At 39.8% G+C, this 121,896-nt stretch overlaps 2 protein-coding genes across 2 annotated transcripts in view; both read right to left on the bottom strand.

The window, feature by feature from the left end:
* Positions 1-888: 888 nt before the first annotated feature.
* cntnap2b (contactin associated protein 2b) lies at positions 889-92,509 on the bottom strand. Its single transcript, XM_088014432.1, has 25 exons — positions 92,416-92,509; positions 91,209-91,319; positions 85,148-85,341; positions 81,437-81,584; positions 80,964-81,167; positions 80,681-80,865; positions 74,593-74,736; positions 66,416-66,674; positions 63,240-63,389; positions 62,333-62,495; positions 62,029-62,135; positions 54,600-54,719; positions 52,595-52,710; positions 49,908-49,992; positions 44,443-44,599; positions 41,762-41,889; positions 38,567-38,737; positions 37,146-37,364; positions 26,006-26,242; positions 25,665-25,898; positions 25,452-25,585; positions 23,807-23,900; positions 17,740-17,970; positions 17,586-17,660; positions 889-2,640 (listed from the first exon to the last, which is right to left on the bottom strand). The coding sequence occupies exons 1-25, from the start codon at positions 92,492-92,494 to the stop codon at positions 2,441-2,443; spliced, it is 3,945 nt and encodes a 1,314-aa protein (XP_087870558.1). The 5' UTR covers positions 92,495-92,509; the 3' UTR covers positions 889-2,440.
* A 28,273-nt stretch (positions 92,510-120,782) lies between these two features.
* The window catches only part of ccr12a (chemokine (C-C motif) receptor 12a), a 5,284-nt gene continuing 4,170 nt past the window's right edge, over positions 120,783-121,896 (bottom strand). Inside the window, exon 2 of the mRNA XM_014976978.2 lies at positions 120,783-121,896. This exon is cut by the window's right edge and continues 980 nt beyond it. Within this exon, the coding sequence (XP_014832464.1) occupies positions 121,777-121,896 (120 nt within the window). The 3' untranslated portion in view covers positions 120,783-121,776.

Genomic DNA, 121,896 nt, shown 5'->3' with positions numbered 1-121,896 from the left:
TGTTTTTTTTTTGTTTGTTTTGTTTTTGTTCCTTTTTTTTCCAAAAAAATCAGTAATACACATCAATCTAAAACAGTTTCTTTGTGTCTTCATTCACACCTCAGGCTCCTTAAAGAACTGTTTTCTGATACTGCTTTTGTAGCCGCAGTTAGCTGCGTGGCCTATAATTGTTACAAAATGAATCAAAGTCTTCTGGGGAGAAATGTTAAGAGCACAAATGTAGGTTCTTTGGATGTTGTGTCCAACTCTCTCCCACTGTGCTCTTCTTTCTATCATGTTTGAAGCGATCCAGATTTACCTCACTGTTTTCTTTTTAAGTTGTACCCAATAGTGACGTATGGGATTATCTAAAGTTACACCAGTTAAACGCAGTATGATAACAACTCGGATAAAGTTAGCCTTCCTGTGTTTGCTCTGTAAATTAAACAGTAAACACACCTTCATCATCAGCCCAGCAACTGAACAAATGGTGAACTCCATGGATAAATATATAACAAGAAATATAACATTTTTGAAGAAATGATCAGCTTTGCCAAACAAACAGCATTTGTTTTAGTTAGTAGGAAGATTGCAACATTTTTAGGCCAACATGTTTAACTAATCTTGGATCCTTTTAAGGATGAATGGCAGTGGACAAGGCCTATAACAGTAAAATATTCCTCTGTTGTTCTTAAACAATGTTATTTTTTTTGGCTTTAATAAACCATCATCACTAGTCATCATCAACAGGGCAGAACTCCGGACAATGTAATCCGGGTGGACGGAACAGCTAAAGGAGAAATTTGAAACTCATTTTTCCACTCCCACTTTCAACAAGTTAACAGAGTAACAAACTCTGGCTGCTTGACAGAAACAACAACCCCCGCCCGTTCATACATGAGACATATAAAATGTTTCCGTGTCCCACTTTATTTCCAACTGATAGTAGAACCTATTTAACAAAGGCTGTGGAACCACTCTCATGTTTCTCAATGAAAGGAATGGTGTCCTGTCACAATTGTGCTTAAACCAAACCACAAAAATACCAATCTAAAAAGAACGGAAGTAAGTGAAAAAAATGTTAGAAAGTTTTATATCAGTCCATTCACTACACATGCAGTACAACTTCAAGCATAGAGTACAAAAAAAGAGAGAAAGAAACACATAAGGGAGTGAAGAGAGCATGATGGATGAAGAAAGACAACATTTAGATAAGTGGATATGGAATAAAGAAAAATATGTCTGTAAATATAAGACTTTTTGTGGAAAATCTTGAAACACACATGCTGTGCATCTGATCACATAGAAGAGGCCAATGTTACTTATAAGTACAATAACGTTTTAAACCAACAGTGCCTTCTCGGGGTTTTTCTACAGAGTTAAACAAGAAAACCAGTCAACCAAATTTACAAGTACGTTTTGGATTGTTTTTATCCATGTAACATGAAGAAAACTATGTGGTTCTACAGTGGCTCATAAAGAAAAATTTAGGGCAAGTCAGTGTCAAACAGCATACTATTGCACAAGAACACAAATAAATACAAAATGCATTACAATCAAATGTCCAGAGTTAAGGTGGAGCTAAACATGTAACTAATAAACATTCCTTTGCAATAACTTATTAAATATCTGGTTTCAAGAGACTGATGATATACAAGTCCTTTTAAAATAATTCCAAAAAAATTATCTGACCAACTTAAAACATAGTCCAGTCAGGGGTTTTCATGTGTCTTAAGAAGTAAATGTAGTGTGGAAACATAAGAAAAATACAAAAATACCTAAACATAAGAACCTGTTTGGACTAATTGGCCCCAGTTTGGATTTTAAAACCAACAACTAGAAGAGTCAATGCTGTCTATCATGTAAAATGCAGCCTTATTGTGTTTCATCAGCTGTACTTACAGACTGGCCAGAACGTACACATCCAGGGTTCAATCAAAGCCCAGGCCACAAATCTTTAAAATATGGTAAAAACAGATACAATTTAAATAATGGCTACAATTATGGATGTTTTGTGGCATAATGATGGATACAATGTGTCACATTTTATGGAGATCAAATATAAACAGAAAAATACATATAAATAAGTCTAAATAAATAAAGCTAATAAAAATAATATTGACACTTAATAGAAAATTTATTTCAGAATGGTAAAAAACAAAACTGATATGTTCTAAGACAATTTCATTCTATGATTTTATGGCACAATCCTGTGAAGGGTTTTACTTTGTTGCATTGTCCATTTAGGAGAAACCATTGTAAAATAACTTGTGGTGTGCTTTGTGCCATAATACTATCTCTCTCTACATCTGTCCACAAAAGTTGCTTTTTTTAAAATAATGACTCATACATGCTTAAGGTTCCTCAGTTTGCCACTTCCTAAATACTCCCAAAGCTTGGAAAAAAAATAAAAAAAATCGACCCATGTCCATGAGTGACGTTTTCAAGGCTTTTCCAGACTTCAGATGAACCACTCCTTCTTGCTCTCATCAATAGTTTCAGTGAAGGCCGGGTCATTGACAATAATGGCTGCATCAGCACAGTTTGCTGAGTCTGCTCCCTTGGCCTCATTAGTGTGGTATGAGCCCTTGTGACGAAACATGTGGCGAATCACGAACACCATGAAGCACAGCACTGTCAAGATGACCAGGGAGATAATACCTGAAAGAAACAAAAGGTATGCTTAGGAGGTCGAAACTGAAAGATGACAAGAAGTACAGAAAGACAGAGAGTGAAGATATTGATGAAATACACACGGCCTAGTGCAGCAAGTTGATTTTGTTATTATAATGAACATTCTCAAATCTTTTATTTTTACTGGTACTATTTGTCTACTAATTTCCTTATTTTTGTTACCAAGTTGGTAGTTCCGGGTGTTTCTTGTTGCACGGGGGCAGTAATTAGTGTAAATAATTACACTAATTATTGTATCCACTGTGTCCAGTAATTTGTGTCTCTTGTTGCTGTTTTAAAGGGTTTGTTCTTAAATAGTTCATGCCAAATTAATGTCTGGTACTGCACTGCTTGGATACAATGCTTTGTTCATATTTTATTTTATTAGGCCCGATCAACACAGTGCTGTGAAGGCCTATTTTAATCTCAGGTTTTCTTATTATTTTTCTGTCAAATTCCAGGGCTTTTTGGAGGCTTTAACATATTCAAAAACTCACCAAACTTCACCCAAAATTGTCCCTCAACTAAAGTTTTCAGATTCTAGTGGAATCGAAAGTGAGCGTGGCCGAACTGCTATACAGTGACAAACTGTAGGTCATAGAGATCTGAAATTTGATATGTAGGTAGATAACCTCAAATCAAGAAAAAAAGTCCTGTACTCCCTAAAATGTACAGGGAGGCAAGCCTGAGGTCTTTTTGCATGGAGTTTGCATGTTCTCCCTGTGCATGGTGGGTTCTCTCTGGGTACTCCGGCTTCCTCCCACAGTCCAAAAACATGACTGTTAGGTTAATTGGCCTCTCCAAATTGTCCCTAGGTGTGAGTGTGTGTGTGCATGGTTCTTTGTCCTGCTGTCTCTGTGTTGCCCTGCGACAGACTGGCGACCTGTCCAGGGTGTACCCTGCCTCTTGCGTTGCCTCTTGCCTATCTCCAGCTTACGTTAGCTGGAGATAGACACCAACAACCCTCCTGACCACATAAAGGGACAATGGTGTACAGAAAATGGATGGATGGATAGTCTGACTACTGGATTTGAAAAAGCAACGCGTTAGATTACTTGTTACTAGAAAAAGTGGTCTGACATTACTTAGTAACACATTACTGACATCACTGCTCATCAGAGATACTTGAGTGTATCTGGTGAGATACTCAGTCTAATAAATTTGTTTTGTAAATTCTAAATTGTAAAATCTAAAGTAGTAAAGGAACCAATTAAATTCCCGAAGAAATTTAACCAGGGCCTGCTAAAGTGCACCCATTGATTTGTACGTTAGCGTTGTGATGCTAAACCAGGAACACGTCTGTGAAGGCCTGACGTGCTCGTCCAAACTGGACAAGCCAGTCCTGGTGAAAGCAAGGGCACATCTGTGCAGGCTGGACTGAGGGTGCCCTGGTTCACCGCCACAGTGCAATGGTTGATGCTCAGCCTGGGCAATATACCTACAAAGTTGTTGTGTGAACCTTTACAGGTAAGTGTGCTGTTAATTCCTCGGACTGACGACTATCAACTTCGCACATCTGGTTCTTACTCACGGTGCAAAATAAAAAAGACAGTGGAGAAATGTTTTTTCTAGCAAATTTTCAACCTTCATACTCAGGACTTTAATTCACATTTTGTTTGAGAGCTGAAGAAGGGATCTTTATAGAGGAATAGAGACTCACAGATATTTGTTTGGCTTGGAAACAAAAATCTTTATAGAGGAAAGCAGAACCACTGGTTTCTAGGATGAGTCCTAGTGAAAGTCCTTATTGGTAAATAAGGTAGAATTTTGCTAGAGCAATGTTTCTCAACCTTTTTTGGGCCCTATGCACTATCCAGGACCATTTTCTAGTTGTTAAATATTGCACAAAATGACCAGATAAAAGATGTACAATGCCAGTTAAACTTTGAACTATTTGCAAAAAGACTGAGCTCTGAAACATTAAAACATGGATAGAACTCCAACTATGTCAATTATAGCTCTTCTTCTCTCCAATATTTCTATGAGTTTCTGGTGGTGCAGCTCTGTGCTGCACTCTGTTGTCCCAGGAGAATGGGACATCAGAGTATCATCCATAAAATTTCACCCACATGACATTTACTGCGTAAACCAGAGCTTTCAGTGGAAAAACAAAAGTTCCAGATCCTTTCAAAGCCATATAAATATGGGATAGAAACATGGATTATATCTTTATATAGAGCTGTCTATTGATTTATAGATTAATAGTTTTACTGGACAGAAATTACACAGAACAAAGCTGGTTCTTAGTCAAATCCTAATGAGTCAAACTGAGTGTCATGGAGTCACTGAACACCATCATGACATTAACACTGACATGCCTCCTGGACGCCTCTCTGGTGAGGTGTTCCAGGCACATCCCACTGGTAGGAGGCCCCTGGGATGACCCAGGACACGCTGGAGGGACGATGTTTCTTGGCTGGCCTGGAAACGCCTTGGGGTTCCCCCGGAGGAGCTGGAAGAAGTGGCTGGGGAGAGGGAAGTCTGGGCCTCCCTTCTGAAGCTGCTGCCCCCGCGATCCGACCCCGGATAAGCGTATGAAAATGGATGGATGGAAATAAGTGATAAGTTCCTTACTGTTACTTACTGTTTTTACTGTCTGTAAAATATATTTCTTCTTAGTACTAGCTGTAGTCCCAACAAACCCACCCATGGTACTTTATCAATATTATTTTACCTTTTATCTGAAAACAATGACTGTTTATTCTTGCCATACAGTCCTCTCTGTTAATTATTGTTTGAAAGGTCTTTCCATACCATTTTATTCCTTTGTATTTACTTTACTTTCTTAGTATATTCTTACATTTTGTTCTTCATTCATTTCCTTTTAGTTTTCTTTGATTAGTATTATCCTCTCTTGGCTTATTGCTGTCTTCTTTAGTTTCTTTCCTGTTGCTAGTTTTATTTTATTGTTTGTATTGACGCCCACCACCAGTAATTCACCTGCTGCGCCGCCTAATCATCATGTGTTTCACCTGATTTGCCACTCATATTGATTTTTCACTGTTCAGCGCTGAATTCTCTGATCCTGATTCACATCTAGTTCATTGCTCCGTTCTATGTCCTGGTTCTCCTGTTTCAGAGTTTTGCAATGTGTGGGTCTTTTTTTTCCCCTTTTCCCCATATGATGAGGAGCGGTGGAGAAAATCAGTCGTAAACCTTTTAGCTATAGACATCAATACGTAGACGCCTCATGGAGCGCTGAGTCGTACGTAACACTGTCCGCCATCTTCTATGTGCCAGCAGAGCGATCGGAGCTCCTTAAGTCCTGTGCTGTGTTTCAACCGTTTTACGAAACAAACTGGATTCATTGGCCTTTCACAGGTAAGGATGAAAGATCAGAATTACTTGACTTTACAGCCAGAAATTTGCTTCTATCGAGAAATATTTCCTATGTAACTTAATTGGCCCGAAGTAACCACTGATTGTTAGCGTAGCAGCTAAAGTTTTCATACTGTTTTCTAATGAGAGAGAGCTGATGTGAAACTGCTGTTAGAGGAGAAGTTAATTAAAGACCAGAGGATTTAGTGAGGAAAGATCAGTCAGGATCAGAGCTGGAGCTGCTGTTCTTCAGTCTGTTTCCCAGCTCAGCTTCACCATGTCGGTATTTAGCTATAAAGATGCTACGAGTAAGAGCCCAACATGCTGAAAATGTCTTTTTCTGAATGTGAAGGAAAAATATATGTATTTTCTATTATACTTTTGGATAATTTCTCTTTTATCCTTGGCTTTAGCCTGTGAACCAGGACGTCTCAGAAGTCATTGAGTTCTCCCAGTGTGACCAGCAGACTGAAGCCCTGTCTGTGACCAGTGCTCCCAGTTTAATAAATGTTTTATTCTTTCACTTTTTGTGTATTTTTAAATATCTTAATCTGAAGTATTAGTGTATTAATGTAGCTTATGTAATGAATTAAAAATAATTTACTCTGTTAGAATTATTTTCACTCTTGAGTTGATGTATCATACTGTAATAAATATTTTTTTTCTATGAAAAAAAGTTAAAATATGTAGCAGTGTTGTGGTACTCGAGATCGGTCTTGGTCTCGAGTCCGGTCTTAAGACCGTTTTCTGATGGTCTCGGTCTCGTCTCGGACTCGACCGCACTTGGTCTCGGTCTTGTCTCGGTCTCGGGCTCTGAGGACTCGGCATTTTATTTCAAGACCAGTCGTGACCGCAGCTGTGAAAATATCACTAAACGTGCAGCATACTTTCCAGTATATTTGTTAACATCTTTGTTTTCAGTGGATGCAAAACGCACCAATTAAAATCCAAGCAACTACGTGTTTCTCCCCCTCCCCTCCCCACCTTTCACTCGCACGTGGCGCTCCAGGACATGCGCAGTGATTTTCTCTCAGCGGCAGAAAATGTTTGTCTAATCGTCAGTAATATAATAGCGCTGCATAAATAGTAAGAAATCCGATGGCCACAGCTAACTCAGCAGCGCTTTGCTTTCACAGACGGTGGAGACGTCTAACTATTTTTGTCACTTAGAAAAGTAGCTCAAAGAAGGTAAGCTCCGTTAACGTGATGTTAGCAAAGCTAGCTGTACAGAGACACATAAGAATTTGTGATGAAAAAAAGTCACTCACTGCCTGAATTATTGTGCGGAGGTGTAGACTGACTTGTCGCATATATAGGACAACGCTATGTCCAAAAGTCTGCAATATAGTGATGTGACATTCAGAAACAGTCGATTCTTCTCCACGGCTCTTTATTTATTAGATAGGACTGGAGTGTCACTCACTGAGAGCCGTTGTTCTATCAGATTACCATACACTGTCAGAATAGCATACGTGCAGTGAGTACCATGCCTGCGCATGCGCATTAAGAAGTCCGACCGTCAGAGGAGTTGTCAGTTCACCATATGCAGCAAGTTATGACGAAAATAAGTCATTAAATTGTTTTCAATGATAACTATATAGATATACATGTGTTGTCATGGTTGCAAAGTGTATTTAAAGCAGGTCTGGCTGCAGCTGGAGTCAGCTACAACACATGCCCGTGTAAAACTCACTTAACCGCTAAGTCAGGATGCCATACAACTGTTAATAACAGATCTACGTCATGATTCTATGTTCCTAGCATACATGCAGTGAGTACCATGCCAGCGCATGCGCCTTAAGAAGTCCGACCATCAGTGGAGTTGTCAGTTCAGCATATGCAACAAGTTATGATGAAAATAAGTCATTAAATTGTTTATAATATGACATAATATAACTAGATAGATATACATGCGTTGTCGTGGTTTCAAAGTGTATTTAAAGTAGGTCTGGCTGCAGCTGGATGCCATACAACTGTTAATAACCAAGTGTATGATGATCTACGTCATGATTCTTTGTTGCTGATTAAATAAAATCATATGGTAATGACAGCGTATGCATGTCTGAGCTAAGCGTACGACTATCTGACAACGTATGCTGATCTGACAGAACACCGTGAGTTCGTGCTAAGCGTATGACGATCTGACCTGACAGAACACCCGTTCTTTGTTCTAGTAATGCTCTGTGTACACTGCATCATTATTTAATTATGTAAGTTGGTATTTAAATTAACAAATAACTAAAACAGAAGAACGAAAGAGCACGCAGAGCATGCACATTGCTCTTTGTTTTTGTTCAAAGTGGCAACTGTAATGTCTGCCATGGTGTCAGACTACCTGGCTTCATGTACTGGGAGAGAGAGTGAAAACAGTCACGATGAGCGCCTTCTGTTTGGTTACTTCTTGCTTGTTGCTCCTTGGTCAGTGTTCATAGTTGAGTGTTATTTACCATCAGGGCATTGCCTCAATTGCTATGTTTAATGGTGCAACAGTGGTGGATTCTTATATGAGCAGTATGGGCAAATGCCCAGGGCGTTATGTTTTTAGGGATGGCACGAGACCATCACACATTGTAACACAGAAATGGAATATTTAATATTGGTAAAATGTATTAAGTATTTAATATCTAGGTGTTTTATGGTTATATGGATCTTTCAGATTATTTTGAGAAGCAATTTCGATCATATTTTACATTTTATTGTGTCATGTAGCACGGGCCGCTGGTCTTGGTCTTGACTCGGTCTCGACTTCCCTCAGTCTTGGTCTTGACTTGGTCTCGGACCCTAAAAGTCTTGGTCTTGTCTCGGTCTCGATACACTCTGGTCTTGGTCTTGTCTTGGTCTCGGGTTAGGTGGTCTTGAACACAACAGTGATATGTAGTTTAATGTTTGACAATGACTGATTTATAAATCAAGTCATTTCTCAATGTATAAAAAATAAATACAAGAAAATTATTTGTCTTGAAACGTTAAATATACATTAAATTATAAACTCTGTCTTTAGTCATTTCGTTGATTACCAAATATATTAGTGTATGTGAGAAAATGTATCAATGACAGGTATTAACTTAAAATACTTTGTAGAACAGCACTTTCTGAAGTTCGGTCCATTTACTTGTATTAGCTTACTGGCAGAGAAGCCACATTCAATATGGTGGATGTTGTGACGTATCGCAGCAATACCCCTCCAAGAGGCGTCTACGTATTCATGTCTATTCTTTTAGCTCCGGTATTCTGATTATTAATATCCCAAAGTGCTGTGATGCTACCGTTTCATACCGGATCACTTACAGTACCAATGTCAACTCTATAAAATGAATGCTCTGTATCGACGTATCACCAGGGGTGAAAGTAGGTTTAAATTCTTGGGGGTACTATGACCAAATATATATATATATATATATATATATATATATCTATATATATATATATATATATATATATATATATATATATATATAGCTTCTTTATAGCTTCTTTATGTGCTTTGGAGTTTCTGTGCTGATTAATTTTTTTGCGAAGCGATAAAAGCTGGTAGCTCTTGAATTGCTACAAAATAAAGCTGTATTTCCTTCAGCCCACTGGCTGCAATGTTGACACCTTGAGATGCCATGAGACCTAAATTCTCAACATCATGGCATGGAGTGCATCCCAGTTTTCCATGTCTGGCATATAACCGTTCATTTTAGCTTTTAAGCTAGTTATATTGATCCTGTGTCCAGACAGAGGGATAATCAGCAGCCCAGCATCATGACCTGTTTGTTCTGAAGATCCTGCAGCTTCCACTTCTCTTCCTAACATGGCGCCTCCTCACCCTGACTCTCACACTGATAGGAGGAACCACAGAGCTCTGTTAGGTTAAAGCTCATCTTCTGAAGTTGGGATATTTTTCCTCTAACAGGTTCCAGAGGAATCACCTCAAACCAGATGTTGGACTGGATTTTATTTCAGTGTAATTTGTGAATGTTAGCTCCTCATTTTCAACAGTGGAATTATAAAGGTTGAAAAAGGTTATTATTTTGGAGAAAATCTCATCAACATCAATATTTCCACTCCAAGAGGCAAAAAAATATGTGATAAAGGAAAAGCCTCTCAGACTCTGAGCCCGACAGCACCAAACTATTTTTTATATTAGACAATTAATTTAATTTCACATAATTATCGTGGTAGAAGCCATTTGTTAAATACTTAATGAAACATATTTACCGTGTTTGATGTTTGTTGTAAATGACGTGATACTCACAAAGAACGAGATAATTAGTCCAAGTTTGTTGTTTATTGAATGTTCAGAAACTACAAACAAAGGTAAAACAGCCTGAACAGGTAATCAACTCTAAACCACTCACACCTTTTTACTCTCCCCCAGCCAGCATGCCTAGGTGGGCCCCATGTGGAGAAAAGGAGGGCAGGCCATATGGGTCCCATATGGGTTTGTCCGCGAGTTCCACGTTAACATTTGCTGATCATGTTATATTAAATGCTTGTGAATTCACACCAAAAGAACCTGTTTGGGCTAAACACACAATTTTGGAAGTTATTTTCCTGCAGCTGCATGGGAACCAGACCCTCCCATGTTTTGGATACCATATCCCTGGTATAAAACCCATGTGTTGACTCTGCCTGGGGGAGGCTTTTCATTCGGAACTTCTTCACTATTGACTGTCTTACAAGCTCTGTATATTGTGCATAATGTAAAAATAAAACTGACTGAGTGATTTCATCTAACAGTGCTTGGAAATATTTTTTTCCCACAACACTTCTCACTTCTCCTTGCACTCACACTTAAGCCCTTTTTGGACTGCAGGGTCCAGCCTGACCCAGCCAGGCTCCGTTCGACCAGGTCTATGGTCCTATAGCCCTGGTCGTTTTGCATTAAGCATGATCGTCAGGTAAACTGAATTCTTACTAAACCGATCTCACCAGCGACCGCAGAACAGTTTCCTCCTTGGTTCTCCCGTCCGCTCTTTATGAATGCCCTCATGAGCAAGGAAGCTAAGGGAAACATTTACCTCAGCTTTACATTTAACAACAAAAAAAAAGTCTCATCTGAATGTCGTCTCTGAGCTGGACTCGCGGCCAGCTGAACTACCGCTGGGACAGGAGGGATTTCCCGGCTGGAACGACGCCAGATGGGGAAATCCCCTCATTCACAGCCTAGCCGACTTCTGATCGGTTTAATTGGAGAAATGTTATTTACAATTACCACTAAAATCTTTGGCTGAATAATTGTAATCCCAGTGTAGGTTAAGAATAGATTATGACAGGAATTTATTGATGCAGCATATTGTGCTGTGAATCGGGGTGTGGGAGTGGGTTTTGTTTTCAGCCACCATCATTCGTTTACTAGAGGGTGTCAGGAGGCTGCAATACCTGGAGGGCATGCCAGTGGTTCCTGTTTACATGCACCTGCGGCCAATCTCATCACTGGAGGAGTATATGAACAGGGGACTTCCAGCACCAATTTGCCAGGGTGCCACAGGGCCGTGCAGAGACCACAGCACTGTGGTCTCTGCACCACAGGGCCGTGGGTTTTTTGGCCCACGTTTTTGGGCAGGTGCTCAAAAAAAAAAAAAGAGAAAAAAGGGGCACATCTAACCACATTCTTGGACAGAATATTAACAAAGCCACACAGCTTTCAGAATTTAATAAACAATGATAAATTACAAAATTGTGAAATATACGATCAAAGCTAAGGAAAATCTCTGTATAGAGCATACAACTAGGCATACGTAAGATATTTTATTAATAATTTATTTCTGCAGATCTATTTTGTTATAGGAAAGTATTGCAATATTCAAACCCGCAATTTAGCAAGATATGTAAATCAGAGCTAGCGCACTAGACATATTTTGTCTTTACAGTATTACACTATTAAAATTAAAGCCGTAAAGCGACATTGGAGGCCCTCACAGTGAAGCGCGCCGAAGGCCTTTTGGCAACCGGGGGGGTTTCAGCACCGCCACTCTCTCGCCACCGCCGACGCTCTCGCGCTGCTGTCCGCCAGGCGACACACACCTACATCTTCCGCAGCGCTCCCTGACGATGCACAAGCGCAGTCGATCTGAATTGCAATTTTTAAGCTATTGGGCTCTTTAGAGGCTGACAAAGGTCAAGCCTCACAAGTTTACTGCCAATAGGATAATGCATGTATGATTTAGAGCAGAAAAAAATGAAAAAAAGACTGTTCTAACTGCTCCTTCCAACAGGTGACTTCCTGTTGGAAGGGGGCGGGGCTAAACTGATGTAACCAATTGACCATTTCAATGTGATAAGCTCTGGTCTGTGATGAAACAAATTACATTTGATGCAACTGGGAGCTTATATGGGGAAGATATTCCATCTTGATATTTCATGGAAAATGGCCAGATTTGAGGCTTAGCCACGCCCACATGCATTGACATAGAAAAATTCCTTTGATAACTTTTGACCCTCAATGCCTCAAGACTGTGCTGTCTGAGTTTGAAACCTGGATCTCGAAAGCTCTAGGACGAGTTTGCTCAGATACGACATCAATAAAATAGACAAAAGTGCGACTTTGATCCAAAATGGCCAACTTTCTGTTGGGTTTGGACCATGGATCCAAGAGACTTTTTGTAGGTCCTGACAAGATACACATGTACCAAATTTCAGAAATCTGGGAGAAAGGATGGGTTGGGGCTAATTAAAAAAAAAATTCTAGGGGGTGCTGTGAAGTAATTAGGCCACGCCTTCCAACTTTAACGAATCCACCACCTGGATTCCTGTCAGGTGGTGGACAAAGATCGATCTCAGTGAGATTGGTGCAGCTCACTGCACATGTGGAATCTAGAGCCAAACGTATGGCAGCGGCGTGACCACCTGTGACTTCGCTGCGCCGTCACGGCCACGCCCTCCACTGAAAACTGTTGGCGCTTTAAAGCAAGTGAGACCAACTTATCAGTCATCTGACACAAGATCATCTTGATTTGGTCAAGAGAGCCAGAGTTGGATCTTTCCAAGTAAAAAAAGACACTTCCTGTTCTGAGGGGGTGAGGCTTATGTGAGGTCAGACTATAACAACATAGGATTATTAGGCATTCAACCAGGATCCCTCATGCCACGTTTGGTGCCAATTGACCTTTTTATGAGAAAGTTATAGCGTTTTGTTTGTTTCGGCAAACATATACGAAAAGTCCATTTTTTCGATAACCTTTACTTCATTCTGACCAAGAATGAAGCCGATTGGTCAAAAACTCAAGGAGGAGTTTGTTAAAGTTCGACGTGTAAAAGTGAAAGGCCAAAATTTGACCTTTGACCCAAAATGGCCGCCTTCCTGAGCATTTTAGAGGGTACCTCCAAGGGTGCGTTTACACTGCAGCCTGAAGTGACCCAATTTCGATTTTTTTTGACCTGTATCCGATCTTTTCATGGCAGTGTGAACAGCACAGGTTGGATTCTTTTTCGAATGTGATCCAAATCCGATACGTATCCAATTCAAATGCGACCTAACGTTCAGGTCGCATTCATCCGAACTGAACGTTACTGATTCTCAACAAATCTCACTATTCTGCGTCCTGATACGCGCAAGTGAGAAGAAAAACAACAACCATGACGGATTATATGAGGATTAAGTCGTTAATATGCTGCTCCGGCCGGATAACTTAGAACGCTGACGCTATTGCGCCCTCTACTGCGCATGCGGGACACTGTCAGGTTGTTTGCCCGTTTACACTGCAGAACGCATACAGGTTGCATTTACTGGCAGTGTGAATGGCCCTGGCAAAAAAAATCGGAATTGCCAAAAAATTGGAATCGAGTCACTTCAGACTGCAGTGTGAACGCACCCGAAGAGACTTTTTTTCTTGATTTGGGGGGGATCTACCTACATACCGATTTTCAGATCTCTATGACCTACGGTTTCCCCCAACTCACATTAGGGGGCGCTGTAGAGCAGTTTGGCCATGCCCACTTGCGATTCCACCGGAATCCGAAAATTTTTGTTGGGACAATTTTGGGTCAAGTTTAGTGAGTTTTTGAATATATTAAAGGCCCCAAACAGCCCTGCGGAGTGGCGGAAAAATAAAAATAAGGATAAGAAATCCTGCGATTACAATAGGCCTTCGCCAGCGCTTCACTGCTTGGGCCTGATGATAAACAAGGGCACAATGCTACCTTTTAGTGTACTGTAATCTATAAAAGAAGGGCTGCCTGTTTGCTATACTTGCAGTGGAAATGAAGATGGTCCATTCAAGGAAAGCAGAGCTGCATCAAACTTTAATGTGGAACTGCAGAAAAAAAACAAAAGCAAAAACTGAATTGTTAATGCTTGTCACCATGAGAAAAGCCAACTGAGTTTTGCTTAAAAAAACTTTTTTTTAAATTAAAATCACACATTTATTTATTTATCATAATCATTGTCTTATGACGTGAAAAAATTATTCGCAAAACAAACTTATTTACGCATGTCATAAATAATTTCTTGCTATTCTAAGTTTTTGTTTGTGACTCAAAGTTTTGCTTGTGATTCTCACATGACGTCATGGGCAGGGCCTAAAATCGCAACAAAAGATTTCTGATGTGTGCAAATAAAAGTTTATGTTTGGCAAATAACTTTTTAAGTTCACAAGACAAAAATTAGTTATTTAATTAAAAAAGTTTTTTAAACAAAACATTGTTTTAAAAAATAAATCATTACAATTACAAAAGTTTTGATCACAATCTTATTTTACTTAACTGAGTTTTTATTTTTCATTGAATAATTGGGGAAAAAAATTAACTTCATACTCTGCGAACCAGACCCTAAACTTACTTAAAGTCTGGATTGAGTTTTTTCCCCTTCATTAATGACACACTTTTATTGCATACATTAAATTGATCATGGTAATTCAGGGTGAGTTATTTTTAATTCTAAATGAATATCCTTGTTGGACTTTTATTTAAGTGCTATTCTCCTTTACCTAAAGCTAGAATAAATGCAATGTACATTATGCAGCAAAGGAAATTAGAAGATCAGACATATCATTATGGAGATTATATGTATCGCCCGTATTGCTCATGCAATACGGGCGATGTGGCCCGTATTGCATGAGCAATACTGAAGAATGACTGCTATCATCAACTACACAGGGAAGAAGCCTTTTAGTTATCTTGCTTTGCTAGCAAAGTCGTTAGCTAGCAGCTAGCTAATAGAACAACAACAGCCTGATGTCTGTATGATAAAAACACTGAATCGATAGATAAGAACAGTTTTTCCTCACCTGGCTGTCTCCTCCCGCTCAGTAGTTCTTCAGAGAAAGGCAGACGCAGAGGCCTGTCAGTGTCGTATTTCATTACTTCTCTGCTTAAACCGCTACTCCGTGCTGAAGCAGAAACGATACAACGTTCAATGTTTCCCGTTATCTGACAAGTAGCAAGTCTACTCCACTTTATTCACCAAAAACTTTTTTTTTTAATTCACCAAAAACTGTTATGTTTTCTGGAATGTTCGCTACTTTGAGATCCGCAGTTAGCCACCTTATCTCACTGTGCGGGAGGCAATTGTGTCATGCGTCACGGGCAAAAAATCCCGCTCCCGGATTTAGATTTACCTTCACCAAGTAAACATTTTCAGTTTATTTTTGGAAATTGCAAAATCCCATTTCCCGTGAACTCACCATCTCTCTCCTCTTTGTGTTCAGTTTCCAAAATCCTGGCAGCAGCCCCTCTCCAAGGCACTATTGCTTATCATTTCATTTTGCTTGAAAATAAATATTTATTATTGATTATTGCTTGCTTCTAGAAGGAAACAAACACACCCAGTACAACATTGTCATTCCATTGCAGGGGTGTGAAACTCCAATCCTCAAGGGCCGGTGTCCTGCCACTTTTAGATGTGAATCACACCTGAATAGAATCATTTGTCGTTAGTAAGGCGCTGGAGAACTTATCTACACAAGGAGGAGGTAATTAAGCCACATCATTCCAGTGTTTTGTATCTGTGACACATCTAAAATCTGCAGGACACCGGCCCATGAGGACTGGAGTTTGACACCTGTATTCTATTGGCAATTATGAGAGGTTGCCAGGCAACTGTGCCAAAAGGCACTTCTATGTTTCAGAAGTGAGCAGAGTCCAAGCAGAGACTAGGTGTGAGCATGAGGAGAAGTTTTGAGTACAAGCATTACAAGTTTTGAGAGGAAATACATTTGGTCCTGCTTTCAAAATGAAAATGTAAGCAAAAGTAACAAAAGACATGAAATCCTGTCTTCAGACTGTAAATGTGTAGTCTTGGATTATGGCACAAAAAAATCCACCAAGTGAGCAGAGAGTTTTGCAAGCGAAGATTTGCTCCGAGCAGAGACCAAAACCCTTTTTGCACTGCAGGGTCCAGCCTGGCCCAGCCCAGGCCGGCTCCATTCGACCCGGTCCTACTGGCGCTATAGGAACCATAGGACCACTCGTTTTGCTTTGAGCGGGATACAAGGTGGAGGGGGTGTGTGAGGTTTGCATAAATCGAATTCTTGCTAAGAATTCGATTGGAGGCGATCTCCCAAGTGACCGCAGAACAGTTTCCTTCTTGGGTCTCCTCTCCAGCTCCTTCTATTTGCGCTTTGTTTGTCAGCAAGGCAGTGAAGGGAAACATTTACCTCAGCTTTGCATTTAATGGAAAAAAAAATCTCATCGGAGTGTGGTCTGTGAGCTGGACTCGCGGCCAGCTGAACTACTGCTGCAGCTAGCGGGATTTTTCCACGTCAGCAATGTCAAATGCGAAAATCCCCTCATTCAGAGCCTTGCCGATTTCTTATAGGTTCAATTGAAAAACTGTTATTTACATTTACCATTAACATCTTTGGCGGAAGAGGCGATTGTAATCCCAGTGTAGCACACAGCGGAGATTCATCACTCAGATCAACTTCAAAACCCTGAGATCATGATTATGTACAACTGATGCAGACCAGAAAGTTGAGGTATTCATTCTGCATAGTAGATTCATAGTAGCTGGAACACTGATCCACATATTTCATGATTTTGATACTTGCACTTGACAAAATCCTATATTTACTGCTTGTTTCATATTTGGTGTTTCTATGATGTAAAGCACTTTGAAACGCCTTATTGCTGAAAATGTGCTATACAAATAAACTTGACTTGACTCCTCAACTATCACCACATACAAATGAAGACCCATTTTGAAGGGCAGATTTGAAAGGAAAATTATCTGCTTTGATTCCTCAAATCTTAGTTGCAGCTCACACCAGCAACTAAGCAGCTCACACCTTGCTTAGTTGACAAAGCATATTGTTTCAGTGAATTGACAACATAGATCATGTTTCTATGAAGAGAATGTATGCCTGCAAGAAAAACTAACATTGAACTTGAACAGATCTGGTATCTAGCGAATGCATCACTTAGTGGGCATGGACCTGGATGAAAGGGAGTAGGGGCAACACTGTTCTTTGGCAGAGTGGGCATGTGGGGCCTGCCCTGGCGGTGTGTGCCGCTCAGGGTGAGAATTGGACCTCACCCTGCGTAGCACACAGGGTGAGGTCAGGACACACAGGGAATGCTAGAGAGGGTCTAGCATTCTGCTGGCAGTAACAGAATGCTAGACCCTCTCACTTAGTTGGCTGCCTCCATTGCCACTTCAGCTGTAAATACATTTGAAATAAAAAAATATTTACCTGCAATTACTGCAAAATTCTGATGAGCAGCATCACCTCCAATCTTTTCGTCTTTGAAGGGAAAAACTGCGCCACCTGCAGATAAAACAAATATGTTATCCATTTGAACTAGGACATGTTATTACATTCTCTGATTATCTGAGTGGGATTCTACCAGCTTCTATTTGCCAAAGGTCACTAGCAAGGGGCATGGGGGTAATGGTCAGTGGTGAAGCTCCACAGTTGGACTGGACCAGGATTCCATGGATGCTGACTGGAGCAGTCATGCCTGAGCGAAGTGCAGCTTTCAGCGGTGCCACATTATTCAGCTGAACTCTGGATAAGCATCCAACAAAGCCTGGGCTGTTGTAGCGCTCTATTAGAATGGGGTCAATCTGTCCCGTTTCTACAACAAGAAAAGAGGCTCAGATCATCACAAAGTCAGACAAACTATGTATTAACAAGGAACTGTCCAAACTTCTGAAAGGTTCATTGTCATCTTCAAAGTGGATTGTGTTGATTACACTGACAACAAATTTGTGTTTAAATATAAAACTTACATATACTGTATATAAGAATGTATATTACAATACTATATTTGATAGTATTGTATTATTTTGTATTTATTCATTCATTGCTGCCATATTGGGGTGATGGAGAAAGGATTTTGCCCTGCAATTGGTGGGTTGCCGCGTCAATGTTTTAGTTGTAAATCCACACGTTTTTATACAAGTAGCAAGAGGTGAGGAACTGACAGACAAAATCTAACCAACTATGAAAAGCAGCACAGGGATCAATAACTAACAGAACACACAAATGTCTAAAAACCGAGGGTCTGCTAAAATAGAAAAAATAAACAGAATGGGAAATAATTGTAACTGCTTACTCTATGGTAGCAATGCAATAAAGGAAAAACTGCCAGCCAGGAGAAGTCTCACTCAAACAGATATTTACTGATATGAACTACAGCCAAGAACTTGGGCCTGGTCCCAATACTCCATGAAGTGTGTACTCAAAGTGAACAAGGGTTTGAGTGTGCAGGTTACAAGCGTGCACAATTTTGAGAATTGGGACAGTGCGCCTCTGTGCCACAGCTTCAACATCCAAAATGGTGGGACTGGCTATTGTTTAGCCCTTTGTGCTGCTAAAAAGTACAACAACAAAAAATTATTTTAAATGTACAGTACAGGTAATTTTGCTTAAAAGACTTGAGTGGAGATATTTGGCTATTCAAGTGTAATTCTTACGACTTGTTGAATACAGAGCAAACTTTGATGTATTTACACATGTGCAGTAGAGTGGAACAAAATGATTTTAATACTTGTGAAAACTTTTTTTTTTTTTGCAACAGACACAGCTTCCTTGGTAAACACTGCCACATTTCCAACAGCAACTTTTTATTGTACAATTATTGTCAAAAGTATAAATCTCAAAGGCAATTCTTTCTGCGTTGCAGATATATCCAGCTGTTACTCAGAACTATTTCTGATTATGAATAGCTGTGACTTTATAGACAAAAAATGCAACAAAAAATTCATAAACACCGACATCAAATTTCTTCTCCTATACCCTGAGATGAACATTTATTCAAAAATCAAAATAACTGTAAAGAAAATAAGAACCAAATACATTTCTTTTTACATTTAAATTAAAAAATTCTTTATTAATACCAAAGGAAAATTAAATGTTGTAACTCATTAATTCAGATTCTTCAAAGAGTTATTGTAGATAGTGATTGCTATTTGCAGGAAAAATCTCCTGTACTAGTCTGTATTATAGCAAATCTGATGAAGCCTCTGACAGAAGACACCCTTTTCTCAAGATAGTCTCATGAAGAGGATGGTCAGGGTTGTCCATAACTTTCTTTATTTTATTAAGACTCCTTCTTTGCATCATCATCTCCTGAAGTGCTACAGTCGTCCCCAGAACAGAACCAGCCTTCTTTATCAGATTAAGCTTTTTTATGTTCCTGCTTTGATTCTGCTGCCCCAACAGATGACAGCAGAAGAGAGGACATTCTCAACAACAGACTTAAGATCTGCAGCATCTTGTTTCAAACCTTGAAGGATCTTAGCTTCCTCAAAAAGTCCAGACTGCTCTGTCCCTTCTTATAGACGCTTCATTGTTGCATCTCCAGTCCAGTCTTTTGTCCAGATGAAAACTGAGGTATTTATATTCTTCAACCACTTCCACTTCTTCTCCCATGATGGAAATAGGGTTTTATCTAACTCCGTTTATCCTGAAATCAACAATCATCTCCTCTGTTTTGTTTACATTCAAGATTAGATGATAGTTCCCACACCATGACACAAAGCGGTCCACCTGCTCTCTGTACTCAACCTCTTGTCCATCTCTGATACACCCAGTAACTACACAGTCATCTGAGTATTTCTGTAGATGACAGACTTGTGCTCGAAATTGGAAGTGTAGAGTGAAAAGGAATGGTGAGAGTACAGTCCCCTGTGGTGCTCTTGTGTTGCTGACCACCTGGTTAGACACAAGTCCTTCACTCTCACAAACTGTGGTCTGTTTGTTAGGTAGCCATAGATTCAGGTGATTGTTAAGACCTCCACTTGTGTCTTCCGTAGTTTCTGGCAAAGCAAATAAGGCTGAATTGTGTTAAATGCACTGGAGAAATCAAAGAACATGATCCTCAGTGCTGTCTGCTTTGTCCAGATGACAGAGCTGATCTGCAGCTTCAGGCCTTCAGGACTCTGTGACTGACACCATCCAGACCTGTAGCCTGGTTTTGGTTCAGTCTCTCCAGCTGCCTCTTCACTTCTAGATGCAGAAAAGTGGGCGGTGGAGGCAAAGGGAGCAGCAGCATCTCCTGATTTAGTTGAAGACAAACTTGTGGAAGCAGAAGAGTCCATGACTGAGGTGGAAGACAGGACATCTGAGGTTTGACAGGAAAGCTGTGAGTCAGAGGAAGGTGGGATGTCTGTATGGCTGGAGACAGGAGAGGATGATGAGCTTGTTCCTGAACTGCACCTGTTGAAGAATGTGTTCATCTCTATCCAGACTTCCATCTGTCTGATCCTCCTTTTGCTTGAACCCTTACCACACATCTCTGATATTGTTCCTCTTCAGTTTATTCTCCAGCTTCTTCCTGTATTTCTCTTTGCTGTCTCTAATCTTGACATTGAGCTTCTTCTGTATACTCAATAACTCTCTGTCTCATTCCCTGAAGGCTCTTTGTTTCTAGTTTAACAGTTCCTTTAGGTCACTGGTGATCAATGGTTTATTATTCTGGAGGCATCTCACTGTTCTGTTCTGCTACACAGAGGTTTATACAGTCAGTTACACACTCAGTCATGAGACTGATGTCATCTCCACGTGGCTGGCAGAGAGTAGTCCAATCAGTTGCTTCAAAACAACCCTGGTAGGCTTCTTCTGCTTCCTGTGAACATTTCCTAACAGATCATCTCTTCACCAGCGATGTGTATTCAGAGCAGAGCAGATCATATTTTGATTCGATTTCCCCAAAGGAGACATTGTTTTCTCGGATGGAGCAGCTATTAGTTAGAACAATAAGATCCAGAGGACCTATTGTTATTCTGCTTAGCAATCCAGAACAGGAACATTTAGTTTATATGCTTCACTCAACCAAGAATAGTTCCTCTGGATCTCAGGATTTCACTCAGCCCAGAGCAGAAATTAGAACAAACTTAGAATCCGGAGAAGCTCATCTAGAGAAACTACTCATTACCTTAGATCAACATTCAGGACCATCTGCATTGTAGAATCAAACATGGAGAACCAAGATTTAGTTTTATGCCTCACTATTCTTACCAAACATGGCGAACCAACATCTATTTTTATCAGATAGATTCCAGAGAAACCCCTATTAGTTTATAAATTGCTATTATTAGCAATCTAGAGTCTAGAGTCTAGAGCTACATATTGGTTGCCCATAATAAGAAAAGCAACACATTCTTCACAAAAGAAAAGCAAGAAAAAATATAAAAAGTTTACAAAAGGTAAAAGTCTAGAGTCTAGACTTTTACCTAATATAAAAAGTTTACAAAAATCCTCTCCATGTTCATCTGTTCATCCGGTTGCCATCTGGAAGGAGAGTCCGTAGCATCCGCTGCAGAACAGCCAGACTTAGAAATAGTTGTCTCCCACTGGCCATCAGATTGCTCAACAATCCCATCATGAAGACTGTCTGAGACTGTTTGAAAATAGTAATTATTATTTACATATTATTTAACTATAGGCACACTTGTGTTTTTGTGTGTGCTCTGGTGGCCAAGTGATGACATTTCATTGCCAATTTTACTTATGTTTCTTTGTGTAGTGACAATAAAATAAGTCTACGTCTAAGAGAGATGTAGGAGTCGGGGATATAACACTGCAGTCATGTCTCCATAAAACACATTATGCTGCATTCCTTATACTCTTACAGAATCCTTGTCAGGGCTTGAAGTTGGAAATGGTTTGAATTTCTTCTTTCTCTCTCCTCTTTGCTCCTGCTCTGCATCCCCAATGCCTCCTTTTAACTCCTCTGTGGTTTCTGGCTTCAACTGTGGTATTATTTCAGTTTCTCTGATGTTAGTCAGCAACTCCCTCTTATAAACCACCTTGTTGCTATGGTTAATGCATCATTAACGCATCATAACAAAACAGCAAAAATATGGAAAATAAGTCCAACTACACTGTATCCAAATAAGAAGGAGCAGCTGTTCAAGTAGAAAGTTTGAAAAAGAGAAAAAAAAGACTCAATGAAAGTACAGAGCTACTCCAATGTGCTGCCACCTTGAGCGGCGCAATTCAAGACAAGATAAATTTTGTTGACCTAGGATAGCATACAATAAAAATTAAAATAAATAAAGTAATAAGAATAAACATACAACAATAATAACAATCAGCAGCGATAGTTTTAAAGACACGTATTGCTCAGTACATTACTAAATATATATTCAACAATTAAAACGCACAGCTCTAGAGACTATGCATTAAAAGTCTGATAGCTTTGGGCAGAAAGGACTTACTGTAGCGATCTTTAGTACATCTGGGCTGCAGTAATCTTTGGCTATATCTGCTCCTAAGGCTGTCTGTTTCAGTCTTTTGAGTCAATTGAAGAATATATAACTTATATAATTATAAGTTTCTATAATTTTTCATAAAAATTATGAAATTAATTTCAAAATTATGTGTGAAGTTTATCCTTGTGATGACTTTCTGCAAAATAAATTCAATATAAATATCAAACACCTTAATTTTTTTTAAGTGAAATCATTTTATTTAAGGAAGTGCTTAAACATTGCAACATCACAAAAGCCCAATAGTTATACCAACATATTCATAGCGTATTTTAATATATTAAACTCCTCTTGCATTTGTAACATTTTCTGCTTTACTTTCTTCAGTTAGTTTCTGTGCCTAGTCTTTTTTCATTTCTTCCTTTTTTCTGCTCAGTTTTTCATATCAAGATAGATGTTGACCCTTTGCACATCACGCTCTCCAGACCTCCACCCACTATGCCATGACAGACATCAAAACAATCAGTGTGCTCCTTTAAAGCTAGTCTAAAATCAGACATCTTTAACCTAATAACGCTTCCATTTATATAAATCACTGATTTACATCAGTGACGATACAAATATTTATATCATCACTGATAGAAATCATTGATGACTATTTGTAAATCATCACTTATATCATTAGTGATTTATATCAGTGATGTAAATCACTGGTGTGAAATCAGGCAAAGTTCGCAATTTGATCAACACACCACGAGGGAGGTTTCTAATATATCATGAAGGAAAGCTGCTCAAATGATGGTTTTAACAGAACAAACCCACACAATCAGAGCACTAAAAATAGCCCGCTATGGTTTGTTTTGGAGCAAGATGGAGACATCTGGATGACCTGAAAAAATAATTCTTAATATGTCAGAAACCAAAGCAGCATACACCTACACAAATGGAGCTCTAACCACTCAGTCCTACTGAAAATTTTCACATGGGTGGAGTGTCAGCTCACTCAGCGGGTGTAGGACAAAATAATCATTCTGAAATGCTCTACAACAACCTCTAAGGCACAAAATCAGATCCAAAGTCCAGCAGATATTACTCTGGATTTCTAGTTCTTCAAGTATCAGACTAAAAATTAATTAACACAATTTGAAAACAAATGTTGCAGGAGCTTTGAGTTGTGGAGCTTTACCAATATATAGGTCTTAAAATTATATCAATTATCCTCTAGAAAAACACTTATTCACAACCTCTCAAACTTACCATAAACCTTTCCAAGAAAGATACTTTTGACCAAGCTGAACTGTGTGTCAGAAGACTCAGGCAGGGTGTGTTTCGACACAGTGTAGTGGTCAAGCTAGTGAAAACAGAGAAAAGGAGAAGTTTATTTGATTTTTATACATCTTTTTAAAGGATTTTTTCAGCTCTAGTGGCCTTTATTTCACAATAGACTGATAGGAAATGGGTTGTAAGAGAGAGACAGACTCGAACCGCTGAGGACTTACGGGTTGGGTGCTCCATCACCTGCTCGACCACCATGCCTGATGTTTTATATTTCTGTACATAATGTAGATGTTTTCTTTGTTTTCTGTTGGGGGGAAGGCCAAAATATGACATCTTTTGGGAATTGGAACTATTTAAATAAATTGTATGAATAAAATAAAATTGTTAGATGTACTTTTTCCAGCTGCATATCACTTATCAGTTTGGTTCAGATATTAAGCTTTGATGCATATACTACTAGGGTTAGGACTTTTGTTTTACAATTTTGATCACTAATCCTAGTAGAAATAAGAACTTAATTTAAAGTGGTTGGTCTACTGGGATGTGCTGTGGTGGCGCAGGGTTTAACCCTTGTGCGTGCAAGGACTGAGGCAAACGTAGAGGACTATGGCAAATGATACAAGCTTTATGTGTGTGGGGTCAGTTGGACCCCATTTCCACATACAAGGGTTAAGCACAACCCACATATCGAGGCCTTAGTCCTTGACACGGCTGTTGCAGGTTTGATTCCCGGCCTGATGGTCTTTGGTGCATGTCTTCCCCTTCTCTCATTACCCACTTTCCTGTCAATTCACTATCAAATAAAGGCCACTGGAGTCAATAAAAGGTCTGAAAAAATTGGTTGGTTTGAACAAAGCCCTTAAGGAAAAACTTAGATCAAACATTCTAGCTGATGGCCATGATGCTTCTTATCCCAGAGCTACCTATAGTCATACTCATAATCTAATTTAACCCTGTATATCTGAACATTATAAAACTTCATCTCCACAGTCGTATCCGGGTCATAACAATCCTTAGGCTTCGTTCTCAACAGCTAGAACTGTGAGTTAATAAGTTCTGAAGCTTCGCACGAAGAATAAAACCTCTCTACTCTTGGTCTTTCTGGATCCATAAATGTGTCTGTATGAATCTATGTGATGTTGGTTTGTGTTGGCTGCGTGTATCTAACTATTTTACCAAAAAAGAATGAGCGCTAGTGTGCTAAAACTACCACCAATCTATAAATCATAGAGATGGACGATGTGTGTCTGAGTTTGCCTTGCATCTTTGCGTTCCTCTAGTTACTATAAATCTGTGAACTCATTTGTGCAAACATACAGCGCTCTGGGACATGTTGATTGTCAGAAAAAGTAAGTGTCATTCTTATAGGGAAAAAATGATTACTCTATCTTATGTGGTTCAAATTCTACAGGCAATTGAAAATAGGTTCAAATTCTACAGGCAATTGAAAATAGGCACTCCCATTGGAACTAAAGGGTTAAAGGGATTACGTTTTGTTGAAGATTTGGTTATAAAGCACAAGTCAAGAATCCATCTTCAACCTACTAGAATTTCTGGCACACTTTCACTACGAATGATCAACTTTAGCCATGTTAAGCACTACCAGCTGGATGAGTGCCCCAACCTGGAGTCGAATCTCCCTCAGATTCCTTGTTATGTTGACAGAGTGCGGCTGACCATTGGCCATGTTGCGATGGTCAATATCTATGGTGTAAGGTTCTACAAGTCCACCAAGACTGTACCGGACCTGGAGAGAGCCTACACACAAGCAGACACATGTTTTATGTAAACAGACAATTTTTTTACTGAAAAATAAAAGGTGTGTTAACAAGCCCACCATTGTGTCGCAGCACCACTGCCATGTAGTCCTGGGTCCTTGAACTAATGTACACAAGAATGCTTGGAGCACTGTATGTACTGAAACTGAAGACCAGTTCCTCCTGGGTGAGGTTGGTTTCCCCTAAATAGGCAAGGTTTGAAAAGCTCCTTGGGTCGCCCAGCAACAATCCACCATGATCCAACAGAAAGTCATAGCGTACCATGGTTCCTGCCTCAAAATACCCTCCTACGTCTGACATGTACACACACCACACACAAAAGAAGCAACCAAAAAAGGGGGAATTAAAAATACACCTTCATTAAATATAATCCAGTATATAAAAATGTGAAAGATTGTACCATCAGTGCAGAAGGGTCCATCATATGCACTGAGAGAGCAGTCACATGAGTATCCATTGTATTGCTCCACACACCTTCCGCCATTCCTGCAGTGCATTTTGTAGGTGCTACAATGGCCCTGACAGCCTGGCTTCACTCCTGGAGTAACCTTTGCCCTTTCTTCCAGATCAAAGAAGATCCCATTTATTTTCAGAGACCTCATGCAGCCCAGGAAGCCCCTTTGGCCACTCAAAGCACCTGATGACATCACAGATAAAACATATTAGGGTGACTTGGACAAAAGCTGCTGTTTCATACTGCTGACAAAACTCTATGTGTCTGAAGTGGCCCGGACTTTCAGTCATGTTGCCTGGGTGGCATACACAAAAAGTAATGGTTTCTATTATTATTATTATTATTATTATTATTATTATTATATTATTATTATTTTCTTTTGCTATTTTGATATTGAATTAATTGATATGGGTTTTTTATGTATATTTCCAGTTTCGAGATTTGGCTTCTATTGTAATTGACTTTATTGCAGTAGCAGAAAGCTACCAGTAGGAGGCAGTGTGCTCTCGTAATCGCTCCAGAATCTGTATAACTGACAACCGGCTTCAGAACAGATCCCAGGAGGATTTGAGAAGTACGATGCTGTGTCTGCCCTGTTACTTCAACCTGTTCTATCTGGTTCACAGGAAAAATCAGAGTCTGTTACACCGACACCAGCTCTGGTGCGTGTAACAGATTCTATTGACTGCTTGCTGTTTTCTTGAGCAATGGGGTAAGCCTGGGACATCTGTTTTGACCATTTTTGTGCATATCCCCTGGGTGTTACTGGATTAGTCTCTTTAAACAGCCCAAATAAGAGATAAACTGGCAGCCGTGGGTGGTGGCCGAACATCAAATAATAAGGTGAGAAACCAGTGGACTCATGTCTCGTACAATTGTATGCATGTACAATTTGTGAGAGATGGTCCTTCTAATGCTCCTTCAATCAGGGACAGTCTTTTGGTTTAATAGACGATAGTCGATGCACAGCCGCAGTGTCCCATCCTTTTTTCTCACACACACAACTGGAGCTAAATATGGGGATTTAGATTTTACTATCTACCCTTTTGGCAGGAGATCTTGGATGTACTCTGACTTATTTTAGCAGTGGTTTGGGTACACTGGTATACGCTCTCTGAACAGGAATATCATCTTTGACAGTGACTGACATTTGAAGACTTGGTATGCAACCAATGTCGCTTTCATTTTGAGCAAAGACTGCCGACTCTTCGTAGAGCATCTCTGTCACTTTCTCCTTCAGTTCCTCCTCCACATGGCTAAGGTCAACTGGTGGGGGTGCCACTGAGTGGAGTTTTCATCCGCAGTTGCAGTAGTAGCGCTGCTGATCTTCACAGTAGTTTCTGGCTGGTCCCCAGCATCATCAATAGGTGAGTACGTCTCTACCACTCTTGATTGACTGAATCCAACCTAAAGTAGTCTGTTGGGGCAGGACTATGTCATGTTTTTGTGGTTTCCAACAGGAACAAAGTAGTTTGCTCTGAATTTCAAACAAACCCCCTCCAACATCCAACTCTTGTGGGGTTGCACCCTCTTCATCTGGCTCTAAAGGGACAAGGCAGTCAGAAGGGTCCATATTACATGGGACCCTGCATTTTATCCATGAAATCTGCCCTGCTGGAATGATGACATCATGTCGGCCAACCTTGAGGCACCCCTGTTGTATGCTGGGTTTAGTGGTGGGTATGCAATTCACTATCCTCTTAGCTTTATCTTTTGAGATTGAGATGGCCCCACAGAATAACATTCTGAGTGTTGGAGTGTTGGCTTGTTTTGTTGTCCCAGGATCAGTTCATCAACTACATAGAAACCAAGTAGGGGTCTTTCAATGGGCAGACTGCTCACCAGAAAAGCTCTGTACCTCTGTACCTGTAGGGGTCAGCCAATCTGCTGACCCCTAATCATCAGATTGGGGTCTTCATTTCCAGGCAGATTTACAGTTATGGCAACCCATCCATCAAATGGAATCAGATCCCCATTGACAGCATATACTTGTAATTCACTTTCATCTTCATTGTTCAGTAGTCCAGAGGTCGAATGTCAATATTTGGCAAATGTTTGTTTTTCCATGTACGGCCAATCATGCCGACTTGGGCTCCCATGTCTAGTAATGCATTTACATCTAGTCCATTAACGTAGCACTGGATCAGACCTTTTCTCTCAATCAGCCTTGCAACCTGTTCATTTTTCTTGATTACTGAGTCATGTGACAAATTAGCACTATTTTCTTTTCTCTGAGATGGTCTCTTTGTCACTCCAGCTGTGGAGACAGGGGTATCTTGTAGACTTGATGTTGTCTTCGGATGGGGCTGGACCCCGGTCACTGGTTGCCCCTTCTCCAGTGACCGGCTGTAGTTTTCCTGCTGCTGCAACCTTTTGAGGCAGCCAACAGCGCTGTGACCCTCCACACCACAAAAGAAACAATGGTTACAATTTGATGAGCCATTTTCAACACAGGTGGGACAGCTGTTTGCTTTCTGTCTCCTCACCTGACCTATTCTTCTTTGTGAACACTGGCAGGCTTGCTCAAACTGTTGTGCTCTTGCACCTTGTTTCAAAGAAGCCACCATTTGAGTGAGAGCATCAATTCTTGAGGTTAGCTGGTTGATGATGTCAGTGTCGACAACTGACTTGCTCCTCTGGTGTGCTGCTTGTTGTTCTAGTGGTGTGTCGGTGTCAAACTGTGCACTGCAGACAGTGGCGAGGTTCTGATGGGGTACAGGTCCTAATCTTTGTCGTCTCTCATTTTCCTCACTTGTTATCCTCATTACATGCCTTAGGATTTTCTCGTCTTTGACATCAGGTTCAGCCAAGAGGGATTTCAGCTCCCTTCGAATGTCATTGTGTTTATGCCCGAGCCCCTGATAAACAGTATGTAAGAATACATCTTGAACTGTTGCCTTGCTGTACTTAATACTGGCATCAGGGAGGTTAGAAGTGAACATTATTCGCTGTTTTAGTCCCATTACTCTGTAAAGAAACTGTTGTGGAGTCTCACTGTCAAGCTGTTTGGTGCAAATCAACTCTTGAAATAGTTCAGCGCAATTCTTCTTCCTCAGATGAGATTGTAGAAATCCTTTCAGCTCTGTAACTTTCATATCACCTTTGTTTATCAACATGTCTTTGAAGTTACCTGGTTTAATTATCTTGAGCATAGCCTGGACAATATCAGAATCAGCAAAGTTATTTTGAATCCCCTCGTCAATTTGTCTAGACATATTACTGTAGGATATGTCAGATGAGTCATCACCAATCTGGCCACCTTGAATCTTAAATTCTCTCCGGGGAAGAAATGAAAGTTCTCTGATGGGGACAAATTGTTCGTATTGCTGCTGGTGGTTGCCATTTGGCCCGCTTTCCACTTCAAGTTCTCGGGATGCCCCAACTCTGGTAGCTGCAAACTGAGGTGAAGCTGGGTTTGTAACCGAAGGGTCAACACACTGCATCAGCTTTTTGCCCAGGTCTGTGTAGCTTAACGGAATTGTTTGCAAATCATCATTTAGTGTGGGTGCTGTTGGATTTACTGCAGCTGCGTTAGTGTTGTCATATGTAGTGACAGCAATGTTTGTTTGAGCTGCAGACATTACTCAGACCTGAGTCCACTTAGTAGGTGGACTCAGGTCACTAACCATACCCTGTGTTGTGTTAGAGGATTTAGTAAGAGTTATTATGTTATATGGTTCAACAATGGCATTAACATCAACATCAGAAACCTTCTCTGCCAACATTACTTTACGTACTTGGACCACTTTGTCAATAGTGGTCAACCAATAATTTAACCATCCCTTTGTCCTCTGCCTCATGGAGAGGTTTTACTGTACATGAATGCATTAATGTATTCCAGGCAGCCCTCAGGATCATAATCTCTAGCATAGACAGATCTTTGTCAGGCACAGGACCAACATGTTTGGCGATCTGAAAGAGTTCGCTTGCAGACAGGTTCGGAAGACTTTTCCTAATGTCTCACACCAGGCCTTTTCTTCCAACATCCGACTAGTTGCTCTCTTCCCTTCTCACACTCAGTCTCAAAGGCCAACCACTGACCCCTGTCAACACAGTCTCTCCTTTTAGTACTCCAAATTGTAGTAGAAACCGCTCGCTCCTCGTCCCAGTCATCAATATTTGGATCAGCTCCTGACCAGTGGGTGGTGCCGATCCCGGACGAGCCCCCAAGAATCTGTTATACGCCCCAGGGCTGGTGTCGGTGTAACAGACGCTGATTTTTCTCTACTAACCTGTAAACAATATAGAACAGGTTAAAATAATGAGGCAGACACAACTTCCTACTTTTCAAATCTTCATGGAATCTCTTTTTATTAGACATTGTGTCAATGTTATTTTTCTGGCTGTCGAGAAAAGTCGAGCTCAGCCCACTTCCCCATGCTGGAGATTTTAGTTTAATAATAACAATAAATAAAGTTATCTTTAAAACTGATTACACAGGTGACATCAAGACCCAACAGTAGAGTCAGACGGTAATAAAATTAATCTGGTTGTGTGTGTTGTTATTGTGTCCTGCAAACTTTGCTTTAATTCTACTTTTTTCTATTTAATCATAAAAAAACATAATCAGACAGAAAGAGAGTCATGGAACAGGAAGAGAAGGTTTCTTGAAGAAAGAGGAAGTTTCCAGCCTGCAGTGAATAAAAATAGTTCAGAGCAGGTTTCCTGAAGAAAGAGGAAGTTTCCAGCCTGCAGTGAATAAAAATAGTTCAGATTGCTCATTTTGAGCATTAAAGGTTTAAGGAATAAAATCTAAACATTTTGAGTAATTGGATAAAACCCAGAGTAAAATACTTAAATTAATAACGATAACTTATGATTAAACCAATAATTAATATTGGTTTAACTGGTGGTTGATGTTGGTTTGATTATAAGAATATTTACACTCACTCTTACACTTGTGGAAATACTTACAGGTGAAACAAGTAACTTAACATGGTATCAAATAATTAGAATAATGGATTATTCTTGGTTTCTTTCTTGGGGAAATGTCTGTAATAACTCACATCATGATTATAATAAGAGTAACTAATAAGTAATGGTTATTATAAAATTATAAATGAATGCTAAATAAGAGAAACTAAAAGGTTATAAATGTGATTTTGACATTGAACTTGAAATGGTGTAACTAAAGGTCACTGATGTTGTGTTGGAGGTAGATGGTAGGTGATAGGCCATCTGGAGGCAGAGGTCGTTAGAAACCAGGCTAGTCTTTCTCACGCCCAGCTTAAACAGAATGTCCTCTATATTCTCATCTGTAGTAATACTCCAGAGTTAGAGGCTTCTCGGACCCGTTAGACGGAGAGCTGGGAGCAACATCTCCCTCCTCTCAGAAGAGGAAGTAGAGGGAGAGAGAGAAGGGGGAGGGGGGTGTTGCGCAACAACATGGCATTCATTTGTCAACCTGCTTATTTCTGTAATGAACAGGCATGTGACTCTTGTGACTCTTGTGGCATGTGACTCTTTTTCAACCTGGTAAAGCATATGCTTTACCAGGTTGAAAAAGAGTCACATGCCGATAGATAAAAGGCTCATTTTACAGAGTTAGATCTATGATTCTCTTAGACACTAAGGCTCATTCCTCAGAGAAACAGAAACTTATCAGGCCACAGAGACATGGTGTGATTTCAGGGAGTGTCTTCAGTTCATATAATCAGCTAGCCTCTTCCTTCTCCTCAGACGCTGCACAGACTGTTTTTTAGAAACTCTTCTCGAATGTAATGGTAAAGCGTCTCCTTTCAGTGCTGAAAGTGAATAAAATAAGTAAAGTCTGAATGCTTTTCTTGGCTGATTTTATGCTCCATGTGTCAATACAAATTAAGATTTATCAATCAGGATTTTCATTCTTAACACTATCCAGTATTTTACTGTACAATATACAATGGATTTGTATTTCTTTTTTTTTCCTTCTGTGCATAAACATTCTCATAGAAATACCTATGGCTAAACAGATCACAGGTAACGTATTCATAACTGATAACTAACATAAATTAAACAATATGTACATAAAACCTTAGCTAACTACAGTCATATGAAAAAGTTTGGGCACCCCTATTAATTTTAATCATTTTTATTTCTAAATATTTGGGTGTTTGCAACAGCTATTTCAGTTTGATATATCTAATAACTGATGGACGCAGTAATATTTCAGTATTGAAATAAGGTTTATTGTACTAACAGAAAATGTGCAATATGCATCAAAACTAAATTTGACAGGTGCAAAAATATGGGTACTCTTGTCAATTTATTGATTTGAATACTCCTAACTATTTTTCACTGACTTACTGATGCACAAAATTGGTTTGGTAACCTCATTAAGCTTTGAACTTCATAGCCAGGTGCAGTGTTGTGGTACTTGAAATTGGTCTTGGTCTCGATACCGGTCTTAAGACCATTTTTTGATGGTCTCAGTCTCGTCTCGGACTCGACCGCATTTGGTCTCAGTCTTGTCTTGGTCTCGGGCTCTGAGGACTCGGCATTTTATTTCAAGACCAGTCAAGACCGCAACTGTGAAAATATCACTAAACGTACAGCATACTGTCCAGTTTATTTGTTGACATCTTTGTTTTCAGTGGATGCAAAATGCACCGATTAAAATCCAAGCAACTACGTGTTTCTCCCCCTCCCTCTCCCCTCCCCACCTTTCACTCGCACGCGGCGCTCTGAGACATGCGCAGTGGTTTTCTCTCAGCGGCAGAAAATGTTTGTCTAATCGTCAGTAATGGAATATCGCTGCATAAATCATAAGAAATCCAATGGCCACAGCTAACTCAGCAGCGATTCGCTTTCACAGACAGTGGGGACAATGTCTAACTTTTTTTGTCACTTAGAAAAGTAGCTCAAATAAGGTAAGATCCGTTGACGTGATGTTAGCAAAGCTAGCTGTATAGAGACACATAAGCATTGTGATGAAAAAAAGTTGTCACTCACTGCGCTGAATTATTGTGCGAAGATGTTGACTGACTTGTCGCATATATGGGGACAACGGCGCTGTGTCCAAAAGTCTGCAATATAGTGATGTGACATTCAGGAACAGTATGATTCATCTGCTCGACTCTTTACTTATTAGATAGGACTGGAGTGTCACTGAGAGCCGTTGTTCTATCAGATTACCATACGCTGTCAGAATAGCATACATGCGGTGAGTACCATGCCTGCGCATGAAGAAGTCAAACTGTCAGAGGAGTAGTCAGTTCACCATACGCAGCAAGTTATGACGAAACTAAGTCATTAAATTGTTTTCAATGATAACTATATACATGTGTTGTCATGGTTTCAAAGTGTATTTAAAGCAGGTCTGGCTGCTGCTGGAGTCAGCTACAACACACGCCCGTGTAAAACTCACTTAACCGCTAAGTCAGGATGCCATACAACTGTTAATAACAAAGTGTATGATGATCTATGTCATGATTCTGTGTTGCTGATTAAATGAAATCTTATGGTAATGACGTGTCTGACAGATATTTCCGGTGTTCTATCAGATTACCATTCGCTGTCAGAATAGCATACATGCAGTGAGTACCATGCCAGCGTATGTGCATTAAGTCCGACCGTCAGTGGAGTTGTCAGTATACGCAACAAGTTATGACGAAAATAAGTCATTAAATTGTTTATAATATGACATAATATGATAACTAGATAGATATACATGCGTTGTCGTGGTTTCAAAGTGTGTTTAAAGCAGGTCTGGCTGCAGCTGGATGCCATACAACTGTTAATAACCAAGTGTATGATGATCTACGTCATGATTCTATGTTGCTGATTAAATAAAATCATATGGTAATGACAGTGTATGCATGTCTGAGCTATCTGATAACGTATGCTGATCTGACAGAACACCGTGAGTTTGTGCTAAGCGTATGACGATCTGACCTGGCAGAACACCCGTTCTTTGTTCTTGTAATGCTCTGTGTACACTGCATCATTATTATGTACGTTGATATTTAAATTAACAAATAACTAAAACACAAGAACGAAAGAGCACGCAGAGCATGCACATTGCTCTTTGATTGTTTTTGTTCAAAGAGCCAGCTGTAATGTCTGCCATGGTGTCAGACTACCTGGCTTCATGTACTGGGATAGAGAGTGAAAACAGTCACGATGAGCGGTCAGTGTTCATAGTTGAGCGTTATTTACCGTCAGGGCATTGCCTCAATTGCTATGTTTAATGTTGCAGACAGTGGTGGTTTCTTATATGAGCAATATGGGCAAATGTCCAGGGTGTTATGTTTTTAGGGATAGCACGAGACCATCACACATTTTAGCACAGAAATGGAATATTTAATATTGGTAAAATGTATTAAGTATTTAATATATAGGTGTTTTTATGGGAATATGGATCTTTCAGATTATTTTGAGAAGCAATTTCGATCATATTTTACATTTTATTGTGTCATGTAGCACGGGCCGCTGGTCTTGGTCTTGACTCGGTCTTGACTTCCCTCGATCTTGGTCTTGACTTGGTCTCGGACCCTAAAAGTCTTGGTCTTGACTCGGTCTCGATACACTCTGGTCTTGGTCTCGGGTTAGGTGGTCTTGAACACAACACTGGCCAGGTGTATCCAATTATGAGAAAAGGTATTTAATGTGGCCAAATGCAAGATGTTCCCCTATTTGAATCTTCTCTGAAGAGTGGCATCATGGGCACCTCAAAATAGCTCTCAAATGATCTGAAAACAAAGATTGTTCAACATAGTTGTTTAGGGGAAGGATACAAAAAGTTGTCTCAGAGATTTCAGCTGTCAGTTTCCACTGTGAGGAACACAGTAAGGAAATGGAAGACCACTGGGACCGTTCTTGTTAAGCCCAGAAGTGGCAGGCCAAGAACAATATCAGAGAGGCAGTGAAGAAGAATGGTGAGAACAGTCTAGGACAACCCACAGACCACCTCCAAAGACCTGCAGCATCATTTTGCTGCAGATGGTGTCACTGTGCATCATTCAACAATTCAGCGCACTTTGCACAAGGAGAAGCTGTATGGGAGAGTGATGCGAAAGAAGTCGTTTCTGCAAGAACGCCACAAACAGAGCTGCTTGAGGTATGCAAAAGCACATTTGGATGAGCCAGCTTAATCTTGGAATAGGATTCTATGGACTGATGAAACAAAGATTGAGTTGTTTGGTCATAAAAAAGGCGCTATGCATGGCGGCAAAAAACACAGCATTCCAAGAAAAACACTTGCTACCCACTGTAAAATTTGGTGGAGGTTCCATCATGCTTTGGGGCTATGTGGCCAATGCCGGCACTGGGAATCTTGTTAAAGTTGAGGGTCGCATGGATTCCACTCAATATCAACAGATTCTTGAGATTAATGTTCAAGAATCAGTTACAAAGTTGAAGTTACGCTGGAGATGGATATTTCAGTAAGACAATGATCCAAAACACCACTCCAAATCTACTCGCGCATTCATGCAGAGGAACAATTACAATGTTCTGGAATGGCCATCCCAGTCCCCAGACCTGAATATCATTGAGCATCTGTGGGATGATTTGAAGCGGGCTGTCCATGCTCGGCGACCACCAAATTTAACCGAACTGGAATTGTTTTGTAAAGAGGAATGGTCAAAAATACCTTCATCCAGGATCCAGGAACTCATTAAAAGCTACAGGAAGCAACTAGAGGCTGTTATTTTTTGCAAAAGGAGGATCTACTAAATATTAATGCCACTTTTCTGTTGAGGTGCCCATACATTTGCACCTGTCAAATTTTGTGTTAATGCGTACCGCACATTTTTTTTTCAGTCCAATAAACCTCATTTCAATACTGAAATATTACTGTGTCCATAAGTTATTGGCTGTATCAAACTGAAATAGCTGTTGCAAACATCCAAGTATTTAGAGATAAAAATAAATAAGATTAATAGGGGTGCCCAAACTTTTTCATATGACTGTAGGACAGCAGTCGCTCTTTTCTCTTCCGGCGCCCGTTAGTTCAGTTGCTATGACAAAGGTAAACAAAACACTAAAACACTCTATAAAAACTGCATTAATAATACTAAATAAATTCTTCAAAATGTTATGTTGTGAAAGTAAAACGATTACAGACCTTGCTAACCTGTGAACAGGATAGAACAGGTCGAAATAACAAGGCAGGCAGCTTCGTACTTCTCAAATCCTCCTGGAATCTGTTCTGAAGCCGGCTGTCAGTTATACAGATTCTGGAGCTATTACGAGAGCACACTGCCTCCTACTGGTAGCTTTCTGCTACTGCAATAAAGTTAATTACAATAGAAACTAAATCTCGAAATTGGAAATATACATAAAAAACCCCATATCAATTAATTCAATATAAAATGGCAAAATAAAATAAAGAAATAATAACAATAACAATAATAATAATAATAATAATAATAACAACTTACCATTACTTTTAGAGTATGCCACACCTGCACATGTCTGACATCTCCCACTGCGTTCTATGACCCCTTGTCTTGGATCCAGTAAGGCTACCAAGCTTAGGACGTCCTCTTTCTGTGGCTTCAGGGTATTTGATACCCCCTTGGTAACCGACATCCTTTTAAGTTCATCTGGGCTGATGATGCCGAACTGAACTCTCTTGATCGTGCCCAATGGGTATGTGCTGTCACCGGCTAGGTGATACTATATTTAAGTTTGTGTACAATTTGATGATCATAAACCAGGGACAGGACATCATAAAGGTATCCCCAAAAGGAAAGTACTTTCAATATTTTATACTTGCTGACTTCTCCAAAGTTAACTGTAAGAATAGTAATGGTAATGCTATATCCTCTGTGTACAGCTTCATACTACAAACTGAAATATGAGTATACAAAGTTCAGTGCTACATGTAAAGAAAAACAACTAATCAAAAATAATTTCCAGAAGACCTTTGGATGCTGTTTTCTATCAGAACATGAAGTGACTTCCATCAGGGGAATCGCATTAAGTAAGTTAGCTTGTTTAGGGAGCTATCACATACAAATAGTTACCTGAATTAATCTCCATTAACAAGTGCATATTTAGTCTTCTAAGTGTGTTCAGAATTCTTTTTGGAAAAATTCCTTCATCTACTTCACTGCAATACAGTAGAATCGTTGTAATATAAAAATGTAAATTTGTTACTTACCAATATATAGATCACTGTAGAACTCCAGCTCTGTGTGTCCCAGTGGGGGGGTCGCTTTTACCTCTCTGTAATGACCATCAATTTGTAGTACTGCTTCTTTGGTGTTCTTCTCAGCCTCCACACGATGCCACTGGTCATCATTTAGAGGCTTTGGTGTTTGAACAGTGAGCTCCATCCGATTTTTTCCAAAATCAAAAGATAACAGGACCATTGAGCCTTCTGTGAAAACAACATTAACATAACAGCTTCCATCTGGCAGCTCAGATTTTTAACATTTAAAGAAATAGTCTGTCAAAGTGAGTTCCAAACATGCACAACTAAAAGTTGACAAACCAATTCAAGATATCTCAAACATAAGTCTAATCTTCAAAATGCATGTAAAAAGAAAAATATTTTAGGGAATTTACAAAACACAGAACTACTTAATCAGAAAACAAATATAAGAAATATAAAAATAAGTTAAAAAAAAAGGCATGTAAAAAGGAATATTATTATGAATTCATAATAATTATCATTATTACTAAGGTGGCATGGAACATTTTAAATAGTGATATCAGGAAAACTTCTAATAGTAGCAATTACCCACAGTATTTCATAGATAATGACTAGAATATTACTAATATGAAGAATGTTATAAATGTTATAAATATGACTGTATAGTGAGATTCAGCACTATTGTGCTAATGCATATGAGTGTGTGTGGGTATGTGTGCATATATATATAGACATATGTAAACCCAGATAAAATGGAAAATTAATGAATCTATGTCTTTTTAACTTGTTTTATAATTTAATAATGGGGTCCATCTGAAAATATGGTGAGTTTATGGGGTAGGACTTCACTCCATTTCTTACTTCTTCCTACTCCTTTTCGAGCATCTGCACAAAAAAGGCAGCATTGTGAGGATCATGTTCTTTTTTTTAAGTGTGATTTGTTTCGTCAGAAAATCCAGATGACACAGGTGGAGGCCTCAACAATCACCTGCATCTATGACTACCTGACAAACAGACCAAAATTTGAGAGACTGTAGGATTGTCTGTCTAACCCAGTGGTTAGCAGCCCAGAAGCACCACAGGGGACTGTACTCTAACAATTGCTTTTGTTAGAGTACGAGTTCCCACCCGTACTCTGAGGTGTGCGGGTGGGGCACTCAATTGCTTTGAATTGAACCTTGAGTTTTATCACAATAAGTTTCGGCAAAACGACGATAGTGATAAAAAGCGACATCCCTTTTAGGTAAGTGCATGACTGACTGTGTGTCATGGCAATCATAACCCCACAAACACAAATAATGCTCTTGGGAAAAATTGTATTTTGTAATGCGCTATTTTACAACACCAAAGAAGTGTGATTTGTCGTGATTGTATCATATATACTGCTTCATGGTGCTACTGTTGTGGTACTACATATACAGACACACCTCGGATTTCAATGTGAAGGAGGTTGTTGGCTCCCAGGTTCTCCAGTAAGACTCCATAATTGGAAGACGTCTTAAAGTAAAATGAGATATCAGTACTGGATTCAATTTGAAAGTACTTGAAATGAAGTGAAGAGGCGGGGCTGTTAAAGGAAGCTCCATTCCAGAAGTTTCCTAGAATTATAGCAAAAAGAAACATTTAATTAAAAATACTGGAAACATTATACTTTCCACCAATATAAATATCAATCCTTTAAAAAAAAAATTGTATATAGATGCATACATAGACAGCCAACCATTCAGAATACGATACAAAAACCGCATATACACTAACACTAAAATATTAGACTTAAATTGATAATATCAAATACACTTGAAGAAAAAGAACAATAAGAAACAAATGCAACCAGACCCTACGTGATTCTTTTGCTGGATTATAACCCAAAGAGTAAAATTGAGATATAAATCTTTATTTAAAAACTTCAGTTTGACATAGGAGCTCTTCTGGGTTTTTTGCCTCATTTTATGAACAAGTTGGTCAGTAGATTTTAGTGCACTTATAAGAGGTATAAAACTCAAACAGGTCTAAGAGTTACTGTGTTTCTAATCAACTGAAAGCAAGAGGTAAAGAACTGTCAAAAAACTTGTCAGTGATGTGTTGTTTTCACCAGCTTTGTAATAAAAGCATCTTCACAAACTTTAAAAAGTAAAGCCAGTTTACACTGAGCTAAGAAATATATTTTGCCCTTTAGAGCAGACCAAGAACTCACCCCATCACTTAAAATCAACCAGATCATTAATGGTCTATGCAGGTTGTTGCAGAGGACTTCTAAAATGCATCCAGAATTAATCTTAGAAGTCCCAATAAGTCTTAATATGGTGGTATAATATTTGGGATTTGGCACTGCATGGAATAAACTGGTTTGGTGAAGTGTGACCCATCTGAAACCAGCAAGGCTTGGTAATTTACCTGCTGGTCATGTGACCAGCATGTGCCAAGGATGCAAGCTAATCAAGTCCACACAGGGTGGGCACAGCTGCAAGAAATGTTCTGTAACACTTTTGCCACTGCTTTGACTGACCAACAGCAACCTCATGGGATAGAAAAAGGACAAAGAAAAGACTCAAGCAAAAATAATAAAAAACACATCGACTCCCTGCACATAATGTTGAAAGTGGCTTGCACATGGTTCACCTTGGAATTAAATTACCCGATGTGATGAAATGTGCACTGATTAAGTGTTGGGAGACTAAACGGAGCAGACACATTCCTTTAAATATGTAGCATGATATGAAGCTTTTTCAAATTTTACAAGCAGGTTGATCACAATCAGAATCAAAATTCTTTTTATTGTCATTGTGCAAGAAAGAGACCACAATGAAATTGAAAATGTTATGTTTTCAGCGAAGATAGTAATCTTAATTCTACCAGTGATCAGGTTTGGGTTTGTCATTACTTTTTCACAAATGGTCATATTGGTTTGGATAGCATTTAACCAGGGGTGGAAATTAGCATCTGCCACTAGCCAAATGTGGGTACAAAAAAAGTGGGGTACAAATTGGAGCAACGCACCGCCACTGTGGCGGGTCGACAATATGCAACAGGAAAAAAAATAAATAAATAAATAAAAAGCTGTACTCTTTTTGGATTTCTGTCCAGGGGAGGAGTTGCTGACTGGAGTACAGACTGATACACTTACTAACCATATCTGGCAGCCCTAGGCTGTCATAATTTAACAAATAAAAGTATATTAAATTTTATTTTTTATCGACCATGACAGCCCATTGGTTGATTTTATTGATGGACATTGGGCTTGTCCAATGAAATCCCTCAGACCTCCTTGCCCCCCCCCAGGGTTATAAATAGTGCCATTTCAGGTAACCGGAGTCCGAGAAAAGTGAGCAGATATGAGACGGGGTGGGAAGTGGGGTCGGGGGTCAGAAAAGTTACGACAACAAAAGCTAAAAAGCGCATAAACCCATTCAGAAAAATGTGTGATTCAGGGGATTCACACATTTTGCGAAACAGGCGGACGGAGCCTGGTGCTGCAAGGCTGGAGGCCTTGTCCTGTTAGGCTGTGATTTTATTATCTTTTTATTACTTTCTTTTTCTTTCTCACTGTTTAACCCTTTTTCTTTCTCACTGTTTAACCCTGTAAATTCTAGACTAACAGGTAACCAATTAATGCACAAAATCCGCGTAGGACAGCGAAAGTCCTAGCGCAAAATTTTCGCGAAACAGGCGGACGGAGCCTGGTGCTGCAAGGCTGGAGGCCTTGTCCTGTTAGGCTGTGATTTTATCTTTTCTTTTTATCTTTTTATTACTTTCTTTTTCTTTCTCACTGTTTAAAATTATGTAAAGCACTTTGAAATGCCTTGCTGCTGAAATGTGCTATACAAATAAAATTTGATTGATTGATTGATTGATATTGTCAGAGGAGGATGATGAGAGAAACATGACCATGGACCAACTGAGGAAGAGTTAAGATAAGCTGCTGCCCGGTAAGGAGGAGTGGAAATGTTCATGAAGAAAGAGCGTTCCATGCGGGCAGAAGGGCAGGTGCATGTGAGTCCAGTAGGGGGAATCCAACACTAAGCTAGCAGGCAGTCAGAAAAACCCTGATGGAATGATGATGATGGCCTGTGGAATTAATAATGAACACGTTCTGAGATGTTCTAGTAAGAAGAATAACTGTGAATTTCAATAGAAAATGTAATAAGTAAGGGAAAACAATAGTTAGAAAATAGCTACTGACTAGACACATCGTCAATAAATACTATCTGGGGGAGTTGTAGCCAAAATGTGGAAATGTTCAACATCGGAAATGACTGCAAGAATGTTAGGGTTGTGTAGTTAAAGTTTGCTGTTAGTAATTACTTCAAATGAACTTTTTAAACTACACCTCTGTTAAGGTGTCCATGGTTTATGTTAAATTAGTCTGTATACATACATATGTATGGTAAACTTATTGTCAGTACATTGTCAGTACATCAGTTTTCATAGAAAACTGATGTACTGTTTTCATAGAAAACTGATTTACTGACTGATTTACTCTGAAACAGGGTTTTCTCAATTTGCTGCAATTCTGAAACATTCAAACTGTAACAGGGATCATAGAAGCCATGTGGTCTTAATCTGGTGTGAATGGGATCTAAGATGAAGTGTCAGGACTTAGAATTCATCATAAGAACACTTACTGTCTCCCTGGCATTTAAGAGGCCCAACAGTCAGCTTGGCCTCAGATCCGGATCTGCTTGTATCACCAATCACAACTGTATTGACCGGCAAATGGTCTTTATACACCAACAAACCTGCATCTTCCATCCTATCACACAAAAGCACATCAGGCAGAAACACAATTTTAGGCAAAATAACACCCAAAACGAGCAAAGAAAAAACAAAACAAAAAACTTAAAGGTAGTACCAGAAAGCAGTAATTAAAGAGGAACACCTGTGTGTTTGCGAGTCAGCCCGTGTCTACCTTCATGGGGGAGACGGTGCAGTCAGCTTGTCTCAAGGCTTTAAAGCAGCAAACATTGCCTCCCAATGACAAGGGATACATTAGGAACCATAAAAGCTATGAATATCATTTACCCACTACTTTTATCAGCACAAATAGGAGAATGTTTCTGTCCCATTCAATTTTTTTCAAAATATAATATTATAAGCATAAAATTGTGTCAAATATGTTGATAAAATAACTGAATGCTGAAAATTATCTTACTTGGTCCCAAACTATTCCCTCTATCTAGGAAAGTGTAAGGTTGTCGATATGATTCCCTCACTGTCACTGTCACTATCACGAAGGGTCAGTGGATAGTCATGTCTTGCTTCATGCATGTACCTTTTGCCGTCTGAGCTGTGACAATGGAAAAATATGCCTCATTTGGCACTATTCAAAACAGACGATTTTGAGAAAATTAAACTTGCAACTCTAGAGCAGACAAAATTTATGGCGAAATTGTAACAGATATAAAAAATAATAAATCATGAGTGTCAGAAAGGTCTGAACTGAAATTATTTAAAAATACCTTTTAATGCCCCATCCCTTAACTGCATAATGACCAAAAATTAAGTCGATAGCTCAAAATCTATAGGAGGAGTTTTCTAAAGTTTGCTTTTTGATCCAAAATGGCTGCTTCTCCGTACATTTTAGGGCATACCTCCAGGAGACTTTTTTCTTTGGTACATGTTCTACCTATGTAATGAATTTCAGAGCCCTACAATGTACGGTTTATCATATAACACATTAGGAGGTGCCACTCTCCATTCCACTGAAATCCAAAAATTTCACTTGGGGGACAATTTCAGGTGAAATTTGGTGAGTTTTTGAAAATGTGAAGACCTCCAAAAGGCTGATCATTAGTTGGAAAAATAAGAATAAGAAGTCTTCCAATTACAATAGGCCTTCGCAACGCTGTCGCTGCTCGGGCCACAAGGCGAGGTAGGAGCTCTAGCAATGCCACCCACTCATCTAGGGGATGCAGTGGAGTCAAATTGCAATGCTATTGGGCACTTCAGAGGTTAACAAATGTCATATCAAGTTTGGTGCAAATCGGATGATGCACATCTGATTTTGAGCCAACTGTTTCAAGGGACTGGAATTAGACACTCTGCCATGCTCACATGCTCCAGCCATCAGCCAGTGTTAAGAAAAGTATTTACCATTAAGTTGTTCTATTTCATTAAACAGGTTTATATCTGTATGAATTAAAGAGTAAAAGTAAGAAAACCAGTAGGAAAACAGGTGGCTTCCTGTTGAAAGAGGATGGCAAAGGTGATGTCACCAATTGATCATGTGTATATGACGAGTCCTGGTCTCTTATGACACAAAGTTTGATGCACCTGGAAGCTTGTGTGTGGAAGTTATTCTACTTAGATGTTTTATGGGATATGGTCAGATATGCCCACATGCTTTCATGTATGAAAACGATAACTATTGACCTTCAATGCATCAAGACTATGCATTGATCACAAAGTCTTGAGTAATTGTGAAACCTGCATCTCAAAAGCTGTAGGACACTCTTTCTCAAACTGTGATCCCCAAAGTATTAGTGGTCTACAGGCGCCCCCCAGTGGTTTGCAAGATACTGCATGTAAACGACCGTTTATTTGCTGTAACTTCAGCTCAAAGTGCAATGTGTACAGCTGGCTGATCAAAGGATTGTGCTTAAAAATAATAGATAGCTTAAAAGTATTTATATGATGGGAGGAAGCCAAGAGAGTTTTGATGTGTGTTTCACTTGCAATTTGATTCTTCTGAACAGTTCTATACAGTTGAAAGGTTGGACTCAAGTCTCAGTTAGTGAGACTCAGTTTGTTTTATACAACTTTGATTGCTTATAATGCTCTACTTACACGTCAACGTTATTTTTATTTAATTAAAATTATTAAATTAAATCAATTAAATACAACAAATAAACAACTGACAGAGTGAATATTTTTTTAATTTAATGGTGCAGAAAAAGTTTCATTTCTGCCAAAGCAACTCAAGTCTATTTTTCTTTTATTGTGCATCAAATTACCAATAGGCATGAATGTTATTAATGCACACAACACTTGGCAGTAAAGAACAACTTCTTTTTTGATTTCCATGTGTTTGACATCAGTGGAAAGCATACAATCTACACTTTCAGAATCTCTATATAACTGAATTTGCCCAGAGTAGAAGTGTTCCTGGCTTTTTTGTGGTCATTTACATTTACCCAATGGCACCATCTTTGTTAATTAGGATGCTAAGGCTTCCAAAAAGCCGCATACTTTGTTGGAAAAATAAGAATAAGAAATCTTACAATGGGCCTTTGCAGTGCCTCGCTGCTCAGGCCTAATAAACAACAAATGCAGCACATGCATGAAGCTGTTCTGTTGCTCTACTCACCAGGCTCGCAGGTCAGCGTCACAGTTACAGTAGTGTTTGGGATCAGAACAGTTGTTTTCAATACCGCAGGCACACTTCTGTATCCCAGGTCCTGACCCGCCCCAGTAGAAGTGTCTCTTATTATCTCTTCCTAGCCACCAGGTAAATGGAGTGCCATCTAGGAATCAATCCAACAAAGTTTATAAAGTTTACTTCATTTTTTTAAATTGGGACTTTATTAATACCAGTGTCAATTTATTAATAAAGAACTGTAAAAACAACTACGAACTGCATCAAAGTGCTGTACAGTGTTTTAAAACCATAGATGAAAACATATAAGCATAGGCGTAGGAAGCGGGGGGGACAGAGGGGACATGTCCCCCCCAATATTGGAGAGAGTCACATTCATCCCCCCAATAATTTCACCGCTGTTGCGAAGAATTTTAAAATCTTCCACTCGCGTGCTTTTATTTTGAAGGCACACAACAGCGCATTCAGCAGAGCGCTTCCTCCCCCTCCCCCCTCTGAACGGTTCAGAGTAAAGGGAGCAGCAGACGGAGTCAGAAACTCCGTTTGAAGGAGGTAAACGATCTGTCAGGAATTTTGCTATGAATATCGCTCGTTTATAATATCTTGTTGTCAGTTTACTTTCATATATAGAACTAAATCTTTTAGGTTAAGCCGTTTTAATTCTGGAATAGTCACATGTCCAAAATTTTACTGCTAACTTTGTTTAAAAGTTACCTAGTCTAGTCACAATTATTTAGAATGAGACTGAAACAGCAACGAAATGAGCCTTTTTATTATTTAAAGTGAGCAACATCTGATCATACTCGACCACTTAATATATATTTATATATTATATTATATTATATTATATTATATTATATTATTTAGATATTTAGGAGAACAGCAGTGCTAGAATGATGTTGAAGAAAGGTGAAGAAGCTCTGGTGAGATCTTCATTTAGTTTACTGAAATATGTATTAAGTGTTTTTAATTTTTAAATAAGCTAAATTATTTTATTATGAGAGGAGCAGGTCAGGGAAGACATAGGAGAGCCAGGTGGAGTTTCAGTGTAAAGATATAAAAATTATATTAATTAATTACATTAAAAATTATATTAATTATATTAAAAATTATATTAATTACAGGAGACAATAAAAAAAGTGCTTGAGGAGAGGTTTAAAAATAAATTAGTGAAATCTTTTGCTACACAGTGAATAGAGTTGAGATGTATAATAATGTATACATCTGAAAATTAAGTTGTTTAAATTCTCATTCTGTATGATAAAAACATACTTTTTATATTTAGTTCACATTCTGACATACATTAGTAAAGTGTCTGCTGTAAATACATGAATCTATGCAGGAACATCAGGCTGCAGAGAGTCAGAGGGAGGCAGAGACAGAAACACATATCAGTAGATATTTTCGTTAAATGTTTGTGGCTGAAAATGACAGGAGAAAAAAAAACATTTAGTCTTTCTGCCTCAGTGTTTTTCATGGATCTTTGGTAAGTTACTGAATGCAGGGCTGGAAAGTGAGACTGAGTTAACAGTGAGGAGCTAAGGTGTCTGTTAGACGTGAAAAGTATAATTTTTATTTATTTTGTAGATCAAACTGTTGCACTGATGTAGAGAGTTGTTAAAGAAGAACAAAACTTGTTTAGATTTTATTTTTGTTGGTCAAACTGCTGTATTGAGTTTAAAACTGCTGAGTCCTATTTTATGAGCTGTTTTCTACTTTGGTTTTAGAAAGAGGTAGAACCTGTTCAATTACCAGTCAATTTATATCAATGCATTTTGACCAATAATCAAATGTCTTTTGACCAATAAAATATATCAGAATCTGGTAGCCTGTGTGTGCTACCAGAGTATTTAGCTTGCTAGTTGTGAGGCAAATGCTAAAGTGAGTGTTCATCCTGGAATGACGGTCATTATACTGCATAACTTTAATCTGATTATTGGATTGTAAATAGTAACATGTTAGAATACTTGTTCCTGAAACAAGGGTCAGATTAGAGTAACGCATTACTGATGTGTTGATGGCATCAGGCACATGCAGAGGGAGGGGCTGGGGGTGCTTGAGCACCTGCCCCTTTTGCTCCTTGCCCCCAAGTGCCCTTTTGGTCAAACTTTTTTTTTTGGTCTTATTTTCTAAGCCCTCTTCTGACACATAATAACATACTAAAATTATTTGTTGTTTACATTTTTAATAGTGTAATTCTGTAAAGACAAAATATGTCTGGTGGTTTAGCTCTGATTTACATATCTTGCTAAATTGTGAGTTTGAATATGGCAATACTTTCTTATAACAAAATAGACCTGCAGAAAGAAATTACTAATAAAATATCTTACATATGCATAGCTGTATGGTCTATATAGAGATTTTCCTTAGCTTTGATTGTATATCTCACAATTTTGTAAATGATCATTGTTTATTAAGCTCTGAAAGCTGAGGCTTTGTTAATATTCTGTCCTAGAATGCGGTGAGATGTGCCCTTTTTTTGAGCACCTGCCCCTTTAGTGGTCCCTGCACGGCCCTGGATGCACGGCCCTAACAATTATTGTCATAATTGTTTGACAATCCATAATTGTCAAACAATTATGGATGGCATAATTGTTTGACAATTCTGCTCAAGCTATTTACTGATCTGTCAGGTTTCCGATATGCGTCCCCCCCAATGACAGACTCGTTCCTACGCCCTTGCATATAAGAATAAAACACAATAAATTAAACAGACTGGACAGTTGGATTAAAATGTCAGGTCTTATGAAAATGATAAAGAATACAAATGAGTTTTAAGGAGTGATTTGAAATATTCAAGGCTATTGGCAGATCTACTGTTGAATGGTAGGTTATTTCACAAATTAGGTGGGATCAAATGCCCCTTCTCTGCTTTTCAGCCTGGTTCTGGGAATATATAAGAGCGGTTTATTATTTGACCAAAGTATTCTAGAAATAGAATGGTTGTAAAGAAAGCTCTGAAGAAAAGCCTGGGCGTTTAAAAACCAATAAAAGAATTAAAAAATTGATCCAATAAGAAACCAGCAGCCAATGCAGAGATGCCAATGCTGGTGTTACATACTCTCATTTCTGGGTTCTGGTTAAGAGACTAGCTGTGGCGTTTTGAATCATTTTGAGACGCTGTAAAGAAGATTGGACCATATTCTTCTAAATTTAGTTAAAGTAGTATTGAAGGTGTGGATGAGTTTCTCAAAGTCTTTCATACAGAAGCTTGATTTAGCCTTTGCTAGAAGGCGCAAATGAAAAAAGCTTGATTCACAACAGAGCTCACCTGCTTATCCAATTTCAAACAATTGTCTAAATGACACCAAGATTCCCAACAGAAGATTGAGAAAAAGGGACAAGGGAACTGAAAACTTGATCAAGTTTACAATAAAGTTCTTTTGTCCAAACAATATAACTTGAGTTTTGATTCAAGTGAAGAAAAGTTTGGTTCATCCACGATCTAGCTTCTGTTAAGCAATCTGTTAAAGTCTTTAAGGCAGGGGTGTCAAACTCAATTTCACAGAGGGCCACTTCAGCATATTGGCCACCCTCAACGGGCCACATCGACGGTACAAATCAGGAGTGCCCAGCAGCAGTCCTTCAGACTGCAACTTTTAGATGCATCCCTGCTAAAATATACCCCAGACAAAAGGTTCCCTTATTCAGTTCTGTAGAGGCTTATGGTCAGTGGTCCAGGTGTGTTAGAGAAGGAACGCATCTAAAGTTGCAGATGGTAGCTCTGGAAAACTAGACTTGGGCACCCCTAGCATAAATGTATGAAAATACAATGTTAAAAATAAATTAAACACCTCATATTAACTGATTTTATGTATTGAAGTTTTAAATATTACATTTGAGTTTGCATGGATGTAAAATTACTGCTCAGTTTAAAAATTACAATATTTAAATCAGTGTTTAAAGGTAAGCAAACAAATAATGAAAACAAGTTTTGATGTTAACTCTCAACTTCATTCACAAAACTTTTTTTTGTTATTACACAACCAACATGTATTTCACATAACAACAAAACAATTATGTGATGTTTGCCTGTCCTTGAACGCAAAGCTGATCCCTCTTCACCCCGACACAGAGGTCGCGTTAACCGAATATTTTCCGTATTTGACCGGTTATTTTTTTAAACGACCAGAAAATTTAAAGCCCGTCCGTCATTTGACAGGTTCTAATTAACACCCTTGACTGGTTCACATGGGCAGACATTATAGACTTTGCGCAAAGATTTAATCTCTGAGGCAACTGAATCAATTAATTTAAAAAATCCTTTCTGAATATCATCTCATGACTCTGAACTAAAAGCGTCTTTCTGACTGGGAGCTGACAGCGTGTTGAAGAGTTATGGACTGGACGCTTTGGAGCGTCTGGTTAGGAAGCGTATTACAAACGTTTGGTTTAAAATGGCATCTTAAATTCAAGTCTCCATTACAGACCAGAGAAAACTAAAGAGAATGCAACGTTGTGTTAATCCATTTGAGGAGCCGGCAGTTTATCTTGAGGAAATAAATGACGACGCAGAAGTTAGACTGTAACATGCGCAGTAACGCGGACGCAGCTCCGCCACTGCGAAGAATTAAAAACCGCTGGAAGTAACTCATAAATGGAGCCTTGGTGCACGTTCCACAGGAGAGTGGCGATCTGGAGGAGCTGCAGACGTAACATCTGTCTGTTTCGGAGAAGCGAAACCACGCAAAAAAGAAAAAAAAAGAATCCTGGTAAAAGCGCACAACGGACCACGCAGGGTAAAACACTCACAGAGTTCAGTTGATCTGTTTGGATCAGACAGATCCAACTGATTGATGAATTAGCGCAGATTTTTCTGCAGATGGGAACCAGGAGGAAGTGCGTTCAGACCCCAGCGGGTGAAGTGATGCTAATTTAAGTGAAGTTGCTTAATTCAATTTATTAAAAGTTATTGGGGCCTCAGTCAGTGGTTTTTCTCACTATGAGAAAAATGTAGATGTATTTATCTGCTTAATTTGTGATGGGATCTGGATTCACGGTGAATATTAACTGAACTTATTTTTTTTGTGCAAATTTTTCCCTCTAATTGTCAACCTTAGCAGTTGGTGTCTTTCAACCTGTGAACTCTTTGGAATTGATGGATGACAGATGGTTCTTTGAGCACGAGTTGTCTGTTCTCCACGGACACAAGATCAACTATAACAAACTTGTTCAAAGAATACAAAGCATGATAAGGATACACAGCTAGATAATGTGCAACAAATCTCTGAGGAGGATTTGAAGCTGATCTCGGTTTCAAGGGGTTAAGGCTCAAGGGCTGTGGGCTCTGAAAGAATCTGAGGAATCCCTTCAGATTATTTCAATGCTTGTTCATTTTTCTTGAACCATGCTAAAGGTAATCAGGTGATTAAGCAGCACTGAGAATCACACAAAGACATCCTTAAAGAATGAGAGGTAGCATTAGGTGAGTGAGAATATGATGATGAATACTTTACCTGGACCAGTCAGCAGACGAGACATTCGGCAGGTGTAAGCTACATACTGTTCACACCTTTCTGCTCTGCTGGTGACTGACAATACCTGACACAGAAAGGCACAGTTGATGATTTAAGTTATAAATAAGTAGAATTAATATTTCAGAACAATATGTATGAAATATGGAATATTTATAATAATATTAAATATGGAAAATTAACACTCCCATTAAATATTCACAATGTTCACATACTGATGTCCAATCATATTGTTGAATGATTCCTATTACAAATAAAAATTGGTTTATTTTCAGTTAAAGAACATAAGTTTCAACTTGTTCCACATCACAGGTGTCCTAATTTATTAATCACTCAAAAATAAGATATTAGACTTTACGGAGTCCCCTAGAAGACATGAGGATTTTTCTTTCTTTTGTGATCCCTTCCAAAAGGTTTAGCGTTCTCTCGCAGTAATGTACTGATCTGTTCATGTGGCATAATTGAATACTATAAGCCTTTTTTATGGTGGCCATCGTACTTTCTGCTTTAGTTATCATAAGGTTTTTCCATGTATGTTAATATTGTGTTGTGAAATATCTGAAGTTTTTTATCTTTTTATTTAAGATAGAAATGCACCACAAGCCTAAGACATAAATGGAAACATTCCATAAGAAGAAAAGAAATAAAAAATACATCCAAACTATTTGGACTATTTCTGAGTTGTTGATTGTCTTTATTGTGTTGGTCTGAAAGGGTTAAAGGGCTGCTTTAATATGCAGTTCAATCTCAACCTTACACAAACAGACATAAACATGCAGTGATAAATACATTTTCAATCAGTTTTTTTGCATTAAAAAATAATAAACAAATTTTAATAGAGGCTTTATATATTTGACATTTTAAATGGACATTTGTGACTGTATACAAAATAGATCAGTAAATATTCCAGTAAGCATATTGCGAGGATACACAATTTTTTTTTCCACGTCCGTAATATTTTGCAAATGGATCTTTTCTTCATTTTTTGTTTATTTGCATTACTTGAATATTTGAGTTGTTAAAATGGTTATTACTTAACATATGTACAAACAACCAAATATGTACATAAAAACAGGTGGGACGTAAGATTTTTTTCAAATAGCTGTCTGATTATTTTTATATTATTATTGACCTTATGCAACTGAGAATCATTTTAGTAATCGATGATTCTGGATATCAATTAATCAGAAAATAACTGGCCCTTGCTGCAGATTTATTTAACTACTTAAGCCTTCTTTATAGATGATTTAAATTTTAGAAATTTGAAAAATGAAATTATTTGCATAGATGCAAATAAACAATTTAATTTCTTTTTCAAATAAACAAACATTTTATTGCCTAATATGCAATAACAGCATTTCTTTAGTGAATACTTCAGCAATGGATGAATCTGCATTTAATAATAATCCTAATGTCAACATATGAAAAGCTCTGCATTTTCTGCTTGACTTAACATCATTACAGTGTAGGTCTGATCTACACTGCAATGTGTAGGCCACATTGCAGTGTGACTATTTTTGGGATTATCCAATTAATGACTGGATAGCAAAAGTGCTTATTAGCAATTTTTATTTTTTTAACTTTTTTTTTTAAAACAGAAAAACCAGGTGAAGCTAAAACTGTCACTTGAAGAGTTTAGGGTAGAACAGATTTAATGACAAGGAAGGTTCATCTTAAATGAAAAATTTATTTATTTTCTGTTCAGGTTTGGCTTAACTGTATACTCCAGTTAACGATTAATCGATTACTAAATTAGTTGATTACTTCAATAATCGATTCATCCCAACTAATCCAATTTATTGTTTTAGTCCTACTTCCCATTTTCACTAATTACACTCATTTACAATGTCCCATCTTAAGTGTATTAATAAAACACAATTACAGTAACCCAGTGGTTCCCAAACTTTTTATTCTGCGCCCCCCCCCCCCCCCCCAGTGGTTTCCAAACATTTTCTGCACCCCTCCTATGGATTACAAATGGCTGTCTGGTTGAAACGACGCGTGTGAAGGGGGGGGGCGCACAAGGTACTTGTTAAGCTTAAGTTTCTGTATTGATATTAGCTAGTCATCCTTTAGCTAACTTTACCTGCATCCAACAGCTTCACTCAACTCAGTCGGTTAGTTTGGAGGGAAAAACTGTGAAAAGTTCTTTGCGTTTTGCTGGTTTGCTGCCGTGATTCTAACACAAACCTATGTAGCTCTGCCCAGCAGCAGCAGGTCTCCTTCACAGGTGGAAACCCAGCACGAGTGTCGTAGTGCTCATGTTGCGTTTAAAGGCGGCTCGGAAAAACAGGTTACAACATGTTAACAACGGATTAAACAGTTTTAACTGCTGATAAAAGTGACAGAGGAACAAATATGGGAAGTGTGGAAGCCTCTACTGTATCAAATTGACAGGAATAACAGAGAGTTAGCCATTCTAAGGTAAAAACCCAGCGCATACAGTGTTCATGTTTTGTTTTTTTTTCATCCAGACGGCTTCCCGCGCCCCCCTCCTGCAATGACACCGCGCCCCCCCTAGGGAACGTGCCCCACAGTTTGGGAACCTCTGCAGTAACCTATGTTGAAAAAACTTCACCATTTAAAGGTCTTTAACAGACAGTATAGTGAGATTACTTAAAGTAAGAGAAGTCTAAAAGGTCATTTAAATTTTAGCAGGCATTATATACCTGTTCATCAGTGACATTGTAAGTAATCGGAAGTACTGCTTTTCCATCCTCATCTGCAGCAGAGACTGACGTCTGAGGAGACATGTTGTTCCTTAGAGTGGTCCAAACCATTGTGTCTAAAAGATTACATAAAAAGCTCAATTATTTTTATACATAGCAACTCATCTGGAAAACAAGACAAATTTATGATAGATTTAAGAAACATAAAAGAAAAGACAAAAATGAAAAGAAATCTATCATTGCTTTACAAACATACATAAAAATACATTATCTGGAGACAAAGGACTAAATGGGCACTAAAAAGCATAGGTAAGCTTGTTACTTTGTGCACAGCTAAACAAGTTACAGTGATCCCTCACTATAATGCAGTTCACCTTTCACGGTCTTGCTGCTTCGCAGAATTTTTTTGTACAGTTTTTTTTCACAGTGCATTGTGTTCTGCGTCCTGATTAGCTAAACAGTCTCTGCGGTTCTTCTCTACCCGTGTGCCAATAATGTTACAGTATTTAAATATAAGTAATATAGATTGGCCATTCAGGAGATGAAAACTGAAATTTTGAATGCCTGCTGGAAAAAACTGTCCAGAATCAGCGCAAAACCCGACCGGAGGCTCGGTTGACGAGATCCATCGCTCTGCCGTAGATACAGCTGTGAATCTCGCGGGGCAGGTTGGAGGAGAGGCTTTAATGACATGACTCTGGATCACATTAAGGCCCAATTGATGCACACGCACATCCACTGACCTGAAAACAGGTTTTGTTCTTTGGTTTCAATGTAGAGTACCGTATTTTCCGCACTATAAGGCGCACCGGATTATAAGGCGCACCTTCAATGAATGGCCTATTTTAGGACTTTTTTCATACATTAGGCGCACCGCATTATAAGGCGCATAGAATAGACGCTTCATACTCTATTATTACACATCCACATTAATAAAGAAATGGTCCCCGAGTACTTTATATAGTAGGCCGGCCCAGTCGTTGTTTCACTCACGGTGTTGGTGTTGCGATATTATGCCCAACTGCTTTCTGGGTAACACAGACCAACCGACACGCTGCCGCTGCAGTCTCTGTCTCTCTTCCCCTGCCCCTCCCCCCCTTTAAATGTATTATCAAACTTTATTAACAAACCAGTGTTCTGACAACTATCCCAGCATGCACCGCGCACTACTTCTTCTACGGGGGAAAAAGAAGTTGGCGGCTGCTTACCGTAGTGGACCAACTACGTAAGCAGCCTACTGCATGTCTGTGTAAACATGACGTCTTTCATTTCAATCTGAGTTAATTAGCGTAGCATTTCTGCCGGATTTTCACAACATATCAGCCACGACAATGGACAGGGGAACCAACAAGTTCATGTCATCTTTTTTGGACGACATCAAGGTGTTTGAGCCACTGGATGCCTCCAACATTGTGCGCGTCACAGCTAAAAGCTACCGATAGATGAGGAAAACAGCAGATCCTCACACCCTCAGCATAAATATAGCTGTGGACAAGATCACTGATGCCTATTGTTCTTGCAAGGCTGGGTAAGTCGGCATTCATGGTTTTGATGGTCCACAATGTACATTAGCATATGTTTACTACTGTAGCTTGTGTTAGTGAGACGGTCACGCACGTGGTAGCTGCACTGTGACCTAAAATGGGCATTAGCCAATGAAACGCGGCCCCTGTGGTAAGGTCCGTTGCTGGACCTGTTGTGGCTCAATATTGGTCCATATATAAGGCGCACCGGATTATAAGGCGCACTGTCGGCTTTTGAGGAAATTGAAGGTTTTTAGGTGCGTCTTATAGTGCGGAAAATACGGTATTTAATTATGCTGTGTAATAATCGTAAAAAATAAATGTAACTCTACTTTGCGGATTTCGCTTATCGTGGGTTATTTTTGGAATGCAACACCCGTGAAAAATGAGGGATCACTGTATATGAGAGTGTTAACTTATGCTCTGATTATTCTACTACTAACTCTGTACTAATTCTGATTATTCTAGCTTAAACATCTCACCTGTCATGTCACAGTGAACTCTGAAGGGGGATAGAGAGCCACTACCATCAGGGTCAATCCAGAAGTTGCCTGAGCTCTTCCCCTGATGCTTATACTCCTCACAGGACTGCTGATACAGTGCTAGAGAGAAGATGCAACACACAGAATGGAGAAGAAGACCACCACACATATGTGGTTCATAAAGCTAAGTGGTCAAGGTTTGCAGGTCAACCTTTTCATGTATAGATTATCCTGAGTCTACATGTTCAGATCCCAAGCAGATTAAACCTTTTGATTTACTTGTGTCCAAATATTTGACCAGGGAGAAACATTCAAAACCAAAGGTTTATAATCCTAAATAATCTGAAGTAGAGTAGTGTAGTGTAGAGTTTTACCACATCGAAAAAGTCCAAATCGCTTTACACTAGAATCAGTCATTTACAGATTAATACACACATTCACACACTAATAGCATTGAGTTACATTGTAACCACAGCTGCCCTGGGCAGTCTGACAGAGGGGAGGCTACCATTCAATCACAGCACCAGAACTTTCATCTTGTAGTTCACACTGTTATTTAAACTCATGCAGTTGTAAACATAATGGAAATTTGTTCTCTACTGCATTCGCTATGCATCACAAATGTCATTCTAGACACACATCAGTTCCACTTGTCTTTTCATTCCAGTCTATAACACATGAAGGGCAAAGTTTCATTTTGATCCTTATCCATAAGAAATATTGCAAAAGGAGTGTCAAATTTGAAGAAACCCCCCCCGCCCCCCCCAGCCATTTTAATTGGCATTTTATTAAAAATAGCATGTTAAAATATTTATATCCTCAAAAATCATTGGAAACCAATGTTGCTTAACTTTACAACTGTTGGGAACTGGGGTTTTGGCTCTTTGTGGGGATTTTCTTTTTGTCTGTTGTTTCCCTCATCATCCACTAGATGGTGCCTAGAGGCTGCACTACCTGGAGGGCAAGTCTGCTGACTGGAGTCAGCGCACCTGTGATTTATCACTCATCATCTAGGAGTATATGATTAGTGGGCTGCCAGCCCTAGTTGCCTGAATCCCTTTCTGCCTCTGCTGAAGAATCGTTGACAGTTCCTGGTTTCATGGTTGGCAGTAAGATCACTCCTCCCCTCTCCTCTAAAGCACTTACCTGTCCACTTTACACTGCAGTCTCTCCCATCCACCTCTAATTAACTCTCCGTCTGGATTTCACACTGGAACCTGGGACATCTCAAGAACCCCTGCAAAAAGACCACTACCCCAGTGACCACAGTAAATCCCCCCTGGCGGAAACACATCACCACACCAAGTAAGATCAGTCTATCTTTTCCTCTGAAGTTCATTTGTCCGATACCCTTTCAACTCACTCTCTCTCCCACTGTTTCCCACTGAGAACCAACGACCCTGACTTCCATCCACAGCACAGGAACCACACAATTTCACATTTCATCATTGTCAAAATAAGCTTTATCTGATTTCCTGTTCTGATTGTGTTCAGTATGTGGGCAAAAAGATTTGAACCCAACGTGACAGAACACTCAGGCCAACAGATGCTCTCTGGAGAACTTTGGCAGAACACTACCTCATTCAGTCTCATGATTCTGCTTTATGAGATCTGGGTACCCACCAAGTTGAAACACATCGTCGTCTCAAAGAACTGTCTAACTTTTTACAAAGTTCTCTCCAACATACATTTGCTCCAGCTCCAGCTCCGTTTCCAGTCCACTCCACTTTTTCTGAAATCCGTCCACCTACCCCAGACAAGTTTCCAGGTGACATAAACCAATGTAAGGGATTGCTTTCACAGTGCTCTCTTGTTTTTAGTCATTCCCCTGGAAGTTTCTCCTATGATGGTGCTAATATAGATTTCATAATTTCACTGTTGACAGGCCAAACTTTAGACTGGGCAAGAAGCAAGATTTCCAACTCCTACAAACTGTGGTTGTACATTCAATGATTTTCTGCAAGAATTTAAGCAAGTATTTAATCAAAAGTCCGATGAAGCATCCAACTCCCGAGAATTATGGACGATAAAACAAGGACATTGGGCAGTAGCAGATTTTGCTATAGACTTTAGGATTAGAGTGGCTATTTCTGGCTGGAATGCTCCTGCTTTAAAGAGTGCTTATTTCCATGCGCTCAATGAGTCTTTAAAAGCTGAACGAGCCACATTAGACAAACCTACTACGTTAGAAGAACTAATCAGTTTAACTATCCAACTAGATAACAGACTCCGAGCTAGAACAAAGGAAAGAAACAAGAGAAACCCATCGCTTCCTTCCACCTCTCCAAATTGCACTCCATCTCCTCTCCTGAACCACTCTGAGTCCGAGCCCATGAAAATAGGTCACACCCGTCTCAGACTCTGACAGTAAAACCCATACTTGTGCTTTCTTCTCCCGCAGACTGTCCCCTGCTGAACGCAAATATGATGTGGGAGATTGTGAACTGGTAGCTGTTGAGCTTGCCCTGGAGAAGTGGTGGCACTGGTTGGAAGCACAGAACATCCCGTGCTGGTCTGGACTGATAAAAGAACCTCTCCTATCTCTAGTCTGCCAAAAGACTAAACCCCCATCAGTCCTGTTGGTCATTGTTGTTCTCCAGATTCAAACTCTCCATTTCCTATCGCCCTGGTTCCAAGAACATCAAACCCAACTCCACTAACTTGATTCTGAGAGAGAACCTGCCATCCTACCTCCCCGCTGCACCATCACCTCTGTTACTTGGGAGACTGAAGACCTCATTCGCCAAGCACAACAAACTGGACCTGATCCTGGCACCTTCCCCCATAACAAAATCTATGTACCTACCTCAGTCCGAACACATCTCATCCATTGGATCCACTCAGCTAAGTTTTCAGCTCACCCCGGAATCAGCCGGGGTTCTCATCAACCACAGGTTCTGGTGGACATCAGTCCACAAAGACGTAAAATAATTCGTCCTCGCCTGTTCCATCTGCACTAGAAAAAAACCATCCCATCAACCTCCATCCAAGTCTTCTGCAACCTCTATCGATCCCCAAAATTTCCTAGTCACACATTTCCATCAACTTCGTCACTGGACTCCTAGTTTCTAAAGGTATGACCACTATCCTAACCATTACTGACTGCTTCTCTAGATCATGTCATCTCGTCCCTCTCAGAAAACTCCCCACAGTTTTCTGCTAAACTCCTGGTAAAACATGTCTTCCGGTGACATGGCAGTCCCCCAAAATTCTCTCTGATCGTGGTCCACAATTCCCATTCCAGGTATGGAAATATTTCTGTTTGGCATTGGATACTAAAGTCACACTCGCATCTGGTTACCATCCCCCAGTGAAATGGACAAACTGGACGCATGAATCAAGAATTCGAATCCACCCTCAGATGCTTCACTTCTGCAAACCCAGGGGTGTCAAATTCCAGTCCTCAAGGGCCACTATCCTGCAGTTTTTAGATGTGCCAAAGGTACAAAACACTGGAATTAAATGGCTTAATTACCTCCTTCTTGTCCAGAGCCTTGCTAATGACCTAATTATTCTAGACAGGTATGGTGCAGCGCAGCAGAGGCACATCTAAAAGATACAGGGCAGTGGTCCTCCAGGACTGGAGCTTGACACCTGTGAACAAACTTGTCTAATTGGAGTCAGTGCATCCCCTGGGTTGAATGTGCACATAACTCACATTTCTGCTGCTACTGGTTCTTCTCCTTTTGAAGTTTCCCTAGACTACCAACCATCACTGTTTCCTTCTGACGAAAAAGGATTCTATGTTGCTGATTAAATAAAAGGCATCCGCCGCTGCAAAAATATCTGGAACAGAATCATCACTGCCCTCATCAATACCGCTGAACAAAACCGACGTCATGCTCACCGCAAAAGAACACCTGCCCCACAGTATTCACCCGGAGAAAAGGTTTGGCTTTTTGCTGGTGACATCTCTCTTAAATCCATGTCCAAAAAAATTCTCCCCCAGGTTCATTGGTCCCTACCAGTGTTGTGTTCAAGACCACCTAACCCGAGACCAAGACAAGACCAAGACCAGAGTGTATCGAGACCGAGACAAGACCAAGACTTTTAGGGTCCGAGACCAAGTCAAGACCAAGACCGAGGGAAGTCTAGACCGAGTCAAGACCAAGACCAGCGGCCCGTGCTACATGACACAATAAAATGTAAAATATGATCAAAATTGCTTCTCAAAATAATCTGAAAGATCCATATTCCCATAAAAACACCTAGATATTAAATACTTAATACATTTTACCAATATTAAATATTCCATTTCTGTGCTACAATGTGTGATGGTCTCGTGCCATCCTTAAAAACATAACACCCTGGGCATTTGCCCATATTGCTCATGTAAGAAACCACCACTGTCTGCACCATTAAACATAGCAATTGAGGCAATGTCCTGACAGTAAATAACGCTCAACTATGAACACTGACCAAGGAGCAACAAGCAAGAAGTAACCAAACAGAAGGCGCTCATCGTGACTGTTTTCACTCTATCCCAATACCTGAAGCCAGGTAGTCTGACACCATGGCAGACATTATAGCTGCCACTTTGAACAAAAACAATCAAAGAGCAATGTGCATGCTCTGCGTGCTCTTTCGTTCTTGTGTTTTAGTTATTTGTTAATTTAAATATCAACGTACATAATTAAATAAAATAATGATTCAGTGTACACAGAGCATTACAAGAACAAAGAACGGGTGTTCTGTCAGGTCAGATCGTCATACGCTTAACACGAACTCACGGTGTTCTGTCAGATTAGCATACGTTGTCAGATAGTCGGACGCTTAGCTCAGACATGCGCTGTCATTACCATATGATTTTATTTAATCAGCAACATAGAATCATGATGTAGATCATCATACACTTGGTTATTAACAGTTGTATGGCATCCTGACTTAGCGGTTAAATGAGTTTTACACGGGCGTGTGTTGTAGCTGACTCCAGCTGCAGTCAGACCCTGCTTTAAATACACTTTGAAACCATGACAACACATGTATATCTATATAGTTATCATTGAAAACAATTTAATGACTTATTTTCATCATAACTTTCTGCGTATAGTGAACTGACAACTCCTCTGATGGTCGGACTTCTTAATGCGCATGCGCAGGCATGGTACTCACTGCATGTTTGCTATTCTGACAGCGTATGGCTATCTGATATAACAACAGCTCTCAGTGAGTGACACTCCAGTCCTATCTAATAAGTAAAGAGCCATGGAGAAGAATCGACTTTTCTGAATGTCACATCACTATATTGCAGACTTTTGGACGCAGTGTTGTCCCATATATGCGACAAGTCAGTCTACACCTCCACACAAATTCTTAGTGTCTCTGTACAGCTAGCTTTGCTAACATCATGTCATCGGAGCTTACCCTTCTTTGAGCTACTTTTTTAAGTGACAAAAAAAGTTAGACGTTGTCCCCACCGTCTGTGAAAGCAAAGCAATGTTGAGTTTGCTGTGGCCATCGGATTTCTTACTATTTATGCAGCGCTATTATATTACTGACGATTAGACAAACATTTTCTGCCGCTGAGAGAAAATCACTGCGCATGTCCTGGAGCACCGTGTGCGAGTGAAAGGTGGGGAGGGGAGGGGGGAGTAACAGAAACACGTAGTTGCTTGGATTTTAATCGGTGCGTTTTGCATCCAGTGAAAACAAAGATGTTAACAAATAAACTGGACAGTATGCTGTATGTTTAGTGGTATTTTCACAGTTGCGGTCTCGACTGGTCTTGAAATAAAATGCCGAGTCCTCAGAGCCCGAGACCGAGACAAGACCGAGACCAAATGCGGTTGAGTCCGAGACAAGACCGAGACCATCAAAAAATGGTCTTAAGACCGGTCTCGAGACCAAGACCAACTTCGAGTACCACAACAATGGTCCCTACAAAATTGAAAAGGTCATCATTCCAACCGCAGTCTGTCTCCGCCTCCCATCATCCCTTCACATCCATCCCAAGCTCCACATTTCTCAAATAAAACCTGTTCAGACCAGAACACTGACCAGCAGTAAGATCACTCCTCACCTCTCCTCTAAAGCACTTACCTGTCCACTCTACACCACAGCCCTCCCATCCACCTCTAATTAACTCTCTGTCTGGATCTCACACTGGAACCTGGGACATCTCAAGAACCCCTGCAAAGAGACCACTACCCCAGTGACCACAGTAAATTCCCCCTGGCAGAAATGCATCACCACACCAAGTAAGATCAGTCCATCTTTTCCTCTGAAGTTCATTTGTCTGATAACCCTTCAAACTCACCATCTCTCTCCCACTGAGAACCGACGACCCTGACTTCCATCCACAGCAGAGGAACCACACAATTTCACATTTCATCATTGTCAAAATAAACTCTATTTATCTGATTTCCTATTCTCCTGATAGTATTCTGTATGTGGGCAAAAAGACTTGAACCCAACATGACAACAGCATGCAATTCTATTCTGTTTTATCTGTGCTTTATGAAAACTGCACAGGACATTGGTGCAGTTTGTTAGAGAATTTTCGGTATTATCATTTTGTAATTACTTTAGTTCAGATTCAGTCTATAGATCGTTGTAATTTTCTGTTTAAAGTGTTCTCTTCCTTATGTGTGTATGAACTGACCTGGAGGTCAGGACTGTCTGTTTCATCTTCATGTGAAATAATTAACTCTGTGTTTCCCAGACCTTAAATTCTTATCAACCAGAATACCTCCTAACTGCCTGTGAGCAGTCGTATTTTGTCTCTTGTTTATCCTCCCTCTTTGTTGACAGTTTGACCGAGATTTGAACCGGGCTCAGACCATAGATCAGATATCACACCTGGAATCGGGTTGCTAGCTGTTTGGGTTAGAAGTTTTACGACCTCTGTTGTTTTTCTTGACTGCCCCCTTGACTGTTTTTCTTTGACAATAAAACAGGGGCTCACGCGGAAGGAGAGCAGAACTCTCTGTGAACGGCTTGGAGAAGCTGCTATCGGAGATTTCTCCTTTTGCAAAAGCTTTGTCATAAAATTCATATACGTTGTCTGTGGTTCTTTTATGTAGGTTCAAGAAAAAGTACCTATCACAGTTGATCTGTTTTTAAAGTGCTTTGTAAATAAATTTACATTGACAAGTCCTCCAAGTCTTTGAGGTTAGAAAGCACCTCAAGTTTTACTATTTCTTATATTATAATTGAAAAAAACATGGTGAATTGACATTTTAACCTAGATATGCCACAGGTATGAATAGTTTTGGCCCTTTGTATTCAGCATCCTGAAGTAGCTCTGCTTTTCAAAAAGGTTGATAAACCCTGGTTTTGTGTATTAACTACATAAAGCCTCTAAATAAATTTACTTTTTGTCATGTCCAATGTAGTCCAATCCTACATTCTGGATTAGGCGTCTCTTAACAGAGTTACAATTCACTAAATATTTGACATGCATTTCTAGGTGATCTGTGTGTGAACTTACATGTATGGCATGTTGCTCCAGAGTAGCCAGTACCACTGCAATTGCAGCTGAATGTATCCCATGTCTGGGAGCATTTCCCTCCATGCTCACAGTGGTTGGGAACACACCTGTCCTCACACATGGCAGTAGGAAAATAATGTGAAGTCAGCAAGAACTCTCTTTCCAAATCATAAGAGGAGCTGCAGAATCACAGCACTTTAACCAAGTTTTAAACCTAAAGCCTCAAATGTTTATTTCCTGGTGATGAGGTACTCACTAAAATTTCCCAAATTTGTGTTTTTTATAGCATTTCTCAGAAATATACCTGTCTATAATTGCACACATATCCAGGCTAACATTTTCGAAGGTTCCAATGTGACCCTCCTCCACAGCCCGCAGGTCCACTAGGTGGTCATCTATGTGGATCATCTGAATGCAGCCCTGGAAAGAGCGCTGTAGTGACCACATGCTAGTGTGTGGGAAGTAGCCTGAAGATGGTGAAAAAAGGAGAAACACCATCAGTAGTAAACTTTCTACATTTTGAAATAGAAAACATATTAACCAACCAACAGCTTTTTGAACTTTTTAGTAGAAATATGCAACATAGAGCTGAAAGCAACCCACCAAAATATTTCATTCAGAACATCCCTATTGGTCTTGAAAGTGTAACACTATTACAAGAGTCTGAGTCCAATCCTGCTGAAATTTCAATCAGGTTTGAAGTTTGATAGCTTTGATCCAGCATCCAGCTATCAAACCACTTTCAGCAGAATCAAAAACAGCTTTCACTTGCATAACATTTTCTACAATGTACCCACCACTGACAGGTGGGGGAAAATAATGATATTCTAAAACACTGAAGTATCCTTAAGAATGATATGAGTCATATATCCCCCCAACTTAGGAGAGAGATTGACTCATTCAAACACTAAAAATATATCAAATACTAATTGTTGGCTTGTAACTGAACCTCAAAGTTTTTTTTAGCTGTGGTAACTGTGACTGTGTATTTTTCTGTAGTTTCTAGTAATCATTTTGAGATGCTAAAGTCAAAAGCAAAAAACCCAAAACAGATAACCATATCTGAATCATTTCAGAGCCCCATTTTCTATTACTTTACTTTCCTTTAACATTTAAACTGTGTACATAGAAGTGACTCTTAGGAGAAAATACTGGAAAGTATTTAATCTTTTTTTTGATTGTAAAAGTAAATAAGGTAAGGTATCAATTACCTCCAAAGTAGTAGGTTCCTCCTGTCTTGATCTGGCCAGGAATAGCGGTCCTAACAGTGGATGCTTCATCTCCATCTACCGTCAGCATGGCATAGTTGTCCAGTGCATTTAAATGGACACTGTGCCACTGGCCATCATTCAGACCTATACCTGAAAGGTGAAAATATTATTTTATTTGAACATTTAAGTATCACAATTAATCAACAGGATTAAAAATAAAAATCTGTAAAGGCCTCTAGAGATTATAACTAGGGGTGAAAGTAGTTTTAAATTCTTGCCAGTACTATAACGGAAATAGTCAGTGACTCATTGTGCAAACCAAAACAAAATCATTAATATTTTACTGTCCTATAGGCTACCTGTATGGATAACGCAGAAGTAAAACCACTTCAGAATGTGAAATATATATATATATGTATATGTATTGGTTCTGCCATTTGGAGTGGAAAGTAATTAGCTACATTTAAATTTATTAATGTAATTACAACTTGTCTAATTTGTCCTTTAAGTTGTTTACAAAACTTGAACTTTTACTTTTACTTGAATTAGTTTTGAATAAAGTTACTCAGTTATATTTGAAATCATATCCATTTGAAATCAAACACCAGAAAAAACAGCATTTATCTTTTGACTGGGTTTGTATTAAGATCTCATGGTGATCAACTGATGGAATCAACCAATCGAATTTTATTTGTATAGCACATTTCAGCAGCAAGGCATTTCAAAGTGCTTTACATCATAACAAACACAAAAACACATAGCCATGCAACATAGAATCAACAATCAAAACATTACATTAAGTCAAATGCCATCACTAAATTCGTAATTGATTACATTTCAAGTACAACTCTAAACAGGTGGGTTTTTAGTCGAGATGTAAAGGCACTCAGTGTTTTACAGTTTTCTGGAAGTTTGTTCCAAATTTATTGTGCATAGAAGCTGAATGCTGCTTCTCCTCATTTAGTTCTGGTTATGGGGATGCAGAGCAGAACCAGAACCAGAACATGAGGGGTCTGGAAGGTTGATACAACAGCAGTGATTTATAAACTAACAACAGTATTTTAAAGCCTATTCTCTGAGCTACAGGGAGTCAGTGTAGGGACTTTAAAACTGGTGTTATGTGCTCTATCTTCCTGGTTTTAGTGAGAACACCAGCAGCAGCGTTCTGGATGAGCTGCAGCTGGAGGATTGATTTGAGAAACAGAGTAAGGAAAACTCACAAAGTTTAGTTCAAGTTAATGTCTGAGAAAAGAAAACCCCTCGCTGAATTTAATGCATCACTTTAACTGTAAGTATGAGAAAGGCAACAGCTTTATCATACATTGTCAACTTGAATACTTTAGCAACAAATGTAAATATCAATTTTATCAGGTACCTGTGATTATTATTTGTATTGACTAAAACTGAAAATAGAAAATCAGGTGCTTAGTTTGGAGTCAGTTATTTAAAACTATTAGGTAGGAGCGACAAACAGCTGAAATAAAATATTGGAAATTAATGTCCCATTAAAAACACACAATATTTTCTGTTGCTATTTAATTTATAAATGCACTCTCTTAAATAAAAATAGTTTGAGATCAATATCTTCTCATTTCCTTTGTGATGAGCATTGTGACAGCCTCCTGCTGTGTTGCATTGCGGCCTGTTAACTGTTATTCAATGAAGGTCTTGAAAATGGGAGGTGCTTATGATCACGTGTCCACCTAGACCAAATTCACTGTCCCCAGGTATTTTCCTGTTTTTTATTTTAAAGTATATGAATAATAAGTGATTTATTGTTCGTCCTGTACCAGTGCGAGTGGTATGTTTTATGTCTGTGGACCACCTGTATAAAATGTTCCAGTCCATAAATCAAACACACCAATCCAATCAGTAACCACCGTCTTTTGGAAGAAGATGTGCGTGCCATGTGCTACCGTTTAAAAACAGTAAAATCTCCGGTCACGTTAATAAGCAGTTGTTTTTGAGGTGTGCTGTGTTGTTTTAATTGAGCAAACTAACATAAAACACAACTAGATAACCACTGTTTGCTTTTAAATGGGACATTTTGTAATAAGGAGACAGATGTAAACATTGCGGACAACAGTTTGAAGGCTGGTGACGAAAGCTATGAGGTCCGGGAGGGAAGAGGTGGAGGAAAGAGAGAGAGAAAGAGAGAAATAGCTGGAGTGAGAGGTTTCCATCACGCAGTACAGACAGTTCAGAAAGAATTTGGAATGAGAAATTTTTTTTACACAGATTAAATGTGTATGAGACTGCCCATTTCAACGCAGATCTATTCTGACTCAAAGTGCATCCGTTCTCCCATTACTGCATACCGGCTCAGAATCCTTTAAAAGTACCAGCTTACTTTCATCCCTGATTATAGCCCCTTGTGTCCAGATATTCTGGTGCCTTGATTGCTCTATGCTGTGTTAATCAGCATGGAGCCTCAGGAGTCTCTTCCACCATTCCTGCAGCAAACATTTTCTGTTTTTCTGGTAGCAGAAGGGTTTCTCCTCGTGTGGTTTTTGAGGATCCAGAATTTCCAGTACAATGAAATTTTTTTTATTTTTCATTGTACATACAGCATCAAAACTTGCCACATTGCCATAGTATACCTGGGAAGTTTCAGAAAATTCTAAATGTACCAATATAAGCAACCTCAGTTGTGCCATAGATCAGGCGTGAAAGTAGAGTAATATAATTTTAGGGATATCAAGCTCAACACCATCTGTCCACATAAAACTTTCATGGTAAAATATTTGTTAAAGTATCCATTCCACACTTGCAACACAATGAGAGAAATCAATAGACAAGCTTGCCGTTGACCCTGTTTAGCTCTAACGGTTATGATTCTACTCTTTCTAGGAGGAGTCTATTCCTAGGAGTGGATCTTGAGGTAGTTCTGCAGCCCAAAGCTGAACACACAGAGGAATGACCGCAGACCCAATCTGTTAAGACAGAATCCTTCAATCCTCACCGTACATGACATTATTGGTCAGTGATCTTCTACAGCACATCTGGTCACAAAATCTCATCATTTAGCAGAGACCATCTACATAAGCATATTTTCATCAAATTTAATAAAATAATCAATCAATCCAGCTTTCACTTGTCTCCACTTGCTTTCTGCAACACGAGCCAAGCAACCAAAAGTTTTTCCAAGGCCATTATAAACACAGAGCTCAGCTCACCTGAAGAAATGTCAATACGTGTGCTCCTCTTCTGTGTCACGTTCATGTAGACGGTGATCTTGCCTTCAATCAGTAACAGCTCCAACCAACCCTCAGCCAGCTGTGTGAACATCAGCACTCCGTTGGGGTTCCACGTCCTGAAAGACAGACTTACTGAGAGAGTGTCACTGTCCCTCTGGCCCGGCAGTCGCAGGAAGGATGTGGAGTTGAAGTAGACAGGAAAAAAGCTGGATTCAGCACAGGTGAATGTCAGGTTACGCTGCAGTGAAACATAAATCCAATGGTAGAAAATTAGCTGCAAGAAATAACCACAAAAGGCAAAACAAACCACTTCCTGCTTCCTAAGTGCTAATGATCCAGTGATCTTTCACTCGTGTCTTTACTTTTTTAAAACAGTCTTTGAGCGAGTGACTCAATCTGACCATCAGGCCTCTTGACTACGACTGTGAACAGCTATCGTTTAGGATGCATCTCACTGAAAACCTCTCATTTTGAACTGCAAATCCAAACAATCCAAATAGCAAAGAAAACAGTAAAAAATATTAAGTAGTAGGAATTCCACAGCCACAGTTGGTCATCATTGCTTCTAACTAGCTTATCAAAATCAATTAAAAAAATAAAAAAAACTAATCTAAGTCATGTATTGATTGAGTCATGTGAAATGTGAAATTGACTCTACTGTGAGATTATCACAGTGGAGGAACCATAACTGATTTAAAGAGCCATTTGCCGTTTCACTGTACTGGCCGTGTGTACTAAGACTCAAGGATCAAATCAGTGTCTGAGTCTCTCACTAAGCAAACTGCAAGTTTTTTTGAACTTTTTTTGTTAATTGGCTTTTACCTGTGAATGGAACTCAAAACTTACTAATTTGTCAGGACAAATTCAAGGATTATACTAAACCAGCACTAATTAAGAAGGCAGCTTTTAGAGACTTATGACGCTATTCTACACCACAGCAGCTGTCACATTGTGTAATGGAGCTCCAATACTGACATTTCACCTGCTGCACTGTACAGCAAAGTGATGATGTGTGTTTGAGCACATTTACCGGTAGCATCTGAGCAGCGATGTTGTGACTTTTTTACACTTATGTTGTTCAGTATATTTGCATGATAAGTGACTGATTACAATTATATGTTAAGCATAATTTACATGATGATTATTATTATTATATTGAATATGATTGTATACAATTACAAAGGCGAAGTGAAATATATTTCAGTGTAAGACATGATTTATTTGAATAGAGGAAGTCTTTTATTTTGAAGAATGCTTAAGGATCTGTTACTGTTTAGTCACTATCTTGCTTTGTTGATTTTATTGCTTGGTTACGAGCAGTTGTTGTTGCTGTTGTTCTGTTTTTGTCGGCTGAAGCCCTTTTTTTCCTCTTCAATAAATACTGAACAAAAGGGTTCAGTAAAGGAAATACGAGCCTCCGTCTTGTTTGAGAAGAAGCTTTACTCCGCTACATTTTGGTGCCGAAACCCGGGAATAAGAATTTTTTTGATTTTTCTGAACGAAGTGAAGCTAAGGCTCAGTTTAGCAGCCAACATGACGGAAGGACTGGAGCGGTTAAAGAGGAAACGGTCGACTATCCGAACAGCGACGACGAAGCTGTTAACTCGACTAGAAGATGAGGTGGGCAAAGAGAGTCCCGATATGGATAGACTGCGTGAGTTCCTGGCAGTTTTATCTTCTAAGGAGGAAATTTTATTGGATTTGGACAAGAGCATAGAAGATGAAACGTCAATTGAAGACTTGGACACTGAGATAACGAACTCACAGGATTACACGGACCGGATTCTCATTTGGAAGGTTCGCACCACCAACGTTATTGGATTGCAGGAGACCGCTACAGACACCCTAAGAGCGCATGTGAGTGACGTGAACAACGGCTCATTTTCATCACAATCCAAACAGACGGTTAAACTGCCCAAACTAACGATAATCAAGTATGATGGAGAAATAAGCCAATGGCAGGAATTCTGGTCACAGTATGAATCAGCCATTCACAGAAATGATGGACTAAGTAAGACAGACAAGTTCACTTACCTGAGATCTTACCTAAGTGGAGCAGCTGCTCGGACTATTGCAGGACTGACAATGACAGATGTCAACTATGATGCTGCAATAGAGTTGCTCCAGAATCGTTTTGGAAGGAAGGATATTGTGATAAGTGCTCATATGTCTAAATTGCTGAACTTGACACCTGTGAGAAGATCATCTGATGTTGCAGCTTTGAGGCACCTTTATGATGAATGTGAGATCCAGATACGCAGCTTGGAGTCTCTTGGAGTGCAAAGTGATACTTACGGCTGTCTCCTATGTCCAGTGTTGCTACAGCTTATTCCAGAAGACATAGCACTTGCTTATACACGGCAACAAAACTCAACTAACGAATGGAAAGTCCCAGAATTGATTCAGTTTCTGCAAAATGAAGTGCAAAGCAGAGAACGGGCGCTTCTGCTGACTAGACCAGGCCACACATTGAAGAGCCCGAGCCCACAACACAAGCATGTGGGTAAGCCATCCTATGCCTGTGATCAACCTAGAAAGTGGAGCATTCCATCAGCGACTGCTTTGCACACAGCCAGCGTCGTGCCACAAACCTGTGTGTTTTGTGACGGTAATGACCATAAACCAGAGAACTGTCCTGGTTTTACAATAAGTGCACGCAGGGAGAAACTGAAAAGACTTGGACGGTGTTTTGTCTGCCTGGGCCCGAAACATATTGCGAAATACTGCAGAGTGAAGATTTTGTGCAGACAGTGCAATCGAAAACACCACTTGTCAGTTTGTGAACAATCTGAAGCTAAACCAGAAGTCGACAGTACAAGTAATAGTGGAAATGCAGAAGCTGTGTTGTCTTCGTTGACCAGCTCAGTCAAAGTGAAGACAAATACTCAGAACACAGTATTGCTCCAAACGGTTAAGGCATGGGCTGTAGGACCAAAGGAGAGAAAAATATCTCGCTGTCTGTTAGATGGAGGTAGCCAGCGTAGTTTTGTTCACAGAGACATTGTCCGAGCCCTAGGACTGCAAGTTGTGAGGCAAGAGACACTAAAACTCCATGTTTTTGGCTCCACCAGTCCTGTAGTGGAAAAACGCAACATAGTGAGAGTTCAACTTGAAAATGTGTGGAACGCTGAACGGAAAATCGAAATAGATGCTGTAGAGACCCCCGAGGTGTGCACTGCTGTAATAAAGGTACCAACTGAGCCCATTCAAGCAGAGATTAAGAAAAGAGGACTGCAGCTTGGAGACTTTCCACTAGAGGGTGCTAATGAACAAGAGTTGCAGATGTTAATTGGAGCAGATTACTACTGGCAGGCTGTTACTGGAAAGGTCCAAAGGGTTACAGATTCATTAGTGGCAGTTGAAACCCTCTTTGGATGGGCTTTACAGGGACCAGTGACTACCTCCAGTGTTACAGACACCACGTGTATGCACATTAGTTTGAACGAAGACACCCAGCTGTCTAATCAGTTGCATGCATTCTGGGAGGTGGAGTCCCTGGGTATTGTAAATAAACAGTCAGAAAGCCCAGAGGACTCAGAAATTATGCAACGTTTTGAACAAACAACAACATTTGAAGACGGAAGGTACCAAGTTGAGTTACCCTGGCAATGTGACAAAGACCAGCTTCCAGACAACTTCAGGGTAGCGAAGAAACGCTTTGAGAATCTAACGAGAAAGCTGAAGACTGATGTAAATTTATTTGCCAGATACAACGATGTAATAGAAGACTATCTTCAAAATGGTATCTGTGAGGAGGTTGCAGATGGAAAACCAGAAATGAATCAACAGACTGTGAAATATTATATGCCCCATCATGCTGTAATAAGAGAAGAAAAGGCCACAACCAAACTTAGAGTGGTATTTGATGCATCCTCACATGAGGCAAACAGTCCATCCCTCAACGACTGTCTGTACACTGGACCTAACCTGAACCCAAACCTGCTAGATGTGCTCATAAAGTTCAGATTGCACAAGATAGCATTTACTGCTGATATAACTAAGGCTTTTCTTCAAATCTCACTAGCAGAAAAGGACAGAGATGCTGTCAGGTTCTTGTGGATGCACAGACCTTTAGCTAAGGACTGGAAAAATGAGGTGCGTGTCCTGAGGATGAAAAGAGTTGTTTTTGGAGTAACTCCCAGCCCATTCTTGCTTGCTGCCACTATCAGAAAACATCTCAAACAATTTGAAAGAAAACAGCCAAGGGCAGTACAGGCTCTCAGAGACTCTATGTATGTAGATGACTTTATTTCAAGCTCACCTACTGTGCAGGATGCTCTTCACATGACAACTGCAGCAAAGTACATTCTCTCTCAGGCAAGCATGAACCTCTGCAAATGGGTTACCAACTCACCTGATCTGAAAGCCATGTGGAAAGAGAATGGAGTAGAGCTCACTGGTGATACAGAGTCCAGTGGAAATGTGCTTAAAGTACTTGGACTGGTTTGGAGACCGGAACACGATGATTTTGTGTTTGATCAAAAGGAGTTAATGGACATTTTGAAAGACAGAGAAAATACAAAAAGAAGTGTACTAAGAACATCAGCCCGTATATTCGACCCTATTGGGTTTCTTACTCCTTTTACAGTCCGAGTAAAGTGCCTTTTCCAAGAGATGTGGGAAAAGGGACTGAGTTGGGATGAACCATTACCTACTGACTTAGAAGAGAAGTGGGAGCAGTGGTGTGTGGAGTTACCACTGTTACACCTGGTGTCTATTCCCAGGTGGTACCACACTGAGATTAACAAAGAGTCACACACTGTAAAGTTGCATGTCTACTGTGATGCAAGTGAAAAGGCTTACGGTGCTGTGGCATATCTTCAAGGACAAAACAACCTAGAAGAGACTATTACCAGTTTTGTGGCCTCCAAGTCACGAGTAGCACCATTAAAGAAAATGACATTACCTCGCTTGGAGCTCATGGGTGCACTTATTGGAGCAAGATTAGGATACAGCCTCCTTAAGCCACTGAACATGGAGAAAAACCAGCTCAACATGTGGACGGACTCTATGATCACGCTTCACTGGATCCGCAGCTCATCACGTCGATGGAAACCATTTGTGAGCAACAGAGTGGCAGAAATACAAGGGCTCACAAATCCAGAACTCTGGTCCCACTGTGCTGGCAAAATGAACCCTGCCGACCTTCTTACGCGGGGTTACCATGCTCGGAGCCTTATTAAGAGCCAGCTGTGGTGGAAGGGACCCACTTCACTGTCTACGGATGAGAAGGAACTGAACATTTGTAGTGACTATGTAGTGGATGAAGTGAATGCAGAGCTGAGGTCTGGGTATGAGACTGTTGTGCAGTTCACTGCCACTGAGCAAACTGAACCTCTGTTAAACTTAGAAAGGTACAGCAAGCTTAAGACCATGTTAAGAATCACTGCATGGGTAAAGCGGTTTGTTAATAACACAAGATCTTATCTGAAGGTTCAGGGAGAGATAAGTACAGAAGAACTTGGTGCAGCTGAAATGTACTGGATTAAGTCAACACAAGAGAGTTGTTTCAGTTCTGAAATATTGCAGTTAAGGTCAAACAAAAATGTGAAGGTAGATTCTAAAATCAAAGATTTGAAACCATTCTTAGATGAAAATGGTCTAATAAGTGTTGGGGGAAGGCTGCAGAATTCAGATCTTAGTTTCAGAGAACAACACCCTTGGATACTACCGACAAATCACAAGTATTCTGAACTATTAGTTCAGTCATGTCACGAAAGAGTGATGCATTCTGGTGTAAGAGACACATTAACTCAAGTTAGAGAACAATATTGGATTTTGAGAGGCAGACAGCTTGTAAGAAACATTGTTTCAAAATGTTACATCTGCAAAAAACTAAAGGTTAAGGCAGCACAACAGATTACTGCTCCCTTACCTCGAGACAGAGTAACAGAATCACCTCCCTTTGAAGTTACTGGTGTAGATTTTGCTGGACCCTTATATGTTAAAACTAAGGACGGGTCTGTAAAATCATACATAGCACTGTTTACATGTGCAGTGACAAGAGCAGTACACTTAGAGTTGGTCTCCGATCAGACTACAGAGAATTTCTTATTGGCCTTAAAGAGATTCATTGCAAGACGAGGTCTTTGTAGGGTCATTTACTCTGACAATGCTAGAACATTCAAAAGGGCTGACAAGGATTTAAAGGAGTTATGGCAAAACATCTTAGGATCGACACTCACAGAGTTTTTCACTGACAAGGGAATCACGTGGAAGTTTATCGCTGAGCGAGCAGCTTGGTGGGGGGGATTCTGGGAAAGGCTTGTGAGATCTGTAAAAACATGCTTAAGAAAGGTACTGGGGAAAGCATCTTTGAGCTTTGAGGAGCTCACAACTGTTCTTACTGAAGTTGAGGCAGTGTTGAACTCCAGGCCTCTGTCCTATGTAACTAGTGATGCATTAGAACCCCAGCCACTTACCCCATCTCATTTCTTAGTTGGTAAACGCTTAACTTCCTTGCCACCAAAGATTATTCCATCACCTCACCTAAATCAGGTTCTCACTGCAAATCGCGAACAGCTAGGTAGAAGGTGGAAATACCAACAGAAACTTTTGATAGGCTTTTGCAAACGCTGGCGCAGAGATTATTTGATGGACTTAAAATCAGCCCACAGGGTGAACAGTCCTACTCCAACACTACTTAAAGTAGGAGATGTAGTTCTTTTGGGGGAGGACAATACACCCAGACAGACATGGAAAATGGGTAGAATTGTAGAGGTCTTCCCAGGCAGGGATGGTCTCATACGTTCATGCAATGTTCGTACTTCGACTGGTGGCTTGTTACGCAGGCCTATTCAGTTATTGTACCCTTTAGAAGTATCTTAAATGAAAGGTAAATCCTACACAGATGAACAGTTGTTCATCGGGTGGGAGGATGTTGTGACTTTTTTACACTTATGTTGTTCAGTATATTTGCATGATAAGTGACTGATTACAATTATATGTTAAGCATAATTTACATGATGATTATTATTATTATATTGAATATGATTGTATACAATTACAAAGGCGAAGTGAAATATATTTCAGTGTAAGACATGATTTATTTGAATAGAGGAAGTCTTTTATTTTGAAGAATGCTTAAGGATCTGTTACTGTTTAGTCACTATCTTGCTTTGTTGATTTTATTGCTTGGTTACGAGCAGTTGTTGTTGCTGTTGTTCTGTTTTTGTCGGCTGAAGCCCTTTTTTTCCTCTTCAATAAATACTGAACAAAAGGGTTCAGTAAAGGAAATACGAGCCTCCGTCTTGTTTGAGAAGAAGCTTTACTCCGCTACAAGCAGTGGTGAGTTGAAGAGTTTTTTTTAACCCTGAGGTAGGGCTGGGCAATAAATCAATAATATGTATATTGCAATAGAAATGTGATCAGCTTAACAGAAAGTGCATCCAATAAACAGTTCAATAATTTCATTGAACTCCGATCCAGAAGTGCACAGTATTCTTGGGAATGTAGGCAGAGGAAAGAAAAGATTTTAGCTGCTCAACCTCTTCTGGCCAGCTGAGTAAGCCAAGTGGCGACTAACTTGTATGATGTTGTGTTCACCATAAATGATTCAAATGGTCCTCACATCTCTATGTCAAAGTTCTGCAGAGGCCTGCTAATGAACCATCATTTGATTCAGGTGTGATGACCAGAGAAAAAACTAAAGCATTGCTTTGAGGACTGACTGTGCAGGACTGTCATTAACTATCCTGGTGCTGCACTTACACGCTTGGTCATAAATAAAGATAAAGTTTTGATGTTTCTTATCTTTCTTATTCTAGTCAAAATTGTCCATGTATGCATCTTGATGAATCAAAAATTAGATTTTCTCCCCACCAAAAAAACCATTAAACACTCACAGAAGTTTAAAATTGTTGCACATTCAGCATCAACCCACCAATATCCTGTGTATGCATGTCCTTTGCAGTTTATTTATATAGCTATATAACATATACACTGAAATCAAGTGTCTATCTTTTTTTCATAAATTCACACCTTAGACACACCAGAGAGACTTTGTCGGGTTTGTTTGAAAGATTTTGCAAAGCGCATTTAAGATTTGGAAAATGTTAAGGCTGATATCTCCTAATATGGGTATAATAATACCTTATCTTTGCTTTTCAAACAAAATATTAAACAAGAAACGTGCAAGAAAAAGTAGGGACTCTTACAAAATTGGAGGTGTCCACCTTCTTCCTGCGAACCAAGCTGGTTATGTTATCTCCATTGTAGGTGATTCCTTCCAAGCAGCCAGCAAAGTTCTCTTTGCCACCTAAACTCATTCTTGCAGATTCAGAAAGTCCTCCAAAGGTAAGCTTAGAAAACACACAGCACAGTTTGGATTGTTGTCAGTAAATACATGTCTAAACCCATTTAGAATGAAACATGCCAACAGTGTGGCTAGTGAACGTGTGAAATTCACCACACAAGTGAAAATTGATATTTAAATACAGCTCTGGAAAAACTTAAGAGACCACTTAAAATGATCAGTTTCTCTAATATTACTTTTTATAGGTATACATTTTGAGTAAAATGAATATTGTTCTTTTATTCTATGAACTACAGACATATATATATATATATATATATATATATATATATATATATATATATATAGAGAGAGAGAGAGAGAGAGAGAGAGAGAGACTCCTCATCAAAATCTTAAAACCAGTCAAAAAATGGCAAGAATTTGCATTTTGCACTGTTGGATCTTAAGAAGGTTCTAAGTAGAGCTTCACAATGTTAAAAGAAGAAATCAGCGTAAGAGACAAAAACGTTTGAGCGGGGAATTAATTGAAAACTGCATTTACACTCAAACATGATTTTTTTCAGCTGATCAAAAGTTTAAGACCATAGCTCAAAAAACCCCGAAAACCCCCCAAAACAGAAATCAAAGTGTCAAAAAAAAGGACTCAGTAATGAGTAGCTCCACCATTCTTGCTGATGACTTCAAACAATTGTTTAGGCATGCTTGATGCCAGTGTTTCCAGGAGGCTAGTGGGAACGTTGCTCCAAGTGCTGAAGATGGCTTCATGAAAGGCATCCACTGTCTGGAACTGATGTCCATTTTTGTAAACTTCCCTTGCCATCCATCCCCAAATGTTCTCAATTGGGTTTAGATCCGGAGAACATGCAGGATCCAAAAGAGTGATGTTATTCTCTTGGAAGAACTCCTTTGTCAGGTGGGCATTGTGAACTGCAGCATTGTCCTGTTGAAAAACCCAATCATTACCACACAGACGAGGGCCCTCAGTCATGAGGGACGCCCGCTGCAACATCTCCACATAGCCAGCTGCTGTTTGACGCCCCTGCACAACCTGAAGTTCCATTGTTCCATTGAAGGAAAACACACCACAAATCATGATGGCGCCCCCACCACTGTGCCATGTAGAAACATCTCAGGTGGGATCTCCTTGTCATGCCAGTAACATTGGAAACCATCAGGACCATCAAGGTAAAAAAATTTTCTCATGAGAGAAGACAACTTTCTTCCACCTTTCAATGTCCCACGTTTGGTGCACCCTTGCAAAGTCCAAACGGGCAATTTTGTGGCGTTGAAGAAGACGTGGCCTTTGAAGACGTTTTTTGTTTCTGAAGCCCTTCTCTCGTAGATGCCGTCTGATGGTTATTGGGCTGCAGTCAGCACCAGTAATGGCCTTAATTTGGGTAGAGGATCGTCCCATGTCTTGACGGACAGCCAATCGGATCCTGCGGCTCAGAGCTGGTGAAATTCTTTTGGGTCTACCACTTGACTTTTTTGTTCCATTACCATCAGGATCATTTAAAAAATGCAAAATGACTGTCTTACTGCGTCCAACCTGAGCAGCGATGGCACGTTGTGAGAGGCCTTGCTTATGCAGCTCAACAATCCTACCACATTCAAAGTCAGTGAGCTTTATTGCTTTTGCCACCAGGAGGTCTTGACAGTGTAAAAACTTGACAGAAAATGACATGGAATCCAGATTTTTGCACAGCTTTTGGCTTTTAAAGACTATGGTCTTAAACTTTTGATCAGCTGAAAAAATCATGTTTGAGTGTAAATGCAGTTTTCAGAAAATTCCCTGCTCAAAAGTTCTTGTCTCTTGCACTGATTTTTTTCCTTTAATATTGTGAAGCTCTACTTAGAACCTTCTTAAGATCCAATAGTGCAAAATGCAAATTCTTGCAATTTTTTGACTGGTCTTAAGATTTTAATCAGGAGTGTATAAACTCCTGATCAACAACTTTCGTCAGCTGATTCTGATACGAATGCAGATATATATATAAAAATTAAAATTCCCTTCTCACCCTCCGGGGGTGGTCTCTTTTTCATCCTCTGAGCTCGGGTCCTCTACCAGAGGCCTGGGAGCTTGAGGGTTCTGCGCAGTATCTTGGCTGTGCCTAGTACTGCACATTTCTGGACTGAGATTTCTGATGTTGTTCCTGGGATCTGTTTTAGCCACTGCTCCAGTTTGAGGGTGACTGCCCCGAGGGCCCCGATGACCACAAGCACCACTGTGGTCTTCACCTTCCAGGCCTTCTCCAGTTCTGCTCTGAGGCCCTGGTATTTCTCCAGTTTCTCATTTTCCCGGATGTTGTAGTCACTTGGTATTTCTACATCCACCACAACGGCTTTCCTCTGTCTTTATCCACCACCACAATGTCCGGTTGGTTCGCCATTACCATCTTGTCTGTCTGGATCTGGAAGTCCCACAGGATCTTAGCTCGGTCATTCTCCACCAAAGACTCCAAGCCTTGGCCAGCCGCCTAAAGAGATACACAAGAGAGAATGAATCCAGGAGGATTAACCGGCTCTTCTCCACCCAACCAGCTAAAGTGTACTCTCACTGGCAGGGTACTAACAACAGAGCAGACCCACCAAGCCTGGAGACTGAACAATACTGGAAAGGAATATGGGAAAGGGAGGCTTCCCACAACAGCAATGCACAGTGGCTAAGCTCTCTATGAGAGGACCACAGCAACCTCCCTGAACAAGCCCCGGTAACCATCACTGTGGCAGAAGTCCAAGAAAGAGTCTCGGGTATGAAAAACTGGACAGCACCAGGACCTGACATGATCCATGCCTACTGGCTAAAGAAACTCACTGCCCTCCATGAGTGACTGGCAGCTCAACTGAACCAGCTGCTACAAAATGGGACTCACCCTGAATGGTTAACTGAAGGGGAGAAGGATCCCTCAAAGGGTTCAGTCCCATCCAACTATCGGCCAATAACCTGTCTCTCTACAACATGGAAGCTCATATCAGGCATCATAGTGGCTAAGATAAGCGGACACATGGATAAATACATGAGGACAGCACAGAAGGGCATCGACATAAATAGCAGAGGAGCCAAACACCAACTCCTTGTAGACCACACATTCGCCCGTGACTGAAAAACCCAACACACCAACCTGTGCACCGCTTGGATTGATTACAAGAAAGCCTATGACTCAATGCCACACACTTGGATCATTGAATGCTTAGAGATGTACAACATTAATAGGACTCTAAGAGCCTTCATTGCAAACTTGATGAGGCTGTGGAAAACCACCCTTGAAGCTAACTGCAAACTGCTTGCACAAGTGTCCATCAAATGTGGCATATACCAAGGAGATGCTCTGTTCCCACTGCTGTTCTGCATAGGCCTGAACCCCCTCAGCCAAATCATCAACAAGACTGGCTACGGATGCCGACTCAAGAATGGGGCCACAATCAGTCACCTCCTCTACATGGAAGGCAACAAGCTGTACGCCAAGAGCGAGCGAGACATCGACTCACTAATCCACACCACCAGGATCTACAGCACTGACATTGGGATGTCATTCAGACTAGAGAAGTGTGGCCGGATGGTCACAAAGAGAGGGAAGGTCGTCCGCACAGAAGGGGTCTCACTCCCAGAAGGAACTATAGCAGACATACAGCACAGTTCCACAAGGGAATACCACAAGCAAATGGCAACCTCGATGAGGTCACAAGGAAAGGAACCACAGCCAAATACCTCCAACGAATAAGGCAAGTCCTGAAAAGCCAGCTCAATGGCAAGAACAAGATCCGTGCAATAAACAGCTATGCCTTACCAGTAATCAGATACCCTGCCGGAATAATTAGCTGGCCAATGGAAGAGATGATGGCCACGGATGTTAAGACTCGGAAGCTACTAACCATGCATGGAGGGTTCCACCCCAAATCCAGCACCCTGAGACTGTACACGAGCCGTAAGGAAGGAGGCAGGGGACTAGTGAGTGTGAGAGCCACTGTCTAGGACGAAACATCCAAGATCCATAAATACATCAAGGACAAAGCCTCAACGGACGATGTGCTCAGCGAATGTCTCAGACAATGGGGAACAGAGGACAAGGTGCTGGAGGAACCATCATGGGAGGACAAGCCCCTACATGGGATGTACCACTGACAAATAACTGAAGTGGCTGATATCAGGAAATCCTACCAATGGCTGGAAAAAGCTGGACTCAAGGACAGCACAGAGGCCCTCATCCTGGCTGCCTAGGAACAGGCCCTAAACACCAGAGCAATAGAGGCTCATATCTACCACACCAGACAAGACCCAAAGTGTAGGTTGTGCAAGGAGGCCTCTGAGACAGTCCAGCACATAACAGCAGGGTGCAAGATGCTGGCAGGGAATGCGTACATGGAACGACATAACTAAGTGGCGGGCATAGTGTACAGGAACATCTGTGCAGAATATGGACTGGAAGCCCCGAGATCAAAGTGGGGAACACCCCCAAAGGTGGTGGAGAATGACCGAGCTAAGATCCTGTGGGACTTCCAGATCCAGACAGACAAGATGGTAATGGCGAACCAACCGGACATTGTGGTGGTGGATAAAGAACAGAGGAAAGCCGTTGTGGTGGATGTAGCAATACCAAGTGACCACAACATCAGGAAAAAGGAGCATGAGAAACTGCAGAAATACCAGGGCCTCAGAGAGGAACTGGAGAAGGCCTGGAAGGTGAAGACCACAGTGGTGCCTGTGGTCATCGGGGCCCTCAGGGCAGTCACCCCCAAACTGGAGCAGTGGCTAAAACAGATCATCAGACATCTCAGTCCAGAATGTGCAGTTCTAGGCACAGCCAACATACTGCGCAGAACCCTCAAGCTCCCAGGCCTCTAGTAGAGGACCCGAGCTCAGAGGATGAAAGAGACCACCCATGGAGGGTGAGAAGGGAATTTTTTTTCTATATATATATGTGTGTATATATATATATATATATATATATATATATATATATATATATATATATATACACACACACACACACACATGGGGATGAACAATTAAATTAAATGTGTCCAACTCACAAAAATATGTTTGTTTCTTATCTGACCAATACTAATATAGTACAAAACAACTTTCATCAGCCGATTCTGATACGAATGCAGATACATGATATATATATATTGAGCATTGTTGCTCAATGGAGCTGAGCAACAATGCTCAGCTCCATTGTCGCCCTTTGTGGTTTTTATATATATATATATATATATATATATATATATATATATATATATATATATATATATATATATAGATAGATAGATAGATAGATAGATAGATAGATAGATAGATAGATAGATAGATAGATAGATAGATAGATAGATAGATAGATAGATAGCACCCTAAAGGAAACCACAAAAAATATATTTTATAGGATTTTCTTCATATCAACCGTCCTTTCTATATGACGTAGTTAATGATGAAAGAGAAAACTGTAACACTTTATTTGAAGGGGGGTGAATAAGACTGACATGACACTTTCATAAACATGACATAACACCTGTCAAGAACATGAATAAGCCTTCATGAATATTTATGATTGTTGTCATAAGGCGTCATTCGGTAAATTATGACACTTTTAATATAAAGTTGACATTATTCAATATGTCTTTGTTATGACAACTTGACATTAACCAAGAAATCATTACTGTTTAAACTTTACCTTTAATAACATAAAGTTACCTAATTTTTAAAGTGCAATCAGTAATACTTTTATAACAAATTTATAACAGTAATGATTTATTGATTAATGTCAAGTTTGTATTAAAAGTGTCATAATTTACCGAATGACGCTTTATGACAACAGTCATAAATATTCATGAAGGCTTATTCATGTTCATGACAGGAGTTATGTCATGTTTATGAAAGTGTCATGTCAGTCTTATTCACCCCCTTTCAAATAAAGTGTTACAGAGAAAACTGTTTAAGACTGAATAAAATGGATCTTTGGGATGCTTGACAGCATGACTCATGGACAGTTTACCTCATAGTCGAGGTCCAGGTGCTCAAACTCTCCATTAGTCCTGAACTGTTGAGTTTGGTGGTCCAATGTAAAATTTATATTTCTACGGTAACGCTCAATGGCAACAGAGTGCCAGTGACCATCATCTAATAAGCTTCCACTGGTTACAGAGGTGTGACCTTTAATCAGATTGTACTGACTGCTACCTGGAGAAAAGTAACAGAAACAACACAGGTGGTAAACATCCCACAAGTCATTTCTGAAAGATAATATATACAGTCCTTTCACCTTTTAATGTTCCTACCTAAGTTGATGCTCAGCTCCATTGTTGCCCTCTGAAGCTGCAGCAAGATGTAGTCTCCTTGCTGTCCCTCCCCATAAAGCAGCACACCATCTCTGGCAGTGGTTTTAAATTTTAGAGAAATAACATCTTTCACAGTTTTCATCTTTTTACTCCTGAAGCGATAAGAGATGATGCTATGGCCATCAAAATTGATAACATCAGCCCCTTTGAGACATAGGAAAAAGAAAGTCAGATTCAATATTTTGCATAAGGAATTAATCTGGAATCACAGACCAGCAAATGTCTAAGAGTGCTAACCTAAGAGTGTTGGTAGTTATTCATAAATTAGTTCTGCTTATATGAAAAAATATCCAGGTACTTTAAAAATTAAAGGGTCCAGTTAATTTTCAGCAATACACAATAATTGTATTATATTCAGGCTATCACAGTTCACAATTTTTACACAGTTGGTTCCTTTGTGCATTTCTACTTACAATATGAACAGCCATAGAGTTCCAAGCGGACTCCGATCCGCCCCTTTTGGCTCCAGTGCAGTGGGATGAAGCGGATGTAGCGGGCCACTATGGCATGTTGTAATTCTTCACGTACAACATCTTCACTGTTATTATTCCCCTTAAATGTCTGAAACACGTGATTAATATTAGGCTATTTTATGTTCTCTCATTTTTCTGCTGCAATAAAATACATTTCCATTGTTGTGTTTTGCTCTGTTTGGAGGAAAGGTTTCAAGGTCTTAGAAAATTTTACTTAGATTAGCTGGAAATACTGTTCTGTTACATGACATATATTATTTATATGTCATATACGTAACACGACATGTTACTTGATGTCAAGGTTCTTAGCATCAAGAATCTTGATGTTACCGGTTCTTTGTAGCTATCCACCAGCCTTTCGATGACTTAGAAAAAGAACAGTTTTGGGTTGTGACTGCTGAACTAAGTGATAAAAGTTCCTCGTCAGGTCCCTGCGAGTCAGTACAATAATCAATCCCTTTAATTTACTAAATAGCTAGAATGTATCAGACTGACAATTATGACCTGGAGTCACATAGCAGTCTTCTTCTTTTCCTTTTGGCTTTTTCCCTTTAGGGGTTGCCACAGCGAGCCATCCGTCTCCAGGTAACCCTATCTTCCGCATATTCTTCTATCACACCAACTACCTTCATGTCCTCTTTCACTCCATCCATAAATCTCCTCTTTGGTCTTCCTCTAGGTCTCTTTGCTGGCAGGTCCATCCTCAGCATACTTCTACCAATGTATTCAGTGTCTCTCCTCTGTACATGTCCAAACCATCTCAATCTGGCTTCTCGGATTTTATTTCCTACACATCTGACATGAGCTGTTCCTCTGATGTATTCAATTCTGATCTTATCCATCCTTGTCACTCCCAAAGAGAACCTCAACATCTTCATCTCTGCTACCTATAGCTCTGCCTCCTGCCTCTTCGTCATTGCCACTGTCTCTAAACCGAACAGCATTGCTGGTCTCACTACTGTCTTGTACACCTTTCCCTTCATTCTTGTTAATACTCTTTAATCACATATCACACCTGACACTTTTCTCCACCCAGTCCACTCTGCTTGGACACGTTTTTTCACTTCTTTTCCACATCCACCATTGTTCTGGACTGTTGACCCTAAGTACCGTATATTCTGCACTATAAGGCGTACCTAAAAACCTTCAATTTCCTCAAAAGCCAACAGTGTGCCTTATAATCCGGTGCGCCTTATATATGGACCAATATTGAGTCACAACAGGTATAGCAACTATGGTAAGCAGCCGCCAACTTCATTTTCGCCCGTAGAAGAGGAAGCGTGCGGTGCATGCTGGGATAGTTGACAGAACGCTGGTTTGTAATCTATTAATAAAGTTTGACTGACCCATCTACCTTCCGACAGTCTAGAATCAGGTCGTCTGCAGGTCATTTAGCACCACCTTCTCCACAACGGAGAAAGGTGACCATCGTCCAGCCACGCCCCGGCCCAGTCGTGGAAGGCTCTCCTCGCCGACCGGAGTCGGACTGTTTTGTTGACATTCCCTTTAGTGCAGCTCCATCTAGTGGATGCATAACGTAACTCCAGCCTCTACTGAAGCGTCTATTCTATGCGCCTTATAATGCGGTGCGCCTTATATATGAAAAAAGTTTTAAAATAAATACTGTACTTAAAATCGTTCACTTTCTTTATTTCTGTTCCCAGTAACCTCATGTCTCCACTTGGGTCTCTCTTGTTGACACACATGTATTCTGTCTTGCTATGGCTAACCTTCATTCCTCTCCTTTCCAGGACAAGCCTCCATCTCTCGAGATTTTCCTCCACTTGTTCTCTGCTCTCACCACAGATCACAATGTCATCTGCAAACATCACAGTCCATTTTCTTGGCATGAAACCATACTGCTGCTCACAGATGTCCACTTCTGACCTTGGTCTGGCTTCAACAACTCTTTCCCATAACTTCATTGAAAGACTCATCAACTTTATACCTCTGTAGTTGCCACAATTTTGGACACCTCCCTTGTTCTTGAAAATTGGTACCAGCACACTTCTCCTCCATTCCTCAGGCATCCTCTCACTCTCTAGGATCTCATTGAATAGCCTTGACAAAACCTCTACTGCTGGCTCTCCTAGACACTGCCATACCTCCACAGGTATGTCATCTGGACCAACTGCCTTTCCACTCTTCATCATTTTCAATGCCTTCCTGACTTCATCCTTACTAATCTTTGCTGCTTCCTGATTCACAGGCGCAGCTTCTTCTCCTCTTTGTTCTCTCTCAATTTTTTCATTCATCAACTTTTCAAAGTACTCCTTCCATCTTCTTATCACATTTTTTGCATCTGTCAGTAGAGTTCCATCTTGGTCCTTAATCACCCTAACCTGTTGTACATCCTTTCCATCTTTATCTCTCTGCCTTGCCAACCTATATAAGTCCTTCTCTCCCTCCTTACTCTCCAGCCTATTATACAAGTCAGTGTATGCACCTTGTTTGGCTTTAGCTACCTCTACCTTCATTTCTCCCTGTATTCTTAGTGACTCTCTTCGGTCCTCACATTGTCCCACTTCTTCTTGGCTGCTCTCTTTCTCTGTACCCATATTTGCACTTCCTTATTCCACCACCAAGTCTCCTTGTCAACTTACCTTCCAGAAGACATACGTAGTACTCTCCTACCTATCTTCCTGATAACATGAGCAGTGATCAATATAGTAATCAATACAGTAATCAATCCCTTTAATTTACTAAATGGCTAAAAATGTATCAGACTGACAGTTATGACCTGGAGTCACACAGCACTATATGTGAGAAAATACTGCTATCAGAGTAAACTGAGAGCTCAAATTTTTTGCAATCTCTGAGGCTGATTTTTGCAATTCCAGAGGCTGAAATTAATTTATTAATTTATTAAGGAATTAATTTATTGAGACTAGTTTTAAATCTTCCACAATTAAAGGACTACTGAATATTTTCTTAAGTTTCTGAAATTTGATAGTACCACACAAAGAAAAGTTTGAATATAGTGAAAAACCCAATGCTTTGTCACTCATTTCAAAAAGTGAAACTTATGTATTATAAAGATTCATTCCACATAGAGTAAAATATTTTATTTCTGTAGTTTCTGTTGCAATAAATTATATTGTATTTCTATTTCTTGTAATTAGATGATTGGTGTTCCAGTCAGCAGTGCTCACCATCTATTTCAAGGTTCTTTATTATTAGATTCTTAAAAAGTTATGTTTTATGGAAGACATACCAGTTAGTGTTAAGTTACACATTATCACTTAGTTGTCATTATTTCAGAACAAAAGACATTAACAGATCATGCAGCATAATGATTGCATGGGGTTTAGAGACAGAATGTTAACTCTGCTAGAGGGTTACATTTACTCAAGTAGTTATGCTTTATTTTGTGTGTTGTTATGACTGAACCATATTTCTGATGGCTTTTGATATTGTTTTGTAATGAATTGGAGATATTTTAGGATACTTGAAATTAATATGGATTTTAATTGGCTGCATTTAAATTAAACCTGTTTTTGCTTAAAGAATAAGATGACATTTGCTGTAAATTTGATGATATATCAATAAAATGAACTAACTTAATTTAAAATAAAACTGTTCAAACTACATGCGTCTCTGTGTGACAAGACTGCTTTTTTTCTGCAAATAAAATTTTCATTTTAATCTTACCCAAATGTTTCCATCCTTTAAATATGGTCTCCAGTTGTTGGCTGCGTCACTATAAAGCAGCTGGTACTGACTTGTCCAGTCGGAGCTTCTGTAGCGTCCCTGAGTTGCAATGGAAACTACTTGCTTCCTAGAGCCCAGGTCTACCTGCAGCCACTGGTAACGATTTGTATCCAAGGGTGACCAGCCTCCAGCGCCTCGGTGTTGGGTTGTTCAGAGTGAGAAATGTTAAAAACAGGGGAGGAAGAAAAAAAATAATAATTCATCTACTCCTACAGTTTCTCTGAGGTATGACTCAGTTTCCACAAAGATTTCTCCTGTTTTTATCTAATCCATTTGTCTTTCCTTAACTAATGGCTCTATTCTCATTGCTATGGAGCTCATGAACATTTTATCTCTGCTTTCAACAAATTCACTGTTGCTATAATCAAGGCCAAAAACACAAACTCCTGACAAGAGCCATGACTCAATCAATCTAACCATTGAGCAGTGAGTGTGCTACAATAAAATGTGAATTGGCAATAGGCAAGCTCCAGATCCAGGTGTTTATATTTAGCTAAAAAAAACCATAACATCTAGGAAAAAATATTTCTAACCATATTTACACTTTCTTTTAGTGTTTTTTCTTACACTAGTGGTCTTTATTTACAGTTTCCATGAAGCAAAGGACCAAAGGTTGGGAACTGAACTCCAGACAGGGGCGTCCGCTTTCCCTATATATCACTTACCACTCTAAGCTCCAGGTCTAGAGATTGGAGGGCTTCTTTACCATCTCTTAGATTTAAGTCGAGACTCCGGCTTAGCCTCTCCAAAACAATAATACTTTGAGTCAGGAAAAGCTTGTTGGAGAATTTGAAACCAGCCACTGGCGAGCAAAGAACAAAAAAAAAAAAAAACACGCTCAATTTGAGTTCTTCACTAACATCTTGTTTTGAGATGTGCAGGCACATGCAGGGGGTGGGGGTCTAGGGGTGCTTGAGCACCTGCCCCTTTTGCTCCTTGCCCCGAAGTGCCCTTTTGGTCATTTTTTTTGTATTATTATTTCCTAAGCCCTCTTCTGACACATAATAACATGTACTAAAAGTATTAGTTTTTTTGTTGGGGTTTTTTGTACAACATAATAAGCCGGTCACCTTGTTACCTTTGATCTTTTGCCCATGACACATGACGCAGTTGCCTCTCGCACAGTGAGATAAGGCGGCTAACTGCGGAGCTCAACGTACCGAACGTTCCAGATTACAGAACAGTTTTTGGTGAATTAAAAAAAAAAAAAAAAAACGTGTTTGGTGAATAAAGTGGAGAAGACTTGCTAAGTAGCAAAAACGTTTCTGCTTCAGCACGGAGTAGCGGTTTAAGCAGAGAGGTAATGAAATACAACAGACACTGACAGGCCTCTGCGTCTGCCTTTCTCTGAAGAACTACTGAGCGGGAGGAAACAGCCAGGTGAGGAAAAACTGTTCTTATCTATTGATTCAGTGTTTTTATCATACAGACATTAGGCTGTCTTCAATGTATCTTGAAGGAGAATAGCACTTCAATAAAAGTCCAACAAAGATATTCATTTAGAATTAAAAGTAATTCACCCTGAACTACTATGATAGATATAATGTATGTAATAAAAGTGTGTCATTAATGAAGGGGATAAAACTCAATCCAGACTTTAAGTAAGTTTAGGGTCTGTTTCGCGGAGTATGCAGTTAAATTTTTTCCCCAATTATGCAATGAAAAAAAAAAAACTAACCTCAGTTAAGTAAAATAAAATTGCAATCAAAACTTTTGGAATTGTAATGATTCCTTTAAAAAAAAATAAACGTTTTGTTAAAAAACTTTTTTTTTAATTAAATAACTAATTTTTGTCTTGTGAACTGAAAAAGTTATTTGCCAAACAAACTTTTATTTGCACACATCAGAAATCTTTTGTTGCAATTTTGGGCCCTGTCCCTGACGTCATGTGAGAATCACAAGCAAAACTTGACTGTCATGACACTTTCATAAACATGACATAACACATGTCATAAACATGAATAAGCCTTCATGAATATTTATGACTGTCATAAAGCGTCATTTGGTAAATTATGACACTTTTAATACAAAGTTGACATTATTCAAAATGTCTTTGTTATGACAACTTGACATTAACCAAGAAATAATTATTGATATAAATTTGTTATAAAAGTATTACTGTTTAAAGTTTACCTTTAATAACAAAGTTACCTGATTTTTAAAGTACAATCAATAATACTTTTATAACAAATTTATATCAGTAATGATTTCTTGGTTAATGTCAAGTTGTCATAACAAAGACATTTTGAATAATGTCAACTTTGTATTAAAAGTGTCATAATTTACCGAATGATGCTTTATGACAACAGTCATAAATATTCATGAAGGCTTATTCATGTTCATGACATGCGTTACGTCATGTTTATGACAGTGTCATGACAGTGTTATTCACCCCCCTTCACCAAAAGATTTATGACATGCGCAAATAAGTTTGTTTTGCAAAAAAAAAAAAAAAAAAAAGTGTGATTTTAATTTTAAAAAAAGTTTTTTAAGCAAAACTCAGTAGGCTTTTCTCATGGTGACATGCATTAACAATTCAATATTTGCTTTTGGGGTTTTTTTTTTCTTTTTTTCTGCAGTTCCACATTAAAGTTTGATGTAGCTCTGCTTTCCTGTACGGACCATCTTCATCTCCATTGCAAGTGTAGCGATCAGGCAGCTTTTTTGATAGATTACAGTCGACTAAAAGGTAGCATTGTGCCCTTGTTTATATTTTTAATAATGTAATTCTGTAAAGACAAAATATGTCTGGTGGTCTTGCTCTGATTTACATATCTTGCTAAATTGCGGGTTTGAATATTGCAATACTTTCCTATAACAAAATAGACCTGCAGAAAGAAATTACTAATAAAATATCTTACATATGCATAGTTGTATGTTCTATATAGAGATTTTCCTTAGCTTTGATTGTATATCTCACAATTTTGTAATTTATCATTGTTTATTAAACTCTGAAAGCTGTGTGGCTTTAATATTCTGTCCTAGAATGCGGTTAGATGTGCCCTTTTTTTGAGCACCTGCCCCTTTAGTGGTCTCTGCACGGCCCTGGAGATGTGTGTCTTCTTTTAAGTCAAGTCAGAGAAACATGACAAATCTCCTGCCAATACGGAGAAACAGATTATTAAAACTTATTTTCTTGAACTCACTTCCTAGTCTGACCTCACTGTGGATATATACTTCAGATCAACAGTCCACATCTGAATGAGAAGTCATGATGGTATGATAAATTATTTGGTAACTGGATCCTGAAACGAATTATCATCCTTGGTAGATTCTGACTTTTTTTGCCTTAAGTGAGGCAGACTACTATCCTGACCCTAGACCAGTGTTTCTCAATTCTGGTCCTCAGGGACCATTGCCCTGCATATTTTAGATGTGTTCCTTTTCTAGACCACCTGATTGCATGCAATCAAGTATTGCAGAAGAATGACTTATTAAAGTTAGGTGTGTGGCAGTAGGGAAACATCTGAAACATGCCATTCAGTGGTCCCTGAAGACCAGAACTGAGAAACATTACCCTAGACCAGTACTTCTCAAATAGTGGGACGCGCCCCCCCCCAGAGGGGCGTGGCGAAGTGGGGGGGGGGCTCGGCTCGAGAAGCAGGACTTTATAATTGTTATTCATGTTAACTGATAAACAAGCCTCCGGTCAATAGGTGGCAGCACTGTTCAAACTAATCAACAGCCTGCCTGTTCAAGCTAGTAGAAGTAGCCACAGCACTGTTGTAAACGGAGCAGAAGAAAAAAACAACAAAAAAACGAAGCTAAGGATACAGGCGCGGATGTTTTGAAATATATCTATCTAGAGGAGAGATGGAGAAGTTTGATAGTGAAAAGAAAAAAAGCAGCAGAGGTCAGTGGCCAGGATAAGAGATTCTTATTTTCGAATACAAGAATACAGTCATAAAACTACTAGAACCCAGTCTTATCAACAGAGTAATTTAAAGACGCAATATTGCCAGAAGAAAGTCGTTATATTAAAAAGCTTCGATAGAGTGATATGCAACGTGACCCGCTCAGCAAGTCTGGTTCTTTCTGTTAAATAAAAAGTTGTGTAAGCAATGGTTTCAAAGACCTGGGGCTGAAAATTTGCTTCTGATGTGCTAAAACATTTAGTACTTAGTAATTTGTTAAACCAGTACCAACTATAACCTTACAGGATCTGTATTCCGCAATTTAGCGCACTATGGTGAAAAGCTGTCATAAAATTAGTCTTTATTCTCGTCCAACTTTACTCATATTTAAAACACAAATCAAAAACTCAGAGCCTGGCACTTATACTCCATCATAAGCAAGTAACTGTAGCTCGCAGAAAAAGGCCAGGGAATAGACAAAACCTGTCTTTTTATTGTTAATGCAAAACTGTTATAAACTTTTCATTTCTTCTCATCTGACAAGCAATATTAGCAATATTGCTGCAAAATTTTCCACAATAAATGTTAAGAACTATATACCTTGTGGAAAACTAAACTGAAGAAGCTGACAATCAGTGCTTACAGTTCTAAAAAGTTTTACTATATTAAGTCTAAAAATGCAAATCCCAGTGAATCATTTGCACTTTTTCAAACTGAGTAGTCTTAATTAATTGTTAGTGATTCACTCATAAACTGATTTTGGAAATTATTTTGAGGCTGACAATAATAAAACAGCGGTTTTGATAATAAGGTCATACAATGTTGGAGCCAGTGGTTTGTACAATAAATTATTAAATATGAACAGATTTCGCAATTTAATAGTATTTAAATTCTGGGGAGGGAAGGGCACTGAGCAGGGGGGGGGTCGCAAAAAAAATTATGATCCCTAGAGGGGGCATGACAGAAAATAATTGAGAAACACTGCTGTAGACCGATCAAAGTCATGAACATAGAAAGCAGTTTTAGCGTCTTCTGAGGTTTTCTCAATAGAAGTTTCAAACACAACATTTACTGACTTTTATTGCAGACTTAATTTCCAGTTGACAGAACAGAATTACTAAAGTCAGGTCAGACCTGAAGGGAAAATATTAAAAGCGCAAGGGGGCAGAAAATACAACATCCATTCATGTTGTAGACAGAATATAAGCTCTGTCCTGTCCTATGTCCAGTTACATAAGCCTTTATCCAGGATTGTCACTTTGGAACATTTCAGAACATCCTGTCATTGTGTAATCTATTTGTGTTTGGAATGTTTTACAAAACACTGAGGAGTTAAAATTGATCTATCAATGTTATACCTCCAATTCACCACCAGGGGTAATAATAAACCCACAGCCACTATGAATTATAAGGCGTAATGCTATTGCAAAAAAGGTGAGATGTAGAGCAAAGCAGACAACAATAATTGTACAGTCTGAGTGAACTCAGTGCAGAGACATGCAGTGTATGTCTGACTTCAGTAATGTGCAGTACACAGTTGATTGCTAAATATTACAGTAATCATACTAATTTATAATGAGCCCCCATTTTACTCAGGTTTCTCTAATGTCCTCGCCACCCGCTTTGAGCATTAGTTGGCACAGCAGTTGAGGTGCAGGGTATTAGTCCAAGAGGATGTGAGTTCAAACCCTTTGTAAGACAAACATAATTGACATAGGCATGCATGGTTGTAAAAACTGTGAACTTCCATTTAACTGGTCAACTGTATGATTTGAGAGCAGAATCGAAATGTATAGACTACATATTGCAGCCTCCCGTCCAAGCAGTTCCTCCTGTTGCTGTACTCACATTGAAATCACAATGGTGTTTTGAATAATTATGCAGCTTTACATTGATTGAATATAGAAGATGTAGGCTAGTGGCATCTGCTCCTCGCTCTACTGTTTTTAATTGTCTCTGCTCTCCGATCCATTAAGAATATTAAAATATCACCCCTACAAACTTAAAGACACCCTCATCTTAAACCAATTATGTAAGCAAAAGCTTCAATAAAACAGTAGATACAAGGAATGAACATTATTAGAAAAGGGAATCAATGTTCACACAGCATCAGGAATTGCAAAGTGCTTGACATTACACTGCCATACCTTGTATTCTGTTGAGCTTAGCAAAAGCGGCTGCATATCCTCTGCCATATTCTGATGAGCTGTTGAAGGATTTGATGGGAAGGGGTGTTACCAAGCTGTCATCACACTTCCCTAAACCAGCAAGATAAAAAAAAAAAGCAAAGATCACCTTCAGCAGTAAGCTGTCTATTCTGTAATAGCAGCTGCAAGGTGACTAGTTTGAGACAGAAATCATCTACACACTAAGTAAAGGAAATAAACAATGACATTTCATCACAATGTCTGGAATTTTAGGTCACTAGAATCAGAATATAAAAGTACTTTCTCATCAACAAAATTACATTTACATTTTGTCTAAAAATAGTCAAACTTCTGATAGGTTTCCAAAATAGTTTTGAGCAACTGCTGTATTTTTTTTCTGGAGCAAATAGAGTGGCTGAACTCTGGGAGGTTATCATGTTGTTACTGAACAAGGTGAAAAACCTTTCCTATTCACTTCAGAAGAAGCTAGAAGTGTAAAGGTGATAAGAAAAGGCAAAACTGTTGTATTTTTTTTCTGATTTATCCTATTCACATATCAACTGAATAGGTTCAACTCAGTCCATATCAGCCAGTCTTTCTCGTGGCTGGCTGGAAATGGACTGGGGGGAGGGGGTGGGGCAAAAATTTATTCTTTTGTTTTCTGAGATAAATGGCAGATTTATTAAGTTCTTTGTTTCTTTTCCCTTTTCATATTGATATTATTTAAATACAAACGTTTCTTCAATGATTTTTTTTTTCGGGGGGAGGGGGCTGGGGGATTCTAGACTTTTCCAAGATTGGAGGGCTCCGGACCCCCTTCGGAATTTACGCCTATGGGCGCCATGAAGGATTGAGCAGGTGTTCTAACTATCTGTGCTACCCATCAAACTTTGACGAGGTAGCACCGATATACCGGCCCTGCCTCTGTGTTTTCTATGGGAAGCAGCTTCTGCTTCTTTCGTTCTTGATGAATGAAAGTATCGCGCGGTTGGTGATGCTGGGCCGCTGATCTCGTTCAACGGACCACCCTGCACAGTCCGCTGCTCTGTTCTCAATACAAAAAACTGTCTGCATATATTGCAGGAAAAAGCTCTGTGTGTGTGTGTGTGTGTGTGTGTGTGTGTGTGTGTGTGTGTGTGTGTGTGTGTGTGTGTGTGTGTGTGTGTGTGTGTGTTGGAGAGAGAGAGAAAAATTATAGTATACTTACGGGATGCTGACCATGCGCCATTAGATGTGATGATGAGAGACGTAACTAGCAGCATTAACAATCCAGTCAAAGCGGACATCTTCACAGAAAAGGAACAACAAAGACGAAAACAGAGTGGTTCCAGGTGTCTCTCCCTGCCCCCCGTTAACAGTGTAACACAGCAGACTTCTTTTTCTCTCTGCGATGAAACAGAATGGATGTCTGCCTCGCTTAGCTTGCAGCCTATTGCCTTGTTTCCCTCTAACAAACACCAAAAACCCAAGAAAGATTGGTCCACACCGTTCAGTCTCTGTTCAGACCGCTGTCGGGCTTCGGCTTCATTGTCAGGCAGACAGGCAAAGAGACAGAAGGTGTCCAATCAAAGGAAAGGACACCATCCACCCCTACCCCCTTACGATATGGTACAGCCCATAATGTATAATGATACTAAAGCTCCTGAAGGGCTCAGATTCAGGACGGGCCGAGATGTTATTACAGTACATAACAAGAGGGAGTTTAAAGCTCTGCAAGATGTAAGACAAAGAACTGTTAAAATTTAACACATCAAGAACACGACTCAGAAAAGAAAAACTAGACCTAGCTGCAAAGGGGTTTGTTTGTTATAAGCAGAGATGTCCGGTGCTGCCGCTGCTTTGTAATGCCTTCCTCTAATCGGACCACTTTTTCGGTAACGAATAATCTAACGAGTTCGTATTTCAAATCCAGTAATCAGATTAAAGTTATTTATCCAAATCACTGCGCATTAATATTTTCTTTTGTATTTATTTTTATTCCTTCTGTGCGTCTTTGGGAGAGACTCTGTGACAGTTAGCAAGACAGAAACATGAACAGTGCATGGAGATGCACATTTTGTTGCTGGAAAAACAGAAATGTCGTCAAGCCCAACTGTTATTTGTGGCTTTTGTCTTGTTTTTTCTAAACTCATAAAAAATAATGATTCACCGGTCGCGTTTTTTGGGGGACTTGTGTTTGAACGTGAAGTTGCTCATTTGAGCTTGGAAATGAGCAGAAATACATAATCAGCCCCAGAATATTTAAAATACTATTCTAAACAACGTTGTTGGAAGGTGTCCTTTATTTTCCATTAATACAGAAAATGAACCTCTAAACGTTGCATCACTGACAGGCGGTGGTGTATATGTTTCCTAACTGTGGCTAAAGCTGCTGCTAGCTGGTTTACTCATGATCGGAGGCTGGTTCCTTTGAATACAGTTGGAGAATGGTAAATTGACAATGACTAATAACGGTTATCTAACACGTAAACACTGTTTTATAAAATACAGAAAGTGAACCTCTAAACGTTACAGCACTGACAGAGAGTATATTTTTTCCTAAATGTGGCTAAAGCTGCTGCTAGGTGGTTTACTCTCCGATCGGAGGCTGTTTATTTTATACACAGTTAGAGAATGGTGAATTTACAATGATTAATAACAGCTATCTAATACTTAAATGCTGTTATTATTAAACTTACCTTTTATTATATCCTTAAGATTATGAGAATGCAGGAATTTTTCAGCTTGGTTCCCAAGGCAAAATCACACCGGAAGTAAAGATACCCAGTTTTGAGTTATGGCGGCCATTGTCTGACGTCACTGTGAAAAGGGTCTATCTAGGTATTATATTTAAGAGTCTGCCATTGTTTGATGATGTCATTAGAAGAAAATAAGATAGAAAATACAAAGCATAGTTTTCTCTCAGTAACACTGCAACTTCTTAAAGACTAAGTTGGTCTTTGAAAACACTTTTGCTTTCAAAGACAAGCGATGGCCAAATTTAGCCTCCGGAAGCAATGACGCTAGCCCTTTGCTTGAGAAGGACCTCGCTGCAGTAAACAGAAAGGGGCGGGGACGGACCACTGTCAGTCTCATACCTTATTTGGAAATGGGACCATTGCAATCCGGAAGTGAAGGGGGCGATATGTCCTATACTTCCGTTTTTATTTGCTTTTGAAATCTGTGATATATTTTCACATTTAGGAAGGAGTTTAACTCTCAGAATGTATTTGAACTTCTTTTTTTATTTACTTCACGGCAGCTCACAGTTTTTAGCAAATTCTGTAGCTTTTGGTGGTGTACTTCTAAATCTGCTCCTTAGTCGCATCTTTTCGGACTTGCGACAGCCTCTAGTGGCGTGGGTGTGGTAACACATCTAATCTAATTGCATTACTAAATCAGAATACCGCAAAGTCTTTATTACTTATTATTAATTCTGGCATTACAGGAACAGTAAAAGATAAATTTCCTCACAAAAGAACATACTTTTAATTTTCTTAAGGAAGTAGAGGTAATGAAATGACAAACAGTACTTTCATATATTATAAATAATACCTATCTCCATCAATTATGGTAGGAACAAAAGACATAAGGAGACATGAAAAATAACATGATCAACTATAATATAAATACCATTCGCAATGTATACATAAGAAATTTAATTGAGCAAAAGTAAATAAACAAATGAATTATACGGTGGCCCTGAGGTGCAAAACACTACAACATTAACGAAGCACAATTACAAATGCCAAATTCACTACAACATTAACAAAAACACAACGACATTAACCAAAACACAACGTCATTAAGGAAAACACAACAACATTAAGAAAACTGGAAAGGTAAGTCCCAGTGGAGACCTAAGAAATCGCTGATTGGACTACAGCTCGTTAGAAAACGGAAAAGGTAGGTCCTAGTGGGAGACCTAAGAAATCGCTGATTGGACTACAGCTCGTTTTACTTCTGAACCGGAAGTTTTTCTGGAGACCCTTTTCACAGTGATGTCAGACAATGGGCACCATAACTCGAAGAGGTGTATCTTTACTTCTGGTGTGATTTTGCCTCGGAAAACCTGACTGAAAAATTCACGGATACTCATTATCTTAAGGATATACTAAACGGTAAGGTTAATTTCAACAGCATTTAAGTGTTAGCCGTTATTACTCATTGTCAATCCACCATTCTCTAACTGTGTTTATAATAAACAGCCTCCGATTGGAGAATAAACCAGCTAGCAGCAGCTTTAGCCACAGTTGGGAAAATATATACACCGCTGTCAGTGCTGTATTAAGTTTCACTAAAATCACTGACATCTTCCAACAGTTCTTTAGAAAAGCATTTTAAATATTGACTTAAGCGCCATCTGCCAAATAATTTACATATTCTCATGTCATTCATAATTTCTCATATTGTTTTGTTCATCTTTCTCAGCAGTAACCTACCTAACAACCTACCATATCTGAGATGGTCTTGTTCCTCTGTCCATGGCAGGTTCAGTCAATCAGCTGTGGGACATCTGCTGCCTAACGCCAAACTATCATGGGCCTCTTGATTTAAAAGGAGAAACCAGTACAGAGCCTCCATGCTCCTGCAAGTCACACTTCTTGGATGAACACTCAATACTGCCAGCAGCTGTGTTAGAAATGACATCTTTGTGTATCTATCCTTTAATTAATATCTATATGTATCTGTTAATAAATTGATGTTGTGTAGAGTTTTGTAAAAAATATTGTAAATAGCTTCTTTTTGTAAATTTTGCACATCTGGCAACAAAATATGTGGAGGAGAGGAAATGATAAAATTAAAGCTGCCATTGTGGAACAAAGACATAAGGTTTGTGGCCGTTTCTTGCAAACATCTATGTAATAATTATATTAAACATTGTACATGGATTCATATATATATATATATATATATATATATATATATATATATATATATATATATATATATATATATATATATATATAAAATAAATTCCCTTCTCACCCTCCGCGGATGGTCTCTTTTTCATCCTCTGAGCTCGGGTCCTCTACCAGAGGCCTGGGAGCTTGAGGGTTCCTCCAGTACCTTGGCTGTGCCTAGAACTGCATATTTCTGGACTGAGATGTCTGATGTTGTTCCTGGGATCTGTTTGAGCCACTGCTCCAGTTTGGGGGTGACTGCCCCGAGGGCCCCGATGACCACAGGCACCACTGTGGTCTTCACCTTCCAGGCCTTCTCCAGTTCCTCTCTGAGGCCCTGGTATTTCTCCAGTTTCTCCTGCTACTTTTTCCTGATGTTGTAATCACTTGGTATTGCTACATCCACCACAACGGCTTTCCTCTGTTCTTTATCCACCACCACAATGTCCGGTTGGTTCGCCATTACCATCTTGTCTGCCTGGATCTGGAAGTCCCACAGGATCTTAGCTCGGTCATTCTCCACCACCTTTGGGGGTGTTCCCCACTTTGATCTCGGGGCTTCCCGTCCATATTCTGCACAGAAGTTCCTGTACACTATGCCCGCCACTTAGTTATGTCGTTCCATGTACGCATTCCCTGCCAGCATCTTGCACCCTGCTGTTATGTGCTGGACTGTCTCAAGAGGCCTCCTTGCGCAACCTACACCTTGGGTCTTGTCTGGTGTAGTAGATATGAGCCTCTATTGCTCTGGTGTTTAGGGCCTGTTCCTAGGCAGTCAGGATGAGGGCCTCTGTGCTGTCCTTGAGTCCAGCTTTTTCCAGCCATTGGTAGGATTTCCTGATATCAGCCACTTCAGTTATTTGTCAGTGGTACATCCCATGTAGGGGCTTGTCCTCCCATGATGGTTCCTCCAGCACCTTGTCCTCTGTTCCCCATTGTCTGAGACATTCGCTGAGCACATCGTCCGTTGAGGCTTTGTCCTTGATGTATTTATGGATCTTGGATGTTTCGTCCTGGACAGTGGCTCTCACACTCACTAGTCCCCTGCCTCCTTCCGTACGGCTCGTGTACAGTCTCAGGGTGCTGGATTTGGGGTGGAACCCTCCATGCATGGTTAGTAGCTTCCGAGTCTTAACATCCGTGACCATCATCTCTTCCATTGGCCAGCTAATTATTCCGGCAGGGTATCTGATTACTGGTAAGGCATAGCTGTTTATTGCACGGACCTTGTTCTTGCCATTGAGCTGGCTTCTCAGGACTTGCCTTATTCGTTGGAGGTATTTGGTTGTGGCTCCTTTCCTTGTGACCTCATCGAGGTTGCCATTTGCTTGTGGTATTCCCAGGTACTTGTAACTGTGCTGAATGTCTGCTATTGTTCCTTCTGGGAGTGAGACCCCTTCTGTGCGGACGACCTTCCCTCTCTTTGTAACCATCCGGCCACACTTCTCTAGTCTGTCGTGAAAACTGGCATAAGGTGGTGAGATCTGTCCAGGTACACGCAGAAAACGGAGTAAAGGGCTGGGAAATAACAGTAATCTTGTATATTGATTTAATAATGATTTAAAAAGAGAAATAACAGTAATCTTGCATATTGATGTAATGATGATTAAAGAAAAGAAATACAAAATACATACATAAGTAATGATTGGAATGTCTGTAATGTGTAATTGAAATATATGTTCTGTATTTGTAGAAGAACACTCATGTGCGGATGTTGTTCCTGGATTTCAGCTCAGCGTTCAACACAATCATCCCACAGCATCTGGCAGAAAAACTGGGACACCTGGGCTTCAGCACCCCCCTGCGAAACTGGCTGCTTGACTTCCTCACCGACAGACCTCAGTCAGTCCGGATCGGACAACACACCTCCGATGTCATCACCCTCAGCACAGGCTCCCCTCAGGGATGCGTCCTGAGCCCTCTGCTGTTCACTCTGATGACACACGACTGCGCACCCAGGTTCGCCACCAACCACATCGTGAAGTTCGCGGACAACACAACGGTGGTGGGCCTCATCAGAGACGACAACGACCTGGACTACAGAGAGGAGGTGGAGCAGCTGGTGGACTGGTGCAGAGACAACAGCCTGATCCTGAACGTTGACAAGACGAAGGAGATGATCGTCGACTTCAGGAAGAACCGGCCCAGCCACACTCCACTGCTCATCAACAGCTCGGCTGTGGAGGTGGTCAGCAGCACCAAATTCCTGGGGGTGCACATCACTAACGACCTCTCCTGGACTGTGAACACCACGTCTCTGGTCACGAGGGCACAGAAACGTTTGTATTTCCTGCGGAGGATGAGAAAAGCACACCTGCCCCCGCCCATCCTCAAGACGTTCTACAGAAGCACCATAGAGAGCATTCTGACCAGCTGCCTCTCTGTGTGGTGTGGAGGCTGCAGCGCCTCCGACTGGAAGAACGTGAGGAGAGTGGTGCGGACAGCAGAGAGGATCATCGGGGCCCCCCTTCCCTCCATTCAGGACATTTCATTCCAGCGCTGCGTGTCCCGAGGCCGAAATATCGTCAGTGACCCCTCACATCCCCACTATGGACTGTTCTCCCTGCTGCCCTCTGGAAAGAGGTTCCGCAGCATCCGGTGCAGGTCCACCAGGTTCCGAAACAGCTTTTTCCCACTTGCCATCAGACTGCTGAACTCTCAACCGCACTGCACTTAAAATCTGGTCTCCACTTTATACCTTGCACATGTACAGAACTAAATAACTTATATTTTACTGTCATTCCTGCACTTTATATCTTATATTTATATTCATATTTTATATATATATATATATATATATATATATATATATATATATATATATATATATATATATATATATATATATATATATATATATATTTTTTTTTTTTTTATATTCATATTTTATACTGTATTTTATTTTATTCTGGAGTAACCTCACAACATTGAAAGCTCAAAACACTGTCCTGAGCCGTATGCAACGAAATTTCGTTCTGTATACACCTTGTGCATGCAAAATGATAATAAAGTCAGTCTAAGTCTAAGTCTAAGTATTCTTGATTTGTTGTAACAACTTGATTGTTGTATGTTGATTATTGATGATTAGAAATGGTAACAGCTAGAAACTAGATAAGTGATAGAGAATCATACTGAGGGTTATAAGTTGATAAAATGGCAAATTAATCATGTTTTGGATTTATTATGTTTGTAATGAAGTACAGAAATTAGATGACTGAAGATTTGAGATCGTGAGAAATAAAGCAGACTGTGTTGCAATTAAGCTGGGCAGGGGTGCAGGGAAAACTCAAAAAAGGGAAGTAAGTTACGAGAAATGGCCTCAATGGCCAGATGGCCAGTAGAAAAAGGGAAGTACCGAAGAGAGTTGCTGCAATGAGTCATGAGATTGGGAAAGGTTGGGACTTTCCACAGACTCAGTGGGACGTTTCAGAAGTCACGTAGACTTCTCCCATACACAACCATGGACTGAAAGGGTTTAAAAACCAGCAGACAAGGGAAAAAAACTGTTCTTTGTCCGTGGCGCTGAAGAAGAGACAAGAGGACGCAGATTAAAGATCAGCAGAGGACCAAGGGGAAGCTGAGACTTCACGCCGCCAAGAAGGGACAAGATCCATCTGCCCCCAGCCCTGGTTCCTGATTCGACCAACCCCTCTGCCTCAACCCAACGATCTCTACTCTACTGCAGCAGACTTGGAGAAAAGACAAAGATCATTGATTGACGAAGATTCTGTGCATTGAGGGACAACGGACAGTTTTACTTTGTTCTTTTCTGAAAGAGGACTTTGCTCTGTCAGGACAGAGACTCTGACCAAGGACGTCTGAAGATTTCAGCTGCCGAGATCAATTGTCATCGGGTGTGAGTTGAACTGCCCCCCAAAAGCCTCGCTTAGTGAAACTAGTGACACAGGTTAGGGATAGAAATGAAAGTAGGTTATGATTTGATTTTAAATTGAATTTATTGTATTATTACAAGTTTGTAATCTCTGAAAGTAAATCTGCTTGTCATTTACCCCTGCTAAAGCTTGCTTAATAAATTACATGCTAAAATTACCAATGGAATTCGTGGACATTGAGATTAATTGAGTCGTTTGATCATTGTAGTCTCCCTTGATTACAGTAAAATTAGCGTACATGATTCTAGAGAATGCGGTGTCTTCGTACTTTCCTTTGGTGAGTGTAAAAATAATGACCCTGGGACTTAAGTCTAAGTCACTAAATCTAATCTAGCCGGTAACAAGTGCACATTATTTTTAGGAAAAGAGCTACCGTTAACAGGAGTGGTTGTTGAAGCTATGCAGCTGTGAGGGCTACTCAGCTGACTGTTTCTCAACTGAAAAGGGTCATAACTTCTGGATTTGTAGGTAGTTAGAGTTAGATAAGTCTTTTCCGCAGCCAGCTTGAATAGAATATCTCCTGTAAATCGATTTTGGGGTAAGACCCGGGTTTCAGGGATTTTCCGGACCTGTTAGACAGAGAGCTGGTCAGTAGTCAGTCGCATTAGTGGTGAGAGAAAGGCGGGGCTGGCTATTGTGTAATAACAAACAAGTCCGAATGACATGCCAATGTCAGTGCTGTAGATCCTGGTGGTGTGGATCAGGGTGAGTCGATGTCTCGCTCGCTCTTGGCGTACAGCTTGATGTCATCCATGTAGAGGAGGTGACTGATTGTGGCCCCATTCTTGAGTCGGTATCCGTAGCCAGTCTTGTTGATGATTTGGCTGAGGGGGTTCAGGCCTATGCAGAACAGCAGTGGGGACAGAGCATCTCCTTGGTATATGCCACATTTGATGGACACTTGTTCAAGCGGTTTGCAGTTGGCTTCAAGGGTGGTTTTCCACAGCCCCATCGAGTTTGCAATGAAGGCTCTTAGAGTCCTATTGATGTTGTACATCTCTAAGCATTCAATGATCCAAGTGTGTGGCATTGAGTCATAGGCTTTCTTGTAATCAATCCAAGCGGTGCACAGGTTGGTGTGTTGGGTTTTTCAGTCACGGGCGAATGTGTGGTCTACAAGGAGTTGGTGTTTGGCTCCTCTGCTATTTATGTCGATGCCCTTCTGTGCTGTCCTCATGTATTTATCCATGTGTCCGCTATGATGCCTGATATGAGCTTCCATGTTGTAGAGAGACAGGTTATTGGCCGATAGTTGGATGGGACTGAACCCTTTGAGGGATCCTTCTGTCCTTCAGTTAACCATTCAGGGTGAGTCCCATTTTGTAGCAGCTGGTTCAGTTGAGCTGCCAGTCACTCATGGAGGGCAGTGAGTTTCTTTAGCCAGTAGGCATGGATCATGTCAGGTCCTGGTGCTGTCCAGTTTTTCATACCCGAGACTCTTTCTTGGACTTCTGCCACAGTGATGGTTACCGGGGCTTGTTCAGGGAGGTTGCTGTGGTCCTCTCGTAGAGAGGTTAGCCACTGTGCATTGCTGTTGTGGGAAGCCTCCCTTTCCCATATTCCTTTCCAGTATTGTTCAGTCTCCAGGCTTGGTGGGTCTGCTCTGTTGTTAGTACCCTGCCATTGAGAGTACACTTTAGCTGGTTGGGTGGAGAAGAGCCGGTTAATCCTCCTGGATTCATTCTCTCTTGTGTATCTCTTTAGGCGGCTGGCCAAGGCTTGGAGTCTTTGTTTGGCAGTTTCGAAGCACTCAAAACTGCCAAAGGTATGGACATATTGCTGTACTTCTTAGGTACTGATCTTTTCTTTGCACCCCTTTGGAGCTCTGACAGTTGGCTCACTTCCCTCCTTGTTATCTTGATGTTAGCCGTCTTTTCCATGGTGGATATTGGGTCTCATGGTTGCTCTTATAGCCAAGCATCTCAAGGATCGCTGATGCTGAGTTGTATATCAGCTCATTGGTTTCTGTTATGGTGTTGGTAGGGATCGTTCTCAATGCTGCATTCACATCTTCAATTAGACTTTCTGATGGTACTTCACTCAGCCGCTGTAGTTGGCGTCGGGGTTGTCTCGTGTTCATTCGGGCCATGATTCTCTCTCTCAGGTCAGCTGCTGACTCGTTCAGCTTTGATGGTTCATTCATTACTGGGGCTACATACCCAGTCTCTGGGCGGGTAGTTGTAATTAACTCCCCCCTGTCCTGACATCCAGGCTCCTCCCCCTTGCCGTAGCATTTGTGTTGTACCTCGTCAATCTCAAGTTGTGATAGCAGTTGCCTTTTGCGGATGTTGGAACTACTAGTTGTTTAGCAGTCATTGTAGACTGGGGATGTCGAACTAACCATTTTTCCCAGTCTTTGCATGTAGCCCCTCTGACTAGGCTTACTTGAGTAGTAGCATTCCAACAGATCCAGGTTTTCACCTCTCACCCATTTCCGTCTTGTTCCAGTAGCCCATTTGTCATCAAGGTCCTCTGGTTCCCCAGCACCTGACGCAGACCTTGTTTGGCCAGGTGACATCTGAGCCGGCATGTTATGCATATCAATGTCTCTCATGGTATGAGGTAGGCTATATAGCTCCAAGGGTCTTGCCTAAGGACCCACACTGGATAGCTCAATTTCACTGTTGTAACTTTTTGCCCCAGCCTGGATTCGAACCCGGGTCTCATATATATATATATATATATATATAAAAAATTCCCCTCTCACCCTCCGTGGGTGGTCTCTTTCATCCTCTGAGCTCGGGTCCTCTACCAGAGGCCTGGGAGCTTGAGGGTTCTGCGCAGTATCTTGGCTGTGCCTAGAACTGCACATTTCTGGACTGAGATGTCTGATGTTGTTCCTGGGATCTGTTTGAGCCACTGCTCCAGTTTGGGGGTGACTGCCCCGAGGGCCCCGATGACCACAGGCACCACTGTGGTCTTCACCTTCCAGGCCTTCTCCAGTTCCTCTCTGAGGCCCTGGTATTTCTCCAGTTTCTCATGCTCCTTTTTCCTGATGTTGTGGTCACTTGGTATTGCTACATCCACCACAACGGCTTTCCTCTGTTCTTTATCCACCACCACAATGTCCGGTTGGTTCGACATTACCATCTTGTCTGTCTGGATCTGGAAGTCCCACAGGATCTTAGCTCGGTCATTCTCCACCACCTTTGGGGGTGTCCCCCATTTTGACCTCGGGGCTTCCAGTCCATATTCTGCACAGATGTTCCTGTACACTATGCCCGCCACTTGGTTATGTCGTTCCATGTACGCTTTCCCTGCCAGCATCTTGCACCCTGCTGTTATGTGCTGGACTGTCTCAGAGGCCTCCTTGCACAACCTACACCTTGGGTCTTGTCTGGTGTGGTAGATCTGAGCCTCTATTGCTCTGGTGTTTAGGGCCTGTTCCTGGGCGGCCAGGATGAGGGCCTCCGTGCTGTCCTTGAGTCCAGCTTTCTCCAGCCATTGGTAGGATTTCCTGATATCAGCCACTTCAGTTATTTGTCGGTGGTACATCCCATGTAGGGGCTTGTCTTCCCATGATGGTTCCTCCAGCACCTCGTCCTCTGTTCCCCATTGCCTGAGACATTCGCTGAGCACATCGTCCGTTGAGGCTTTGTCCTTGATGTATTTATGGATCTTAGATGTTTCATCCTGGACAGTGGCTCTCACACTCACTAGTCCTCTGCCTCCTTCCTTACGGCTCGTGTACAGTCTCAGGGTGCTGGATTTGGGGTGGAACCCTCCATGCATGGTTAGTAGCTTCCGAGTCTTAACATCCGTGGCCTTCATCTCTTCCATTGGCCAGCTAATTATTCCGGCAGGGTATCTGATTACTGGTAAGGCATAGCTGTTTATTGCACGGATCTTGTTCTTGCCATTGAGCTGGCTTCTCAGGACTTGCCTTATTCGTTGGAGGTATTTGGCTGTGGCTCCTTTTGTGACCTCATCGAGGTTGCCATTTGCTTGTGGTATTCCCAGGTACTTGTAGCTGTGCTCTATGTCTGCTATCGTTCCCTCTGGGAGTGAGACCCCTTCTGTGCGGACGACCTTCCCTCTCTTTGTAACCATCCGGCCACACTTCTCTAGTCCGAATGACATCCCAATGTCAGTGCTGTAGATCCTGGTGGTGTGGATCAGTGAGTCGATGTCTCGCTCGCTCTTGGCGTACAGCTTGATGTCATCCATGTAGAGGAGGTGACTGATTGTGGCCCCATTCTTAAGTCGGTATCCGTAGCCAGTCTTGTTGATGATTTGGCTGAGGGGGTTCAGGCCTATGCAGAACAGCAGTGGGGACAGAGCATCTCCTTGGTATATGCCACATTTGATGGACACTTGTGCAAGCGGTTTGCAGTTGGCTTCAAGGGTGGTTTTCCACAGCCCCATCGAGTTTGCAATGAAGGCTCTTAGAGTCCTATTGATGTTGTACATCTCTAAGCATTCAATGATCCAGGTGTGTGGCATTGAGTCATAGGCTTTCTTGTAATCAATCCAAGCGGTGCACAGGTTGGTGTGTCGGGTTTTGCAGTCTCGGGCGACTGTGTGGTCTACAAGGAGTTGGTGTTTGGCTCCTCTACTATTTATGCCGATGCCCTTCTGTGCCGTGCTCATGTATTTATCCATGTGTCCGCTTATCTTAGCCGCTATGATGCCTGACATGAGCTTCCATGTTGTAGAGAGACAGGTTATTGGCCGATAGTTGGATGGGACTGAACCCTTTGAGGGATCCTTCTGGATCAGGATTGTGCGCCCTTCAGTTAACCATTCAGGGTGAGTCCCATTCTGTAGCAGCTGGTTCAGTTGAGCTGCCAGTCGCTCATGGAGGGCAGTGAGTTTCTTTAGCCAGTAGGCATGGATCATGTCAGGCCCTGGTGCTGTCCAGTTTTTCATACCCGAGACTCTTTCTTGGACATCTGCCACAGTGATGGTTACCGGGGCTTGTTCAGGGAGGTTGCTGTGGTCCTCTCGTAGAGAGGTTAGCCACTGTGCCTTGCTGTTGTGGGACACCTACCTTTCCCATATGCCTTTCCAGTATTGTTCAGTCTCCAGCCTTGGTGGGTCTGCTCTGTTGTTAGTACCCTGCCATTGAGAGTACACTTTAGCTGGTTGGGTGGAGAAGAGCCGGTTGATCCTCCTGGCTTCATTCTCTCTTGTGTATCTCTTTAGGCGGCTGGCCAAGGCTTGGAGCCTTTGTTTGGCAGTTTCGAGTGCTTCAGGTATGGGCATCTGGCTGTACTTCTTGGGTACTGATCTTTTCATTGCACCCCTTAGGAGCTCTGACAGCTGGCTCACTTCCCTCCTTGTTATCTTGATCTTAGCCTCTAACCGTCTTTTCCATGATGGATATTGGGTCTCATGGTTGCTCTTATAGCCGAGCATTTCAAGGATCACTGATGCTGAGTTGTATATCAGCTCATTGGTTTCTGTTATGGTGTTGGTAGGGATTGTTCTCAATGCTGCATTCACATCTTCAATGAGACTTTCTGATGGTACTTCACTCAGCCGTTGTAATTGGCGTCGGGGTTGCCTGGTGTTCATTCGGGCCATGATTCTCTCTCTCAGGTCAGTTGGTGTCTCGTTCAGCTTTGATAGTTCGTTCATTACTGGGGCTGCATACCCAGTCTCGGGGTGGGGAGTAGTTAACTCCCCCCTGACCTTACCTTTGGGCTCCTCCCTTATGCCGTAGCATTTGTGTTGTACCTCGTCAATCTCAAGTTGTGATAGCAGTTGCCGTTTGCGGATGTTGGAGCACTGAGCTACTAGTTGTTTGGCAGTCATTGTAGACTGTGGGTGTCGAAGTAACCATTCCACCCTATATATATATATATATATATATATATATATATATATATATATATATATATATATATATATATATATATATATATATATATATATATATATATATATATATATATATATATATATATATATATATATATGTATATGTATTTATATATATATATATTATATATATAAGATCCTGTGGTACTTCCAGATCCAGACAGACAAGATGGTAATGGCGAACCAACCGGACATTGTGGTGGTGGATAAAGAACAGGGGAAAGCCGTTGTGGTGGATGTAGCAATACCAAGTGACTACAACATCAGGAAAAAGGAGCACGAGAAACTGGAGAAATACCAGGGCCTCAGAGAGGAACTGGAGAAGGCCTGGAAGGTGAAGACCACAATGGTGCCTGTGGTCATCGGGGCCCTCGGGGCAGTCACCCCCAAACTGGAGCAGTGGCTAAAACAGATCCCAGGAACAACATCAGACATCTCAGTCCAGAAATGTGCAGTTCTAGGCACAGCCAAGGTACTGGAGAAACCCTCAAGCTCCCAGGCCTCTGGCAGAGGACCCGAGCTCAGAGGATGAAAGAGACCACCCATGGAGGGTGAGAAGGGAATTTATATATATATATATATATATATATATATATATATATATATATATATATATATTACATTACACAAACATAATTATCACAGTTAACAATTTAAGTTATTGATAGAGAAAATTTATTTACAAAAGGTATATCAATCTTATTTTAACAGTATGTACTCAGGGTTTACAATTTAAGAAGACATCCATGTACGGTCCTTGGCGGGTGCCAGTCTGCAGTGAACTGGTGGATGACAGAGGCAGTGGTACACTGTAATGAGCAGTTTGAAGCAGAAGTCCCACCATGTGATCCACAGGTTTTTCACACCTGAGCACAAACTTCATGCACTTCGTTTCCACAGGTACCACAGCAGAATCAAGTGTAACCTGTTAAAAGGGATGTAAAGTTGTTATTCCTATGTTATCAATTTTCTACTGTCAAATCTACAACCGCAGGAAAACAAAGTATAAGAAATGTATCCTTCTAATCATAACCTTTGATAAATATTCATTGGAGAAATGTGAAGTTAATGAGCTAATATATATTGTTATGGCCACTCTTGCATCATAATAAAGTCCAAAAAACAAAAATGCAAGAGTAGTCTTTTAGGAGGTTTTCGACTCACTCAAAGAAAAAATAAAAAGCACTCGCAGAGACTTCTCCTGTTTCAAAGGGGTTTCTTTTACTTATAAAAGTAACAAAAATAATGTCCGAGTTGACTTCAAATATAAACGTTAATCTGTGGTACAAAAACCTTTTCACTCCTCACTCCTTCACCAAACAATCAGATCAACCCCAGCAGCTGCTTCTGCCTGTTAATCACTGCAGGAGGCTGACTGACAAGGAAGAGGGTCTAAGCAAAATAAATAAATAAATACATAAATAAATAAATATACAATAGATCTATCATTCACATAACCTAGATCTGCGAAAATTTATTTAGCAAAAAATAAATTAATCTAATGCTTAATAGGCTCCAACATATATGTATATAGAGCTCATCACATTTCTCCAATGGAATAGCGGGTGCTTGACATAACTGTCAGGTTTTGGACTACAGGTAATGTCGCTGCTGAGAGGGTGGTGAAACTAGCGTATGACGTGAGGAAGGTGACGATCATGCATTTTACGTGACAGGTGGCAACCCCAGACTATACTATAAAAATCTGATTAAGATTAGAGCATAAATACATTCTATTTCCAAAACAGAAAGGCTACGTAATGTTAGCCAGCTAACAAATTACTATTGCTAAGTAATTCCCAACTGTTGGAAGACGTCAGTGATTTTAGTGAAACTTAACAATACAGCACTGACAGGCAGCGGTGTATAGGTTTTCTAACTGTGACTAAAACTACTGCTAGCTGGTTTATTCTCCGATCGGAGGCTGGTTTCTTTAAATACAGTTGGAGAATGGTAAATTGACAATGACTGATAACGGCTAACACTTAAATACTGTTTTATTAAAGTTAATACAGAAAGTGAACCTCTAAACCAGGGGTCCCCAAGCTACGGCCCGTGGGCCGGATCCGGCCCGCCACGTCATTTGGTCCGGCCCCCTGAACAATGATCGACAGTTTCAAAGACAGAACAGCACCCCCCCCTCCCCCCAATAATTTTCTAAGGTTTCTTTCTCCAAAAACTAAGACCGGCCCCCAACCAGAGAAAGGAACAGCTATGTGGCCCTCGCAGGAAAAAGTTTGGGGACCCCTGCTCTAAACGTTACAGCACTGACAGTCAGCGGTGTATATATGTTCCTAACTGTGGCTAAAGCTGCTGCTAGCTGGTTTATTCTCCGATCGGAGGCTGTTTATACACAGTTAGAGAATGGTGGATTGACAATGAGTAATAACGGCTAACACTTAAATGCTGTTGTAATTAACCTTACCGTTTAGTATTTCCTTAAGCTAATGAGTATCCGTGAATTTTTCAGTCAGGTTTCCCGAGGCAAAATCACACCAGAAGTAAAGATACACCTCTTCGAGTTATGGTGCCCATTGTCTGACATCACTGTGAAAAGGGTCTCCAGAAAAACTTCCGGTTCAGAAGTAAAACGAGCTGTAGTCCAATCAGCAATTTCTTAGGTCTCCACTGGGACCCACCTTTTCCTTTTTCTTAATGTTGTTGTGTTTTCCTTAATGTCGTTGTGTTTTTGTTAATGTCGTTGTGTTTTCGTTAATGTTGTAGTGATTTGCACCTCAGGACCACCGTAGAATTAGGTACAGAAGAATAACAACCCAGGTTGTTACAACCAGCGTTGTTAAACAGATATGAGCAAAAATTCTAATTTTTGTTTCAAGGGTTAAACGTCCAAAGCTCCGGTCAGAAGTTAAGTAAGCAAAACAATGTCTCAAAAAAGGACTTATCCCTCAGGGAGGGAGAAAAGTGTGACGATCTGTGTTTTTGTGTATTTATTTCTTGTTTTTTCTGTGTAATTGTTCCCCGTGAGTCTCTGTGATATCCTGTCCTCCCTGTTGAGTGATCCCAGCTGTGTCTAGTTTTCCTGATTACCCTCCCTGTGTATTTAAACCCACCTGTTGTCTTTGTCTATTGTCGGGTCGTCGTCTAATGTCAGTTATTGTCTATGCTCTCCAGTAGTACTGCGAAGTCCTGGTTAGCGTTAGCTCTTGTTTTCAGTCCTGTGTATCAGTTGCTACCGGTAATTAGCTGCATGCTATACTCTCTGCCGTGCCGCCAGTAATTGACAGTTTTTTCTTTTTTTATAAAGTTTATTTGATAGGGACAGACATCTCGACATAGACAAACTGAATAAAACAGCAGTCCCATGTTTGCATCATAGTGCAATAGCAACAGCTAATTCGCAGCACTTGTTCCTAGATGGGCTTTTAAAAAGTAACTCTAAAAATTGAAGTGATAATCATTTAAAATAGCACAACATAATGTAAACAAACAGAAAAATGTAAAACATCAAAAATGGGTACAGTTCTGTTTTTGACATAACCAGAGTTTTGTTAGATTTTTGAATGTACTAAAACTGGTTACAGACTTTAAATGAACAGGAAGTGAGTTCCAAACTGCAGATCCTCTCACGGACAGAGCACTTTGACCAAAAGTGGTTTTTCGTGCCCTGCAGTCTCTGTATGCAATCACGTAATGGTGTAGGTGCAAGTCCATTTAAACACCTGAAAATTAATTTTAATACATTATAATTTAGAAAATTTGTAAAATCCAAAATGCCAAATTTAGCCAAAATGTGACGGTGATGGAATCTAATTGACTTTTGATGTAAAACCTTTAAGGTCCGATTATAGAGACTTGCTAATGGTTTGAGTATAGTTTGATTAGTCTGAGACCAGACAATAGCTACGTAGGTAAAATGTGAGAATCAGTGAGTTCAAAAACATCTCTGCACAGACACAAACAATGTCTAATAATTTTAAAACAGTTTATATTCGATCCAACAATTTTGCAGATTTTATCAACATGGCTCCTAAAATTTAACTGGGCATCCAGAATTATTCCTAAATATTTTTCTTGTGATACTTGTTCAATAGTGTACCCATTGATCTGAATATTTAAGGACTGTAATGATGTTTTCTTGATTGAAAAGCAAATGTACTTTTTTTTCTTTGTATTGAGAATTAAGCAATAATCCTTTAGCCATGTTGATAATCTCTGCAGACTGTTCTGAAGTTTTTCACTGACAACAATACCGCTTTTGTCCAATGTATAAACAACGGTGTCATCAGCATACATTTGCAGTTTGACTTTAGGACAAATTTCAGGAAGACTATTAACATACAAACTAAACGGGACCGAACCTAAGATGGTTCCTTGTGGAATCCCTGTTACAATTTTGCAGAAGACAGATTTACTGTTATTAATGACAACACATTGTTCACGATCTTTCAAATATGATTTAAACCAAGACAATAACCGTTCTGAGAAATTAAATGATGAAAGCCTTGAGATCAGTAAATTGTGATTCACCGTATCAAAGGCCTTTTTTAAATCAAGAAAAACTGCACCAGTAATTTGTCCCTTGTCAAGTGATTGTTTAACCGTTTCAAGCCGCAAACCTACAGCGGTCTCTGTGGACATCTGTTGATGTCTGAAACCAAACTAAAGTGGATGCAGAATAATTTTCTCCAGCACTTTTGACATAACCGGAACCAGACTTATTGGCCTGTAGTTGCTGATTTCATGTGGACTTCCTGATTTAAAAATCGGTTTCACCAAAGCTTTTTTTCATGCATTGGGAAATTGCCCTGTTCTGATGGAAATGTTAACTATATGAGTTAAAAGGTTACTGTATGTTTTTTTTTTTTTTTTTTATAAACATAGCGTCTAAATTATACATATACTTTGCGTGAGAATTACTTAAGCTGTTAATGACTTTTTGAACATCAGAGTAATGAGTTTCCTCTCAAAGAAATCAGAACACTTTTTGGTTGAGCTTCTATCATTAAATTCTTCATCTTCATCACAACCTGGGTCTCCGCATTCATCCTTACCACCACTACAACCATACACTTCATGACAGAAGGACCCGACCAGACCGAGGTGAGGAACACTGTGGACCCAGCCGCTTGGTTGTTTGGAGATGTAGACCATTTAAAGAGGACCATGTGGAATTATGTTGACACCGTGGCTAAGCCCTGCTCCCCTTACAAATGGTTCACCAAGGCCTCTGTCTGTGCAACAACACTGCGGAAATGGATTCCGCACCTACCTGATCCTGGCTTGGTGGAGATGTTGGAGGAGGCTGAGTGGAACCGTGACGCAGACCAGGCGGAGATGATGGGCGATCCGGTTCCACCGAAGCCATCCCGCCTGGCTGTTTCCCCTCCGGTCCCTGTTGCCTCCCTACCTTCTGGACTCTTGTCCAGATCAATATCAACATCAACATCCAATATGCAGGCTAATCAAGTATCATTCATCGTGGAACCGACTGCAGTAGTCTGTAGCCTGGATATTAAAGGTGAAACGATATCTTCTACTGCTAAGCCAGCAAAGAAAAAGTCAAACACTTTATGAAACCAGAAAACTCTCCGTGAGTGCTTTATATTTTGAGTGAGTCGAAAACCTCCTCCTAAAAAACTACTTTGGAATTTTTTATTTTTGGACCTTATGATACGGAGGCCCTGAGGTGCAAAACACTACAACATTAACGAAGCACAATTACAGTCCTGCTCACCATTATTGGCACCCCTTCATGATTTGCGTACCTGAGTGAATATCTTCAGAAATAAATGGAAATGTTCAAAACTTATATCAGCAGGATCTTTCAATTTGAGGTCCAAAGTAATCTAACAAAGACAATTACCATTTCAACATAAATATTTTAATTACAAAGGACAAAACAGAAAACCAGCATGTGCATTAATATTGACCCCCCTCTTTAATATTTGGTTGCACAGCCTTTGGCAGCAATGACAGCCTCCAAACGTTTGTTATATTCATCTAAAAGCTTCTTACACTTCTCAGGTGGCATTTTCTCCCACACTTCTATTGCAATATGCTCAAGCTCTTGCAGGGTTCCTTTCTCCAATGGCAGATTTCAGATTTCAGCTCCACCCAAAGATTTTCAATTGGATTGAGATCAGGACTCATTGCTGGCCATTTTAAAACAGTCCATTTTTTCCCCTTTCAACCAGGCCTGTGTGCTTTTGGAGGTGTGCTTTGGGTCGTTGTCTTGCTGGAGGACCCAGGATCTTCGCCGCAAACCAAGTTTCCTTACACTGGGCAAGACATTTCGCTCTAGAATTGCTTGATAATCTTCTGATTTCATGATGCCTGTGATACGGTCAAGGCCTCCAGTACCAGATGTCGCAAAGCAGCCCCACAGCATTATGGATCCTCCACCATGCTTGACTGTTGGTATGGTGTTCTTTTCTTTAAAGGCTTCATTGCGCCGTCTGTAAACATATTGTTTGTGTGATTTACCAAAAAGCTCCACTTTTGTTTCATCTGTCCATAAAACGTTGTCCCAGAAGGATTGAGGTTTGTCCAGGTTCTCTTTTGCGAAGATCAAACATTCTTTTTTATGTCTTTTCTTCAGCAATGGGGTCTTCCTTGGCCTCCGCCCATAAAGCCCCACTTTGTTTAGTGTGCGGCGTATGGTACTTGTTGAAACAATCACATCAGACTGCTCCAGGCTGGTCTTTAGGTCTTTAGATGTTAGACATGGTGTTTTTTCCACCACTCGCACCAACCGTCGGAGACTTCTGTCATCAATTTTTCTCTTCCCCCCACGGCCAGGGAGGTTCTTGACCGTTCCATGCCTGGAAAACTTATTAATAACATTACGCACAGTTGAAACAGGGATACCAAGGTCTTTGGAGATGGCTTTATATCCTTTGGAGGACTTGTGCTTGAAAATAATAGCATTTCTTATGTCCTCAGACAGCTCCTTTGTCTTTACCAAAGATCTGTGGAGATCTTCTTCTTCTTATGATTTTATTGGCGGGTGACATCTAACGTTAAGATGTATTATCGCCATCTACTATGCTGGAGTGTGGATCAGAGTATCTCCCTTTAATCTAAATTCTCATAAATAATCTTGTTTCCTTCAAAAAATTTATAACTGCTTTATTTATTTTATGTTTAGTTAATATCTTGTTTAACTTTAATGTCTCTATATCATATTTCATAATTTCTCGTTTTAGCTTCTCTCTACTTGCTGCGTACTTTTCACAATGAATTATTACATGTTCTACTGTTTCCATATCCCTACCGCACTCACAACTACCTGTTGGATGTTTCCCTATCAAATGTAATGTTTTATTTAATCCGATATGTCCAATCCTCAATCTTGTCATTATCACTTGTTCTTTTCGGTTTTCTCCAATTATTTCCATATTTCCTACTTTCTTTTGTATATTAAATAAATGACGACCTTTAGTTCCTTCCTCCCACAATTGTTGCCATTCAGACTTAATTTTTCTCTTAATAATTGATTTTATTTCAGATTTACAATATGCTATTTCCATAATTTCCTTTTGTTTTAAAGACTCTTTAGCTAAATGGTCTGCTATGTCATTCCCTTCTATGTCCTTATGAGAAGGTACCCACATAAACCTAATCTTTATTCGAATTTGTGTTATTCTAAGTATTACTTCAAAAATTTCATATACTAAATCCATACGAGTTTCAGATGACCTATTTAAAATAGACATTAATGATGATAATGAATCTGAACATATAAGAACATTTTCAATTCTATTTTGTTCTATCCACTGTAAGGCCATCAGGATTGCTAACATTTCCACTGTATAAACAGATAAATAATCAGATGTTCTTTGCTTCTTAACTATACCTAGTTCAGGAATAACATAAGCAAATCCAGTTTTATTTGAAACTAAATCTTTTGATCCATCTGTATATATAACTGTAAATGATTTATACATATTCCTAATTCTGTTATTCACAAAATTTTCCCAATTATTATTTTTATTTATCTGCATTTCTTTATATACTTCTAAATCTACATTCACACACGGAAATAGCCAATAAGGTGTATTTGAATATGGCACCGCAGCAGAGTATGTCTTTCCCTGTATACCTATTTCCTTAATGCATTTATCTGCTGCCCAGGCAAAACAGTCTATTTTAGCTTTTTCACTCTCCCAGCAAGGTTTCAGCGTTCTTACTGCTGTATTGTTTTCCTCCTTATGCCCCTGCAAACTTACCCAATAATTCAGCATAATTTGCTTTTGCCTCAAATATAAAGGAATCTCCCCCATTTCCACCTGTACTGCTAAAGATGGAGATGTCTTTAAAGCTCCACAACATACTCTCAAAGCTTGATTCTGAATAACTTCTAATTTATTAATCATTGTTTTTGCGGCTTGCCTGTAAACTACACATCCATAGTCCAAAACTGATCTGATCAGAGCCATATAGATCTTTTTTAAATTAATTTTATTTGCACCCCAATCTACTCCTGTTAAACATCTCATTATATTTATAACTTTTTTACATTTCCCTTCAATATACTTAATGTGATCATTCCATAAAAGCTTGGAATCAAATATGATTCCTAAAAAACAAAATTTACTCACTTTTTCTATTTTTTCCCCATACATTTTTAAATCCATTTCCTCAATCTTCTTTCTACCAAACACGACAGTCTTTGTTTTATTTACTGAGAATTTAACTCCCCATTTATAAGCCCAATTTTCAACAGATTTAATAGCTTTTTGCATTTTCTCATACACTAATCTTACGTTTCTCCCTTTCCTCCACAAGGCTCCATCATCAGCAAATAATGACTGCTTGACATCTTGATCTACCTCTTCGAAAACATCATTAATCATAATTGAAAACAATAAAGGACTGATAATGCTTCCCTGTGGAGTACCATTATCAATTTTATATTTATTGGACCTTTTTACTCCCAACTGTACCTGTATAACTCTGTTCAACAAAAAATTTCTAATCCAATTATAAGCCCTTCCTGTAATCCCCATTTTATATAATTTTATAAGCAACCCATCCTTCCATACCATGTCATATGCTTTTTCAATGTCAAAGAATATTGCTACCACTATTTCCCTATTAATTTGGGCTTTTCTAATATCTGATTCTAAGCAGATAACTGGATCCATTGTACTCCTTCCTTTTCTGAATCCACTTTGACACGGGGACAGAAGTCCTTTACTTTCTACATAGTATGTAATCCTTTCTGTTATCATTCTCTCCATAATCTTTCCTAAACATGAAGTAAGTGCAATTGGTCTATAACTTAAAGGGTTTGTTGGATCTTTCCCCGGTTTAATAATTGGGACAATAATTGCTTCTTTCCAATTAGATGGTAATCTCCCTTCTTCCCAGATCTTATTAAATAAACCTAGAAGTTTTCCTTCAGCCTGACTCCCTAAATGTTTTAGCATAATATAGCATATCTGATCTTTCCCTGGTGCTGTTAGTCCTGATCTCAGTATTGCTTTCTTCATTTCCTGCATAGAAAAATAAACATCCATTACATTACCTGGGTTTGTTCTGTCTTCTAAAATACCATTATGTGCTCTTCTTGTCTGTTCCCTCCTAAATTTCCCTTGTTCTGTCAAATTATCTGAACTATGAATTTTCGCAAATGTTCTTGCCATTACTTCTACTTTCTCTTCATTTATTACTGCTATTCCTTCTTCATGTTTTAGAATTGGGTATGTCCTGTCCTGTCTATTTCCTTTCATTTTCTTAATCATTCCCCAAACATTAGTTATAGGAGTTGTTCTGCCAATTGAATCACAAAAAATTCTCCATTTTGTCCTCTTTGCCTTCTTAATAATTTTCTTTGCTTCCGCTTGACATTTTTTAAATTCAATTAAGTTTTTAAAATTGTGTGTTTTCTTCAATATTCTAAAAGCTCTATTTCTTCTCCTTATTGCTGCACTGCACTCTTTTGTCCACCAAGGCACCTCTTTCTTTTTGCTCTTACCTTTACTTGTAGGAATTGTTATTTTTGCTGCTTTCAATATAACTTCCCTAATCTTTTCCTCTATACTTTCTATATCTAGATTTAAATTAACGTCCTCCATATTTTTCTCACATATATATTTAAATATATTCCATTTTGCCTTACTAAATATCCACCTTTCCTGCCTTTCTACTATCCCTTTCTCTTTAGATATGAGGATTTTACAAAAAATTGGAAAATGATCACTACCTATTGTTGTTTCCTGTTCTATTTTCCACTCACATAATCCCGCTAAATCTCTGGACACCAAAGTTAAATCTATATCTGAGTAATTTCCTGTATGCACATCTATTCTTGTTCCCCTCCCATCATTCATACATACTAATTGATTATCTTCCAACAGCTGTTCTATTATCTCTCCATTCGTATCTGTTCTCTGCCCTCCCCATAAATTACTATGAGCATTAAAATCTGCACACCAAATAACTTTATTTTTATTTTGTCCCTGAATTTCTTTTAATTTATCCAAGTCCAATCTTCTACATGGATTGTAATAATTTATTATAATATATGGCTCTGCCTTTATCCAAATTTCCACAATTACAAACTCATCTTCTCTTCCTTTTTTAATCACTCTAAACGGCAACCCTTCCCTAATAAATATGGCACATCCCCCACCATTACCTTCAGCCCTATCAAATCTGACAGCAGAATATTTTAGTATTTTAAATTCTAATTGGGATTTTAGCCAAGTTTCTTGTATACAGATAATCTCTGGAGCTTCTTCTAATTTATCAATAAAATGCTTCAATTCTTGTCCATTTGAAATTAAACTTCTTGCATTCCATTGAAGAAGCAAAACCATATTGTTGTTATCCTATCCAAGCTGTCTCCTGACTGGCCTGAGCGCTGAGGTCATCCCTCACTTCCTCCCATGTCATTTCACTGATGTTAAGATGGTTTGCTGCTGCTTTCACAATCACTTGAATTCTCTCTGTTTTTGATTTAATTTCCATTGTTGCATTTATGACTCCTGCAATAAATGTCACTAATTTTCTTAGATCCACATACACTTTATTTTCCTTTGTTTGGTTTACTCCTGTATTCATCTTGTTTTCCACCCCAACTTCATTTCTTTGCTTTACCACTTTAACAGCTTCTGCATAAGATATTTTGTTTCTTACTCTAACTTGCTGGACCTGCACTTCCCTCTTCATTATTTCACATCCCCCATATGCCACACTATGGTTGCCACCACAATTACAGCATTTTGGTTCCCTGCTCTTATTGCATTCTTCATATTCATGGTCTTCCCCACATCGTGCACATCTTCTCTTTCCTTTACATGTCTGAGCTGTGTGGCCAAATCTTTGACATTTAAAACATCTAATTGGTCTTGGGACATACTCTCTTACATTATAGGATACATATCCTAAATAAACTCTTTCTGGGAGTTTTTCTTCATCAAACTCTATCAGGATACTTTCACTGTTGGTCTTTTCTCCATTTTTAAAGGTCTGAAGTCTTCTGACATTTTTAATTTTTCCTCCTCTGAGATTTGATTTTATTTCCTCATCTGAAACCTCAATTGGAATCCCCCAAATCACTCCCTTCTTCCATTTACCTCCATCTTGTACCAGACTCACACTTGTCACTTTATATTTTCCTATTTCTTTCATCCTACATGCTCTGTCTTTTTGCTCTTCTGTATTACAACTTATCATCAAGTTTCCATCTCTTAGTACTTTTGCATTAGTGATGTCTCCCACTTGGTTCTTCAGAATCATCGATAATTTAACTGGACTGATAGTTTGCAGCGCCTTCTCCTCGTTAACTCTAACAATCACTTTGAACTCTCTTACTTCCCTCTCCATTTCTTCTTCAGATTCATCCCAGCTTTTCACTACTCTTCCCTTCTTTTCTACACCTGCCATTGCTGAAGAATGTCCTCTTTTTGGACTCATCCTTTCACTACTCAATGCCTCGGGACTCCCGTCACTTTCACTATCTATACTATTACCCCACTCTGATCCATTCACAGCACAGCTGAGTCTACCCGCCGTAGTCTTCGTCCAAAGTTCTTTCACTAGTCCTCGGGATTTCCCAATAGAGTCTTGAGCATTTCCCCGACGCCGACTTCCAGAAGTCCGAGGTATTCTTAACTCTTCATCTTCTCCTTTTTTAGTTCTTGATTTCAACTTTTTAATCATCAATCGCTCAGCGTTCCGACGCCTCCCCGACGACCACACACATGTGGAGATGGACTAACAGGTGGCTTTTAAAGCACCAGCATGATTATTCATTGGTTAATTCATGTCACATGTGTAGAGGCAGTCCATCACAATTGATCTTTATGTATGATTTGCAACAGGTGAGCCAAATTGGGTTTTCATATTGATTTGCAGCAAAGGGTGCCAATACCATTGGCATGGTAAAAATGATGTTTTTTCTTTGTTTTCCTCATAATGTTTATCTTTTTAAATGTTTTTTATCATTTGCTGTTTTGCATCAAGCACAAGCTATCAGCTATGTTGTTTCACTTGATGAATTTCCTTCAGTAAATATTCGATTATATGTACTTAAACTTCATGGGTGCCAATAATGGTGAGCAGGACTGTACAAATTACAAAATCACTACAACATTAACGAAAACACAACAACATTAACGAAAACACAACGACATTAAGAAAACAGAAAAGGTGGGTCCCAGTGGAGACCTAAGGAATCGCTGATTGGACTACAGCTCGTTTTACTTCTGAACCGGAAGTTTTTCTGGAGACCCTTTTCACAGTGATGTCAGACAATGGGCACCGTAACTCGAAGAGGTGTATCTTTACTTCTGGTGTGATTTTGCCTCGGGAAACCTGACTGAAAAATTCACGGATACTCATTATCTTAAGGATATACTAAACGGTAAGGTTAATTACAACAGCATTTAAGTGTTAGCCGTTATTACTCATTGTCAATCCACCATTCTCTAACTGTGTATAAACAGCCTCCGATCGGAGAATAAACCAGCTAGCAGCAGCTTTAGCCACAGTTGGGAACATATATACACCGCTGTCTGTCAGTGCTGTAATGTTTAGAGATTCACTTTCTGTATTAACTTTAATAAAACAGTATTTAAGTGTTAGCCGTTATCAGTCATTGTCAATTTACCATTCTCCAACTGTATTTAAAGAAACCAGCCTCCGATCGGAGAGTAAACCAGCTAGCAGTAGCTTTAGCCACAGTTAGGAAACGTATACACCGCTGCCTGTCAGTGCTGTATTGTAAGTTTCACTAAAATCACTGACATCTTCCAACAGTTGTTTAGAAAAGCATTCACCAGAAGTAAAGATACACCTCTTCGAGTTACGGCGCCCATTGTCTGACATCACTGTGAAAAGGGTCTCCAGAAAAACTTCCGGTTCAGAAGTAAAACGAGCTGTAGTCCAATCAGCGATTTCTTAGGTCTCCACTGGGACCCACCTTTTCTGTTTTCTTAATGTCGTTGTGTTTTCGTTAATGTTGTAGTGATTTTGTAATTTGTAATTGTGCTTCGTTAATGTTGTGTTTTGCACCTCAGGGCCACCGTATTATTATGATGAAAGAGTTGTCACAACAACCTAAATTGACGAAATAAGAAAACTAGAAACACTACGAGGGAGCTGAAATGAAGAACAACTAGAAGGACTAAAGAAATAACCTAAATAGGACCACTAAAAGAAGGTATACTTAGACTGGGACTTATAAGAATAACTGAGAAGAGGTGAGTTAGTGTTAGCTGACCATTTCAGAACCAGTTCACCACATCAGTTAAGACCCAGTAAGGACAAGGTGTGTGTTTCCTGAGTACATTGTGGCCATGTCTGCCAAGTTAGTTTTTCCTCTAATAATAAACATTTATCAGTATCGGATTCAGTCTCAGTACTATGATGAGTAATATAAGTAATATTAGTAATATGAGACACTGAAATAACAAACACATTTATTTAGCAAAAAGAAAATTTGCATTTTAGTCTTAGATCTATTTTATTGTCATTGCACAGACACATAAGTGAAATTGGCAATGAAATGCCATCACTTGGCCACTAATGTTGTGATCTGTGTTTTTCTGTGTATTTATTTTGAGGTTTTTCTGTGTTCATTTAGTTCTGTTCCCCTGTGAGTCTCTGTGTTGTTCCTGTTGATTGTTCCCAGCTGTGTCTAGTTCCCTGATTACCCTCCCTGTGTATTTAACTCCACCTGTTGTCCTTGTCTCTCGTCGGATCCTTGACGTTGTCTGCTGTCTGTTGTTGTTGTGGTGGTGGTGGTGGTGGTGTTTGTCAGTCTGCGTCTGCGTCTGCCTTCACAGTCGAACTGATAGGTCCTGTGTTGGTTTTCCTCTCGTGATCAGTCTTCTAGTCTCAGTAGCTACCGGAAACTAGCTGTTTGCTAAGTGCTCTGCTGTTCTACCTGTACTGGACTGTTTTTGAGCTATTGTCTTCATTAAATCGCCATTCATCTTCAACTGGGTCCTGCCTGCGTTCGCTCTCACCACCTCAAACCACACTGCAAATCATGGCAACCAGAGCACTCACAAAAACAAAAGTGTGCCTATATTTACACAGATATACAAATAAGATATTGCTATCTATGCATTTTCAAGAAGTCTAAGACAGTCTTAGTGATGGGGTTGTTGAGCAAAATGATGACCAGTGGGAGACAACTATTTCTGAGTCTGGCTCTTTTACAGCTGATGCTACTGAATCTTCTGCCAGATGCCAACTGGATGAACAGATCATGGAGAGTATGGGTGGAATCAGAGAGGATCTCTTTTGCTCTGTCTACGCAGCATCTGTGTGCAATGCTCTGGATAGGGGGGAGTTTAGTCCTAATTATCTTCTCCGCTGTCTTCACCACTCTTTGCAGAGACCTTGTAGTTCCTTGACCAGATGGAGATACTACTGGTAGAAGAAAAATTTTGGGAACCACTGACTTAAAGGAATCTATAGAAAAGTGTTTTTAAATGAATTTTATCACAGCACTGCACTTATGTGCTTTATGTTGATGTGTATTAAACACATGTCCATGGTCCATTACAAAAAAGAAGCTTTATAATTCATGTCCACAAACATAACATTCAATAAGACAAGGTACAGAATATTTTTCTTAAGTTTACATGAAAGAAATTAAATGCAGAAAAAAAGTATTTGACATTTGGAAGATAATTTATATCTAAGAGTTTAAAATGCTATTTTTACTGATTATTCCACCTTTTACACAGAGTAATCATATTTAAAAAAGAGAAGATTACAATTTAAAAAGCAAGCTAATGTTATCAATGACTAGTTAGGTGATACTGTAAGTTTTAAGACAAAAAAAATCAGATTTTATATACTCTATTAGGGCTATAAAAAATATACTGCTGTATAAGTAATGTCAGGAAGGATGCAGCCAGATAAACAAGTGACATGACAATGCTGAAAAGGTATTTCAGCGTGACAAACTGAGAGTGGACCTTCACATATCTCAGCTGTTGTGTTCCTTTTTCTCTGTTACTTCTTGTTCTGATGTCATTCCAATGCTTCCTCTCTGAACAGTTCAGATCGCATTCAGTGTGATGTGTTGGCAACAGTTGTCAAATCTTTCATTCAGCCAACGATGTGAGAAAAATATTCACATAAGTTTGTTCCCAGATGACCATAATTGAAAACACTTTACATTAAAATGATCATTGTAAGCATATCAGTATATTTAAAATCATTATAAGATGAAATTCAAAATCATTCAATATATTTTTTTCACAACAGTAATAATTAAACTGACCAGATTTCAAACATAACTTCTGTTTGTTCAAAAAGTTTTAAATCTGACAGGTCCTGGCTGTAAATATAACAAAAGATTCCCTTCAAAATGGAATCTAAAGGCTTACAATCTGGAATGACGTGCAGAGAAAAAGGGAAGTTAAATGTGTAACATGTCATAATAGCCAAGCTATTGGAGGAGAATATTTATTATTGTATCATGTCGCGAGAGTGCATTATGACATTGTGTATCCTTTAAAAGATCAGGATTTTTATGTTTGCTCAGTATTCATAAACAGAGTGAGGTGTTCTCTGTGACGTGCTTCTCGTGCTCTGGCTGTTGAAGCTAATGTGTCTGGACAGGCAGGGAATTTTCTTAATCACCAGTTTGTTGAAGTGACT

The sequence above is a fragment of the Poecilia mexicana genome, unplaced genomic scaffold, assembly GCF_051168715.1.
Source record: "Poecilia mexicana isolate PSO_F unplaced genomic scaffold, ASM5116871v1 scaffold_17, whole genome shotgun sequence".
NCBI classification, from domain to species: Eukaryota; Metazoa; Chordata; class Actinopteri; order Cyprinodontiformes; family Poeciliidae; genus Poecilia; species Poecilia mexicana.
The sequence above is the reverse complement of the archived record's forward strand: the minus strand, read 5'-3'. Positions and strand labels throughout refer to the sequence as shown.

What these genes read in the sequence shown, in the direction of transcription:
- cntnap2b (XM_088014432.1), bottom strand. Translation starts at nt 92,494, where the DNA reads ATGTCCGCTTTGACTGGATTGTTAATGCTGCTAGTTACGTCTCTCATC. An exon ending in AGGTGGACACCTCCAATTTT is followed by an intron (nt 66,675 to 74,592) that starts GTAAGAGTCCCT and finishes GTTTCACTGCAG; the next exon opens with CGTAACCTGACATTCACCTG. An exon ending in GAATTTTGCAGTAATTGCAG is followed by an intron (nt 2,641 to 17,585) that starts GTAAATATTTTT and finishes TGTTTCTTTCAG; the next exon opens with GTATTATCTCCCTGGTCATC.